Source organism: Aythya marila, assembly GCF_965140915.1.
Source record: "Aythya marila genome assembly, chromosome: 1".
NCBI classification, from domain to species: domain Eukaryota; kingdom Metazoa; phylum Chordata; class Aves; order Anseriformes; family Anatidae; genus Aythya; species Aythya marila.
Genome location: NC_139042.1, coordinates 135573482 through 135717660, shown reverse-complemented (window position 1 = coordinate 135717660; position 144179 = coordinate 135573482). Strand labels below are relative to the sequence as shown.

The window sequence follows — 144179 nt, the reverse complement described above, 5'->3', positions numbered from 1 at the left end:
GATCAAACTAAATGGGTCAGAATTTCAGACAGAGAACTGGGGCTTGTTCCAGCTTCCACTAAAACCAGCTGGAAGGTTTCTATGTACTTTGACTAACACAGGCACTAGCTGCTCCTTCTCTGTTAGAAGCAATGGAAATTTTGCCACTGACTTCAGATACAGGAGAATTAAAGCTGTGTGCCTTGGTATAATTATATAGACAGGCATTTCAAAAGGAAACAAGAATCAGATGCCTATGTGAATTACATCTCTTTTTGAAAGGGAGACACTATGAGTGGAGAAGGATTATGAGTATTTTATTTTTTTTATACAGAAATCCCAAGTTTATCCCAGATTTAGCACTTTAGCATTCCTGTGATAAAGTTAGATTGGTGTCAATGAAGATAAATCTTTTTCTCCTTTAGGTAAACTAATAAATACAAGAAATACGGTATCTAATAGAAACAAGGCCACAAGAGATACATCAAATAATGATACTTTTGTTTTTCCTTTAACTAATGAGATATGACCAGTCAATTATCATATTGGTCAGGTTACCTCTCTCTATTGCATCCTTCCATAGTACGATTTAAGTAAGAAGATTTCAGTTTCCCAGTACCCCTGAAAAGCAGGAAAATCATATGACATATTGGACCCAAGTGGCCTATCAATTTATACCTGAACACATGGCTGCACCAAAACAGAGAAAATCACAGTAGCAACAGTCATCAGCAATCCATCACAGATGAGATTTGTAGGAGAGGAGGTCTGTGATCAAAGGCTGCAGGATTCATCCTTCCCAGCCCCGCCACCTCTGGGGATCTGTCACAAGCCAGGTCAGACTGTGCCCCTCTGGGAAACTGGGGGGCTGGGAAAAGGAGTCAAATTTGTCTGTTTTAATGGGAAAACAAAACAAACAAACAAACAAACAAAAAGTCTGTGCAAAACCACATTTAGATCAGTAGGAAAGAAAAGACAGCCAGACAGCTTTTGAGATGGATGGTATTTTAACTTCAGGCTTATCTTTCAAAATCAGCCTGTGTTGTCAGTGGTTGAAACTTGCTGCTAGGGTTTATCTTTTACATTTGGGCTACTTCTTAGTAACTAAGTGGCTGCTCCAGGGGGTTGTTGCTGCCTTTCACCACTAGTACAGTCTTAAAATGGCAATAGTGGCAAATATTTTCAGAAGATGCCAGCCTGTATATGATACACTGGTTACACTGAACAGCCAAGAAGTTCCCACTAAGTTTAAAACTAATAGTTCATGCCAGGTAACTGGAAGAATGTGGCCCTAAGAACCTTGCTGTTCTGTATAAACAGGCTGAGTAATTCACAATTTTAGTCTCTCATTCAAAACTACATGTAGTACAGATTTAGCTAGAAGGAAGAATGAAAACTATGTTCCACTGACTGCAGGTAACATAAATGGACACATCTAATTGTCATGCTATTGCTCTACACTGCTTTCTAGGTCTGTCATAAGCTTTCTCATGTCTTATGACAGTTTGGGGCTGATGCTTCTTGGTCTTGTAAGATGTCAAGTTATACTAGATCAGTAATCCCTTGTTAGGTAATATGGTACAAGACACTGCCACTGAATGAATATGGTGCAGAAATATTTTCAGTTTTCGTTTCCCTGGAAATACCCATCGTTCTTAGCTTTCTAAAAAATAATGTTGAGATACTGTATGGTGGAAAGGAGGGTAAAAGCAACGATTATACAAAAAGGTTGAGAAACTTTAATGACTTGTGAAAACATGTAATTAGGGATTAGCAGCCCACCCAGGAATTTTTTCATGTTGAATTACCACACCACTCAAAGTATATATTTTAATTGCTGGGTGTAGTGAATACATGTAATCCAAACTGTTGAAAGAGCATCTGCAGTAGTTACCACACTGATATGCAAGCCACAAATCCTGTTGTTGAAATAGGTTATTCATGACATGCTCTGTCTGTGAAGGTGGGTTTGGGGGAAAAATTAACATCTGATGTTCTGCTTTTTCTTCTCAGCATTAACCCACTGACATTAAACTCAGATATTCATTAAATTTGTGTTTAACATTTTATATCTGCACGTTTCCTATCCATTTATAGCTATCATGTAGGGATGATGCTGTAAAAAAAAGCCATCACCTCACTGATACTGTCATGAGCTGAGCATGCCATCAATTTTCAGGGGGAGCTTCTGTGGATGATGGAGGACCTGACCCTGCTTCACAGAACCAGAGAATAATTCAGATTGGAAGGAAACTCAGCCCAACCTCCTGCTCAAAGCAGGGACAACTATGAAGTCAGATCAGGCTGATTAGGCTTTCATCCCACAAGGTCTTGAAAGCCTCTGAGCAAGGAGACTATACAACTGCTTGGAGAAACCTGTTCCCTTGCCTGACTGACTTCATGGTGAAACAGTTTTTCTTTATATCTAGCATTAAATTCTCTTGTTTCAAATGTTGTCCTTTGTCTCTTGTCCTCCTACCACTCACCACTATGAACAGACTGGCTCCATCTTGACAACCTCCTTGTGGGCACTGGAAGGCCCGTAGCTCCTCCTGAAACCACCTCTTCTCCAGGCTGAACAAGTCCAGTTCCATCAGCCTCTCCTCACAGGACGAATGCTCTAGCCCCAGGCCATCCTGGTGGTCTTCCACAGAACACTCTCCATATTATTGACACCTCTCCATATTATTGACACCTTTCTTGTAGAGGGGTGGGTAGAAGTGGACACAGTATTCTAAATGCAGTCTAACAAATTGTGGGTAGAAGAGGATAACTCCCCTCAAGCTACTGATTATCTTCTGTTAACAGCCAAGTTGGGTCATGCTCAGCATGCTGTCTGCTGTGACCCCCAGGGCCAGTTCTGCAGAGCTGATCCCCCAGCTTGTGTCATTGCCATGTCATTCTCTTCTCCCAGATGCAGGCCTTTGCATTTGTCCTTGGTGAATTCCTGTTGCCCTCAGGCTTGTCTAGATCCCTCTGAATGGCTGCCCTGCCCTCTGGTTTATCTGTTGCTCTCTCCAATGCAGTGTCATCTGCAAAATTCATAAGCATGCACTCCATCACCTCCTCCAAGTGACTGCTGGAGGTGTGAAACAGGACAGGTTGCAGGAGAGACCCCTGTGGTGCTTCCCTTGTCACTGACCTCTTGCTAGAGCACAACCTGTTAACTTCTGCCTCTGAGGCTCACTATCCAACCAATTTTTTATGCATCTGTTCTTCTACCTATAATGTCCTAACTTGGATACTACACTGTTGTGGGAGACAGTGTAAACGTGACATCCACTGCTCTCTCCTCCTTCACAATTCTTGTGATTTTATCACAGAAGTTAAGGAGATCAGTCAGATATGATTTATTTGTTTGGTACTGTGTCTTATCAGCTCTTGGGAAAGAAAAAAAAAAAAAAAAAAAAAAAGCATGCAAGAGAATTAAGCAAGCTTAGCATCAAGAAGAAATTCATACATTCTCTCAAAGCTGTACTTCTACCATCAAAGAATTTAAAATATTCTATGATTTATGAGTAAAATACAACTCAGATCTTTAGAGAAGGCCACAAGCAGCAAAGCAATGACTAAAGCCTATAAGTAAGACCATGGTCTTGTCTTGCTTAAGAACCAAGGAACCATGGAAATCAACAGCTATATGCAGACTAATAATTCACTGCCCGAGCTGTTCGTGGGTCCTGGAACAGGAACGACTACACCGTTAGCATGTTCACTGGCACTAGCTGGCCTGTGCCAATAAAAACTCTTTGAAAGAATTTCTGGCCATAATTTGGCATCTGAAACATCCCAGGGGCTGTTCCCAATAGGCTATTTGTATGCAAACACACTGTTTTAGGGACCAGGAACACCCTGTTTTAGGGACCATGGAACAGACCACAGTAAATGTGGTCTGTTCCATGCCAACTGGCCCCAGAACCCAGAATGTTCCCAGGTGCACTTTGTCAGCTGTTACATATTGAGCCACTGCAAGCCTTTCCTCTAGTTCAACTCATTCAGATGTGACTGTCCTCATTAACGCGTGACTCTTTCACTTATGAAGATTTCATAACTGAGAATCACTTGCATAATATGCAACTTTTCTGGGGGAAGACTCATGCTAACCCAACCAAACCACATCAGCAAATACCTGTGTGTATTTATGAATGTGAACACTATTCCACATTAATTTTCAAAGCAAGCATGTACAGAAGCTGGCTTGAATCTATTTTATCTCAAGCATGAGTAAGCACCATCTCATAGCATTTCTTCCCTTATCTGAACAGTATCACTAAACTTATGATACCCAAGTCCATACAGAAAGTTAAATTCATCCCTCATCCATGAACATGCTGCCCTCATTGATGTTCCCACAGTGCTGAAAAGCATGAAATAACATGATGAAAGAACTGCTACTCTCTAATACAGAGAGAACAGGGACTTTCTCCAGTCAGGTCAGGGTGATATTTCAGAGTCACAAGAAACACCCAGGCCCCATTAAAGATCAATGAGATCCACCTGACCCAATGTGGTGTCTTGCAGGCTTTAGAAAGCGGGATAGTGAGTCCATGCTAGTATGAAACATGGAGTGCAACACAGGGCTTAGAAGGTTGCCCATCCATTTGCCTATTCACTAATTCCTGCAGGAACTAGTTCCTCCAGGACATGATCATACACAGACACCCCAGGTATCTTCAGCAGACCAGTGCTCCTTCGCAGAAGATACACGAACAGGGAACAGCTTGGACCTGGATCCTGCCTTAAGGAATAATTGAAGCATACTAACCAAGATGGTGAAAGAAATCCCTAATAAGATCAGACTTTTTGTATTGCATTAGATTTTTCAATAGCTAAACAGTCCCACAGATGTGCTGAACTATGAAACACAAGAGGAAAGACATATTTTGTCAGTAATCTTTATATAAATGTAGCACTAATACGAAAACATCAGTAATGGGATATGGCTTAAGTGAAAACACGGTCAGTTTTCTGTGAACAAAACAGCTTGTTTGCTGAAATACTAGACTTTTTATTGAATGAGTAGTTCTATTTATAACAATGAAACTTCTCTTTTGACAAACCTGGTGAAATATTTTCTTTATCAAGAAAAGAGGAAGAGGAAAAAATTACCAGCTTTCAGTCATAATCTGGTGTGCCACCAGGAGATGTGCAGTGAAATCATGCAGAGATCCTCCAGCTACCCCTGTCCAAGCGAGGAGCAGCATGGGATGCAGCCGAACCCAGCTGTGCCCACTGAATCACTGCGTCTGTTCTTGCTCCACATAAATGTGCCAGTTGGTCGTGCTTGATTTGCTTTTCATATATGCTCATATATATGAGCATATATATGCTGGTTTACCCTACAAAAACAATCAGGATCACAATAAAAAAAAAAAAAAGTGACAGCACTTTAGTGTAGATATGCCTTAAGCCTATGAATTGGACGAGGCTGTTATCAATCAAACACAGATCTCTTATGTACACAACCCATACTTCTTCCTGTATTCAAGAACTCCTCCAAATCTATCCGCCTGTCTCTTCAGCTTACAGTGATGACTCACTGATTACATTAATGAAAAATGAGAGGGCTCCATCCATTTGTGAACAACTAAGAAACAACAGCTGACTACATTTTCCACACCCCCACCCCCACCCTTTTTTTTTTTTCAACAGAGCAGTTAGGTTTGCATTATAGTACCTGTTTCCACAACAGAAAGCTCAGACTGGAAAGTGTCTGTCTTCCAGGTTTTCAATCAGTCTCCTTGTGATTCCATATCTACTAGGACAGCTGTTTTTATAGCCTTCAGGATGGACAAAATCACTTGTGTTGGAGTACTGAGGCTTCCCTCGGTTTTGGCCTTGTCAGAGGAAGCCTTTAGGGTTGGACAAGATGCTGATTGTATATTACATGTAAGATAAGTGGTTTTGTACAAAGATAGAAACAGTTGCGTTTTTTCTCAGAAAACTAGCACGCTCTGGCATCTGAGACTCCTTCAGAAGGAAATTGCAGTGCGAAGCGCAAAGAGAAAGTTGATCCACTGGACACGGGACAAAAAAGAGTCACTCTCTGCATTAATGATAGTACTGCTTTCAGTCATATAATGCAGAAGTCCAGAACAGAATCAGAATGATGAACACCTTATTAATGTGGCCACAACAAAGCTTAAATTCAGGTCCCTGTGGATGTTTCCACACCTTTAACATAACAGATACTTGTAAAGAGAGTATTGGTCATATATACCAGGAAAGATGTCACCTACCCTGAATTTTACTTGTATTCATATCAGATATATTTACTTTTGCTGGAGTTTCAATAGATGTGTATTTCTGGCTGTTCAAAGCAAACAAAACACACTTTGCATCAGCAAAGTCTAGGCAAATATATATATATACACACATATGCTTATTTGCAAATGTGTATAGAAAAATATGAGACATAAGTGCCTTTGTCCTTCCATCAGCTACAAAGGGAGATTAGATAGTGAGATCATCTGTCAACATCTATCCCATAAATGTTTAAATATGGACAGATGAGAGTGTCATTGATTTTCTGGTTCCTTTTTTCTGTAGATTCAAGACTAGATGAATAACGGTTTACCAGGAGGAGCATGAACCCAGCCACTGGAGAGACAGAAAACTGTCTTCATGCTTAGTCAGCAAGTAGCAGGGAAATTAGGGGTTGGTTTTCTTGGATTCAGCATCCTTCACATTTTATCCTGAGCTATTGTATTGCACTGTCATCCTTGTATAGGCTTCCTAAATTCTTTGTGTGCTTTGAGTTCTCTGAACTTTTAAAACTATTGTATAAATAACAACTAAAATAATAAGTTTAAAAAAAAGTGCTCTGAAGCTCATAGAAGTCAATGTACAGATACCAGTGGCTGCAGAGGGCTTTACACCATGCCTCTTTACACAATTTCCTCTTCCCTTAATTCTGTTTGAAGAGAGAACAAAACTGAAATGTCTTACAAAAGAAATAACTTCTTATGCCAATGTAAGAAAACTCTTAACATGTGCCTCTTCAGGAAATTCAGCTCTTTGTGGAATCAAATTAAGAACTTTTATGACTGAAAGATAAAACTGAACAGAAGCTCTTTGTGGAAGGCTTTCCAACTATTTATTAAAAGAATGCAGGGCTGATATAATATTATCCTTCCTCAATTCTTTGTTTTCCAGACTACTGTGCTGTTTTATTGTGCCAATACATTTTCCAGGACTGGTCTTTCCACTGCGCTTTTCTCATGATAGCATCACCTGGAGGTCTGTTTCCTTCATGCTAAGCACTACACAGCTGCCCTCAGGAACATCAGATCTTGCAAATGTTACTAAACTCCATAGTAAGTGACACCTTCATGGACGTTAAGTTATCTGAAGACAACATGAGCAAAGTGCTGGGCAATTCTGTGAAGGAAAATGAGGCTAGATGTCAGACTCATACCATGTTAATATAAAGTCAGTGATTGCTGGCTTTAGGTGATTTCTAAGTAACAGGACTACAAATGAATTGGCAGTATAACTGTGATCTCTCAGAGTTCTACGGTGGCATCATCCATGCATAAACCTACAGACTCAGGTGTACAAGTAAAAGTATTCAGGCTGCATCTGTGAAGGAAACAAGACTTTTCAAGTACAGAACTCCTAACCATAAAATAAGTTTTCCCTTTGTAAAAATATTTTTTCATATGTCCTCTGCCTTCTTGAACTCCCTCTATATAATAGTTTTTACCACATCAGAAAATATTTTTTTAAGGTTGACTTAAAAAAAAAAAAAAGTGGTTTCAACTAATACAGTTCTTTTGGCCATCACAGAAAGAGCTATTTTTCTGTTAGTACTTCCCCTGCAACCCCCCTCCACCTCCAAAACCCACAGTGGGTTTAAATGTGGTCTAGCCTATAAAGCACAGACACAGAACAAGCAAGGACAAAGGAAAAGAGGGAGCAAGGACCTGTCTGAAGAAAGGGAGATCATAAAATCACTGGCACTGTAGCTTAAAAATGTAGCAAGAGAGCATCCCAAAACTCCAAGGAACATGGAGTACCTGAAGATATGTGGGGACTGATGATAGCACAGTTTACCAGCAATTTTCTTGTTCCTGAAATGGATACAGCACAGGAGTTACGTGCAACTACAAAGCTGAAGTTGTTGAAGAAGGTATCATGATGTGGTATAAATGTGTTGAATAAGCTTCTGTTTTAAACACTTAAAAAGTCACAGGTTTTTCTAGAATGGAAAAATTATAAAAGAAGTGTTGAGGTTATTAAAAAATAAAAATTAATAATAATAATAAAAAAAAAAAACACAATAGAGAGAGCTGTAGTGTCTTCTTTGCTGTCTTTTTACAGGTGTTAGATTGCACATACCCAACTTTCCTCAATTTGATTACAGAGGAATAATAATCAAAATATAAAAATATCATATAATAGTAAATATATAATATAATAAAATATAATCAAGAAGGTTAGAATGGTTAAGTGATGAAAGCTGTGATTCTGCTTTCAGAACAGGGTTTCATAGGAGAAATGTGCAAATAAACCATGGAAGACCATCAAGGTGAGCAACACTGTGAGTGTTTTTGATTGCGTTTGTGTTGATTGTAGAGTTTTAATACTTTTTGTACTAGGTAACCTTGAAATGCAGGGGATAGTTGACCTGTACAGGGAAGTATGCAAGAATTACATAATTATGTACAGGGACCATGAGGGGGGAAAAGCAAACAAATCTTCTCTGCAGTCATAATTTTGTTGAAAGTCAACCAAAGGAAAAATTCCAAATTACCATCTAATTTTGTCACTGCCTCTGAATTAGAATTAGATCAAGTACGTCTTGATGGGGAGAATATGAGGGAACAACTGTTCCCACATGATATCCTAGTCTTTAAATTGGAAAGATGTACTGGATGGATGGACTACTCAGTGGGTAAAAAATTGGCTGGATAGCTGCACCCAAAGAGATATGGTCAACAGCTCAATGTCCAGGTGGAGATCAGTGACAAGTGGTGTTACTCAGTGGTCAGTATTGGTACCAACACTGTTTTACATCTTTGTCAGTGACATGGACATTGGAATTGAGTGCACGCTGAGCAAGTTTGATGATGACACCAAGCTGTGACATGCAGTCAACATGCTGGATGGAAGGGAACACCATCCAGAGAGACCTGGACAGGCTTCAGAGTTGGCCCTGTGTGATCCTCATGAAGTTCAACAAGACTAAGAGCAAGATCCTACACATGGGTTGGGGCAATCCCAAGTACAAATACTGTCTGGGTGGAGAATGGATTGAGGAGGACTTGGGGGTGTTGGTTGATGAGAAGCTCAACATGAGCCAGCAATGTGCGCTTGCAGCCCAGATAGCCAACCATATCCTGGGCTGCATCTAAATAAGGGTGGCCAGCAGGTCAAGGGAGGTGATTCTTCCCCTCTGCTCTGCACTCATGAGACCCCACCTGGAACACTGTGTTCAACTCTGGGGCTCCCAGCACAAGAAGGACATGGACCTGTTAGAATGAGTCCAGAGGAGGGCCACAAGGATGATCAGAGGGCTGGAGCACCTCTCCTATGAAGACAAGCTGAGGGAGTTGGGGTTTTTCAGCCTGGAGAAGAGAAGGCTTCGGGGAGACTTTATATCAACCTTCCATTACCTAAAGGAGGCCTACGAGAAAGCATGAGAGGGATTCTTTGTCAGAGAGTGTAGTGATAGGACAAAGGAGAATGGCTTTAAACCAAGAAAGGGTAAATTTAGATTAGATATGAGGAAGAAATTATTTATTATGAGGGTGGTGAAGCACCAGAACAGGTTGCCTGGAGAAGCTGCAGATGCCCCATCCCTGGAAGTGTTCAAGGCCAAGTTGGATGGGGCTTTGAGCAACCTGGAGGTATCCCTGCCCATGGCAGGGAGGTTGGAACTAGGTGGTCTTTAAGCACCCTTCCAACCTAAACCATTCTATGGTAGTAATAAATAATTTATGCTACTATAATACAAACCAAAAGAGGCTAAAACCAGAGCAGCATGTGGCAATTGTGCTACTTGAAGTTTGTCTTGTTCATGCAGTCATGAGGTCTAAAAATGCTAATAGACCAGCTCAGGCAACTAAATCTAGTGCAAAGCATCCTTATCTATTGCTGCTTTTAGCCATTAACACTTTCCCAGCAGGGTGTGAAAGGTGGGATAATTTTACCTGCTCAGAATAAACAATCTTTCAATGTGCATGAGATTACACACTCATTGGCAGAATCTTGCAGTAAATCTTGGGTAATGAACTAAATGCTAATTGCCATGTATAAAGCATTAAAAAAATAAGATCCACATTTAGAAAAGCAAATATAATACTATGTGCTTAAAGTTAAGCATCGTCTAAGAAGAAAATAATCATGGCTTCAATTTTCCTGCCCATAAAATGGGGGTAATGTTACATAGCCATTTTCTGAATTACTAAAGGATGTTTAGACGGGAGTCTCTACATTATGGCACGATAGTGTTATTTTCAATCTCTCTGCACACAATATTAAGTGCAATCCTTCCAAGAACATAACCTGTCTACTATACCACAGAGTCAAGTCTGATTTAAAAAAATAAAGGATAGTGAGTGATCAAGCACACATTACAGCTGTACCACTGGGTCAGTAAGTGAGAAGTTAAAATAAGAAGTTCATTCAATAAAATATTGATTCTGGAAACAGATTACAGGAAATCATACTGTACCACTAACTTAATTTATGAGTATTTATATTACAGGAATTATACCAATATATCAAACACAATGCCTTCAACCTTAGTTCAAAAGAGAATTTTATCTCTAAACTTTAACAACTGGGCTGCAAATAATTCAGATTATATGGGCAGCATTTTAGCAGCCCATTTTCATCTTCTTTAAAAGCAACACTCTAATGTATGATGGTTAAGGATCAAGTTGGGATTATGTGAAGAATGTTAAACATATACCAAATAGTACATCTGTTTTGAATAAAAGATGTTACATAGAGTTCCAGTTCATTTTTGTTCAATTCTGCTGTACGTGTTGTAGCTGCTAAATGAAACCACGCATAAGATAAATACATCACTTAAGCAACAGATTGCTCATCAATTGTCTGACATTTTCTGAAGTATGTGAGTTAAAAATACTTGGGGGCAAAGGCTTTTCTAGTCAGAAAAAACTGTTCCATGTTCTCTTGTGGCTCATTCTTCCACTTCTGGGCTGCTACCATTGTCTCTAGGCTGGTGCTAGATCATTTCCTCCATGGTGGGAAAGCAACAGAACTTACTGCAAATGCTCTGCTCATTTACAAAAAGCTAGTCTGACTCAGGACATGTTTGCTGACCTGTCTGTCAATCTCCAGTCAACAAACAGGTTGTTCCCTGTAAGACAACCACCAATACATTCTATTTGGTTACTGTGTCTTACAACGTTAACATTGTTTTGAAGCAAACAGTTTTTCAGAAAATAGAATTTCTGTTCAGTTAGAAATTCTGATACTTACATATACATATTTTTAAAAATCTTCAGTTGGAATAGGAAACTGAAAATTTTCTGTAGCATACAGATTGTCAAAGTCACTAAGCTTGATTCACTAATAAATTGATTTCAACAATGTCAAAACATTACACTATAACATAGTGATGTTAAGCATATAATTATAAAAACTGGGCAATAACGATATCAATACCAATATTCAAACAAAAATACTTTTAAACTTACTTACTGAAACAACTGTTCAACACTTCTAGCCCTTGTGGGGCACAAACAAAGAAGACCCCACTAAGCATCAGTGAGGGTGACTCACAGTGGGAGACCTCTTCCTCTTCTGCTCCCTTCCCTGAGTTGGTTGATCTTTGTGTCCAGACCTGCTACCCAGCTCCCTGGGCACATCCACGAGGAAGTGCAGACCTTTAAGTCCCTCATCTCAGGTGTAAATGAGATAGGTACAAATAACAGCCCCATGCTTGCTTCTCTTGCAGGAAGAGAGGCCCTCTACAGCTTCTGAGAAGGTCCCCAGCAGGCCTGTGGTCAATACTTTTCTGAGGACAGGCCAAAGGCCACAGGCAGCCCCAGTAGTGCAGACTTCTGAGAGAGTTCTGCCACCACTTTCATTCCCCTCAGTGAGCCCCTAACAGAGATAGTCTGTGGTCTGGTGGGACTGAATGGATCCCACACTGCTCACCCAGTACACTACATGAGCAACAACTTTACCCCCCACAGCTTATTCCAGAGAATGAGGGCTGCCTTGAATCCCAGAGTCTTATGCAATGGGTGACTCCTGTGAAAGGGTAGCCCATGGCAGACCCTGCAGAGCTCCTCTACCTCCTGGGCCTCCCTGGCCACTTCCCACGGACCATTGTTGCAGGCCCCAGCAATACCTGGACAGTGTGTCTCCAGGCTGTGCCCAAAAGAATAATTATACAAGCTCTCACTCCCTTTCCCAGCAACTAGACCACAAAGTGGCTGCCTCTCTTACCATCGTCATCACTAGAGGCTGTACCTCTTATCATCACACAGTGGGTGAGAAGCCCCAGCTGGCCAACTTGTACTCCAAGCTAATTCCTTGGTTCATCTGGAGCATTAAGTCTGAAAATTCTTTGTGGAGCAGGAGACATGGGCATACTCACAGGATTCCCTGACCCACAACACTTCCCAATATAACAGAAACTGGGTACACGTGAAAGCTGTCTGCTCAGCTGCAGCCACTCTTCTGGCTCCTCCAGAACTTCTTGTTGAATTTCTGGCATCATTCCTCCCCTTTTCTCATTACTGATACCCTCCCCAGCTGCAGGCTCACCACCTTACACTGGAGCTCTCTGTTGGCTTCTTCTGGGGACAGAAGAAGGTATTTAATTTTTTGAGGAAACAACTATAGAAATGGCTGCTGTACAGAGGCCTAGAGAAGAGTCTAAGACCAGTGCATTATACAGATGTTTGCTTCAAGCTGGCTCCACTTAGGAAACAGAGAAATTTTCTACACTTTGAGTATTTTAAACTCTATTTGATGTCCTCTACTTCTCATGGTGGGAAAAAAAAAAAAAAAAAAAAAAAAAAAAAAAAAAAAAAAAAATTGAATGATCAATCCCTCTTCAGCTTCTTCACCTTTTTTTTTTTTTTTTTTTTTTTTTTTTTTTTTGCATGCCAAAGTGCTTAGGAAAATTGAGCGTGGTCAAAGAAAATCAAGCCATTTTTCTGTGTCTGCCAGCACTGCAACCAGTCAAGACTTTTCATGTTTATGTCAGAAAGAAAGAGTAACCGAATGAGTCCACATATACCAAAGGGTTCCATTCCTACATTAACAGGTATCAGAGACAGAAAGCTTAGTAAAAACATGGCCATCACCTGTCATCCAGACCGATCCTGGGCTGACCTTCAAATTTTTCCTCACTGGTGTAATTCTCTGTGGCTTTCTGGTAACCTAAGACAGATGCATGTGATGACAGGACAAGCACTTTGAACCTGATATACTGCTGTATTATTTTTGGGGCAGACTTTTATTGTGATTGTGAAGTAGGCAGAGAGAATTAATACTCACTGTAGTATCCACTAAACATCATTTACAGCCCCAGTGTGATATGGCTGCAGACACAGCTCGTTTCTACTACAGGGAACAATCCTCCTAGGGTAGACTTTTTAGTATAAGAAAGCTACCAATGCAGGGCATAAATACTCAGTGTTTCTGAGGCAAAGAAAACCTCATCACAGCAGATGTTCCTGCAGCCAGTGGAAACTGGCACACGCAATAATGTAATTTCCAGAAGAAGAAGAAGAAAAAAAAAAAGAGAGAGAGAGAGAGAGAAAGAGAGGGAAATTTATGGAGTGGGAAGTTTTCAAACGGGCTCTTCCAGTCCAAAGGGACACATACCATCAGCCCTGCCAACAACTCTTAATGTGTTCTCAGCGTCCTGTTCTCAGCATCTTTATCTCCTCACTGTCCTAACACAAGGTACATCTAAACTACTGGCCTAAGTAAGCTTCAGATACAGGATTTGTCTACAGTTACAGTTACTATGACGGTTACACCAGCACAGGACTGACAGCAGATCTCCACAGCATAGGTGCCAACCAAAGGAGATTTTGTGCTGTTGTAGTCACACCAGGTTCTGAACATAACAGGTTAATCTGACAGCAGCTTTCTCCTGGCAGCACAGCTGTGTCCACACCAGGAGCTTGCTGGCTAAACTCCACTGGGCAGGTTTATTTATTTTTTTATTATTATTATTTATTTTTTATTTTTTTCTGGAACCAGTCTAACATGTGAGCAAAACTTTCTACTGTAGTCCCTAAAAGGAACATCTCCAACACTGATCTAAAAGGCTCAGATACTTCCTCAAGTATAAATGAGCTCACTTGCACTTCAACTCCAACTATAATAAAATTAATGTATGTCCTCCAAAAAAGGAGGTGGAAAGACTGGTGACTGATGGATCACAGGAACGTCAAAACTGCTTCAGTAGTTTTCCTTCAAGCAGCATTTGATAGCTGCACTAACAAGGCAATCAATGAAACTTCTTATTAATGCTGCCACATGAGAAACACAGGATCATGATCATCATCAGAGCAGAATCACCTTCAGCTTTGAAAAGCAGACTAAAATCTCCCACTTTTTTCGAACTTGTAGGACTACTTCCATGCAGTCTTTTTTTTTTTTAAAAAAAAGGGGTTTAGTTAATTTGTTTAGTTGGTGGGCTTACAAATAACCTGCTTTCATTTCTAGTACAGGGCTGGGAAAGTAACGCAAAATTTACATACGTTTAGAAATTAATCAACACATTGAATATTTGTGCCAGATTAACTGTTCACTTGTTCACGTCTAAGTATCTTTTTGCTATAGGATCTCATTCACTTTGCCAGAAAAAAAAAATCTCTCTGCATGGAGTCCCAGGGAAACAATGTAAACTGGAGATCTTTCACTGCTTGATAAATAGCTTTGAGTAGGAAATAAAGAGATGTGAGAGGGCTTTTTCATGTACCTCCTGCAAGAAGTGACAATTTTTTTCGTCCTTATTGTACGTGCAGGTTAATGCAGTATTTTATTTTGAAAAGACATACTATATCCAGCATACCACACACAAGTCAGATGAAAGATTAGTCAACAAGAAGAGAAGAAAAGAATAAGCAAGGAATGTGTCATCCCTACATACATGTCGGGCTCATACGACTTCACCCATCTCTGTTTTGAAGTGCTGTCACCAAGTGCATCCTCCACTACTGTTAAGTGTATTGTAGCCTTTTACAGACTGTTTTTTTTTTCTTCTGATTCACTTTATTTAAAAACACAACAATTTTCACTGAAAGAAGTTCTGTAACTTGTATGACAGTTCCCTTGAACCAGGACCAGTCTGAGATCTTAAATCATGCCAAATAAAAAACAAAAATTGTGCCAATTAACACTTACTATTTTACATTTTATAAAATAAGAAAATGAACAAAATCTTGCAACATAAAATGAGACTGTTTGTATTCAGATAGTATATTACATGTCTTTGATTACTAAATGTATGCTATTTTAACCAAAAAAAATGTTAAGTGTACAGGATATATATAGCATATGTAGCCACAAGCCTGCAAAAAAAGTATCTTTTGCATTTCCTGACTTTCAAAAAAATATATATTTTTTTGAAACCTTTATAAAGTTTGCAATATCATGCATTAATAATAATAAGTGTCATGTAAAGTTAAATTCTGCTGTCAAACACTAAGGTTGTCAAGTCAGCATTGACTATCATTGTGGAGACTTTTTCTTGAATAATAATTTATTCACTGAAAGTGCAGTTTTCATAAATCAAAGCAATCCTTAACTCATGTCAAATCTGGCAAACAAATCTGAACATCTTGCTCTGTGATGAAAATCCTTTGGCTCTATTACTTCAGTAGATGAACAAGAGCATGACCTCACAGGGCAAAGGTTACGGCATTTGCCTTTGAGCTGGGATATCTATTTTGCACTTTCTGTTCAAAGTTCACTGAAGAGGAGAATTGAGCATTTTGTCCTTTAATTCTCCAAGTAACTACCCACTCAGCTACTAGTAGAAGGACAGAGGATAACAGGAAAAATGAGAAATACCATCTACTACTGCTCATCTGGATATATCATTCTGTCTCTTCATTTTCATTAAAAGTGGCCAGAAACATTTTGTATAGTATGCTACATATTAATGAAATGTTTGGTTTTAGTTCTATGAGAAACAGAATCTAGAAATTCAGGATGTTTGATGAAACCAAAATATAATCTATTTACCTTCTTTAAATCAATACTGCATTTTCCACATCTCTGTTCCTTTACAAAAATAAGTCCCACAGAATCCTGCCACATCCAGAGAAACAAAAAGTGATCAAATGCAGCCAGGATGGGAAAAAAAAAAAAAAAAAAAAAAAAAAGGCAACAAAGGCAACAACAACAAAAAAAAATCAAAAGGCATATGTGGGATCAGGAAGCAAAAACAATACTAACAATCAAAATGAAGAGAATAAATACTAACAGCACCTACATTTTTCCAAAAAGCATGGGTTACAGGTGTTGTAGGTAACATATTCAGCACCTAAAAGAGCAGATTTTTATCAGTCGGAATGCTTCATTTAATATATAATGCAAAAAAATATGGTCAGCAGACGAACTACATGGACCAGGTACATGGTGATCTGTCGGACCATGGTCACCCATCTCTGCTGAAGTCAGCCTCTCAGGTACTCCTTTTTTGGCTGTGTTTAGAACTAATCCTGGATGATCCATACTGGGGGGAGCTGAAACCCAGGTTAGGTGGCACTCCCATTTAAAATATACAAACTAGAAAATTCAGTTAGTGTATTTTACTGGTTTTCAAAATAGACAAATCCATTTAACTGATGAAATAAGAGTAAAGGAATCACAACAAGCAACAAAGAAGGGACCTTGCTGGGAAGCTCTTTTTCCAGGGTTTGTGGATGTCTTACTCATTTCAGTATTCTCTTTTATTTTACAAGTTTCCCATTTTAGACCTCTTATGAAAAAGCCGTCTTTAAGATGCAAAGAAAAAGCCTTCTCAAGAATCAGCAATACTCTCTAGGGGTTGTTTTAGGCAATTCTAATTTTATAGTTTCATCTTCATATTGGATAAGGATCTTGGATAGTGTCAGAGATTTGGTATGTGCACAAGATCTTTGCCCTGGAACATTAAGTTGTCATAGCTACATAGCTTTGGATGGTTTCTAAACATGACCAAATCCATAGCAGTATCCCTCCCAGCTTTAACAGGCTCTTTTGTGAAATCTGGTTCTGAGTGTTTCAAAACGAGTCTTGTTTTGCCTACATGTATATGTATCTTCATAGCTGATATAAAGAAAAATAGTCACTGAATCAATGATGAGGTGAGTTAATAGATAGGTAGATAGATAGATAGGTAGATGGATAGACAGACAGACAGTCAGATAAGCAAAAGGAGTCCATGACTGCTTAACAGCAGTTTTCCTGATATTTAAACTGTATTTTCATGCTCTTCAAAACCCAAGAGTCTGCAAAAGTCTGTGTATAACACTGTTTTTCAGGTAGAGAGTTAATCATCATTCTTTTAAAAGTAAAAGTATCAGTGTTTTAAAATTATAAAATAGGAAGAGAGGGGAAAAAAAAAGGGGGGGGGAGAGGGGGCGAAATCTTGTCTTCTGAAAACAGAAGGAGATGCCCCAGTTCTTTGATCCAGAGTATAAAATAACTTCTAGTTTGGTCATAGCAGGGCAAAACTGGAATAAACTCATCAACACCAGAGGAGCTAAACTGGAACTATACCAGAACAGCTGAGACCAAAGCTGGGCCTTTGATTTTATATTTTGTTCAGCTCTCCTGTCACTTGAGCAGAATCATAGATCAGCAGCTCACTGCTTCTGGAAGTTGGTGGAAAGCTAGGATATTTTCATCTGGTGTAAAGATGGAAAAATGATTAAATTACTTTGAGCTTTGAAGCATTAATATTGATTTGAAGGTACTGCTATATGTGAGAATGTGGTGTTCGAGATCCTCTGCTGCAGGGGAAAGAAATATTTTCCAAATAGTATTTTACTTGAACTGTTAAAAGAAGAGCAGAGATTGTTGATTCCAAAGGTAACTACGGAGCAGATTAATTACAGAGAAGATAGAAAGGGAAATCTAGTAAGTGGAAATTGTTTTTTAACAAGCTCTTTAGCAAGAAATATTATTATAAAATGTTATTGAAATTATATATATATATATATATATATATATATAAAACCCAGATTAGGTCTTCTTTGAGCAGGAGGTCAGATCAGATCACTTTCAAAGCTCCCTAACAACCTACCTCATTCCACAATTCTAAACAAACTGGAATTCTTTGTAATATACTTGCTCAAGAGATTAAAAGAGATTTAAAAATATATATTAATTGAATAGATAATTACTACTATGGCAAAATAACTTACAAGTAGTTGCAAATACTGAAAGTAATACTTCCTCAGCAACGCAAAAAATAGTAATGTTATGGTATGATCATTCAAGTAAAGCCTGGTCAGAGAAAAATATAATGGATGAGTCCTTTAAAACATTTTCCCTAAGCTTTCCCACTGAAAAAATAACTTTTTGGTCATGTCTGTCACTGCTTCCCTCACAGTTACAGTCCTCTCTTTGCATTCCAAAAGACCCAAGGAAACAATGTTGTTAAATACACAATTTTATAAATGTTATACAGTAAAGGCCCATTGAAAAATGTTTCAGTATATAACTTCTAGGAAATTTAGACTTAATGTAGAATATGCATCACTCATGAACAGAGCAATTAATTTTTACTGCCTTATTGGTTAAGTTAATCACATTATAACTGCTAGCAATTTTTCATCAAAACAGGAGACTATCTTACCATATTTTTTCCTCTTGCTCTACTGGAGTGCACTGGAAAGTATCACAAATGCAGACAAAGGAACATTGTTAATAGGTGGTATTGGTTCTCATAAATTCACTCTAAAGTTGATGTAAACCAACAGTAAACTGGAATACCAAGCTGATATCAAGGTGAATGTGTGGAGTTTGCTACAGTGAAATAACAAAAGGAAGAATACTTTGGCAACTTTCAGATGTATATTAGGTGGTAGAAGTAATATGTAAAATTTTTTGCGCTAATTCTCCTATTGTGCTTGTGTTTCATGATGGTTCTTAGGGTTTCCAGTGGCAGATATGAACACAGTTAGGTGCAGTACTAAACAAATGCAACATTGAAAAAGTCATGAAGACTATTCTGATGCCACTGCATGTGCACAGGCCCAGCCTTGCATTGCCTACCCACCTGAAAATACCACTGAGGATACTATACTCACTCCCATCCTGCTCAATCTAATACCCACAGAGAGAATCCCTTTTTTTCTTTCAGGGAAAAAGGTTTGAGTCAAAATAGACTAGGTTGCACTAATTTGAACAATATTTCTTCCTAATGCAGTTAGAAAATGTCCATATAGCTTGGTTAGGAAAAATCTGGTTATTTTTACACTTTTGTTTATGTGCGGATACATAATCTTGGCCTTGGATTTGATGGGTTATTTTGGCATTCATCACACCCATCTTTGTGTTTTTCCAGTGTTGTGTGTGAAACTTGGTTTCATATCGTCATGCAAGTCTCTGAATCAGCAGCAGCTCAAGATACGGAAGGCACAACTGGCTGCAATCACTAGCTGTAAATATTTATGCCCACTCCTCTCCCAAAGAGGGACTGAATGGCTTTCAGTGATTAAAGGTGGGTATCAGTAAAGACATTCAGGAAGCAATTACGGACCATTTACACTCTTCTTACTGGAGGAAGTATGCTGCTATTGACTTAGAGAGTTTTGAGCTTCTGCAGATAGCAATCCGCCAATAGTTGGGATGGTTTTTGACCCACAATACATGAAATGATAATCTGTATGGTACCACCATGATCTGAAGAGATATCTGCTTAAAATATTCTTAAACATCAGGCCCAAAGTACAAGGAAATGTTACTCAAATATTTTAAAACATACAAGTACCACTGTGTACTTATTTTCTGTTTCCCTATGCTTTTATCAAGACTTTCTTAGTATTTTTTCTTTGGAAATGCCAGTTTAACCCTTCTCACAGAAAGATATCTTCCCTTCATGTGGCCTTGTGAATTGAATTGTTGGCTTTGATTTTCCTTATAGCATATCTTTAACCATTTTTAGGACATGCATTTATTTAAAAAGGAGCAGCAGATATATTTCTTGAGACAACAAAAGGGTGGAGACAATGAAAGTCTCTTTTTTCACCAAGAGTATACTCACTCTCTTGGTTTTAATTGGTGTTTGTATTTTTTATTTGTTTGTTTTGGGACAAACAACAGATAACAATTGTTGTTCTGTAATCATCATCTACTTGGAAATATGGTTTAGAGGGGTTGGTCTGTCTTTCTTCAAATGATGGCAGTTTATCACCAATACTTGTAATTATGGACCACTACAGAAGAAGCTGTGAAGACACCAGCCAGAAGTGTCAAGTGACATTGGTCATGCCAGCCAGCCAGCCAAACACACACACACACACACAAAGAGAGAGACCTACAATAGTATTTGGCAAGACATATGTAAATTGTCACTTGGACAATACTCCCCCATTAACGATGAGGCCTAAATGAGCACTCATGATGCCTAAATGCCTATATGAATGTTGTGCTTTCCCAGTTGTGCTTTGCAAGCCAAGCTAACTCCAGGAAAACAGCAACCTTTTCTACAGAAATGGTGTTTCCTGTGGCCAATAAGGTAGGGTGCTGGCAGGATGTCATAGCAGCTCTGGAGCATAGAGGTTTTGAAGCCTGACATCCTAGAGTACCTGGATATGGAAACTCCCCTCACCTTCCAAGAGCACCATAATTTGAGTGCTTTTTCTGCTACCCTTCTCTTACATAAAACTCTTTAAAGCCCCTGTTAAAGAGGGAAGATCTATATATGAGAAGTTCCAGTTCTAAGATCCCACAGGTGGAAGTCTTTGCACAGCCAGAGAAGGAGATTGTTACTTCCTGCCATCTCCCTCTTTCTACCCTGCCTTTCCATGTAGTGCCCTGCTACTCTAAGAGTATTCTCATTTTAGCTTAACTGTAACCAAACTCTGTGCTACACTCCAGCAATGTCAAGCTAAAATGCTTGATGAGGAAACACTGGTGGAAAACATCTGTACTTTGTTTTATGCAACAGAAGAGTTAAAATTATTTTCATAAATACCATAATGTATAAAAGCTGTGAACACCCAACTGTAGTGTTAGACGTCTAAATTGTATAAATATATTTGTCTCATATTAGTAAATGCTATTTGAACAGAAATAGCACATTGTAACAGCCTAACAAGAAGCAGTCTTTCTGGTGACGTTTGAGACTTCTTTGCTCCACTGTATGGAAATATTTAAGTCTTAAAAGATTTACATTACAACACAGAATTTAAAATGGTCCAGCCCTGTTCCCAGTGAAGTCAAAAAGACTTTTGACTTTCCATCAACTTCAATGGAAATGGTATAAGAGCCAAGATGCATTTTAATGTCTTTTTTTTCTCCAATGCTCCTCCCCCAACCAAAAAAAAAAAAAAAAAAAAAAAAAGGAAAAAGAAAAGGGAAAATGAAAGGGAAAGGGAAAGGGAAAGGGAAAGGGAAAGGGAAAGGGAAAGGGAAAGGGAAAGGGAAAGGGAAAGGGAAAGGAAAAAGGAAAGGGAAAAGGAAAGGGAAAAGGAAAAAAAGGGAAAGGGAAAAGGAAAGGAAAAGGAAAAGGAAAAGGAAAAGGAAAAGGAAAAGGAAAAGGAAAAGGAAAAGGAAAAGGAAAAGGAAAAGGAAAAAAGTTTTCAAGCATCAGTCTCTGTCATGGCCAGACACTGACATCAATTGAGACTTCTGTGCAGATAACAGTAAGTGGTCTCTGAGTATCAGATTTCTATGCACAGCCTACTAGGCACTGAGAAACACTGTGTATTTCTACATTTATTACTGGAAAGCTTCGATTACATTTTAGCAGCCTTTTCTACAAAATGCAACATACTGTCTTTTTGTTCTGAAACAAAAATTCTTACCTTAAGCACTGCACTCACTTTGAAGATAAAATTCAACATTAACTAGAAAGTAATAAAAGCTGATCCTCTGAAGGTGTATGAGTATGACTTAACAGTCCTTGATCCCTTTTCTTTTTTATGATTGATAGATGCCAAATGAAATGAGATAAACTATGACTATAAATTTCTAAAATCCATTTTTAAATTTAAATAATGTAAAGAAAAATGCCATTTCTCTTCAACTTTTTCCATGAACCACCAGTGTTTAAATTGTTTTGTTTGATAGCTTTTATGTTTTCTAATTTTTAATAAAGTTTTATATTGTACATTTTGCATTTCTATTGAGCCTATATGTGAATTTTAAAAGCATATTTAGCTCCTCACAAAAGGTTTCAGGCAACATGGAAAAGACATGTCCTAATATTTAGTTCCTTCTTCCTTCTGTTTTTTTCCTTTTTTTTTTTTTTTTTTTTTTTTCTTTCCCTCTACTGTGTCTTAGCTATTCCTTCTACTATAGTGCCCTAAGAATTAATGTAATAGCAGAAGGTTTTTCCTGAAGTATTCTCCACTGCATTTTAGTGTATTTTCCAATAAGCTTGTCTGACATCCCTTGAAATATCAGGTATATCAGGACACCAACCTCCATGAAGCAAACGACTATCACCCACATAGACCGCTCAGTTGTCCATCTTCCTATCCGCATCTGCTGGATGTATCTGAGCACAGACATTTATCTCAAACTTCTGCTTTTCTGTTATTTATATTGGCACCTCTAAAAGATGAAGGAAAAAAAAAAAAAAAAAAAAAAGGACAAAAAATGATGGCATTTCTCAGTTTGCTGTATAGTTTCATGTATTTAAAGAGAACTAAAGGAAAACTAAACTTGTAATGAAGTCACTGAGCTGGGAGAAAGGTGATTTTTTTTCAGTTGCTGGCTATTATGATTTTCATTTTCCTCCAATTTCCAAGTAGGAATATTAATACCTTATTTCTCTTCCTTTTTCTTCTGACTATTTAGAATTGCAAGCTCAGTTGGAAACTACCTACAGTGCATATGTATGGTGCCTATGTTGATGGGTTCTTGATCTAGTTCAGTGCTGCTAAATGAAGCACATATATATTGGTCATGAATGAAGAAACGACATTTATGTGCTTCCTAAAGTTTGTACTTAAAAAAAAAAAAAAAAAAAAGGCTTAACATTTTTTAAAGTAGTAGTATACATTTTATTGAAACACTAGTCACCTGATACTGACCTTCAGGCCTGCATGTTCTTTTATCTTTAACATATAAGCAGTGAGTAGTTTCTGAAATGCTTCCATTGTAGTTTTCAGCTAAGCATATTTCAGAGAGTAGGGGAAAGGCTTACAGGATAACCAGCTAAATCACTTCCTAAATATTTCAAGCAGGACTGAGTATTCTAGGAATCAACAGCTCATCTGAATCTGGATTATGTTGTTTGGAAATGAACCGCTAAAACAAATAAATAAGGTATTGATAAAGATTTTCCCACCTGCTCTTTCTTGTCATTTCTGTCCTGTTCTTATGTATATACCATGTATGCAAAGAACAAGTTACACTAAAGGAAAAAAAATCCAGATTGCTTTCCTGATTTTTTTTTCAGTGAATAATCAACCTAAATTGCCATTAAAACTGTCTCTCAGTGGGTGAGCAGCAATATTTACATATGCAGATAAACACAAGAAATGCTCTTGCTGTAGCTTTGGGTTTATAAACCCCTGTTAAACTCTCCCATGATCTCTTGAAGTATTCACTGGTCGGTCTGAAGTCACTCATTCTCACCCTACTGCTCGAACTCAGGCGAATTCCCTTGACATGGTGCTGCCCTTTGCTCCCAAAGGTGTAAGGCAGGCAAAAGGCACAAAATACAAGGCACCAGGCAGTGCTACCGGCATGCAGCTGCACGCACACCAGCCGATGGGGTTGACGATGAAGGAGCTAACACCAGCATCAGAGCCAGTACTTAAGGCATGGAAACAACATCAGGCACAAATATGATGTGCTTGCCCCTGTTACAGTTACCATGGCAAACCTAACTGAATTTCTTTGTGTCTCAGGGTAGAAAAAGCTTGGAGCATGCAGCCTTAATAGAGAGGGGCTGGCTTTCCACTCTTTGGGTGAAAACATAAACATTACAGGTGTTCAAGTGAAATGGTTTTCAACGTTTTGCTTGCTTATTCCTTCGGTGTTGTGCTTCAGTGTTGCTCTGTTTGAAGAGCCCTATGTGACCCTTTAAGCTTAAACACAGACAAACTTTTATCCCAGACAATTACAAGGGAAAACATGGTATTGTCACGCAAACGTGATCCAGTGACTTAATTAGAACCAAGTTCAGAGAGACAGAGAGGAGCTGTAAATCTCCTGAGAGTCTTTGGGGGGCTGTTGCAGGAGGGTGAAGCCTTTGCAACACTGTGAAAGCCTGCAATAGGAGAAGAAAAAAAAATAGGAGAGAGAAGGGAAAAAAAAATGTATTTCAGATAGAAAAACAAATGTTAGAATATGGCAGTATTTTTTAAAGGAGAAGGTGAAAGCCGGCTCGGTGAAAAAGCCGGCAGGGCGGGAGTTAATTTGCAGCAACACTGGAAAGGAAGACCAAGCCGGGTCAGGAGCCCGGCGCCCTCTGGTGCGGGAGAGCAGCAGCAGTGGAAATTTCCTTTGGAAAGCAGCTTTGTTTCAAAGTTCAGACAGATTAAAATGACTCTAAAACATGCCAGCAGGACGGGTGCAGACTTGGCCGAGCCCCCGGCAGCACCCGGACGAGGAGCCCTGCTGGGGGGAAGCTCAGTTTGGGGGTGATGTTGGGGTGGGGTGGGAGTTGGGGGGATGATTTCTTTTCTATTTTTTATTAGTATTTTGCCTTAGTTTCTGCTCCGGTGCAGAGTGTGACGCAGAGCCATGAGACGAGGGAAAGAGGCTTGAGGAACCGGGTGGGGATGCCAAGGCTCGCAGCCGCCTGCCGCGACATGGTGGCGGCGCGAGAAGCGCAGGGGCTGCCGAGGGAGGAGAGAGGGCGAGACGAAAGGAGCTCCCAATAGAGATGCCGCCTTCATGCATGACCCTAATCCCAAACGGGATGGTCCGCAGCCAGGCGTCCGTGCTCTCCAGTGGCTCCCCGTTCCGTTGGGGGCGATGTGCCGGAACCCAACACCCTTGTTGGAAACGCCAGGACAGCGAGGAGAGCTCTGCGCTGCCAGGCTGAGAATTCCCATTTTTCACATTTGCAATGAAAGCTGGAGCAAATAAAAGCAAGCCAGTTGCGCCTCATATTGAGAAACAGCACACACACAAAAGCCCACCTACGAAGGACCAAAACGGGAAAGCGAGCCGGGCTATGCCTTTAGGTACCAACTCGGAAAATGCACTCCGTTTTTTAACTTCCCCCCACCCAAAAGAGGGGGGTGGCAGCGTGGAGGCAGCTTCCCAGCTCATCTCCCCCAGCTGCCTCTCGCTCCTTCCTATCGCGTCCCGCAGTGGCCCATCCTCCAGCAAAGCAAAATCTCCGAGAGAGCCGACGGGGCGCGAGGGTCGCTCCTCGTCGGCACCTGGCTGCCGGGATTCCCCCTCGGCTAACGACAAATTTGCCCTTAAAAATAATAATAAAAATAAAAAATAAAGAGTAAATATATATATAACAACAACAACAACAACAAAAAGAGTATATATATATAACCAAAAAAAAAAAAAAAAAAAGCGAGTGGGTTTTGAAACGGGCGTTTTCACCTCTCCCCTGATTGCGCTTGAGAAAGTCTGGGAAAATAAGCGGCAAAGTCCCCGACGTCCGCTTTGCTTTTGCGTATCAACCTAAGCGCTGAGACTTCTTCCAGAGACACATTTTTCAGGGAGAAAAAAAAAAAAAAAAAAAAGGAAAAAAAGGAAAAAAAGGAAAAAAAGAAACCACAGTCCCCCACGATTTCTCCAAAAAGATCCAGCAGATTTCTGCTGTCACCATGCGGGGGGCTCCACACCTTGCCCGCGTTGTAGACAGCCACATGCGACTCTTCCACCCCATCGAGCTGCCTTAAACGGGAAAAGTTTTTTGTTAGAAAAAAACTACAAAATAAAATCAAGAACCCATTTTGCAGCCAGTCAAAGAAAACTGTCGCCGAATATATGTGGGAAGGGTCATGTGCAGGCGGATTTGTCCTATTAATAAGGCACGAGAAGAGACAGAGGAGCGAACGCGTGCCGTGAAGCCGACGTGGGATGTTATTTGGGGTAATAGATTAAGGACAGACATCGGAAATCAGCACCTGGGGTTTGCGCAAACGTGTCGCTATTTCGCGTTAAATCTCATTTCCGAAGAGAGCTTCCCCGGCTCCGCTGCACGTCTTTTCTCGCTGGAGGGAAGCGGGATTATTTGGAAGCAGCAGTAGGACGGGGGGGAAATGAAGAGACGACAGCTCCCTGTCGGGAAGCTAATCAACATTATAGATTGGAAACCTTCAGCTACCAAGGGCTGCTTTTCCGCTAATGGTTTTAAATCATACACGTAGAAATACGGAGACTAATTACGAGACTGCATCAGAGCTTATCTGAAAACGGCTGGGAAGTTGCAGACCGTGCTCGGAAACCGCTCGCACCTTGCAGGGAAGCCTGTTGATGCCGAGGAACTGACAGCCGGCTGCCAAAACAGGGCGGGAGGGGAGACCAACCGAACCCTGCAACGCAAAGCAACCTTGTAAACGCAATTTTGTAAAAATCCCCATCTTTTTTTTTTTTTTTTTTTTAATTATTCTTATTTTTGTAGTTAAATAATGCAAAATTTTGTTTGCAGCCGGAGATGTTAAAGATCCGCTAGTAACACGCTGTTCTAGATGTAGGGAATATTTAAAATTTGACCGTAACAATTCAAGAAGTAAGTGTTTTAGGTAACAAGTCTACGATAGTTATTCATTTTTCTTAACTAGAAATAATTGATTTTAATGAACTCTTAATAACAAAGATTTCACAAAATAAGGTTTCGGTATTTTTGCTTACAAGTTTTTATTTTATTTTATTTTATTTTATTTTATTTTATTTTATTTTATTTTATTTTATTTTATTTTATTTTATTTTATTTTATTTTATTTTTATTCGGGCTTTTACTTTTTTATCCCTTTATTGCCCACTTTGTAGCTACGTTTATTACTGTCAATAAGGGTTTCCAGAAGGGAAAAAAAATGCCCAAGGTGAGGAGGGCCCGTTTTCTTGGCTGAAGCGAAAGACAAACCTGTTGGCTTACAGGAGAACAAGATGAGGCCCCAGCTCTCGCTGAGTGTCCCCCATAAAGGATCCCCGTTTATTTCCCTTATGTCCCGCTTCATCCCCTGGAGGACAGGTTGCCGCCGGGGCGAGGCAGGCAACCTGTTCCTCCCGTGCAGTGATTTCTGCTCGGAGGCTTCCCCGGGAACGGGTCGCCTCAGCGGGCCACCTGCGGGCTCGGCTACGAAGGCTGCCCCTCCTCTTCCTCGGCCTTCCCCCGACACGCGTGGAGTGTGCGAGCGGGGAGCGGCGGCAGAAGGGCGAGGAAAGGAAGGAGGCTGTTGGGCACCCCGAAATACTCCGCTGTCACTGGTGGCTCGGAGAAATTCTATTAACGAGCCATTAACTGCGGTAATGACCCGTGTTATTTAATCACCAGCGCGCTATGAAAATTATTATTTATTTGAGACTTCATTGCAATTGCCAGTCGGCCGCCACTTACTGAGGATATAATATGTGCTATTATAGGGTGAGCGAGGGGGCTCTCAGATAGGAAAACACGGAGCTAGGCAAACGTACTGACAGCCGACCTCTATGCTTAGGGTGCTAGCTCTCTTCTCAGCACAAATAGAAGCAATTTCCCCCTTGCTCAGCACTCACTCTTCCTGCAGATCTCCCTGCAAGGAGCTCATCACAAGAGCCTCAGGGTCAAGCAGGCCACCTCCCCATAAAGGCCTACCACTGGATTTCAGCATGGATTTCAGCCCAGTCCGAAGCACCTACGCTAACCAACAAGGAGCCCACGGCTCTGCTCCCGACCCCGATCCCTGCGCCGCGCCCCGAAGCTGACTGAACCAGATGTCAGCAGCGGAGAAACCGCGCAAAGGTCGAGGCACGCCAACCAAATCCTAAACGAAAACCGATTTCAAGGGATTTCAGCGCAAAGCCCCCGATCCTGGGACCGTAGGATCGGGTCCACGCCCCTTGCCCCCTGCTCGCCTGGCAGCCGGGAGAGTGAGTGACCAGGACCGCCGCCGGCCCCAAAAGCTGTGAGATCGCAGCAAGGTGACGTCAAAATAAATAAATAAATACATGAAGGGGAAGGAAAAAAAAAAAAAAAAGGAAAAAAAAAAAAAAAAAGCAAAATAAAAGCCAAGGAGGGAAGTGCAGCCTCCCAGCGCTGCAGGCTGCCAGTTGCTGCACCGAACTGTTGCTCAGGTCTTCCTCCATGACGCCCGCACCACGGAGGGGACAAAGGTTTTGAAGGTTTTGTTTTACTTTCCTGCAATGCCTGTTGTCTTTTCCGCACAAGGCAGCGATCACATCCCTCCATACTAGGCCTTGTAAAACATTTCAGTGTTAAATACGGGGTGTGCCAAAGGCTGAGATGTTCTGACTGACGTTTATTTTATACAAAAATGCATCCAAAAATGCATATACAAAAATACATCGGGGACAAATTAGACCCGAGCTAATGCAAAGTCGGTAGAAGCAGCAGTTTTTCTAGTCAGGCATTGGCTTTATGCCTGGTTTATACAGTGCTTAGCAAAATGGATTAAGTGCGATGATCCCTCGGTGAATCTAAGCAGTATGATAAACTGCAGTGATAAAATATGACTGTACCATTCTTCTCATGATACCTCCAGATTATTTTCTAATGGTACATTCCCCAGTTATTACTTCTGCTCATGACTAACTACGGCAGGGCTGCCAGAATCAAAACACGTGGTCGAACCCAGGCAAAAAAAAAAAAGTTTCTTATCCCACTACTGTCCTACCTCTTCAGATAAAAAATGTAGCATTCAGGAGTCTGAACACGCAGCTCCTCTACCACTAAGCTCATTGCAAATTGTGACATGCAAGCAATGCCCTTATTTTTAAGTAATTGGTCTGATTTCAGCTACCTTGCCTTTAAAATAGCCTATTGTGTATTAGGCCGCTGAATAGGACTTTTTTTTTTTTTTTTTTTTTTTTTAATTTAGGAGGCAAAGAGCAGGCAGCAGTCTCCCGACTTTATAGTTTTATAATTTCTTAGAATTAACAAAGCACGAAACGGTAAAAGAAACAGGAAAAGCCGTTTGCTCCATGGAAGCCTGCCTCACAAGCAGTTGCCGCGTAGGCCCCGCTTCTCGCGCAGTACAGAAATGAGTAAATGAACAAACTAAGGGGCAAAGCAGGAGGGTACGGTGACAACGAGCATCTCTCGGGGACCTCGACGGGGCCACGCGGGTGCCGTGAGGGCAGGCGGCTGTTGACACGGGCAGCACGCCGGGACCAGCCCTCAGGAGGGCCGCACACGCACCCAGGGGCTCCCGCTGCCCTCCGCGTCCGCAGCACCGGGCTGGGCGCGGCTGCCTCCCGTCAGGCCGGCGGCCATCTGCCGGCAGGCTGCTGCGCGCAGCGAGCGGGAGGGGCGCGGTGGGAAGCTCGGAGCGGCGAAGGGGGGAGGAAGGAAATGGAGGAAGACGAGGGGAAGGCGGGCTCGGAGCGGCCGCTGGGCAGAGCTGAGGCTGCGCCAGCGCTCTGCGTGGCGGCAGCCTCGGAGCACGGCAGAGCGCCGGCAGCGCCCAGTGGTGGTTTTGGCGGTAGGGGGTGGGCACCCCTGGGTGCCCTCCGGCTTGCTCACTGTGCAGAGCCCCCTGGGGCCGGTGCGGTCCCCGCGGGGCCCCAAGGGAGGGCAGCGCAAGCAGGGGCGGGAAGCGCCAGCAGCGCCTTCCAGAAGGTTCCCCGCTCCCTGACTGACTGACAGGGCGGCGCAGGGCGCCCTCTGCCGCCGCCCCGTGCCTTTGGGGCCGGGGAGCCGCGCACGGAATTTCACTGCTTTCTCTGTGGGGGAAAAAGTCTTTTAAAGCCGAGTCCTCATCCCGCAGCATATCCCCTCCCCAGCCCCACACCTGCTGTCTGTGCAGTTTTTGTCGAGATGAAAGCAGGCTATGTCCCTTCTGTGTATAGCTTTAGCACTTCACGATGAAAGTGCTGAGTAGAACTAAAAGTCGACTTAAAAGATGAGCACGGCCTGCATAGCATTTTTTGCTCTTTTTAAAAGTGCATGCTCATTTAATAAAAGCTTTATGCTGGTTTCCAGTTCCATTAAAATGGCTCTGGTTATCAGATCACAAATACCGAAAATGTAAATTCAGCTTGTCTAATCCGTAGTTTAAAATATTCTTGTGATGTCATGAAATGTCAGCTTATAAAATATTTTCATTTAATTAGGAAGCACTAAGAGGATTTCTAGAGAAAAAAAAAAAAAGAGGAAGCTCACTCTGAATTATTTATGTGCTGTGAACTACCATTGTTGCTTCTGAAGCTTTTTAAGTACAAAAATGCAGGCTTTATTTGCTTTTCATTTTTAGGCCTTAATTCTTTAATTATTCAGGCATGCAAAGGCTTGTGAACAGGGATTAATTATGCAGGTAACCAAGGTTTTATTCCAAGTTTACTCTTCAAAAGCAAAGATTATTTGTTATTACATATACTCTACCTGACACCATTCATATTCATGCACCAAAGTAAGGTTTTAAGGGTATATTAATGTTTTGGAATTTCATAAATGGAGAAAAGTGCACAGATGAATTTGTGCCATGCATAAACTGAAGAACACGTTTTGTTGCAGCATCACTATGGTCAGTTAGCAAGACTCACTCATCTACAGGAGATGAGAGCATCCTCTGTCAAGATCTTTGTTCACTATCCTCTTCCTTTTGCAATAAAGATGAACCACATTATATACAGCAAAGAATTTGGGAGCTCAGAGACTGTTTTAGGCTGGGAAGATTTAGTTCAGAGCGAGAGTTAAAAGGAAGACCCTTATGTCCAGTAAGGTTGAGCAGACCTCTGCCAACGAAGCCATCCAGAGCTTTCAGAACTCTGCCTCCCCCAGAAAAGTATTGTGTTTATTACACAGCATTCTGACACTTTATTTAGCTGCCCTGTTCCCACCTACTTTTCCAGCACTCAGACACTGATATGACATTAAGAATCTCAGTTTAGGTGCCGAAGCACACAAGTTTGGTGGCGGGAGACCCTATCATGGAGAAACTTAGGTACATGAGTGCAGCAATGTATAATTTAATAAACTATGCTGTCAGAAGTACCACAGAATACCAACACTGAGAGCCATTTACATCTCAAAAAATTTTGCAGTTGTAATCCTACTTACTTCAGTTAGTAAGTCCCTTACTTAAAGCTGACAGTTATACTAGTATAGTTTCAATTTACAGAAGTGTCATAGTGTATGTAGTATGTCTTGTTCCATAAAACAATAATTCCTTAAAAAAGACCTTCTCCTGATCATCAGACTAAGATATTTTAATTGAGACCTGAGCTTAAGACCATGAAAATAGTGAGAATTAAAACAGTAAGCGTTGGAAAACTGACAGCTTCTAGTGTGAGCTGCACAGCTGTCCCAAATCCTCCCTGCGAGTAATCTGCAGCGCCATCTTGTGTGAAGCGATGGGAATGTTGTTACGGCATGTGATGCTGGTTGTCTGGTGTACTTGCAAACTGCCCATCACCCGAGTGCTTCTGGCTTTAAGATACGGTACGTTGTAAAATGAGAATGTATTTTGAATGCGGTTTAATCACGAGTCCCTTCAATAAGTTAAAGAAGTAAAAGAATACTCGAAAAAATGCCTTTTTGTAGTAGGAGAGATGTGTATGCCTTTATCAAAAGAACCAAAGAGTAAGGAGTAGTGTTCCTTTATGCATAGCCCAAAGAGAAGAAAAACAATTTTTTTTTAATACCAGAGGATTATTTTAAAATGTTAAGACAAGAGCTAGAGGTCTGTGTAATGGTTAGTCCGAGACCTTTGGAGGCTTAGTGAATTTTTTGTTTTCTTCCCCCCACTGAACTCTAGTTCCACTCCAATTGTTAAAAGACACCCTCTAGGCAATAGGGAGTGATCCTCGGCATTAAAAAGCTATTTTATTTCAGACGATCACAAATGTATTACATCTTGTGTCTCATGCATGTACAAAAACTAAAAAACTAAAAAAAAAAAAAAAAAAAAGAAAAGTCTTTTAGCTTCTTCATACCAAAGCAGCTTCCTCAAGCTCTCCACAATATCCACATACGCACTCCTTAGTGCAGGAAAAACAAAACAAAACAAAAAACCACTAAACTCAAAACACCCTTACAACACCAACTAATGCTGGCAGATATCCAGGAGAAATGGACCTTCTACTTTAATTGAACTCTTGTTTTCTTAACTCACTGATGAGACTGGTGATTAGGCAGCATTTACAGTGTGTCAGTTCTGACAAGGTTAGAAGGAAAAGACAGCTTGGGGGATACTGGTACAGCAGGGAAAAAGTCTATACTTTTTATAGCCAACCAAATACAGTAAGGAAAAAGTCTATACTTTTTATAACCAGCCAAATACTGTTAGATGAACACCATAATGCAAATAATCATATAGAAAATATATATTCAACATATTTACAGTAAAGATTTTTAGGGGGCTTTTAAAAGAATAGAAATAGTAGTGAACTAATCATTAGCATTAGTATTAGCATAGTATTTTTCATCCAGCTTGAAGGAAGACATCCTGTTACGATCAGAACATCCAAGTCCAACCTCATTCTTTGTTCTGAAGATAACTTCTTCAATCTGAGAAAAACTACTTAGAAAAGGAACATGATTAAAAGAAATCACATGTAGAGTACCTGCATGCTTTCATCTTCTGGTGGCATTTACTTCAGATAGCAAAGGACTAGAGAAAGAGAGAAATTAAGGTCTCACTCAACCTCTTATTTTGTTGAAACATGATGAAATAAAAATAAATAAATAAATAAAAGACCATCACAAAAATGCACAAAAAGGAGAAAAACAACAGCACTTAGTAACAAAATTATGACATTCTGTTTACTTCACTAGTAGGGTGTCATATATTGGCCTGCTTCTGCGACAGCTTACAGACAGTTTACAGAATGTCTACAGTCTGGACTTGCAAGCCACAGGGTTGCATGCTGCACTGTAGCTGCATCAACACTGCCATTGTGGTGCAAGTTCCCAGTGTAGATACTGGAGTATTGGTGTGACTTCCAAAGAAATGTTCTGTCTTGGGAGAAAAAGGGAGGGGGATCAGACATTTCCCCTTTTCCCTTCTGTTGCATTCAGTTTGTCAAAGCATTGTTTCTCTTGCCAAAGGCGTGGAAGCCACTTCCAGTTTTGGGTGGCTGGAAGAAGAAAGGACAAGGAGCTGAGCTTCATTTATATGGAGTGAACAGCAACAGATGGAGAAGCAAGAGACAAATGCATTGTTCCTTCCCTTCCCTTCCCTTCCCTTCCCTTCCCTTCCCTTCCCTTCCCTTCCCTTCCCTTCCCTTCCCTTCCCTTCCCTTCCCTTCCCTTCCCTTCCCTTCCCTTCCCTTCCCTTCCCTTCCCTTCCCTTCCCTTCCCTTCCCTTCCCTTCCCTTCCCTTCCCTTCCCTTCCCTTCCCTTCCCTTCCCTTCCCTTCCCTTCCCTTCCCTTCCCTTCCCTTCCCTTCCCTTCCCAGATCTTTCTCTGGATTTAACTATCCAGTGATTTTGTAGCTGTCAACTGATAGATGTGCACTCTACCAGTGCCTGCTGGCTAATCCACTTTTGGGCTGTATTAGATTAGTTGAAGAATGATTGAATTAGAATAGTATTCTCAGAATCACAGAATTTCTAGGTTGGAAGAGACCTCAAGATCATTGAGTCCAACCTCTGACCTAACACTAACAGTCCTCCACGAAACCATATCCCTAAGCTCTACATCTAAATGTCTTTTAAAGACCTCCAGGGATGGTGACTCCACCATTTCCCTGGGCAGCCTGTTCCAATGTCTAACAACCCTTTCAGTAAAGAAGTTCTTCCTAACATCCGACCTAAAACTCCCCTGGTGCAACTTTAGCCCATTCCCCCTCGTCCTGTCACCAGGCACATGGGAGAACAGACCAACCCCCAACTCGCTACAGCCTCATTTAAGGTACCTGTAGAGAGCTATAAGGTCACCCCTGAGCCTCCTCTTCTCCAGGCTGAACAAGCCCAGCTCCCTCAGCCGCTCCTTGTAGGACTTGTTCTCCAGACCCCTCACCAGCTTCGTCGCCCTTCTTGGACTCATTCAAGCACCTCAATGTCCTTCTTGTAGCGAGGGGCCCAAAACTGAACACAGTACTCGAGGTGCGGCCTCACCAGAGCTGAGTACAGGGGGACGATCACCTCCCTAGCCCTGCTGGCCACACTGCTTCTTATACAAGCCAGGATGATGTTGGCCTTCTTGGCCACCTGGGCACACTGCTGGATCATATTCAGCCGACTATCAACCAATACTCCCAGGTCCTTCTCCACTAGGCAGCTTTCCAACCATTCCTCTCCCAGCCTGTAGCTCTGCTTGGGGTTATTGCGCCCCAGGTGCAGGACCCGGCACTTGGCCTTGTTGAACTTCATACAGTTGGCCTCAGCCCATCGGTGCAGCCTATCCAGATCCTCCTGCAGAGCCTTCCTACCCTCGAGCAGATTGACACACGCACCTAACTTGGTGTCATCTGCAAACTTACTGAGGGTGCACTCAATGCCCTCATTCAGATCATTGATGAAGATATTAAAGAGGACCGGCCCCAGTACTGAGCCCTGGGGAATGTCACTAGTAACCGGCCTCCAACTGGATTTGACTCCATTTACCACAACTCTTTGGGCCCGGCTATCCAGCCAGTTTCTAACCCAACGAAGCGTGCGCCAGTCCAAGCCATGAGCAGCCAGTTTCTTGAGGAGAATGCTGTGGGAGACGGTGTCAAAAGCCTTGCTGAAGTCAAGGTAGACCACATCCACAGCCTTTCCCTCATCCACCAAGCGCGTCACTTTGTCACAGAAGGAGATCAGGTTCATCAAGCAGGACTTGCCTTTCATAAACCCATGCTGACTGGGCCTGATCGCCTGCTTGCCCTGCAAGTGTTGCGTGATAACTCTCAAGATAATCTGCTCCATGAGCTTCCCTGGCACTGAGGTCAAACTGACAGGCCTGTAGTTCCCCTGGTCTGCCCTCCGGCCCTTCTTGTAGATGGGCGTCATGTTTGCTAGCCGCCCGTTGACTGGGACCTCCCCCGATAGCCAGGACTGTTGATAAATGAAGGTAAGTGACTGGCCAGCTCCTCTGCCAGTTCTCTCAGTACCCTCGGGTGGATCCCATCCGGCCCCATTGACTTGCGTACATCCAAGTGCTGTAGCAGGTTGCCAACCATTTCTTCATGGATAGTGAGGGCCACATTCTGCTCCCCATCCCCTTCTGCCAGCTCAGGGTACTGGGTATCCAGAGAACAACTGGTATTGCCACTAAAGACTGAGGCAAAGAAGGCATTAAGCACCTCTGCCTTTTCCTCATCTTTTGTAACAAGGTTTCCCCCCGCATCCAGTAAAGGATGGCGATTCTCCTTAGTCCTCCGTTTTGTGTTGATGTATTTGTAAAAAGATTTTTTGTTGTCTTTAACGGCAGTAGCCAGATTGAGCTCCAGATGAGCTTTGACCTTTCTAATTTTGTCCCTGCACAGCCTCGTAACATCCTTATAGTCCTCCTCAGTGGCCCGCCTTTTTTTCCAAAGATTATAAACCCTCTTTTTTCTCCTAAGCTCAAGCTGCAACTCTCTGTTGAGCCAGGCTGGTCAACTTCCACACCGCAACATAGAAAATAAATTCTGCTGCAACATAGAACAATAGGGGGAGAATGAGGAAGTCTATGGAAAAGAATGAGTATTGGTATCAACAGAAGAAACTGTGTTTCAATTTCTAAGGGGAAAATCTGAGTTTCAGTTATATTAGTGCAGCATCACAGTTTTAAGAGATACATAAAGAGTTGGACTTGTTCTCAAAAGACTCAAAATTACATAAAATAAAAGAGGAGAGACAGAAAAAAAAATAGCAAAACAAATAATAGGATATGTGGTCTTGTGGTTTGGTAGGATTCCAAATAAAGTATATTAAATTTGTTTTGTGCGGTCAGTAGCGTATTGTAAACCCAGATGCAGAACATGCAGAATGGTAAAACAATAACAATTGAAGAAAAATAAATGGAAAGTGGTAGACCTATCAACAGAAATACAAGAAGGCTCCTTTAAATGAGTGCTTGAGGTTTTACATATCTGTTTTATATAGCTGGAGATTTGTCTTATGTATACCATGAGAATTGCATTTGTATGTGTTATTTTTCAATGAATCATGCTCAAATAAAAATAGAATGCTGCATAGACCAGAGTGTTTTTGGTACTGTGTATCCATGCTCTTACCTCTTACCACTGAGTAATGGTTTACTAATAATGCAATGATTTGTAGTTGGGTAAAATGAAGGACTCTCTGTGTATCTTAAAGTTCAAGGAAACTTGTTTAGTGTATAGGGGGTTTGTTTGTTTGTTTTTAATATTTTGTGCTCAGTGCAACAAATACTTTGTCATTTGGCAGAAGTGTGAAAATTATTACTGTATCAACAGTAAGCCTTTATCATCCTAAATTTTTGTTCTTAGATCTATCTACATACTGGTATTGCTGTTATCTTGGTTGAATTGATTCTGACCCATTCTACTCTTCCCTTTTCTCTGAGTAAACGGAAAAGGAAAGTATTTTTTTCATACATAATTTTTGCATATTGAGAAGTAATAGTATAGTGTATTTGGAAAACTCAGTGCTTTTAGGAAAGACAGGTAAATCGTTATTTTAGTATGCAATGTTTACAAAGGGAGCAGAAATGGCCACTGAAAGCAGAGGCCACAAAATGCCCCCAAAAAGGCAATAGTGTTTCAGGAGATACCAGTATATCTCACAAAATTCACATGGCATCTTCAACTGAATAAGCCTGACCTCTTTACTAGTTTCTGTCTCTAGGAAGAAATGGTATTTTTTCCCCATTTCACCCATACCAGTAATCAAACAGGTAAATAAAGAAGGTCAGTATGTGAGAATACTATGAGCAGTATTCCCTATAAAGAGCAACAACTGCTGCAGTCACTAGTATGTAGGGATGACTTCATCCTTAGATGAAATGCCTTCATTACAAATTGTCTTAGACTGGACATCTATTCAAGAAAGCATTAGTAATATTGTCAGTAATCACATCAAAACATCCCTGTTGCTCTTTGCAAGCCATAAAGACAAAGGTCTAGCTCACAGTTTTGGAATTTCCTATTCAGCAAAGCTGGTGCAAACATCCAAAGAAGATGGTCTGTTTGTGTCCTTTGGCTTGATTATTGCTTCTTTTGTGTAAACCCAATCTGTGGGGATCCATTTAGATTTTTCATTGCTAATAATATCACCACTGTCTTTCATAGCACTATCTATGAGTAAACAGCAAAGCAAGTAAAGATGGAACTAACATGGATATCCCTATTTCCTAGCTGGGAAAGGAGGCACAGTGATGGAAATGACTCATACAAAGTCATTCGGTAGGCCAGTAATTCAGTGAAGACTAGCACTAGGCATGTCAAATTCAGTATAGTCAAATTCAATTAGCATCATGAAAAAAGACATAAACAGAGATTAGCTGAGGTGACACGCGACAAAGAATTAAGAGCTAGAAGGTGTCCACTTGCCAGTTGTTTGATTTCAATGGGTAAAGGTTGTATTATTTCAAAACATTATCAGCAGAATGCCTTGATGGACAGTGTTTTGTGCTTAAAACAGCTGGAACTGAGTTGGTCTATCAGCAAAAAAAAAAAAAAAACAAAACGACCAAAAAAAAACAACCTCTCTCCTCTCCTCTCCTCTCCTCTCCTCTCCTCTCCTCTCCTCTCCTCTCCTCTCCTCTCCTCTCCTCTCCTCTCCTCTCCTCTCCTCTCCTCTCCTCTCCTCTCCTCTCCTCTCCTCTCCTCTCCTCTCCTCTCCTCTCCTCTCCTCTCCTCTCCTCTCCTCTCCTCTCCTCTCCTCTCCTCTCCTCTCCTCTCCTCTCCTCTCCTCTCCTCTCTCTTTTTTCTTTTCTTTTAATTTAGCTGTTGAGTTACAAATAGATTCTTAGAACTACCAAAGAAATGCCTTATCTCCTGTACATTTTAACACAGTGTTTCATTTTACCAATGCTCCTCTTTCATTTGGTTCCAAAATCTTTCTTTCCTTCATTCCTATTCACAACTAACACTCTTTTCATTGTTGGATCACTCTTTTCTGCATATCCGTTTTTCTCCTCTTCACTGTTCTTTTCCCATTTTTTTCTGAAAATTAGCTTACTTTTTCTGTTCTTAGGGTTTTTTGTTTTGTTTTGTTTCATTATCATTTTTAAATATGTAAGTAGCTATATCAGCCACCCTTAAAGTCCTTTGAATACTTATTGTCCTGCATCAAATTCTTCCAAAGGATATATTTATGCTGCATATAGAAAACAGATTGCTGTGCATTATGATACCAAAAAGTAAGACTTACTAACAATGCAGTCTTTGCAAGAGCTGACACAATGTAGATCTAAGGAATAACAATTAAGATTTGGCTTCCATGTTACAAAGGAAAAGTACCCATACAAGCATAGAGAAATTTAAAAGAAACTTACAGAAAATTGCACTTTTTTTTTTTTTTTTTTAAATTGCTAGAAGTAAATGGACACATGGACACCTGCAGCTACCAGCCAAATGAGGATTCCTCCTGCCTACCCCCTCCCTACCCCTGTTCCCTTACCTCTATGCCTCATTGAATGTAAGAGGCATTGTCCGTACACAGTGGAACATTACCTTTAGAATCGAACCAATTTATGACTTTCTAAAAGAAGAAAAAAAGAGTGAAGAAAAAAAAAATAATGAAAGATTTAGCAAATAGATTGTATTTGGTAAAAGAAATAAGTTCTCAGTTTATGGTTCATAGCAAGTCAGTAGACAATAGCATAACAATAAATTGTAGTACGAACTATCCGTATTACACCAATTAAAGAGCAGAAGACAAAACACTGTATTAGTTCTGCCATGCATACAGACAAAAAAGACTGCAATGATCTTGTGAATAAAGCTTTACATTACTTTAGAGGGACTAATTTACTGAGCCTAAAACTCCCCTTCATCTGAAGGCCTGTGGTGGTTTTACTCAGGTGGGCAGCCGAGCTCCACCACAACCGCTCTCTCACTCCCCCGCTCCTCAAAGAGGAAGGGGGAGAAAATACAACACAGAGAACTCGAGGTTTGAGATGAGAAAGGTTTAATTAAAGTGAAAGGGAATGGGGAGGAAAAACAGAAACAAAAGAAACAATCAGTCCGCGCGGAAGCACAGAGAGAGAAAAAATTATTCTCTACTTCCCATCAGCGAGCGGTGTTCGGCCACGTCCTGGGAAGCAGGGCCTCAAACGTGTAGTGGTTGTTCAGGAGGAACAGCCCCCTCCCCCACGAGAGCCCCCCCTTTTATTGCTGAGTGTGACATCAGGTGTTATGGAATATCCCTTTGGTTGGTTTAGGTCAGCTGCCCCGGCAATGTCCCCTCCCCATCACTTGCCCACCCCCAGCCTGCTGGCTCTTGGGGGCTTGGAAGGAGTCCTGATGCTGTGCCAGCACTACACAGCTATAGACACAACACTGGAGTGATATCAGTGCTGTTCCAGCTATGAGTGCAGAGCACAGCACTGTGCGGGCTGCTGCAGGGAAAAGGTGACTCCAGCTCAGACGGACCCAACACAAGGCCCAGCAGAAAAAAATGCAAAGGGGTGAGGAGTGTCCTACAGGGTGGTACTAGACTTCAGGGCTCTACTCTGGATCTGGAATTATGGTGGGGACTAATCATTTCAGCTTGGGAATCAGCAGCTCTGTGTTTTGATGCCAACACGATGATTCTGTGTTGGGGAGGAGGAGGATGTCTAATCCAGAGGATAATGTCCCACCATTTTCTGCTAGCACAGGCAGCATTCTTAATATGTACGTAATGATGTTGCATTAAGGTCACAAAGCTAGTTTCCAATTGCTAACCCTTGTTGGAACATACAGAAAAAAAAAGCTGTGTGCAACCAAAAAGGAGTGAAAGAATTTCATTTACGCTATGGTGTGAAACCAATCCATCCTACAGAAACAGTTTATGCTTTCTCCAAAGATCCCACAATTTCTCACTCTTTTGGAGGCATGGGTACAGATGCACATTACAAACACAGTGGCACCCATACTGCCCATCTTCTGTTGGAAAATCAGAAAGATGCATTGTTTCTAGAAGCTGAAGAGAATCGAAGAGTGTACTAAGGCAGAGTCACGTAGAGAGGTGTCTGCTAGAGTTACTAAATTAGTGGTTTCTGCTCAGTGCTTTAAAGGTTTTGCTGCCGTGGGTGGAATCATAGGACCCCATTCTGAGGGCAAGTCTCCACAACAAATATATGTTTCCCTGAGTACTGGCAGCTCACTGTATTACAGGATTTATTTTGTGTGCCTCCCTAGGTAATCTGTCCTCATGCTTTGCAGCTTTCAGGGCATACTCTGTTTGAGGGGGAGAGGCAGGGGCTATGGCGGCTACACCATGAATTTGAATAATGCAGAAGTTCAGATGTCATGCCAGGAGGGTGTAATGGATGAGTTATTGCCCTTTAGGGCCTTGCCCAGTAAGACCGTGCTTGATTTGAAAGTAAGATTAACACACACACAGATACATAAACACACACACACAGGTATGTTAGGGCTGCATCAGATAAATAAATAAATAAAAGTGCTGAGACCCTTCAGCTTCAATGAAAGTGATGACAGAGCAGAAGCAGTCAACACTTAGGTGTAGACCCTGGTTTCTACAGAGATCTTGTGTTGAGATTACCAGACACTGGATTTAAGCAAAAAGTCTGAAAACAAAAGCATACACTTCTAAGCATCTCATAAATTGCTTTTAACTGCACAAAGTACTGCAGGGTGCATATGAGCACCCCCACATTAAGTTGAATAGCAGCCAGATAAAATATCCTGCATCTTTTGCTGATAATCCTGATGAAAGGAGGCTTATTGTAATAGAGGGAAAATGTAGGAAAGATTTGTAGATCATTATAATTCAGTGACCTGGGTGGGGACATGACACAAACAACATTATTTGATGAATCATAGAAAACTGTAACAGGAAGAGTGGCAATCCTTTCTAGCTTGTTTCCAAACTGGTCATTTCTGTAAGCTAATACAGGCAGCAAAATTTACTATAGAACTGCAGTGTGACAATATAGCTAGGTTAGTCAAAACCTGCTACAGAGGCAAAGATGAAAATATCAGTGTAAAAGCAACAACTGTTTTGGAAAACAGTTCTTTTATTTTCTTGACATAGTTCCTGAGAAGAGGGGGGAAATCCCATTTAGGAGTTTTTCTCAGTATCTCACATATATGGAAAAAAAAATCCACAGGTTCGCAGCTCATCTGTTATTTAAAAACATCAATCATTAGAAGGCATGCAATTAACTTTTGAAATCTGGCAACTATGTACTGTCAAGTGTGTATAAATACAGAGTTATTTTTGAAAATAGCCCACACAAAATTGAGATATGATACTTCTATGCCTGACAGGAGGGCACACATTCATACAGATTTACATCAAGATTGTAAGCCATATACAATAAAGCAAATTAATAAATTCAACATGAATAAAGCTGATAAAGTCCTGGTTTTTAAAGCAGATATGGTTATCAAGTCCTTTAATGAGTTACTCTGGGAGAAAAAAAAAATACGTTTAAAAGTTCAGTTACAAGATAGATGCCCAAACATATGGCTGATGTTACAAAGTTTCCTACTGGTTGTTGAAATCTGTTGAATATTTTCTTGATATGAGGGAGAAAAAAAAAAGCCATTGAATTCCCATGCTCACTGTTCTCCTTTCAGGATGTTTTCCTAATATGAGACTGCATCAGGTAGCTACAGCTGTGCACTCCAGGTAGGAATGTGCACTTTGACCCTAAATCTGAGTTTTCTGGGAAATGTAGTTTAGAAATCAGAAAGAGAAAAGGATGGTTTTTGATAGGCTTATTTGCAATTGATGAAATTAATGGTTTATCTGAGATATTATGAATAATACCTCTGAAACCAATAAGATGAAGGGCTAAAGAGGATTCACTTGATTAAGTTGTAGCACCAGTGATACACTGATAAATAAAATAAGAGTTGTGTACCATTTTATCTATCATTATTGCTTTCTTTCACCCGCTATATTTCTCCCACTTCATATTTAATGAGTATACCTACTATATAACTTTGATGAGTCTCAGCACAATGCCTCATCTTCTTACAATGAAAAGTACCTTTGCAGAGGGTTATCCAAAGAAGGGATCAAAAAGATCTACAATTTTACATGCACAACTTAGCTGCATCACTAGTATGGATGAAGCTAACACTGAGCAAAGGGACAGATGCAGTGGCAGAAAGAACATAATAAAGTCTGCCAGAATTTCCTACTTGGTAACTTGAGGGTAGGAGTATCTCTCATATTTTTCTAAGAAAGTAATCACTCCCTAGCATTGGTAGAAAAAAGCCATGCTCTACAATCTCCTCCCATGATTTGGCACTCAGGCCTCACTGGCCTTACTTACACTGGGATGCTGCCCCAGCGACAGACACTGTGTCTGTTTCACTGTATCTGCACAACAGCAAAGATTTGCCTTAGTGATATTTCAAGTGTTGTACCTGTGATGCAAACAGTAATTTCCACGACATATTTGGAATCTACAGATATGCCATTTCATTTGGATTTTTGTCAGGCTGAACGCAAAGTGTAGGTATGGCTTTAGTCTTCACAGGATGATCATCAAGACATATTTGTATGTTACTCATAGAAGCCAAAAAGAATTCTGCATCAGATGGAGTAACATTACAACAGTAGAGCAGTTAAGAAAAATGACTCCCTCCTGTGGTGGGACAGAACAGGCATGAACCTGTGGATAACATAAATCACAAAAGAGAAAATTACTCCTCAGCCCTGACTTTCGTTTGTTGTATCGTAGGTAGTTGTTGACAAAGACACCTGCAGTGGATCCTAGAAAAATAAAAGAGAAAGGGATTCTCTTTAAATAACAAACAAACAAAAAAAAAAAAAACAACAGTAGAAGTTTGTACCAATTACAGATTAAATTACTGGACTATAAATATATTTCTTTTTGATTCCAGTATAAGCCTTGCTGAACTCAATACTTGGTTTGCATTCATTTGGGCTACCCCAGTGTGGCTACCTTAGACAGACAGCAGACTTTGATTCAGTTAGGTGCTCTTACTCTTTATATTACCTGAAGCAAGGAATGAAAACTATGTACATAGCTTCAAACCCTATGCCTCTGAATTGCTGACCTAAGTAGAAACGTGCAGACTCCTTTTATTAGATGTAAGCATTATGCCTAAAAGGGACCTTGATGCGTGAAGCCTGAGGCAGAATCCTGTACTAGTAAAGAATTTCTTGTAGTTTTTTACCTAACCTGATCTTAAATCTTGTGAAGATTTTTCCTGATTTTTAAACTAATTGTATTTAAATTCTGCTCAGATCCATTTATCCCGTGTGTGTGTACAACAATTTACTACCTTGCTGTATTTTCAATGTGCTTTTGCACCTTTGATGATTACTATCCTCTCTCTTTTCAGTCCATGTTTCTGTAAAATAAACAAGCACAGATGGTTTAACTTTTCTTCATGAATCATATCTTCTACACATCTTCCTGTTGCTCACCTGTAGGTTACCTCCAATTGATCTACATCCTTCTTGAAGTGTGCTGCGCAGGAGACACAGTTCATCCATCACTCTAGCCTTGATGCTGCTTCAGAGAATGACAGGATTGGTTCACATATAACATGTACATCTAAAAAGTCAGTTTATTCAGAGAAGTTCTATTTAACATTTTTGCAGTTATATTACATTGCTGGCTTATGTTCTTATGTTCTTAGCTGCTGAATCTTCTTCTGCAGACAGTGTTTTAAGCTAATATAATTGATGCAGATAAGAAGCCAGTTCATGAAATACAGACGAAAGGATCTAGAATTATGACCAGTGCAACAAAGCCAGTAAATACCCACTCAGCGGGGGAGGAGTTAATGAGAGGGTCTGTTAAATCCGTTTTGTGCTGGCATCTCATACACATAATGCATTCCAATCAGACATTTCTGTGGTTTGAACAATTCCTGCCTCTGAAATGTTGGCAGGCTTGGGAATTACAGGAAGACAGACACCTTGAGAGGCAGAACATATTCCAGGCAAGAAGACGTAAAAGAGAAAACAGGAAAAAAAAGGGAGAGAAACAGGGAATAAAAAATGGGGAAGGAAAATAAACAAAAAACAGTGGTAACTAAAGGTATGGAAAAAACTGTTAAGTGTAGTACCAAGTGAGAGAACAACTTATGGTACAATGGGAAGTTTAGTCACTGCATAAGATCAGACTCAACCTTTGACCTTGGTGCAAACTTTCTATCACCAGTAATGAGTATTATGCCAGACACTGTGCCAAATGTGTGCCCCAAGAGCATAAACAGGTTGTAATTTGCATGCCTCTGTCAGATGAGTATCATACCCTCATGCTGAACTGAAGCTCAAAGTCCAGATGATTGGAACAAGCTTGGCATCAGAACCTCACTGAAGGACATACTGAATCTTAAAACCAGCTCTAGAGGTAGATAGTGGGTTCAGTAGTCTCTCAGAAAGGGAGGCCACCTTACACCTAAGAAGCAGTTAAGTAAATGAGGGAAGGAGCCAAGAAAAGACTTAATGAGCAAAATATTAAGGACTGTTAGTAAATGTGTATAGTTAACGCATACTTGTTAAGAATACTTGCCAATTTTATGGCATAAGATCCGTGTCAGAAATGATAACTCTCTCCTTGTCTGTTTCTTATGCTCATTTTTATTCTTTTAGTTCCTTTGCTCTCTTTCAGCCACGTCCTCTTCGTGTTTTCCCTGAGGAAGACTTTCATATGTCTGTGTATCTTAGGTGGGCCTTCATCTCCAACTGTGTGGAGCAACACTGCCAGCCAGTGGCTGCCTGGGATAAACGCGGGCAGATTTCCCTGTGGTTAGCCTTTGGGACCTGGGACAAGCACTCCAGTTACCTGTGATTGATCTGAGCAGTAAGGAAGAGAAAGGTGTGTAAAGAAACCTGTCGCAGAGGCATTATGCCTGCTGCCTGCATTCCCGAGAAATTTCACAAGATTTATTCTGATTTTGAACACCGTGCTTGGAAATGAGCTCCAGGGAAAACGATGTGAAGTTTGACAGACAGTTCAAAATTCCTTTCTCTGGCCACACTGCTCCATTTATAAAGCTTTATATGTGAGCTGGTGTGCAGGTTTTTGCCCCTTAATCCCCTGAGGATTGCTCCCTCATCCTGGGACAGTCTGTTCTCTGTCTGTAAGGCCCTACAGTCACAGTGGTCCAAGTCAGACTAACAGCGCCATGTCCCTTCTGGCACAGATTGGGCAGATTGGGCAATGGAAAATAATGAGATGTATGCCCTGGCAAGTGAATCTTGTTCCTGTTGCCTCCTCTTCTTTTTTTTTTTTTTTTTCCCGATACTTGCCCTTGGGTAACAGCACGCCTGTTAGTTACTGCTGATTGATTAAGCTCTGGGACAAATCCACTGCTGACCACGGAAGGTTGCCCAGGTTCTCCTCCTTACATGCAGGAAAAGCCTTTCCTGTCGAAGGAGTGCGGGTAAACGTGTCTGTGATGGATTGTGAAAACTGATATCCAATAGACCTTTGAAACATTTTACCACGAGCCATTTCATTAAAAGGCTCTGGGGAGGGCTGGCGTCAGGCAGCAGTGTGTTACAGGTGACCTTTCCTTCTGCAGGTTTGTAAGAGTGAATGTTACACTTTATCAGCATGTGGCAAACGAGCAGAAAAAATGAATTACTGAATTTTTCAATCGCCTGTAGGAAGCAACCTGCCACACCAATTATTTTGGATGAGTGATAATGATAACGATAATCATTTGCTAATGCCTGTGCACTAAAAGAGCGTTCAGCAAATGGTTTCAATCCACACCTACCAATGCTTCTGTATTTGTGAATATTACCTTACTTTCAATAAATATTTATCATTACTAAGTTGATATTTGTTTAATATAGTTCAACAAGCTTCACATATTTTTGCCTATAAAATATTTGAATTTCTGAATACTGTGAGAACTACCTGCTTTAATATTCTACAGTGCCGTTGTTCTTCCTTTTTTTTTTTTTTTTTTTTTTTTTTTTAAATCTCAGAATTATTAATCTCCATGAATTCTTATTGTTAGCCTAAGATTTCAGCAATAGTTAAACTGATATTTGGAGGAAAGAAAACCTACCATTTATCCCCAGTCCAATTAGCTGATAATAACAGTGAAGTAAGTGTCAAAAATATAAAAACATTTTGTTCTGAAATTGTAACTATATCCAAGGTCGTTTAGACAAAATCTAGCTTGTTTGCTTCTATTGAAACTTCACGGAAACATGACAAAGACTCACCAGTTCAAAGAAGCAGGTGGGATAGGTGACAGGGGAAGGGAAGGGAAGGGAAGGGAAGGGAAGGGAAGGGAAGGGAAGGGAAGGGAAGGGAAGGGAAGGGAAGGGAAGGGAAGGGAAGGGAAGGGAAGGGAAGGGAAGGGAAGGGAAGGGAAGGGAAGGGAAGGGAAGGGAAGGGAAGGGAAGGGAAGGGAAGGGAAGGGAAGGGAAGGGAAGGGAAGGGAAGGGAAGGGAAGGGAAGGGAAGGGAAGGGAAGGGAAGGGAAGGGAAGGGAAGGGACCACCAGATGGAATGTATAAGTAATCTTTAGAGAAGAAAGGAAACAATTAATCGTTCTGCCCCTGAGACCCTCACTCTTCCTGATCTCCCTGGCGCCGTGATCGTCCAGCTCCGACGTCAAAGGGGAGCGGGGAGCAGCCGTTTGGGGAGACTGAGGAGCAAAGCAGCTTCTACCGTGCAAAACCCGGCATTTAGGCAGAGGTTTGGGAAGGCAGACGGCGACCTGCAGGGGGGCGGGGGCTCGGGGGCGGTGGCTTCTCCCCGCTGCACCGCCGCCTCCTCCGGATCCCCCGGGTCCCCCAGGCGGCCTGTGCTGTGCTGACAGCGGCCCTGGCTGCCCGGGAACCCAGCGGAGCCCCCCGCAGTCTCTTCGGCCCGGCCCGGCCCTGGCATCGGCAGGGCCTCCCGCCGCCCCTGGGTGGCGGTGTTACCCCGTGGGACGCGGTCCCGCACCCGTCCTGCTCCGCGCCCCCAGGGGGCTCGTCCCTTCCTGGCGGGGTGTCGGGGGGGTGGGGGCACGTCGTCTAACACCGGGAAAAAAAGGGGGGAGAGGTACTGGGGAGGCAAGAAGAGGGTGAGCATAGTCAGTGCCCCCGGGGGGATGTCTGGATTAAGTTACGGGGCTGGAGAAATAGTTTTGCAAGGGGAAAATATGGCTTCATCATCTTACTTAAAAAAAAAAAAAAAAAAAAAAAGTCTGGGAGGAAAAAAAAGGATATTTAAACAGAAAGAACGGGGAGGAATAACTCAGAGTTTTAAAAAGACGAATTATAAACAGCTAAGAGTTAGGAATAAGGGAGCAGAGGTGGTGGGGAGGATGGCTGGGGATGGGGGGGTGCAAAAAGAAGTCGAGGTGCAGCGAGAGGCAGCGGCGGAGTAGGACGGGATCGACCGCCTCTGTGTCACCCCGGGGTGGCACCAGGGGCCCCAGATGAGGCCGCTCTCTCTTCCCCTCAGCTTCTGCTTCCCTCGCCCGGAGACCCGCTGGACATCCTTGAGTGCTGCCCCAAGCAGAGCCAGTTTGGGGGAGCAGGGTGGCTATGGGAGGCATCCGAGGATGACCTCCAGTTTCACACTGTGTCACTTCAACCACGACAGCCTGTCTGGGCTTTAAAAAATCCTTTGTTCTCTCCATCAGGACAGATGAAGTTCTGTGTTCAGTCTCTTTTGCTTGCTTGTCACTGCCTGCTTGCCTTTCAGCCCTCACTGATGTGCGTTTAGCTGTTTCTCTTGAAGAGATGCCTAGAGCTATTGGTGTTTACTGTTACTACATGTATATGTACGCTTGTGTGCAAGTGGGCATAGGTGCACAGGTTTATCCATATCTCTATAATTTACCGCAGCCCACAAGCGTGTATTGAGTGCTATTTAGACATGCGTATGCATGCAGATATATGCCTCCGGACAGACACACTTTGTGTAGTAGACTGGAATAGGTAATTCCACAGAATGCAGGAATAAACTGAACAGCTCTGAAATGAGTGAGAAAAAAAAGGAAGGGAAGGGAAGGGAAGGGAAGGGAAGGGAAGGGAAGGGAAGGGAAGGGAAGGGAAGGGAAGGGAAGGGAAGGGAAGGGAAGGGAAGGAAGGAAGGAAGGAAGGAAGGAAGGAAGGAAGGAAGGAAGGAAGGAAGGAAGGAAGGAAGGAAGGAAGGAAGGAAGGAAGGAAGGAAGGAAGGAAGGAAGGAAGGAGAAAGAAAGAAAGAAAGAGAGAGAGAAAGAAAGAAAAAGAAAGAAAGAAAGAAAGAAAGAAAGAAAGAAAGAAAGAAAGAAAGAAAGAAAGAAAGAAAGAAAGAAAGAAAGAAAGAAAGAAAGAGAAAAGCCTTGCTTGACTGTGTCTGAACACAGTAATTTCACGAAGAGCAGTAAACTTAATATCCCAAACTTATGCTAAAATCCAACCATATCCGTTTTTTAAAGGACGGGGAATGTTTACTTGCTTCGGAAAATGAAATCAAATTTAGTGACAGGCGTTTTTAAGTGCACAGCAGGGTTGAACGGCCAAAGAGAAATGGCCTGGACACACACACACTACGTTTTAGGATACAGAGCTATAAGCAACCTGGGATTAACGCCTGCCTCTTTATAATTAAAAAGGAAAATAATAATAATAAATTAACAATGTATTTCGGGAAGCCAATATATTACAAATGCAGCCTCATTACCATACTAGAGGAAATGAAAAAAAATGCTGCAGCTTGAGACGACGAGTATTTTAGTTCCCTTTTTGGATACATTTCATGTGTTTTCCCAAACACTCAGGCTGAGGGACATGCCTACTGAAACATAAATACGCACAGAACTTGCACACGCACATACGCACGGACAGATAAGACATGTATTAGATTCTGACACATACAGGGTGGGGGGAAGAGCAGGAGAGAGAGAGAGAGGGAGAGAGAGAGAGAGAGAGATCCTCCTACCTGGAGCCATAGATTGCAAGATACGTAGTGTTACCTGGGGAAGTCAGAACAAGTAAAAACACATTGAACTTAAGGGCTCTATGAGGCAGTTGATCAAGATCAGTGCTGGCTCATTTTCTTCCTCAGACTGTCTGTCTTGGGTTTTTGTTTTACCGTTTTGAACAGCTCTTTCTATTTTCCTCCCTCTTTAGCTTTACTATCGGAGCCGGCTTTGGTCACCATGGCTCTGGGAAGAGCTGCTTATCTGCACTTTGTTGATTTTTTACAGTTTGGCCGGCTTTGCTTCGGGGCAGCTTCAGAAATGCTCTTGACTGGGATTTAATCGACAAGATCAGTTCCACTTTTTGTGCAGTTTTTATGGCTCAGTCCATTCCCTAGATCATGCACAGAAACTTTCGCAAGTGGATTTTCTACGTGTTTCTATGCTTTGGAGTCATCTATGTCAAACTAGGGTAAGTCCTTTTGCACCACAAACCTTGTCTTTTGGGTCACGTTAGCGCGGAGCAAGCGCAGCCGAAAGAAGAGAAGCGACCGAGCGACAAAAGGACGGGAAGCGATCGTGTCTCGCCGCCGGGACCCCGGGGCAGGGTCGCGGTGCGGGGCCCGGTGGCGGCGGGGTCGCTCCGGTGTCGCGGAGCCTGGAGGGAGCCGCTCACCGGGGAACGCCGGATCCTCGTGTTTTGCACCGCTCAGCCGGGCTTCTGTATTAGCTCTGGCTCACGGTAGCCTCGGAGCCAAAAAAAAAAAAAAAAAAAAAAAGCCTGACAGAGTTAACTCAGCCGCTGCTGATGAGACAATAGAGCGGAGCTTAAGTATTAAAAAGGAGAAAGGGGCGGGAGGAGGGGATTTGTTTTATGCAGGCCTAGACACAATTTGCGCTCCTAACCATCACGCCAACGTTGTGAAATTAACTTGACAACTGCTCCGGCTGCCTCCGCATCCCGGCGGTCGGCCGGACTGGGATGGGGGGGGGGGGGGGGGGAAGGGAGGGGGGCGCCGGCAGGGGCGTCTCGGGGGAACCGGGGGGGACCGGAGGACCGGGGGGGCCCGGCCAGCGCTGCCGGGGATCTCGGCGGTGTCTCCGCGTTGCTGGATGGCAGCTGCCGATTCGGCTCTGTGATTTCAGTCGCTAAGTTTCTCCCTCTGCCTCTCCCCCTTTACCTGGGTGCCCTTATTAATATTGTTCGTCGCAGTAGGCTGACTTGAGTTGAATTTCCACATTCCTGAGCCCCAGCCGAGTCCTTACCTGTCGAGCTACAACCTCTTTAAAGATCCTGTCTTTGCATAGCTGTGGGATTTTTTTTTTTTTTTTTTTTAATGATCAAGAATGCATAAGGTGAGTTGCAATCCGAAAACGCTTGCTTCCCGCCTTGAAACCAACACGGGAAAGAAGGGGCAGCTCGCGTGTGTGTGTGTGTGTGAAGGGGGAGCACGTCCCCGGGGAGTCAGGCCAGAAGCACGGAAAGGGCCGGCAGGGACAAGCACGGAGCCGGCCGCCAGGACCCTCCGGGGTCGCGCAAAGCTGTCGCCCGCTGCCACCCCCCGTCCCCTCCTCGGCCACCCCCCCCCCGAGCAAAACGGGCGGCGGCGGGGAGGAGGGTGCCGGCGAGGCAAAAGAGAGGCGGTCTGCAGCGGGGGGAGCGCGGGAGCCGGTTGCACGATTTGGGGTGGGGGTGGGGGGCCGCTGAACCAGGCTGCAAACGGGATCAGAAGGAAAGCGGTGCCCCCGCCGCCCGCTGCTCCTGCCCGGTCCCTCCCGGCCCGGCCCTGCCCGGAGGGTCCCCAGCAGGTTGCATTCACCTTCGCTCGCCCATCTGGCTAGCCACCTAATTCGTGGCCCGGGCAGTGCCGCAGGGCTCCCAGCCAGCCCTCACGGCTGCAGGTGCCCCGGAGGGGCTCCCCGCGGAGCCTCAGGGTGCGGGCCGGGCCGGGTACCTGCACCGCCGTCCTCCTGATCCTTCTGAATCCACCCAGACGGGGCGCCCCGTCTGCCCCGGTAGCTGACCGGTAGATTCGGTGCAAAGGCGTCCCTCGCGGAGGAGCAGACGAGCTGAAAGAAAAGGGTTTGCAGAAGGAGGGGTAGTGCTAGCGCTGTTCGCTTTCACTGCGGTTTTAGTCGTAAAGGAAACAGAAGATTGGGCACGTGTTACAGTCTGGAAGGCAGATTTCTTTTCGAAATTGATTGTGGCTGTTTTAGAAGGGGATTCGTGAGGGAAAAAAATCGCAAGAATGCTGTCGAACAGAGCCTGGAAATAAAATTGAGTGGAGGGCAGGAACAGTAAAAGCCCTTACAGAAACCCCATCAGATCCATCACCGTGCCTGTAAGGCGATGAGAATACTTCATTTTCCCTGAACAATGGGAGAGAAATTTGCTCTGAGATCCAGGGCTACTTCTAGGCTAGGCATGTGGGATGCAATTATTTCCTCTTTCATCAGCCACTGGAACTACCATTTTGTTGAAACCATATCCTCTAAGCGTAATGATACCTTTCCTAGTGAGCTCTGTGCGTAGCAAAGGCGGGGGGGTGGGGGGGCGATGAAGTGAGATAAAACACGGTTTGCCTCCCCGTGCCTTAGGTTTAGTTTGCAGGGTGAAGGAGAGATGGAGGTAGCAAAGAGCTTGGCTCATGCAGTTACGTTATTTGCCACCGAGCACGTGTTCTTGTCTTAATAAAACGTGATCAGAGCTGGGCTTTCTGGCTGGACAGGGGCGAAGGGGAGCACGAGGGGAGGGAAAACAAGACAATGCCTAGCTGCTGAGCTGCGGGGCTGCTGCTGCGGCACGGCAGGGTCCCAGCGGCGGCTTGGAGTGGAGAAGCCGCTGTCTGCAGTATGGAGGAAGGAGCGAGACCCCACTCAGGTGGTCCTCCCTTCTGCCATTCCTCCCTCCATCCCTCCTCCATCACTCCCTCACACGGAATTCCCGTTCTTCCCACTTCCATTTTGCATTCCCCAGTATGCTTCTGGCCGTGTCGAGCCTTGCTCCCGCACCGGCCGGCACAGGTGAGGGGAGTGAAGCCGCGGTGACCAGCAGCCCCCCTGCCCCCCGGCACGGCGGGGGTCGCTTCTCGCCGTTGCGCCGTGCAGCCCCCCTGGCTTCCAGCATCTAGCGGCGAAAACAGAGGCAATCAAACGGCGACCTCGGCTGGCAACTGGATTGAAACAGACATGTTTCCTGCGAAGATCGCAGAGCAGCCAGCTCCAGTTTAATTAATAAATGCGTCGGAAGTTCAAAATCGCAGCTGTGCCACAGATGCAAGTCGCAGCGGATGCTCTGGGGATGAGTGCTGGGACCTTCTGGAAAGACGGAGCCGCTGGCAGTGCCCAGATCGGGGCTCGGGGGGCAAGCCCCCCGTGTTCCCCGTCGTCTTTCCTGGACGGATAGAAGGCGGGCAGCCAGTGGGAGCGGAGAGGATGCCCGCGGGGAGGAGGCCGAGGTGCGGCTCAGGGTGTGCAGCAGGAGGGAGGCAGGAGCTGGCCCTGCCCGGGGAGCAACGGAAAGCTTGACCCGGCGGCTCCTGCCCCAAACGCCAACGAAATCCCGCTCCCCTCTGAGCCTCCCCGCCCCTGGGCGCAGCCTCGACGGCAGCCACCATGAGGGAGGCAGCGCCGGAAGTCCCGGAGAGGTCTCGGGAGGAGACGAGAGGGCTTCAACCGTGGCCCCCCGGCCCTTCGCCACGATGCCTTTGGCTATGCTGCCACAGCCAGCCCGTCGTCGGGTCGCGTCAAGGGACTCATCTTTGACCCCCTTCTTTTCCCCTGCAATAGACTTGCAGCTCTGTGAGGTACAAGAAATACCTGGTTAGGACCTGAAAGAAGTCCAGTGCGTTGCCTGCTGGACGTGCGGTCAAAGCTCTTTCCGTCTTCTGACGTGCTCTTCTGCCGGACACTGCAGGTTTTGGTGTAAGATAGAAACAGCAGCTGGGAATACATAAAAGAAAGAAAAGGGAAATACTTTATTCATGCCTGCTCTGCTTCATCTGCCTTCCATCGCACCGTGCCGGCAACCATTTCGGTGCCGTCCTGCCCTTATTTTGTCAAAAAAAAACATGTTTGAGGGAGAAGAAATGACAGATGCTGAAATGCCCGTATTAGGGGCTACCACCAGTACCAGCTCCTAGAGTGCCACACCATTTTATGTGGGTTGTATTCGGCTTAACAAGTCGGTTTATTCGACAAAACAAGTGCACTTCTCGCTATTCCAGACTGCCATATATATAGATACAATTTGCAGAGAATTTAACGCGTTATTGTTATCACCGGCATCATTGCTATTAATTTTCCGACGTAATAATCGGCCCGCGTTTTTAGCGAAAAGAATTATCTTCCCAAAATGAATCGGCACGATTTGGTTGATTTTATAAGACTTTCCTCCCTCTACACGACAAAGCTATCTTCCTCCCAAAGCTGTGCAGAAGGGCAAAGCGTCTTCGTTTCATCCGGGCTGGCTTTCATCCCTGCCAGCCTCACTTCGAAATTTTCCAGCGTTTACTTTTCATTTTTAGAATTCACTTTCTTCCCTTCCTTCCCCCGCCAGGCACATATTTAAAAGCACATTTTAAAATATATCTGAAGCCGAGAAAATGCTAGAAATAACCCATCAAAAATCTCTCCCCGTTCTCCCAGCTCGCGCTCGGCTCTGCTGCCCCAGCCACTTCTTACGTCTGAGAGGGGCAACGGGCATCACGAGAGATACACAGCTATATGTTTCTCTCTCTATATATGTGTAGACAGATGCACACACACACTTAAAGAAATAAATACGACAATTTCAGAATCTTAAAGAATTACAAATAAATAAGAGGATTCTCGGATGTAAGTAATTGAGAGGCTTAAACTTATGTCCCTCATTAATCGAGAGTAGCGTCCTCCAAATGACGCTCACTGTACCAGCGCATGCATTATTCAACTTGTAGATGAAAGTCGTTAAATGAAACAAACCCCCGAGGAGACTCTTATCGGATATTCGGCGGGAAACACCGTTTTTACACCAATTCTACACTCGCGATTCCATCTGAAGGCTTATTTCGTTGTGCCGCAGGGACAGCTGCACCCATGTGCCAGGACTGGTTAACTCGAGGAGGTGTATCCGGGGTGTCTGGGGTAGCTCTCGGCCAAGAAAGCTCCTTCGGTCGTTACGCAATTAACCCGAGACGAACATTACAAACGCTACAGACCAAGAAGACTTAGGAGCCCAGTTCTTTTTCGCTCCGGCTGCACTTCAGCTAAACTCGCCGCGGCGCACAATTCTCTTCGGGGCTTCGTTTGGAGACCCGAAGCCCACGTCCCTCCAGCAGGCTCCCATCAGCGGGACTTTGTTTCCTTACCCGAAAACCAGATGAATCCAGGGCTTCGTGGGGCGAGGGGCTCCCGCTGGTGGCAGCAGGGTCGGGGCGAGCTGCCCCGGCCCGGGGCCCGAGGGGCACGCAGGGGAGAGGGGGCTGATTCGCCGGCAAAGCGCCTAGCCCGCCCTGCATCCTCTGGGAAAGAAGGAGGGAAGGGGAGAGGCGGCAGCTCTGGCCCCGGGGGCTGCGGAAGAGGTTCCCGGCCGTCCGGGCGCTGCGGCCCCCGCTCGCCCCCGTCCCCCGGCTGCTGCCCACCCGTCCTTTTCCCCCTTCTCTCACGCCAAAGCCAGCCCCGCCAGGAAGCTACGAGTGTGCATGTCTTTATTTCTCAGGCGGGCTACGACAAAGTGGTTTTTTTTTTTTTTTTTTTTTTTTTTTTTTTTTTTTTACAGAGGTCCTCCCAAAATCGGAGCTTGATTTGCAACAGCAGGGGCAACAAGAGCCAAGAGCGCTCCGGGACTGGAGGGGACGGCGGAGCCCTTCGGGGGAGCTGGGGCAGCCACCCATCATAAAGCAATTAACCGGGAGCTGCCGGCTCCTCCAGGACGTCTCCAAGCCAGAGCCCAAGAGCTGCCTTCCCCGAGGCACGAAGCGAGCCGCCCCAAAATGCAGCGCTTAGCGGGTGGGGACCGCTCCGAGAGTTGGGCGTACGGACACGGCTGGCCCGGGGAGAGAGGGTGCATTGCAGTCCGGGCGACATCCGTGTCTCTCTATTGTCATCCTCTCCTTTAAAAAAAAAAAAAAAAAAAAGAGGGAGAGAGAGAGGGAGAGAAAAAAAGTAGGCGGATTGCAGTGACTGACTGCCCAATGGCAGCCCCGAGTCTCAGGAGAGTTGCAGAGAGAGAGAGAGAGAGAGAGAGAGAGGCACTTTCTGCCATCCAAATCCCTTAAACCATCCTCATTCCAACACGAGAACCCACTGTAACAACTTCCAACCACTGAGACATGACAGGCAGGAGCCCAGAGGCAGCAGCAGCAGCGAGAGCAGCAGCAGCAGCACGTACTCTGCACAGAGAGCAGCATTAGCACCAGGGGAATACTAGACACAACAATACAAACAAACAAACAAACAAACAGACAAAGCCCCCCCAAGCCCAAGGGACTGGATTCCAACTCAGATTCAAGCCACAGCTGACACCAAAAAGGGTGGGGAGTTACGACCAGGGGGGGCCAGAAAGGAATAACCAAGGAAGCGAACTCCAAGAGTGTAAACGGGATTCAGCCATGATCCTTTTTTCATCTCGCAGTGTGTTACTCTCAGTGTATTACCCTCAGATTTTCCTCATCCTTACCAGTGGGAGTTACCTGTAAGTGATCCAGATTTTTTTTTTTAATTGTTATTTTTTCCAAATACCGTTTGAAATGCCCCCGCTAGCTACCTAGGGGCAATGCAAGCAGAGGGAGCCGGGACAAGCCAGCCAGCCCGGGCGGCGGCAGCTCCGCGCAGAGCGTGGTGGTGAGGATGATGATGATGATTGATGATGATGTTGGTGGTGGTGGTGATGGCGGCGGAGCTGCTGGCGGTCGGGCTCCGGCAGGGGAAGGTGCACCGCCAGGTAACTCCCGGGGCTGCCCCGGCGGGGCCGGGACCCTGCGCGCCCCTCCGCAGGGCAGTGGCACCGGGAGGGCGGCGGGCACGGGGCGCGGAGCGGAGCGGAGCCGAGCGGCGTCTCCCCGGGGCCTTCGAGCCCGACTCCTCCTCCTCCTGCCGTAGAGGAGACGGCCACGGCTCCGTGCTCGCCAGGGGAGACCCAGCCCGCAGCCCGAGGGGAGCTGCGGCCGCGCTGCGCGGAGGCGCAGGCTGGCCGGGTGCTTTTGCTCAGGAGGGATCTGCAGTCCCGCAGATAGAGCTGGCTCCAGGACCTTTTCCTTGTGAGGAAGGGGGTGGAGGTAGGGGTGGGGGAAATGAGAGTCGGTGGGTGGGACTGCAAGGAGTTTCGGGCTCGGTTTTTTAATATCTATATCTGTATCTAACTTTGCGGGGGAGAAGTAGCGTACAGGCAGCTACGTGCGGGCTGCGGGGAGCGGCGGCCGCCGCGCTGCTGCGGGTCCCGGGCAGGTCCGGGACGCCGGCCGGGGGGGCCGGGGCTGCGGGCCAGGGGTCCCCGCACCGACCCGCCGCCGTGCCCGGGAGCCCGGCCGGGGCTGCGCTCCAGAGCCCCGAGGGGCTGCTGGAGGGGCTGCCGAGAGCCCTCAGGCGAGGCGCGCCCACGTTTTGGGGCAGCAGCGGGGACAGGAGGGCGCCGGGGGCTGGAGTAGCTGGTGTAGCGCCCGGACCCGCTCCCTCCCTTGAGCATCCCTCCGGGACCCGGCGCGCCCCTCCGTGCGGGGCGCCGGGCTCGGGGGGGGCCCAGGGCTAGCTCTGAGGCGGGCAGGTCGCCGGCTGTGCCCGGGGAGTCGCCTCGGCTCCCGCCTGCGCTCGGAAGAGGCTGCTTCGGTGTCACCTCCTCAAATCCCCCCGGCTGCAGGGGCCGGGAGGATTTCTCTTCTATCCCACCCCCGCGGCGAGCACAGATCTCTGTTCCACGGCGGGTGCAAAATTGGAGCTCCTACCCCTGAGTTGCATGTGGCTTTTCTTTCTTTCTTTCTTTCTTTCTTTCTTTCTTTCTTTCTTTCTTTCTTTCTTTCTTTCTTTCTTTCTTTCTTTCTTTCTTTCTTTCTTTCTTTCTACCTATCCATCCATCCTATCCATCCTATCCATCCATCCCTCTGACTATTTTTCTTTCTGTACATGCAGGCAAGCAACACACATGCACATAAACCAGCACGTGTGCGTGTGTTCTTCCGTGTGCATATTTTTTTTTTTTTTGGGGGGCTATAGAAAAATATAGCCCACCGCTAGGCAAAAAAAAAGTAGGAATAAACACAGACATAAAAAGAAACTAAACGCCTATTTCTGTATTCTTAATTCTTAATGAAATGCACATGCCTTGGCTACCGATTTTTAAAGGCGCTTGATTTATGGAGCCACGTTAGGTTTAATTCGGTGGGATGCTACTGATTAGACCAAACAGCCTGCTTCTCTTTCCAGGCGGGATGAGTCTGCTGGTAGGTGACCCAACAGCCCGTGAAAAAATTGCAATGCCATCTTCTTTTTTCAAACAGGAGGAAGGAGTCGTGATAAATAAATAAATATACCCATTTAATATAAACGTAGCCATATTTTTCTCAAAACCGTAGGAAATTACTATCCTACAAAGTTTGCCTTCTATAAATAATTCAAATCTTGAAACAAAAGTTTTAAACCGCACACCAGATGCTGGCATGCTAGTGGTTTCCCTTGCTGTGTGACATAATTATAAGGTCCGAAAGCAAAAGCTATAGAAGTATAATAATAATACTAAGGCGACTGCTGAGGGGAAATACAAGGGGAGCAATGCCTGCTTTATTTAGAGCGAACCGCTCGGGGATCTTTTGAGCGCTGCCCTGCGACAAAGCGAACTTGTTGCGGGGAAATAATGCTGCCTCGGTTCATCCCGCCGGCGGCAGGTCACTGGGAGCTGGACCCACGGAGCCGGAGCCGCAGGGACTATTGCAGTCCAGCAGAGCAGAAGGGAAAGGGATCAGGAGGTGAAAGCCAACAAAGCGCAGCCCCAAACCAGCGCGGACGTCCCTCCGGCCATCCATCACCCCGCGGGGACGCAGCCGCCGCCTCCCACGGGCCCCGCTCCCCCCGGCCCCGCTTTCCCCGGGTCGCCTCATCCCCAGCCTCTCTCCCTCCATACCTTCTCCCCTCGGCCCCCCTCCCCTAGACCCCTCTCTCCCCGGCCCCGCTGCTAACCCCCAGCAGCCCGGAGCGAGCTGGGCACGCTGCGAAGCTTCGCCTCGCTCCCGCTTGGAAGTGAAAAGAAAGAGGAGTTATTTCAGTGCTTAATGGATAGTAGCCTAGAGAACTTGCGGTGTTTATTTTGTGGGTAAATATACTCCTCAGGCTTACTAATGGTAGCTTTTGAAGATTAAAGCATAGTAGAGCCTGTTCAAGCATTATCTTCTGGTGTCTGGTTCTGCTACCCTCGCTCTCTGGAGGGGAGGATGCTTCCCAGGCTGCTATTTACTAAACTCCCATGGACTGTCAATGATTATGTTAATTGTGCCCGAGATCTCTATCATCTCTTGGTCGTGCGAGCAACAATTCGTCTTCCGAGCTGCTGGTACTCAGGGGATAAAGGCAAAATTCACGAGGGCAATTTGCAGCGGACGAGCAGAGGGAGAGCAGCGCGTCTGTGCCGCGTCTGTCCCGCTGCCTGCGAGCCGGGCACAGCACGGGTCGGCACGGCTCGCGTGTTTTGCCAGCACGGCTGTAACACACAGCCCGTCCTGGTCAAATGCAATTTTGAAAAGCGTGCAAGCAGAAAGGCACACAAGGCCTCGGTGCTAAGCGTGCAATGTCCGGGAGAAGACACGCAGATTTAAAGAACAAACTTCTTTATAAAGTCGATTTCTGTACTGTGAACATGCTATCTGCTAAAGCAATCTTTTCCGGCGCGCTCACCTACTAACCTCTGGCCCTCTGAGACACTGTAAACATTTTTACAACCAGAAGCAATTAGTGTCTGACTTTTCGGAAAAGAAAACCGACTTCAGGTAGAACGGCTGGTAGTAGGGTGACTGATACATGTTAATGCACTGGACATACGTTGGTAATCCAATTACATATTTAAAGTATACAACTGACATTTAATAATACCGATGTAATTAGTATAAATGTCTTAAAACAGGATTAGATATAACACGGTTTGGCACCATTTCTCACAGTGCGTGTTTAAGTGCACGTGTCTGTATGCATACATGTAATTAGCTTTTGAAAAAGATGGGGCTGTTCTGGCTTTCCATTTGTGTATCGCCTTCACTGTTCATCTTCTTCAGGGTTGGGTGCATTCACTAGCAACATGAGAGTGTTTTTAATAAGCTTATTTTGGGGATTATCTGCTGGTACATAGAGTTAATTCAGTTATTTGCTAAAAAGTGATTGGGAATAACTTGTAAGAGAGTGTGTATGTACAAGGTAATAGCAGCATAAACCTTCAGAGCAGCTAAGCATTCTGACACCACAGTATAGCAAATAATTTTTATTAGCCAGTAGGTATTACTGGCAGATTATGAAATATAGGAGAAAAATGCCTTTGTATGTTTTGCGTCTGTTCTGCTGATGCTGTCACGTCCTTATAATTCCACTTCCTTTACAACAGGGCTTCTCCATGCTTGTGGGAAGTGGGTTAGAAGGAGCATGTATTTTTCACATGCTTACAGGAAAGTACTCATGCCTAATCCCTAAAGATTAGGATTGCTAGAGATGGTCCCTGAAATTTTTCTCTTAATCTGGGCAGTGTAGGAGGGAGCTACACAAACACAGAAGAGCAAGCCCGCTCTGTGTTGCAGCTTCTTCAAGAGGAGCCCACTCTTCCCATCCCAGTGAGATCAGAGCTATGTTGACCTCTGTGATAAAACTTGTTATTGGAATGGGATTGTCTCTGGCCCAGTCACTGGACTGTGGTGTTAATCTGTTGTTTCACTGCTCTCGTGCCTTGTTCATCTTTTTGCTGAGGCTGTGTATACTTTGGGGCAAGCTCGCTCTCTCAGCCTCTATTTGTGCAGCATCCAGTGTGCAAAGAGAGTTCTGGTGGGATCTTTAGATTCTCCTGTTCCATAGAACTTCATAATACTCATTTATAAGAGGATTTGGAATAGGACTACAACTTTATTTTGCCTCCACAGATGTATTGGCTTAGATACAGAAGAGGTGAACTCCCAAATTATATTGACTATTTTTTAGGATCACCTAAACCACCTTTTCTTTTGCTTAGGAGAAACAAGAAAAATAAAGAAGATTTGCATGCTGTGCTGCCATAATCACTGTAAGATTGGTTTACCTGTCTGATAGAGGCTATTTCCATCTGTTGAAGCTGCCACACAAAGACAGAAAAGTGACTGTGATATAACTTCCTAGTAGCTTTAGAAGATCAAGTCTACCATTTCTCCAAGACACCCAAACCAAAATTCCCTGTCTAAAACTATAGGACTCTGGTAAACATGCCACCCTTCTTCCTGTTTTGTCTAGGCCAAACACTGGATATCCCTGAATTTAAATGCAGATGGATGTAGCCCCCATTCTCAATAGTTTGTGGCAAGCAGGTTCTGGGGATTAGATTTCTAGCACCCTTTAAATTTTAAAAACTCATGACAAATAATTATAAGGAAAGGTGGTAGCATCTAGAATTTGTAGAATGACAGCCTGCAATTATTACATGTGTTGCATTACTAACACAATATTACCATTGGATATAAAGCATCATTAAATATGCAGATGAGCAGGTCAGGTTTAAAGAAGATATGCTAGCGTATTAAAGAACAAGGCTAATCCCTCAGAAAACAATCTTTCAAAGGAGGTGTTAAAAAGCCAGAGAAAGAAAGCTGCAATTATACTGCTAGACTGACAAACACATTTTATGCAATGGAAAAAATACACCATGTGGACCTGGCAATATGGCACGGTAAAGGTAGAGTGGTGCCAAGTGTTTTCTTGGTGCATGCAGCTGTATAATTTGGGCTGAAATACTGTCAAAGGGATTCCCCAAAACACACCTTAATGCTGTTGTGCTCCCAGGTTGCTACAAACAGCAGGAAGCTGGGACCAGCTCTAGATCAAAGGTGTTCTGCAGGCATGCTGACACCAAGCATTACAGAACTGTTGCAAGGGTGATTTCTTCAGCCCATAACCTTTGCACATCATTTAACCCACAGTGGATTCTCACCAGTGTTTTTCACATATGTTGGCAAAACACATCTACCTGCTTGCTACCTGACAGCTGGCTTTTTGCAGCTCTAGGTCATATGCTTGACTCTTCTCATTATTTTTGTTCCTCCCTCCTTAATGCTTCATTGCCCTCCTGTACAGCATTGCCCCAACCTGTCCCAGTTCAGGCACACAACTTTTATAGTATGGCAGTAGTACCTACACGGAAGAGTTGTGTGGGAACCAGCCAGGCCTCTGGCCATGAGAACCATGACCAAAATATCAGTGCATGAAAGCAAAATATCCTTGACTTCTGGAATTTTTCTGTGTATGCAGGCAAAGAGCTGAATGAGCTTGTCACTGAAAGATGTGGATTTACAAGCCCAGAATTACTTGGGAAGCTAAGAAAGATCAGGAACTCAGGCATGCTCTGGAAGAAAAGTCAGGGAAAGAAGGTTCTTCAAGAATATCCGTCAGTCCTTTAAGGATTATTAGCACCTTCTCCATCTCTTTTACTTTCCCTTCTGTCTTGCCCCAAATGTAACATTTTCCTGACATGACACATTTTCCCTCCTTTGTGGAAAAAAATGCATAGGACTTGGTAGCTGCTTCAAGATAGCTCCTATATATTAGTTCTTGCTAAAATACATGCATAAGAAGCTCTGCAAATACTTCAGCTGGTGCAAATGTGACAAAATTTTAGCTACAGAGACACAAAGGATTTTCTTAGTAGAGTTCTCTATCTACATGCGATGTATTTCTGTGACTTCTCTCTTCTGTTACTGCCTGAATGCTCTTAGGACAAACCTTTATCCAAAGCACGGAATTGCTTTTTTCCACATTTCTCTTAGGCTTTGTTTCCCCTTTAAAGACAGTTTTCTCAACAGTCTGAGGAAGCTGCAAGTTAGCTATCTTCTTCAGTACTAGCAGAGTATAGACAGTTTCTGCAAAGTTAAGATAGCTATGGCCAATGTCATCGCTTTCATAAAATAAATAAATATTAGTAATAATAATAAAAAATCTTTCTTCCACTAGGATTCGACAGCAACATAATTATCACCTGTTAAATATTTTATGGCCAATCACACCTTCTTTAGAAAGTCTGATGGCAGGCTAGATTAGAGAGCTATTGCATCTTTTTCTGGAAATAACTTTAAAAGTGGATACAATTTGTACCCACGTTGTAGCTACAGTTTTGTACATCTATTTTCTTCTCATCCTATGCCTGTGTATCAGATCTCCCTCATGGCAAAAACCCACAAAGGACAAAATTCACATTTATGCAAAAATCCCACTTAATCATCATGGTGACATAGTCTTTGTTCCAGCTCTTTGTCCAAAGTCAGATTTCATCCTGAGTTCCTAACTAATTAGGAAAAAGGACATCCAGTGGTATAGCAAGTGTGCAACTGTGGGCAAAATTAACATGTGGCAGAATAATTTTCCCCAGTGAAGTGGCAGCAAGTCCACTGGTACTGTGTCCCAGATTGCTTGCCTGAGGTAGAGCCACTCCGCTGCTAGGTGGACTTTACTGGCAGATTTGTGGTTTCGGTACAAAGCATAAAGATAACACTGATGATTTGCCTCTTCCTCCAGAACATACCTAGAACACAAAACAAAAGTGTTTTCTTCTGGATGGCCACCACCAGAGGTTTGTGTAGCATTTTCGAAAGCTCCTATATCTTGTCTTTTCAGCATGAAGGCCTACGGCTTCTCTCCCCTGGGGTTGCATCCAGTAGTTTAACAAAGCAGAAGCAGCTGTGATGAAGCTGTGGTGCAAGTGAGAGGAGAACCAAGCCCAAAGTCAGCACGAGGCTTGTTCTCCCAGCATCCCTTCTTCTGCAGCCTTGACACAGGCATGCAGTATTTCACAATTTGAAGGGAATGCGGCCATACTTCCCAAGAACATACAGCAAAAGCAATATTAACAGGAGGCTATTCCTCTATATCAGACAAAACCCAAAATCAGTTCTATGGACTATTGAAGGAATCATTACGGCCTCTGGTGCCAGTAAGAGCTGACATAAAAACATTATTTATTTATTTTTTTTAGGGGAGAAGCACTTCAGAAATACTGCAGCATTTGCTTGTTGTGCGCAAGGCACTGTGGGGCAGCCCAGCTTTCAAACCTGGAAGTAAGAATAACTCATAAAGATATAAACCACTGTCTGCCTGCAAGTAGGACCTGGAAAACAATTTGAGGTGTATTTAATTTAAAACTATTTAAGTGTGGCTGTTCTGGGCCTGGATATCATAACCACCCTCCTAATCTGGCTGAAGTGAGACATAATTATAAAATGTGACTAATATTTAGTAATAGTTGCTTTCATACAAGGGTTGTAAGTGAATTAATTCTCCCAGTACTCAAGTGAACTGGGCAAGGATCATTTCACTCACAGCTGGGGCAGAACGTGGCAGCTGCCAGGCAGCACATGTCAGAACTGTGAGCACATGGGGGCCAGCACTGGCCCTAACATCCCCCACAGCAATGCAGGAAAGCATCTGCAAAAGCCCAAGTGCATCTCTAACTGACCTAGACCCTGGCCAGAGCAGTGGGGTAGCCCCGCTAAAGATGAGGCTTTTCTGTGGTGGGGTTTGCTCTGTGGTGATGACAGAGGAGGTCTGAGACTGGAGGAAAACCTCAGATGCTGAATGGCCTGACTTCTGTCAGTTTCTGCCTCATTTTCTCATAGCTTTAACAGGGCAATGACAGTGCTGGCATGGCACGGAGGGAGGGGAGGAAAGCAAAAGCTGCCACAGCACTTTGGAAATGGAAAATGCAGTGTAAGTGCCATGTCATTACTTTCAGTGACTCTTCTCTGACTGCAAAGAGGAGAGTCAGCGTGACTGTGTCTCCTCAGAAAGATGGCATTGTGCTCACCTGCTTCGCCACCATGTCCAGTGTGGCCACTTCCCAGGGTCAAGAGCATCACTTCTGAATGTTTTTCCCCATCCTGGGAGGCTGGCCAGACACCCATGGGCACAGCCAAGCAAGGCCTGGCCAGGGAGAGCTGCTGGGCACGAGGCGGTGGCTGGTGGCAGCCTGGGCAGCAGGCAGGACATGGTTAAGGGAGCTCTAGGGGGAATGGCAGCATCTCTCATGACTCCTTTGGCTGCTGGCCAGGAAGCCATGTGACTCGTTGGTTAAAAGAGTCCTCTCAACCATGAGACACTTTTTTTCCCCCCTCTGGTTGTACCTTTTCTTTTCTGAAGTTAAAACAAAACGTACCCACAAAACTTTCCACATTAAAGTTGTACTGTAGTCTGATGACTCAGGGTGAGAAATTCAAGGGGAATGAAGAGCAAGTAACATTTCTGAATCAGATCTGTTGTGCTGAGCCTTAAAGGAAAGGAGGATTTTGCTGGATGGAGAAGAGCACTTCTGTAAAGCACAGTGAGCAAGGAGAAGAAAATAGGACTTACATCGATTCGCTACTGCTGTGGGCTACAGCTAAATCAGTTGGAGTAGCTTCATATACAGTGGACTTTGATGCTATCAAAAGGGCCAAGGGTGAGGGTGAAAATACATATGGCTTCATCTGACTCACAGTAAATTCCTTTTTCTCCGCTCCCACGGCTTTAAGGGGTACAGAATTTAGCTTTACAGTTTTTGGTTGTTTTTCTTTATTGGCAACTCTCCTCACAGTATCTGAGCACCGCCCACAACTATTAGATTGGCACATCCCTCGTAGACTTCCTGGAGTCTTTTGTTCTTCTCCTTTCTATGTCCCTAGGGAGGTCTGCCCAGGGTAGGTGCTTCTGAGGGCTGGGATGGGGTCAGGTTATTGTTGTCAATGTCACTCTGGTTATGTTGTAAAAGATATATCAAAGAGGAAGCTCTTGCACTGTGACCCAAAGGTCATCACACTCTGGATTAGTCTAATCTCTGAAGGTTTGTTCCCCAGACAGATCCTTTCGACCGAGAGTAACTTACCTCTGGGCTCAGAGATTTGTCTTGAATTTTATGATCTTTGTTGTTTCACAGGAGCTCAATAGGCCTGGCAGAGCCAGAAGTTTGGTCCGTCTTCTGTTGCTGAGCCATAAGCCACTAATTGCTGTAGGGGTTAGGCTTTACACCTTGAACTGGGGATGAAAGAGAACAGGAGGGACGAGAAAGACATGCATGCAAAGACAATATGCAGAGCACAACCTCACCTGGTCATACTTTAAAGTCGATATGCTGTTTTCATGGTCAGAACATGTTGGAAGTCATAAAGCCTGTGTCTCTCTTCGGCTTTGTCCTCTTCTAGGAGAAAAGGGCAAAACGTTTTGAAACCCCCTAGCAGGGAGCTTACCCATCTCTTTTGGTCTCATGTAGGCCACACTGTGTGGCTGGAAAACAGCAAGTTCAGGGCTGTCCATTAACCAGTAACACAATACAACCTATGCTAAGGATGTGAGGGGGTGCAGAGCAGACTTTAGAAACAACACCTTACTCCTTTGTAGACACAAAACACAGAAGTACTTCTGAGCAGAACCAATGCATCATCTCAGTGTAAATACTCAATTTATGAGAATGGACTGGGACGAGCACTTGTGCCTGCTGCCCCTGTCTGCTCTTTTTTTCTCCTCTCCCTAGCCCGGTGTGCTAATGCCTGCTCCTCAGCAACAAGACTTGGCAGGTGGTACCTGATGAGATAATCGTGCCCCAGGGGCAGAAGGAGGCATAAGGTGCAGCCAGGTGCTCCTAATCTGTCCATGAGTGTGATTTTCTGTGGTAACCACACCCTCAAGTGTTGTCTTACTGCAATTAGGAAATTTGTTCAGTTTAGGTCAAGTACTTTTATGAAGGTGCTCTTCACATCTAGTATGTGTTGGCATGGCAGGAGTGTGTAGATGTCCAGGGTCAGGTGCTGTTCTGAGTGGTATCCCTGCCACTATGAGCTCATACTTCTCGTCACTTTGTGCTTATTTCCAATCCTCAACCTTCCCTTTCTGCTTCAGGTGCAAATAAAAACAAATGGAAATGCTTCCCCTGGACTAGGCACAAGTTATATCACAGGCGAGGACCCTTTTAAGAATTCACCACTTTTCCTTTCTGGAGTTTCCATTTTACAGAAAGGGCGTTGAAAGCCAAAATATACGAGGGCTGTACTGCAACAAAGATCAAATGGCAGCTCCTTCCAGAAGGTAGCAAATGCTTTGCTTTTGCAGGCTGACTTGCATTTCAGTCATGCTGCAGGCAGGTATGGCAGCTAGGTATTAAATCAGTCAGGTTATGAAGAATACCTGACAGGTACACATCTTTCTACTGTTTTATTAAAGACTTGGTGTAATAACATCTGACAGGCAATAAGGTTCTCTGGCTGCCACCGAGGTGAACAGGAAAGGGGGGCCTCATGCTGCTCGCAGCATTTGTTCCCTATGTCTTTACTTGGGCAGAACTGCCGTTGCTTGCCACAAACTACACTGTGGTTCCTGTTCCAGCCTTGCCTGCTTAGGCTGCAGGAAGGGAAGAAGTCTCCATGCCTTCACACAGGGAAGCGCATGCAAAATTTTTCCTGTTTGCCCTTCATGTAAGCTTAAATTTTGGTTCCATCTAAACTTTGCCTGAGTTACTACAGGATTTATCTCGCAGTATTTTGTTAGGGCAATGCTGTTTGTTGTAAAGACTTGGCAGAATACATCAACTCAGAAGAAGATCTCATATGCTGGGTAAGGGTAAATCAGGGGCCTGGTATATTTTACCTCTCTGAAAGTGGAAAACACTTTCAGTGCTAACAAAAGTCTCGTTTGCTTTTCTTCATATTGCACAGATTATTTTTTTTTAATTTTTTTTTTGAGGTTTATCAGATCTTTGCTTACACGATAGTTGCTATTGTATACCCAATTAGAAATCAGTGTTAGCTTGCTGACAGTAGCTGGCATGGTTTGAGTTCCCCCTAAGACATCTTGTGAGATAATTAAAGCGATGACTGACAACATAGCATAGCGAAAGTAATGTTTCTCAAAATGACGCCACTTCTACAGGTTGCTTGTACACATTCTGTTAAATGCAACCCCATTATATCTACCCTTGTTAATGAATTCCCTGAAAATTAGACTGCCCTCCCCCCCCCCCTTTTTTTTTTTTGAGAGCTAATCCTGTAAGTCTCTCAATTTCTGACTCCTTTCATGTTTAAATGTATGCCCAAGAATAGTGTTTACAAAGGGTGCCTGAATCAGAGCCCTGGAAAATGAATTCCTCTCCTTACCCACAAAACCAGTACAGCACAAGCAGAGGGTGTGTGAGCTTCCCCACTCCACCCCATCCTTGTGTCTCATCCATGACCTAGAGGGGCAACCTCTAGCTAGGCATAAGCGGGTGGCTCAGTCTCTGTACTTATTTAATCCTTGGCCAGCGTGCTAAGGCTGCCAATAAGGGTGCCAATTGTGGTGGTGGTTTCTGTGATGTGGATAGTTGTCCACTGAGAACTGGATTAAGACCATCAACTCATTTCAAATACTCTAGGCCACAAAGCATCTGCCAAACAGTAACCATTTTTTTTGGTCACTACTGACTTGGGTCATGTTTGGATCAGTGATGAAAGGCTCCATATCCCAGTACCAATCCTCTGAGCAATACAGTTTCCCGGAATATTTTTTTTAAAGAAGGAAAACCTTATTTATTGTCCTAAATTCTCCTTTGATCTGCTGTTTTTAGTGTGCATAATGGCTCTTTAAGGTGCCTAATTTTAATTGCCTCACTGTAGAGGATTCAGAGACTGGGAGAGGTTTTGGAAGATGGCAGGTGGCAGATCATGGGGTGTGATCCAGTGAGCTCTCAGGAAGAATGGATACACACCCCAGCACCTCAGCTGGCATTGCATTTGGACCTAAAACTTATACCTTCTTAAAACTTATCTTATACATACTTCTTACAGTCTCTCAGTAGGGAAACTACCATTAAATTGAAGATCACATTGCTTTTGTGTTTGCTCTTGTTCTTTCTAATATATCTAGATATCTATATCAGATAAATGCAGCCAACCAGCTTTTCTGGTAGCTCTTCCAGAAGCTGATTATATTGTCAGATATCTTTGTTACCACAGTCTCTGAACCCTCGACAACCTTTTGTATATGCCCGTTAACATGTCATTTTTTTGGGAAATGCCCTATTTCACATGTATTGAACTGAAGGATGCAGGGACTAAATACTTTCACTCAAACCACACAGTCCAGCAGGGTGAGAAAATGAAAGGGAACTTTCCTGATCTCAGTGTAGACCCCAAACCATTAACAGTTATTCTCTTCAGCATACCTGAAAGTGGAGCTAGGGTCAGCTGAAATTCATAGTGTAGTTAGCAATTAATAATATTGCCTTCAGTAGCTGTGTGTGTTGTGCAGAAAGGACCCCATCTCAGAAAATGCCTGGGTAGGAAGCAGGTTGTCAGTATGCTGAAGGAATGTCATTGTGGCTTTTCTTGGATAGTACAAAGCTGTGCAATATTCCCTATTCCCACCAGTTCTCCCTTGAACTGAGCAAAATACTAAGAGGTTACTTTTATCCTTCCTTCCTTCCTCCCTCCCTCCCTACCTCCCTTGTAAATTCCTTGGGGTAATTTACATTTGTGCTACTATGAAGACACCTTGCTTGCATTAGTTCCTTAGAACAATGACAAATCTACTTTCTTATTCTCTGTTACACCTGGAAATGACGCATGTTATGATATCAAGAAAGTGGCTGTTAAGACAGAAAATTCTCGGCAGATCTATTACAGAAATCGATGGTCAGATGCAACAGATATGGGTAAACAACAATAATATTGAATTAATTGTGAGGCTGTGATAGTATTTGCTTTCTATCACACAAGCAAAGTGTCAGGATGATCATATCAGTAGATATCTCATGGAGGTTTATTGATATTAGACTGCAAAACAGATATACTGGATTTCCTTATATTTTGTTTAAAATAATAAACAAAAATTATGTTATCCCATGTATCCTCTCAGTGTGAAAAGTTGTTTCTATTAAGAGAAATAGAAGAAAATGGAAAAAGTAGGGAAATGATTGTGTTTGTAAGACTATATGCAGAGATATAGATATATATAGAATTCATAATTCTTTAGTTCTTAAAAAATAAATGTATCACTATAAAGCTTTCTTTTTTCTCTCTTTCTCTCTCTCTCTTTTTTTTTTTTTTTAATTTAAAGTTTCTTGGCTTATTTGAAGTCCTTTTATCTTGAGTTTCTATTTCCAGAGTAGAAGTTTCCCTTTTAATAGCAGCTGAGGCTTAAATCAAGAAAACATGGAAAAATGTAAGTATACTGGCTTAAGAGAACTTGTAGTTACATGCATATGTTTAAGTAGACCATGGCCTAAACCTAGAAAACATGGGACATACACAGGGCCTACCACCCTCCTATGTTCCCAGAATACAAAGGGATTTCAACACAATTAACTCTTTCCTAAATCAGGTTATTAAGTTGGGGGATAGCTCTCAATTTTACTTTCTTATTAGTATCTAACACACAAAAAGTGAGCTGAAAACATAAAGTGCCAGTGAAATCTCAGCTTGGAGCATGACTCAGGTTTTTCCTTTCAGCCTGATGGCTGTGTACAAGGGCTAGACTTGCTGCCTCAGGAGCTTCAGGGCATAAGGTGGGGGAGAGGGAGGGGTAGCAAGGGAGGGACAGCAAGGACAGGGGCTGCATATACCCCATGGAAGAGAGAACGGAGAGATGTAGGGGGTGGAAAACCCAACAGGAGGGAGAATGAGTGAACTGGGAAGAGAAAAGGGGAAGGAAGCAGCAGAAAGGAAGAAAATCAGAGGTCAAGAAAGCATGAAAAACAGAAGAGATGGAGCTGGAGGGTGAAGCAGACTTTAGGATCATTGCCAGAGGAAGAGTTCTTGGGAGGTTCAGCGCTTAGCTGAATCATGGTTTAACCTTTCTTGTTGATCAAATCTCCATCAGCTGATAATAAATGTAACCACCTGAGAGCACATTTTTTGCAACTCAACATGAGGACCAGAGCTGGGAGAGGAGCATAGTCTGGAACCGGGAGGTAAGTGTGGAGTTAGGAGAGGTGATCAGAAAGCAGGAGCAAAGCAGCACAGGAAACCACTCTCAGGCAAGTGACACTCTACTGTGCCTCTGAGGCTTAGTTTTCCCCCATAGAGGATGTGACTCAACATCACTGGTCAGGAAGAGACAACAAAGAATAGAGCAGGAGATGTTGATGGCTAATTTCAGCAGGCAAAGGATGATCCCCCTTTTGAGGAGAGGGCAGGGGGAGAGATGCAGGAGAGGGCATGTAAAAGGAGTAAGAAACAAAGCAGAGTTTACATCAATAAGAGAATTTGGCTTTGGAAGAAAATTTTCTGCATGGCTGCTCCACATAAATTGTGTTTAGCTCTACAGATTTTGGGATTTCTGACAAGGCTCTTGAATGTAAACTCCTAAGGACAATTTTACCATTTAGTATCCAAATATGCTGTCATCCACTGAACCTAAAGCCTTGTGAGGGTGCACTTTTAAGTTTAGAAATTTGGTGATATTCTAATAATAATGGTTAATAAGCACATAGATTAAAGGTTGTCTTTATGGGATTTCATTTGTGAGTATTGGGGTACTAGGGAGAAAAGGCCTGTCTGGCCTGTGATTCCATAACTGTAGTGTATAATATATATATTAGTAACATAATATCATATTTCTTCAATGATAGCAAATGCTGTGTAATACCAGCATGCAGGAGTGAATTGGGACAGTCACTTGGAGGGGACGCTCAGCTTTTCCTTCCTATAGAGCATGAGTTCATTTCAAAAAACAGGCTTTCAGAGAGTGTAACATTATATGTAGCCAAACCATGAAGGATTTTCTTCTCAAAATATATTCAGCTTCTTTCTTCCCATCTCAATAACTAACTCTCTTCAATCTTTCAGCAGACTAGAATGTTGTTTTTGAATATATATAGGAGCTATTGCTTGGCACAGAATAGAGATTGTGGCTTCCATACACTACCAGGGTCCAGTGTATTACACTGTATTTTGGAATATTTCTTTATATATATATATTTATATATAAAGCTACCAGACATAATTCACATCTCTTCTGTTGTCTTCTTCATGAACGCAGATATATAAAGGGTTGAGAAACTATAGAGAGACTCGAAGACTTCAAGTGATTTTTGGATCTTACTTTTAGCCCTGTTTAGAGTTCTCTTTCTAAAGTTTCCCCCAATTTTAATTGAAATTATTGCCTCATACACACATACATGATTTCAGTGTAAGTCACACAAAGTGGTCCCTAAAGTTTCACTCAACAGTTCTTACTGAACTCATGTATAAGTAGATCTAAGACAAGGCAAATGTTAATGTGCACTGGCTATTTTATCTCATCCTTCTAAGGAATTTAAACTCATGGAGAGGAACAGAGTGAGATTGTCATCTGAAGTAAACTATTTTATCAAACCTTAATCTCAGTGCAGCTATGCTGGTTTGAATCTTGTCTCTAGTCTCACAGTCACAGACCTGCATTTTTCTTTTTCTGACTCTCTTCTATTCCCTTCATTATTGTTTTTCCTAAAATATTTTATTTTAGGATTAAGGAAGGAGATAACTGATAGAGAAACACAGCACTGAAACAAGGCTCTGAAGCCATTGATGGTCCTCTTGGTGCATTCTGCTCCTTGGAACAAACCTGGCATCACCTGCTTTCCATGAGATGTGAAGGTAGAGAGATGCTACCCAGGGAGTAGGAAGCACAGTGTAAATACCTGGAGGAAGGTTCACTCACAGGCTTAGAGACACATGCTCACACACGTAACCCAGGCAGAACAGTAAATGCTAGCTACAGTGCTTCTAAGCTGAGAACACATATCTGGGCAAACATAGGTTATTATAACTCTGTACAGCAAACCACAAAGGCATTCAAAGAATCACCACCACAACATTTTACAGAATATTATTACAACTGTCACCAGCAGTTCTGTCAGAAATCTGAAAATTGCAAAGGACAAAATTTAGCTACTGAGGAGCAGAGAATTCTCAAAAATTCTCTGGCAGTATGCTGGCACAGTTTGGACCAGAGAGAAAAATGCTGGGCTTTGCTGCTAAGCATCCTGCAGAGAACAGGGAGGAAAATAATATCAGAATGATATTACATTATCATCTACACCTCTTCCTTTACAATCCTCCATGCATTCTTGTGAGCATCTTTATGCGTGTTCTCTCTCTCCTGAACTGCAACACCACTGGAGCTGCACTAGCTCCATGACCAACTGGAAGGCAGTTCTTCATCAAAACCTCTGACCTCACCATAGTTGTCAATTTGGAAATGGGTTTGAATTTTATGAGAGATAAAGTAAAATGGAATTCTGCTCATCTGTTCTATACCTGTAGCAGGAGAATGTGTCACAGTATTAGTGGCACACTAGTTAAATCATACCTTTGATGTCACATAAAGCACCCAGTTGGGCATGGTCTCTCTTGTTGTTAAAAGACTTATTTTGTGCATTTATATATTCTGATATAAAATACCTGATATTGTGTGTTGCTCAAGAACTTCATTATACATTATTGATTGTCAGAGGAGAAGTAGAGATTCGAACACAAGGATCTGGGAGCTGGAGCTTCTGGAACTTGGGAAGCTTCCACAGGGGGGAATTTTGGAGGGTTGGAGCTTTTAGAGTATCTTGATAGGAGGTGGAGCAGGGCTGCTGTTGAAGAAGTGGAGAACTTGAATTCCTGCTTTCAGTCCCATGACTGACAATGGCTCTAAAGAACCCTCTCCACTCTGTGTCCTTTTCAGCTGCTCCTTCAACCAGAAGTGACCCACCAGTGCATTTCCTAAAGGCTTCAGTTAAATTATTAGAAGTGAAATGGTTAAGCACACTGATTGCCATTTTCACCAGATTTCAGTAAAAGCAGATTTGTAACATAAACCATGCAGCTTGAATTTCTCCCAGAGCTATAGTTTCAGACTCCTTGCAGACTGAAGGGAATGGCAGAGTTACAGTAGTTTGTATGTTGAAGGGCTAAGGGAATTTTTAATATATTCATTTTTTAATATATTCAGTGTCCTGGTAATGGGAGGCACCGAGAAGGTAGAGATACTGAATGCTTTCTTTGCTTCAAGGACTCCCCCCCAGGACTCCTTGACCCTGGAGGGAGGAGAAAGAGTTTGGGAAGTGGAGATCTCCCCCCTGGTTGACAAGAGAGTGGTTCGGGAGCGTCTGAGTAGGCTCAACGCACACAAATCCATGGGTCCCTATGGGATGCATCCACGTGTGCTAAGGGAGTTGGCAGAGTTGATTGCTGAACTGCTCTCTACCATCTTTGAAAGGTCCTGGAGAACAGGAGAGGTGCCTCAAGACTGGAGCCAATGTCACTCTGGTCCTCAAGAAGGGCAAGAAGGAGGATCCGGGAAACTACAGGCCAGTCAGTCTCACCTCTGTCCCTGGAAAGGTGTTGGAACAGTTTGTTCTGGATGCCATCTCCAAGCAACTGGAAGAGAAGAATGTTATGAGGAGTAGTCAGCATGGATTCACCAAGGGGAAGTCGTGCTCAACCAACCTTGTTACCTTCTATGATGTCATCACCAGCTGGGTAGACTAGGGGAGAGAGCAGTGGATGTCACCTACCTTGACTTTAGCAAGGCTTTTGATACTGTCTCCCATGACATCCTACTAGCAAAGCTGAGAAAGTGTGGGATAGAGGAGTAGACAGTCAGGTGGGTTGAGAACTGGCTGACTGGCTGAGCTCAGAGGGTGGTGATGGGCGGCACAGAGTCTGGCTGGAGACCTGTGACTAGCGGTGTTCCCCAGGGGTCTGTGCTGGGTCCAGTCTTGTTCAACATCTTCATCGCCGACCTTGATGAGGGAATAGTGTCTGCCCTCAGCAAGTACGCCGATGACACAAAGCTGGGAGGAGTGGCTGACATGCCAGAAGGCTGTGCTGCCATTCAGCAAGACCTGGACAGGCTGGAGAGATGGGCAGGAAGAAACCAAATGAGGTTTAGTAAGAGCAAGAGTAGAGTCCTGCACCTAGGAAGGAACAACCAGACGTATCACTACTGGCTGGGGGATGACCTGCTGAAGAGGAGCTCTGAGGAGAAGGACCTGGGGGTCCTGGTGGACAACAGGTTGACCATGAGCCAGCAGTGTGCCCTGGTGGCCAAGAGGGCCAATGGGATCCTGGCATGCATTAAAAGGAGCGTGGCCAGCAGGTCGAGGGAGGTGATCCTCCCCCTCTACTCTGCCGTGGTCAGGTCTCACCTGGAGTACTGTGTCCAGTTCTGGTCTCCCCACGATAAAAAAGACAGGGATCTCCTGGAAAGAGTCCAGCGGAGGGCCACAAAGATGATACGGGGCCTGGAGCATCTTCCCTATGAGGAAAGGCTGAGAGACCTGGGTCTGTTCAGCCTGGAGAAAAGAGGACTGAGAGGGGATCTCATCAATGTGTATAAATACCCAAGGTGTGGGAGACTGAGGGATTTGGTCAACCTCTTTTCAGTGGTTTGTGGGGATAGGACAAGGGGCAATGGCCACGAGATGGGGCACAGGAAGTTCTGCACCAACATGCAAAAGAACTTCTTCACAATGAGGGTGAAGGAGCACTGGAACAGGCTGTCCTGGGAGGTTGTGGAGTCTCCTTCTCTGGAGATATTCAAGGCCTGTCTGGACGCCTACCTGGGCAGCCTGCTCTGGGAACCTGCTTTGGCGGGGGGTTGGATCCGATGATCTTTCAAGGTCACTTCCAACCTCTACAGTTCTGTAATTCTGTGATTCTGTGATCAAGATGTTGCTGTAGTTTCCAAATCATAAACAAGGACATGTCAATGCAGTTGGCCCCAACTAGTATCTGTGTGAAAGCCTGCCAATATATGTGCGAAGTGTTGCTGAGCATGTGCAAACCTGTGCCAGCCAAGCCTTGTTGCCTCTGTCATCATGTATTCCAGCAATGGCTCTTCTGGAGCTCCACACACATGAGCACATCCTGTGTGCTCCTCTATGCTGGGGTGTGAGCACTGCCATGGTGGTGTTCAGTAGTGCGTATTTTCTGTGCTCCTGTGTGATGTCCTGTACAGGAGAGGATATAAACAGTTCAGAGAGGTATAAAACATATCATTTTTGCTACATGCCATGTCTGTCTCTCTCTAAAGCCATTTGTTTTATCACTGAGAATTGGATGACTTGTCTGTAATACAGCACTGACATGGTGGAGTTGTCACAATGTCCAGTTGTGAAATCATCCCACTGTGGAAAAATCCCTTCAAATGTCACTTCCCTAATGATGTGGTAATTGGTGTCGATCTGGAAAGTGAATTTCAGCATCATGTCATCTCACTTGGGCCCCAGCCATGCAATGCTGGATGGGATATTTTGTTACTTGGTGTGGTTGTTTGCTACCATGATAAAATACAATTGTATTGTAAAGGTAAAAAGACTTCTACTTCACAGGCCAGAGGGAAAATGACAACATATCAGAACAGGAGTACTTTTGAAGCAACCTGAGGCTGCTATCCTTATAAAAATGCAGATTGCCTCAGGGTCAATGAGTATAGTTGTATAAAGTCTACAAATGGTCAGAAAGTCCTAGCTTCTCTGTTGTACAGCACACTCATTGCCGGTGGCAATGACTTATAAGATATTTCACATTAAGCCTGTCAATCTACCGAGACTAACTGTTGCATCTCTGATATGAGAAATACTGTTTGTGGGGGAAATATGTTTATTTATGTGCTACTGTTTCTATAAGTGCTCCTTAGGTTTGGAGCTTCAGAAGTGGCTCTGGCATGCCCAGGTTAAGGTGCTGGATAAATTATTAGGCATTTCTGCAGCTTACCAGCTGATATCACCACAATGTAATAGATATCAATGTACGTGCTGAACAAAGCAATCTGTTGTATCAGGTTCCCACCTACCTCAGTTCAGCGAGAGGTTGATGTTTTGTGGCCTAATTTCACTAAAGTGCGTAATCCTGGGAGTATCCCATTGGCTCTGATTTGAACTCAGTGGGAACATATACAGGCTTAGAATTTTCCACACGCTCTTAGGAACATGCCTAAAGCCCACGCCTGGTGTACTCCATGGAGCAAACACCGGAAGGTTGAGTGTCTTCTGCAGCCACTGGTGACGAGTGTGCTTCGGTCACAGCATACTCCCTAGGGTGGGTGATTGCTTCACCAGGCTGTTTACAGTTACATTTTTTTCTGACCAGGGTTGTTTAGTTTGCCCCTTTGCTCTCAGACCTTTGCTTGGACAGTCTGGGTCACTTTTTAAGAGCTGCATTTAAAACACAAGTTCAGATCTCTTTGGGAAATCTGCCTGCAATCATCAAAATTGAATGGGACAAATCTATATATGTAACATTCTGAATATACATTGTCACTCAGTTGCCTAAAGGAGATACGAGATCTTGAGGAAATTGGGCTGCTTCTGTGCTGGAAATCCGTCTTTCAACTCCTTGGAAATCCAAGTGATGGACAAATGTCCTTTCAATAATCTGGCTTCCCAGCACTGTTACAATCTGTACTGAAAGCCTGGAGAATATGGTATGTACTGACTCACACACGTGTGCCACTGACCATGCATCCAGCTGAAGATGTGTGCCTTGCCCAGCGACCTGTATAGTGCTGCCTTTCTTCTCACAGAGCTGCATCCCTGGCTGCATCACCACCCCATCTGCTGATCTAGAAGGGAAGGAGAGGGAAAAATATGGACACAGGCAAGGTCCTGAGCAGAATGGAAATACTAAGATAGCAATAATGAGAACTGATACTGCTCCTGCCTTCCTATGTACATATTGCCAGGCAACTTCTACAGTGAGGACAGACATTTCTCTGGAGTCCTCAGAGACTCCTGTGGACTTAAGCAGTCTTTAGCACAGGTCACATTTGTTTGCTCCAATCATTTGCTTTAACAGGGTGAGTCAAACAGCTCCAGTTCCCTTCCAGTTTGAGACATGGTTGATTGAAGGGGAGGGTGTGGAGGTTGCAGCAGGAGGGAGAAAGAGGGAATAGTCTCCTTTGAAAGTGAATAAATGCTACCATTTCTGCTAATTGCATAAAAGTCAAAAGCTAAGCCATAACTGGTAGTGCAAGTCTGAGATTACTCGACAGCCCTGTTATTCAAATGCAGAATGCTGTATGAGGCAGATACAGAAGAGCTTAGTGTTAGAAAAGGCTCTTATCTTCACTTCTTAAACCACTCGTGTGTTATGACAAGTCATCCCCAGCCTAACAAATGAAGCTTAGAGCATCCACCAGCAGCATTAAAAAGTACAGATGCTGAGAACGCTAACAGTGGACCCAAATGGCCCCCAATATTTGAAGAACTGACACCTCAGTTCAGCCTTCACTCATACCCCTTTCTCATGAAAGGTCTGAAACTCACCTGTCTGACACCTGCAGATGAACATGCAAAATACTCTTTTTGATAGGAGAATTGACTTCCCTGTCACATTAATCTAGTAATAGACTCTTATGGATTTCAATAGGCTTTGGATCAAGCTCAGGAGTGACCGATAATGCACACAGAGCATTAACATGTGGCCCTGAAGGATGGCAGACATCACAGCTTCTGCTTGTATTTGGCAGCTCCTGTTAAAGCCAGGGCATACCAGAATGGCTCCCTGAGATGGCTTGCTGTGGAGTGGCAGAAAACTGGCCTCGGTGTTAATATCTAGAATTGTTTTCAAAGTGAACTGGATTACATATTTGTGCATAGGATCTTTCCTTTGAAAATTTCAATATATGGAAACCACAATTGCTCCATGATAAGAGGTAAACAAAGAAGAACAAAAGGAACTATCGTGTTGCAATCCATTTGGATGTTTATCTGTAGCAACACATAGAGGTGTATTCACACGACCAAATTTAGGCAACTAAGAGAGTCAAGTTAGGCATCTAGTCTCCCTGCATGCTTTGTATAGTTATTGGAGAAACAGGCAGGTCCATGGCGTTGTTCAATCCACCTCCATTGTGAATCATCCTGGGACTCAGCTAGCTCTTTCCTTGATGGTAGAAGGAATTTAGGGTGCCCTGTTGCCTAACTCAGGCACCTTTGGCAACATTATGAATGGTATAGAAAATGGGCCCAATGAAGAACACTACCAAATATCACCATTGAATTCCTATTAAAATGAATCAGACCTAACTTTGAGTAAGAATGCTGAGATTCAGGAGAGTTTGAAGGGAGCAAATGTTATTCTAAATAGGCAGGGGACCAAAAACTCTGTGCCTATATCACACCTTGGATCCCAAGTAACATAGGGAAAATGCAGTCCTGGCAGTCTTTCTGCTGCATGAATTTTCAGATTGATGAATGGGAGCTGTAATAGTCCCACATAAATTAAAATAGTCTTGCTACATTGCAGCAGCAGCATCCTTCTTTATGCTGGTGGACTGAATGACAGCACTGTTACATGACAGCATCTCTATGGAGGTGGGATAGTGAGGACTCACTTACAGGGGTCCACTTACCCACTGAAACAAAACAATTCTACAGCGTTTTGTATAAGTTATTGGCACCATGCTCAATATACAGCTGAGGAGGAAGGAGAACAAACCTCTTTCTAATTCAGGTAATGAGTTCAGCAGCAGTACAAGCAGAGGTAACACAATCCCTATTGCTGCTGAAACGTGTTTGGGACTTCCAAGCAGTGTGAATGAGTCACAGGGAGGGACAGAGAGAGAGAGAAAGAAAAGCAAGCTCAAATCTGGGAAGGTAGGAAGTGTGGGTGGAAGGCAAATACCATAGAAGAGCAGAGGGCTGCTGTGTGAGTTAATTGAATCCTATAGATACTAATACTTATCATAAATACCAAAGAGATTTTAGCAACCGCAAGCTTTCAGAAAACAGTAAATGAAAACTGTTTCCTGTGACCAGAAGTACCAGAGAGGAAGATGTGAGTGGAGGAAAAAGAGATAGCAGGACTGTGAACACAAGGGAAAGAGTACTGCGGAATATGACATAATGGAACATGGATTAGCAGTGATTATGTGGCATGGATAACAAGATCAGATGATTAGCTTTTCCAGAAAGATGCTGTTTTTTTTGTTTGTTTGTTTGTTTGTTTGTTTTGTTTTTTCTCCCAGTAATCTCTTCTTAAAAGGCTGCTAGAATGCATGAACAATACAAGAAAAACTCTTCTTATTCTAGTGGCTTTTCTTCTCATAACTCTGTACATTTTGCACATAAAGCATTGCAGGATACTTTTTTTTTTTTTTTTTTTTTTTTTTTTGAGATACTTAATTTTAGTATTATGTTGCTTGCTTGCTTTGGTTTTCAGACAGCAATGAAAGCAAGTCTTATTTTTAACTATCAACGTTGCTTTTTGGGAGCTATGTCAATGTGGACATCACCATTTATTACTTTATACTCTACAACATTATCTTCAACAAGGGCCTGCCCCACAGGGTGCAAAATGCATCTTAGAAAGTAAGGAAGAAATGCAATGCAGAGGAGAGTACAAAGAGATTTCTTTGACCCTTTCATGAGAATGTTATAAAATAAACCCTAAACTTTAGGCTTTGCCAACATGCGGAAGTGATATAGATATATATATATAAAAATTTCCAGGAGGACAGAATGCAGTGAGTTTCAAATATAATTGCCAATGTTGGTCTGTTGGTCTCCAAACCTTCCCAGGTAACTCCATCCACATGTTAAGTAGAACAGTATTCAGAATGGATATAATGGTGAGACTCTGGGCCACAGCTGTTATAAGTTAGCATTATACATACAAGCCAAAACAGAGAGGGAGGTTTTTTCTTGAAATTATAGGAATGATTGCTGTGCATTTAGTTTGGTGTTGAAACTTTTCCTGTTCTGTTACTGCCGCAGTAATTTCAGATGAGGCAGTTCTAAAGGCTCTCAGGAAGAGGCTACAGAAAGGATACTGCCCTGACCTTCGTGACTGTTTTTCTCATAATCTCTAGAGTGCTCTTGAGCAGGAATTTGCAATTGACATCAGAGTTGCTGCTCAAAGTTGGCATTTAAAATCTCCAGGTTTGTGTTGAAATTTCAGTTTAGATATTTATCTATCTATCTATCTATCTATCTATCTATTTATTTATTTATTTATTCTGGAGAACTGCCAATGAATCATGTGTGTGGCTTATGTGCCTAAGTGTGCATGGTGTCTTTAACTTCATGGTCACATTTTCCTATGGGATGCCCACATCAGGAGTGCATACCCTAGTATATTTGCTGAAATTGACTGAGGGTCTGCAGGCTTGCTACTTGTGGCTGTGAATGAACACAGGCTGTCTGGACAAGAGAAGGAAGGTCCTGTGGATCAGATGTTTGCGTGTTGCTATCAGGAGCTACATTCTCTTTCCTGTCCTATCCTGGCAGGGGAGGCACCATGATCAGGTAGGTGGTTTTCCCTTACACTCCGGGTATGCTGATCCCTGCGATTTCCCCAAATGTGGGAAACTTGAATGTATAATTTGTGGTAGTGGGGGACTGCATTTGTGCTCTCCCCTGGTAAAGGAATCGGAACTAGATGATATTTAATGTCCCTTCCAACCTGAACCATTTTATGATTCTATACCATTTACCTGTATATTGCTAGCAGTCATTCAAACTTCTTTTTTTTTTTTTTTTTCTTTTTAATTTAGTAGTATTTGTTCCCCATGTTTGATTGCTTACTTTGGGTTCCCAGCATATGGTTTTCTGAAGTGGTGAACAACCACAGTTGCAGAAAAGCACCAGAAGTCAGAGGGATCAGTGTTTAAAACCAAAAAGTACTCTGAAGGCTGATGTCTTAAGACCCATCAAACTGAATTGCTCATACCAGCAAATACTTCATAGTTACATCTTACTAAAATATTAATGTGGGAGGAATCATATCTCTTTACCTCAAGTGGATAAATTGTTAAATTATTTTTTTCCGTGATTCTCTCGCGCTTCACATTGGTTGGTACTATACAAAAGCTAAGGTGAAGCTCAGAGTTAACCTATAAAATGAAATGAAATAAAATAAATAAAAAAATAAAATAAATAAAGAATAAAGTCTGGGATGCGCATTGAGCAAGAAGAAAGCAAAACAGAGCAATTGTTCATCAAGAGAGTGCATCCATCCTGCACACTAAGTGGAGGAGAGGGTCCTGTGGAATAAAAGGTTATGTTACCATAAGCATGGAAGATAGCTGAATTAAAGTTTCACTGTCAGTCCTCACTCTGTCACTTCCTAAATTTTAAGTACTTGAACTTATGACCTTGAAATGTTAGTTTAGAAATGCTTTCTCTCCATTAATGTTATGCATGCTTACAGTGGTTAATATGGAAAGATTGATGGAATGACCCTTGACATGAAAGCCTGATGTAGATTTTTAGCCCCTCCATTTTATGGCAAGAGCACTTTCCATACTTGATTTTCTGAGGCTTCTTCTATGACTTAATATATTGGCTCACTCACTTTTAAATTAACAAGTTACTTGAAACCTGTTAAATCCTAGAATTTAACAGTTTGGAATTCTAGAGGCATTTACCAAATTCATCCCTCATACTACTTTAATGACTTTGGTATTTGGCTTATTGCACCCATTTTCTTTTGGAAGATTAATCCTGCTAGCCTTACTCACAATGAAGAGATGCATAGACTTGGCCTATTACACTGGACTTCTGTGTATCAACAACTCAGTAAACGAAAAGACATATTTGGATACCTTTGCAGGGCAAAAAAGGACTACTTTGTGTTTTGCAGAAGAAACAGAAGCATTCACAGGGCAAATTACAACTTTGCCACATAGTTGATAGGAAACTGCTAAGTGATGATTTCTTGCAGCAGTTTGCTGAAGATCTCAGTTTGCTTATAAGCTCTTTGTTAAATACATTCTAATTCTTGAACTCTAGCTCCTATTAAAAGAAGGTGCATTTATAGATAAAGGTGTTAGAACACGCTGTATTTTCTACAGCTGATTACACTGCTGAGAAAGTATAATCCAAACCCTGCCCTTTGCAGGAGAAGGAAAGCAAAGTGCTTGGCTGTCTGTGTTAGCACATAGGTGCATGTGCACATGTGCATGGGTGTGCAGGTGCCTGTAACAAAGGAGGAGTTAACTACTCTTTGAAAAAAAAAATCAACCCTGGCAATTTCTGGTTTTGCTTCATTTCTTTTGAAGAAAAAATGTGTGAAAGGTGAAGCCTGCAAAACAACTTGGCTACATTAGGCTAGAGAGCATGAAGAAGGCCGACAGCAGAAGAAAGGTATCATGGAATACATCTGGACATAAGCATCATTAGTTGGAAGACATCATCATGCCATGGCTGTTTGGTGGCTAAGGATAAGATGGATGTTGTAGGCTCCCCAGGGGCCTCACCAAGCCCCTTCTGTAACAGGAAGATTTACTGTCCCTGTTGCCAGTGTTGGCTCCAAGTCCAAGAGGTAGGTCTGAGAATGTGACTTTTTCCTCTTTGAGTCCCCAAGGTTATGGATAAACTTGCAGTGAGTATGGCAGTACCCTCCAGCCTTTCAAAACCCAAAGACAACGGACAGCTGGGAAGAGCCTAAGCCATGGGAAGCAATGGGTTAAATTTACTATCTCACCATTCAGCTACCCAGAGAAAAAATTAGAGAGATTGAGTTGATTTCTCTTTCTTCACAAGCCAATCTTCAGTTGCTACTGTCAGTGTCATAGAGCAGAATTAAATTTCATACTGCAGAAGTTTCAGTTTTCTCTTTGACTGTCAGTGGCATACATAATTGCCTGAATCAGTGATGGGAAGCTGAAAACAGAATCATTCAGATATTTATAACAGCAAACGTTATAGCAGGAGTCATAAGAGCAAACCACTAAGGGGAGGAATGGACCATTCACCTTTGAAAGTGCTCATAGAAAGTCTGGATCCTTTCTGGCATGTATAGTCTTCGGTCTCTCAAATTAGTAGTTCATGGCCTCTTTAGAGGTCCAGTAAGGGTTCAGATGCTATTACAAAGTTTTAGGTAGCAGCATGCAGCCACTTGGTTCCTCCAAGGTGGAGGAGTGAGGGGCAGCTGTGGTTACTGACTGACTGTGGTTGCACCAGCCAAAGCACTGTGCAGCAGCTTCAATTTGCTGACAGGAGATTGACTCCTATGAACTGAGGTGTCTTGCAGCCAGCTATGAGAGTAAAGATGGTGGAGCAGAGAAGAGGTATGTTACTTCCAGGTGAGGAATCAACATAGTTGACATTAACAAATCCACAAAATTTGTGTTGTAGTTATACACAGGCTGCATCTATGATAAGAATTTGAGATATAATTTATCTAGTATGCCCTCCTTGTCTTTAGAAGGAGATAATCAATGAATGTGATAATACTTATTTTAATGTTAATGTTAGTCTGTTTAAGATAGTTGAATTTAAAAATGGTCCTTAAGATGGTACTGCTGAGCAACATGAAATGACACATTTAAGATTTGCTATACCTACAGTCATATGCCTTCTTTGGGACTGGGAAACATTGACATATCTTTGGAAAAAGTGAAGAGGATGGTTTGTTTTGTAATTACTAAGTGCTGGATTCAGCACCTGGGATGGGGCATCCCTGGCTGTATATGTACAGACTGAGGGACAAGAGGCTGGATGGCTGCCCTGCAGAAAGGGATCTGGGGATTTTGGTTGACGTCAAATTGAACATGAGCCAGCAGTGTATTCTGGATGCCAAACAGGCCAACTATACCCTGGGGTGCATCAAGCATGATATTGGTAGCCAAGGTCAAGGGAAGTGATTGTCCTGCTCTGCTCTGGTACAGCCTCACTGCAAGTACTGTGTGCAGTTTTGGGCGCCAAAGTATAAGGAGGACATAAAACTCTTAGACAGTGTCCAAAGGAGGCATACAAAGATTGTGAAGGGTCTAGAGGGAAAGATGTATGGGGAGTGGCTGAAAGCACTTTGTTTGTTCAGCCCAGAGACTGAGGGGAGGCTTCATGGTGGCCTGCAGCTCCCTCAGGAGGGGAGCAGAAGGGCAGGCACTGAGCTCTGTTCTCTGGGGACAGCGACAGGACCTGAGGGAATGGCATGGAGCTGGGACAGGGGAGGGTCAGGCTGGGGGTTAGGGAAAGGCTCTTCACTGAGGGGTGTTTGGGCACTGGAACAGGCTCCCCAAGGAAGTGGTCATGTCACCAAGCTGCCAGAGTTTAAGAAGCATTTGAACAATGCTCTCAGACACACAGTCTGATTTTTTGGTTGTCATGTACGGAATGAGGGGTTGGACGCAATGATCCTTGTGGGTCCCTTCCACCTCAGGATATTCTGCAATTCTATAATTCTGCAATACAACTTCAATAAAAACTTCAACTAATCTAGGAAAAAGCTATGGATAGCTAGAAAGACAAAACAAACCCCCAATGCAACATCTTTCTCTTGAACAAGTGAATAACAGCAACTACAAAGACAAAGATCAGGATTATTACGAAGTGTGAAAAGGATCATCTGGATGGCAGAGGAAAGCACTAAGCATGATGCTATTGTCAAATTTTTTAGTGCCTCTCTTCTTTGCTGTCAGCTTGTTCATTACTGGTGGTACATATGTAGTCATTGGTATGTGCCTTCTAATTAATTTTTCACGTAAATTAACACCTAGCACTGAGTCCTTATCATGAGAGAGATCACAGTAATGGGCAAGTTACTGTCCTGACCCACATACCCTCTGTGAAGGTAAAACGAATGCAAGGAAGCAGGAAGGAAGCACAAGACAATGAAGTGGCTTGTCCAAAAATACACAGGGACCAGAATAGGACCAGATCTTGTTATTTTGAACTGGTATCCAAGCCACTAGAGAAGTGACTCTCCAGTCTTGCCTGTAGGCTTTCTGGGAGGGTAGGTTAGCAAGGAAAGCATGCCCAGGATGCTCTTCAGGACCAGGAGACTTGCAATATCCTGCCTCTCTCTGATGCCGCCCTCACATAGTTGGACTCAGAGCTCAGGCTGCTCTGTTCACACCTAGGTATCAGTTCATTTCCCATGTTCACTTGCTTTAAGGAAGTCTCCTGTTATGACCCATCCTGTTTAAAGTGCATTTCATAGTAGGGCAAATAGCCAAATATTTTATGAATCTATGACTCCAGAGGAGAATCTCCCAGATTTGCATTTCAAATGGGATACTTGGCCTATCCTCTTCCTGATTTGACTTTATAATGGTAAGGTCTCTCATTCAGAAAGACAATAGGAAGGTAAATGTGGTAAAACAGTGCATTAAGTATACACCAGGGAGGATTTCCTTGCCATTTAGCGTCTGAAATACAGCCAGACAACCAAAACCCGCAAAACTTAAATGAGTATCCAGCAGCTGCTTGGTTTTGGTCTTATATAAAGGAGTACTTCTGTTCAAAAATTTATCTCACAGTTTTCTTCAAACTCATGTGTGGAGTTTTGATCCCTTCTTTTACCTTGTACTATAATAGTTGGACTCAATCACTCCAAAAAGGGAAAGAGTATTTCTGTAAATCTCAATAAGCACTGAGAAGCTGTATAAGAGTTTGCTTGGCAAAGATGCCACATGTGAAAAATTTCACTGTGCTAAGATGGTAGGGAGCCGTGTAAAATATTCTTCTCCAGTGACAGAAGAAAAGCTTTTCCACTAAGGTTCATTACAAGCTTTGTGAAGTAAAAGATGTTTTGGATTAATTGTCACATTCAAATTCAAAACATATATATGTATATATATATTATTATTTTTGCATAATTCTGTGCCTCAGTATTCACATTTCTAACAGTACCACTTCTCATTTCTTGTTATTGCTAGGAATTTCCAATCCCTGATTTTTAAGACCTTAGGCTTTTCTCTGCTTCACATAAGAGATGTTTGGAAATTATTTGGTTTGCTTGTACAGTGTCTCACTGCTAGATCATACTGACAGCCCATGTCAATCATGAAAGAAGTTGTGGACGTTAGTGGGCTGCAATATTTTACGATCTTACATTACAGACTATCTTATTTCTCTTTTCTGTTCTGAATGACTGATTTTCCGTGTCACAGGAAACATATTCTTGATGGATTTTTCTTTGTTTTCATTTTATGTAGTGACATTTTGTGGAGATAGAGGATACACTGCTGAACATAGGGCAGAACTGAGAATAACGCCTTCACCAAGAAACTTACTGTCTATGTTTATGTCTTCCACTGAAATAATGCAGGTGTGTTTTTGAGCTACATAACCAAACTGGCTAGAGAACTCATCATGACATTTATGGTGCAGAGCAGATCTATGGTATACAAATGATTATAATGTCAAGCTTTCTGCTTGAGGTCTCCAAGTCTGTTAATCACATTTTTTTCCCCTCTATTAGCAACACAAGAAGGGTCATAATCCTCTTCTATGCAGTGTGGATTTCTTCATGTCCTTTTCTAGAAAGCCCTGAGATCTTTAGAGTACACAATGTAAGTGCAAAAGCAGTAAGCCTATTTCACAAATCTGGCCATGCAAAAGCAGTAAGCCTATTTCACAAATCTGGCCATACTTACTGTAAGCCAGCTGTTTTGCTGTCCACAATTCCTCTGTGGTAGGTTATGTCCAAAATCCATCCTGGCATGACTTCACTTCTCCAGTCAGAGGGCATCCTAAAAAATGCACAAAATCATACACCCTTTAATTCTGAGTAAGAGATGCATCCATATACCTTGTATATGTGCCTGTATATAAGGAAGTAATGAATGAACAATATTTTGTTCCATCCTGAAGGAGTCCCAAAACAGTTGCAGGCCTCTGACATGCGTACTCAATTTCACCTTCACAGGGCTGTCCCACTGGGCCATGGATTTAAATGCCAAATTATGTCTAAATCTCTAAGTAGAATCATTCAATTCTGAACTAGAAAATGGCCATTTATCAGCAAGCTCTATTCAATTTACTCAAGTAATCATCTGGTTTCTTGCCCCAGTTTTGCCAGAAACAAACAAACAAACAAACAAACCTATGTTTTTCATTATTCAAGTCAAATGCAGAAAGTGTTAAGGCAAAACCAGAATGCAATATATGTTAATGCTTGCAAGAATTTTACCCAGACAATTATAATTAACTTATTTTTCATCAGTTCTCTGATTCCAAAAAACACCAGAGAATTTTTAACACAACAAGAGATCAGGCCCTCTGTTTTATCTCTGGGAGGCAACATCAAAATGTAGTACATGCATCATCATCTATTACCATCTATTTTCACTGTGAATTAGACATTTAGTATCTCCAGAGGAACTGTCTTTTGGGTTAGTATGAGATTACATTGTTTTGTTCTACAGCAAAGATGCTGATTCTTGTTAGCATTTGGGAGTTGGTTTGTGATGCTTGGATTGTATTATCAGATACTGCGCTGTATGTGCTAGTTATCAAATCCGTCATGAAGTTATAGTTTTCCCTACACAAAACAAAACAAAACAGAAAAAATGGGGTGAGGGTGGTGATTTTCTTATTCTTGTGCTTATGTAAGGCAGAAAGAATGTTGTTGATCTTTCTTTTTTTTTTTTTCTTCTTGTTTTTTTTTTTTTTTTTCCCCCTTGGGTGACAGGAAGTTTTCAAGCATAACAAGCAAGAGAGGTCTAAAGTATACTTTAAGACATGGCATTAAGGTATTATTTTACAATATCTTTTGTTGTTGTGAAAATATTCACAACATTCCCTTTGGTTTGTTGAAGTTAACTTGCTGAACAAACATATGACGTTCACCTGTTGCAACTGTTTTTTCCTTTAAAATTAAGACTAAAACATCATTCTGTAAGTACTTTTTTAGAACACACGAGAAGTCAGAACAAAAGCAACCAGCTTGGAAAACACTAGCCACTCTAGGAAGAGCCTTGGGAGGATGGATTTTGAATAGCATGAACTGTGATTTTTTTCTGGGCACCTGTGGGGTGGGCTTCCCCACACAGAAGGGCAGTTTGTGTCTCATGGTCAAATTTTCAAAATAAGTAAGATTTCTGTTGACCCTCCAAATGGGTGGCCAACTCATCAGAAAGAATTGTCTGTCAACTGAGTAGATTTGTGACAGGGGTGAGTGGTCCTACTTATGGACTGAACCCATGACCTCCTAATCCTATCTTATGTATAGTGCCTGCTAGACTGTTCAACGGTCATTAGACCTGGGTGAACTATTTGGACAAAAATTGAGCCATTCTGGGATTAAGGAGCCACAGAAACCAAAACCAGCTCTTAAAGTTTTGGCTTTCAGTTTCCACATAATTATGTATTTCATTGATGTCTTGCCTGTGCTATGTGTTTGTTTTGCCATGACAGTAAACTTTCATGCTGGATCCTATAGGCTAAGCTTGGAAAGATCAAGCATATGGAACGAGTCCTTTGTGTGTGAGCCAGAGAAACTAGAGTTTAAGGATTCACTTTGATGGAATAACGTGATGGTAATCCAATAAAATCAGGCAGTTTGAATTTTACTCGGGATGAAATGCTCAGAAGTTCAATTAAGAAATGTAAACACTGGTTTAAACCTAGAGTTGTTTATTTTAAGTGGTATTGGATAGAAAGTTTTGTACCACATTCTATAAAAATCCATGAATTATAGCAAATTCAGAAGCATCTAATGATTTGGACTCTTAACTCCTAGGCCCCCTTGAGCATACAGACTGACCTAGAAATTAAACAGAGAGAGACTGCTTTTCTGTCCGGAATTGAAAGACACTTTTTCACCAGCATGTGTCCTTCCTTACTAAAACAAAACAAAACAAACTGAAACAAAAACAGACTTTTCTTTCACTCTGTTTTGAGATAGAAGAGAATAACCCAGTAAGGCTGGAAGTGATGCTACCTCTTTTACCTTAACCAGTTCACAAATCTCTGATTACAGCAATTCACGTGCACAGTTGTTCTAAATCTCTAAAGTGCAATGAAACCAAAACAAGTCAAGTCTACTTCAGCTATGACTTACTGTGAGCTCTTTTTGTCTGCTGTAATTTATGCACCAAAACATTCTTTAGATTTATCTGGAAGCCAGTATATGCACTATTTCTAAGACTCTTAAAATTGGTGTTTTAAAGCATGACTTTTTTGTATATTAAGTATTTAGTAAGGATATTTTTAAATGTCAGAGTTTTTTTCTGTCTCAAACACTAGAAGTTTTATTGCAAATTTCAAGACTAATCTATTAAAATTGTTTCTGCACCTTTTACTACAATTCTTCTCCATCTGCCCCAAATTTTCAGTCAGAGGCTGCAACTCCTTTTAGACACAAATGAAAAAGGTGCTGATACTGACAATATTGTACAATGCTACTGTTCCATTGGTGGGGGCTGAGACACAAGTTCAAAGACTCAAAATATTTTTGCAGGGCTGATTTTACACAGTGCAAGATAGCTTTAACAGTGGGTCCATGCAAGAACTGAAGAAGTCAGAAGAAAAGAAAGATCATTTTAAGATGTGTATATAAGTGTAAATAGTCACTTTACTTCAGATCTCCACTCTCTCTGCCTTGCCTGTGTACCTATTTTCAGATTTGGCGGTGTTTTGTTTTTACATGGCTATGAAGGATATAAGTGAAGACCTCAGTGCTGAGTCGATGTTGGTTTTGATACGCTTCATATATAAATTTTCACTCTCAATATACCAGTACCAATGATTCCTCAGATGAGCTTATTCCCTGTCACCTACAGCTTTCTCAGAAACTGACAGTTAATCTAACATGGGCAGGCAGGGTTGCTCAGTATGGCAAATGGCTTGAGGTCTCTGGTCCTTAAAGTCAGTTGAGTTGGTTGTTTGCCTCCTACAGGGCAGCACTACACTGGATAAAACCTGAAAAGAGCAGTGTTTCTTTTTTTCAGGCTGTGATATGAAGAAAGGAGGAACACCTTGGCATTTGGCTTGGGGGAAAACATAGGCAAACAGAGGAAGTTAAGAGTGCTATCTGTAAGAAACCCACTGATTGCAACTGTATTGGGGTATAGGGTATAAAGTCACTGCCCAAATCAAAGCTGAGGGCAGCCCAGGATCACTGGGAGCAGGATGCATCCAGAATGGCACTACATGTATGCTTTATGTAAAGCCTTATTCTTTCATCCTTGAGAGGAGGAGAGGGGAGAGTTTATTTCCTTCAGTGCCCGTCATGATACTCAGTTTAACTTTTTGTGCAAAAAAAACATTGACCAATGTGGGGAGGTCTAAAATAGGTCTAGGAAATACGCCTAGGAGGAAAAGTTGGTTTGGAGGGCTGGTTTGCTCTAGAGAAAACTTATCAACAACGTAAAAGATGGTGCAATACTCCCGGGGACAAAATATTCTGTTTCCATGCATCAGAGAAGAAGTGCTGAGCTTTAGTTATATAAATTAGGTTAGAGCATAAGGGAAAATAGGTTTTTTAACGGACAATAAAGTCCTGGAACAGATTGTTTTGGGACATTTAGCATCCCCATTACTGGTGCTTCTTATACATAAAGAACTAAGTGCATTAGGAATGAAAAAGATGTAGCTGATCTTGACTCAGGGTAGGTGGATGGACTACTGCCTCCTTATGGTCACTTTCTGTCCTGTTTACTTGTTTCCATTCTTAATACTGTGCTGCCCTACCACCATTCAGACAGAAGTGATTACCACATCGCTTTCTTAAAAAACTTTCTATAGGGAATGCAGCTCCTTTAGTCTCCAGCATCTGTGGTCCTGTAGTATCCTAATGGGAGCCTTTTAATGTGCACATACAGTGGCCAGCTCTGCACACTGCTGTGCATAAATATCTCAGTCCAACAGAATGTTCTGGCACTTACAGATGCTTTGATGCATGGGTTCTTCTGATATGCCTAAAGACAAGCATACCCTTTTTTTTTGGCAAGGCATGTCACATCAACTTAATGCCTACTGTAAGAAACTATGAATGTAGGTTGCAGATTTCACATCTTAGAGCACATCCTGACTTCTCCTGGCTGTAATCACAACACTGTTAAACTGACCTCCCCTTTGACTAGTGGGTAAGTTTCATAGGGCTTAATGATATTTAACTTGTGAGATTTTAGAAAAATGTTTCACAAACTTTAATATAGCCTATGGTATTATTGCTAGTTGAAGTATTTCTGTTCTAGAATGGTTAAATGTAATGTAGAAAGAAAGGTTATATTACTCTATCAATTTCCATTGCACTTAAGGGTAAAATGTTTTTTTGAAAATCAGTAGCAAAAGAATGCCAGCACTGGGGAAAAAAAAAAAAAAAAAAAAAAAAAAAAAAAAAGCAGAGTAAATATTTGTTAGCAGAGAAGACTCTTCCAAGAACACAAGGTTGGCTGAAGACAAAGACTGGAGTGCAGCGTGCAGGTAGCTGTTACACCACGCCCAGTCCTCCCAGGGAATTTTCAGCTTTGCTGAGCCTGCCCTAGGCTCTTGCTGACCAATGCTGCATGTGCTGTGCTCTCTGCCTGTACACTCTGCAGACTGCATACACTGCATTTTTATGTAGCTGTTGTAGTACAGCCTCTGCTGGCTCAGCTGTGAATCCCAAATTATTATTTTCACTCACCTCCTTAAATAGGTTCACTTGGGAATGCATGGTAATAAAAGGACTCAAATAATTAGATTTAGAAAGAAAACTGGAGGAAAAGTAGCATGCAAAATACAGTGGAAAAAGGCAGACCCAAAGAGCATCTGCATTTTGAAGGCAGGAAAGAGCTGAAATGGAGTCAATAAACACAGCAAAAATAAATAAATTAAAAAAAATCACACATATTCCAGGTGTGAGTGCTGGAATATGTCTGATTTTTTGAGAGATCTTAGAAGGAGAAGTATTTCATCTGGTTGCTTTCACAAGCTTATAGTGATTTGCACAAAGCCAGTCCCTAGGGACACACCCAACACAGGCCACTGGGATAATAACACAGATGCACAATGTTTACAGCTGTATACCAAATTTAGAAGCTAACCCTGGAAAAACATCTCAAAATGTCTTTTACTAATCCTTCTGAACACCTGGAATAAGTGCAACAAGCCAGGGACCTAGAAAAGATACCATGTGCTTTCCTAATGCTCTTACATCAGTCAAACTTAAAATTTTGAAATAAGCAGCTGAAAGGAATCTTAGAAATTCATGGGCAGCCTGTTGGGTGTTAACATTGTTCTGTGCAGTGTTGATAGTTTGGATTATACATGTAAAGTACTGTATTTCTGGTCACAGAAAGTCCTGAATATAATATTTTGAATGCTACAAAATATGTATAGGATCTCTCTCTATATTTTATATTCTACAGTTTTTAAGGGGTTATCCACATTTTTACCCTCACTTTCTCAGGCTGCAGCCATTTTATAGTAATGGCTAACTTCTGGGAATAGATCTAAACGTTCGATGAGTCTCACAGTGTGCTAGCAACTAAGCCCTGCTTACAAAGGCTTACAAGGGCCCTGCTTAACCCTGTTGTACACAAACTGCCTCACAACCTCATGCCAGTACTTTAAGGATAAACGATCCGGTGGATCAGAATTTCTTTTTATGTGATTATCAGTGAGAGCTCAATGTAGAAGGCACAGGCCTGCTCCGTAAAAGTGGTTTTGCATGCAGTTAGTTATGATAATGCAGAAGGCTGCAAATCATTTTGTCACTGGAAAATAAAGGTCAACAAACAGACTTTGAAGAGAAAAAGCAAGATTAATTAATGCATTCATAGGCTATTTTTTTAGAAGAGCAATTCAGTTTGATATTTCCTCAAAAATATGTTATAATCCTTTTTTGTTTGTTTGTTTCTTTCTTTTTAGACAGGTATTTATTAGAAACTTACAAAACCTACCTAATGCAGTGTTTCCGTACCATTTTACTTAGGCATCTGCCTTAATGCAAAACTTCTACTTCTTAGATTCATTTTGTGATTTGGTGTTTCCTCTGAAGTCTACATGCAGGGATATATTCTGGTACTTCAGCTGACTTGCAGTTTAATAGCAAATTTCCCAGTGCAATAAATGCAACAAAATGACAAGCATGAAGTGTGGCAAATATTGAAATCAGTGGTAGATTTCTTGCATTTAAAGGGCTGGTCCTAACAGCACTCTCCTTCTTTAACTCAAAGCTCTGCAAGATCTTATCTGAGCTGTGCAGGCTAAAAGGGACTTCTATGGCACTTCTGTTTTGGAAGCATGCTTACGTTGCAGCCAGCCAAGTGAAGTCATTTAAAGCTACCTGTCTGGCCACAGCAAAATCTCCTGGTTGCCAAACCTGTCCAGGGAGCAAGACAAGTACCCGGGCAATCAACTCATGCTGGCCTCTGTGTCTCTTTGTATGCTGCAACTTCTGCCAGGTCATCTAAAGCCAGTCTGGATATGTCTGCATGGGGCTGAGCTCACAGCCAGGTGATGGTGCAGGGCTAGCCTGGTCTGGGAGGAGGGTTAGCTGTGTAACCCTGCATCTCCAGCAGCAGGAACAGGAGGCAGGCTGTATCTAAATTCTCATCCATAAATGAACAGATGTCACTCTGCTGTTTCCATTAGTTTGTGCCTCTGTAATTTTCTGTGTTCTCTTTTCTGGTTGTGCTGACCTGCCATTAAAATACCAAGGTATTTTGGTTACTGGTAGCAACATGACAGTACCAACCACAGAATATACGTTGGGGCTCTTAATCAATAGAAAAATACCCAAAGGGGGCAAAATATCTTGATTCTAAAAGGAGACTTCCAAGTAGGAGCTGTGATGTAATTTGTTGCTCTGAAAAAGGGCAAAGCATGCCTTCATGCCAGACCTGGTGAGATCAATGATTTCTGTTTCTGGGATGTCATGTTTCTTTCCTATTTTTTTCTACATCCTGGAAACAACATAAGTGCATTCACAGTAAGAGAGAGTACACCAACTAAAGTAATCTGAGGGAAAGAGAACTGTTGAAAGTGGGTCTAGGGATGAAGGCTTTGTGATCAGAAAAACTGAGAGACCTTATGATCTTCAACCCCTCCATTGGCAGACAACTGTCTTGCTTTAAGTAAGATGCAGCAAGCATATGAGATTTTGGTTTTAATTTTGTATGTAGATGTTTTTCAATTTGATATTCTGATATCTCATGGCTGTAGCAAAGATTTACCACCATGATTTACCAGCACTTCAGTGATGAGGAAAGGAAACAAGAGAAATCTTGAATCAAATTATGTTGGTGTATTCAGTGTATAAAAATTTAATGTCAATGACAAAGTGAATTTAATTTTTTCTGTTCTGCTGTTAATTCAAGACCAGTTAGACAGCTAGATTTGTGGTCATATATCAGTGCAGAAATAGCAACCTCCAGTGGTCATTTAGTCCAAGTTACACATTTTGCATGGGGTCAGTATGGCCTCTTTACTTTCATTACTTGAAAAGACCTCCAAGACTACGTTGTATGGCTTTTCGGTTATAGCTAAAAGCCACATACATGCTTTCACTTTCATGCTTAACAACCAGTTTTAAAATTAACATAAAAGACTAAATATTCTGATAGAATGATGTATTAGTAAATTCTCAGAGTTTATTCTCATTGGCTAGCAGAAATGAGTTCCTACCTGCACTACTGTCGTGGTTCCGCTCGAGTGGGCAGCCGAGCTCCACCACAGCCGCTCTCTCACTCCCCCTCCTCAAAGAGGAATGGGGAGAAAATATGTGAAAAGGGGCTCAAAGGTTGAGATAAGGATGAGAAAATCACACAATAATTATTGTAACGGGCAAAACAGACTCGGCATAAGGAGATAGTAAGATTTATTGCCTATTACTAACAAGCGAGAGAAGTGGGAAAACAAAGGAAAAAGCAAACCAAAAGCACCTTCCCCCCCATCCACCCTCTTCCACCTCCTCCCCCCGAGCGGCGCAGGGGAACAGGGGAATGGGGGTTATGGTCAGTCTACAGCACTTCTTCTCTGCCGCTCCTTCTCGGTCACTCTCATCCCCTGTGCTGTGGGGTCCCACCCACGGGATGCAGTCCTTGATGAACTGATCCGGCGTGGGCTTCCCACAGGCAGCAGCTCTTCCAGAGCTGCTCCAGATATGGGTCCGTACCACGGGGTCCATCCCTCAGGAGAAAACTGCTCCAACCTGGCTCCCCTACGGGCAGCAGCTCCTGCCAGGTCACCTGCTCCTGCATGGGCTCCTCTCCATGGGCTACAGGTCCGGCCTGGAATCTGCTCCGGCAGGGGTCTTCCACAGGCGGCTGCCTCCGTCGGTGCAGGGCCACCTGCTCCACCGTGGTCTCCTCCACGGGCTGCAGCATGGAACCCTGCTCCACCGTGGTACTCCATGGGCTGCAGGGGGACATCCTGCTTCACCATGGTCCTCACCACAGGCCACAGGGGACTTCTGCTCCGGCGCCTGGAGCGCCTCTCCCCCTCCCTCTACACTGACCTTGGCACCTGCAAGGCTGTTCTCTCACTCCTGGCTGCTGTCTGGCGCAGCGTTTTTTCCCTGTCTTAAATATGCTCTCACAGAGGCGCAAAACAACATCGCTTATTGGCTCAGATCTGGAAAACAATGGGGCCCTTCCCAAACATGGGGCAGCTTCTAGATCTTTCTCACAGAAACCACCCCTATGGCTCCCTGCTACCAAAACCTTGCCACGTAAACCCACTACAACTACCTGCACTAAAGCTTATTTCTTTCTGGGAAGCAGATATTTTCCTTTCTTGTAGATCCATTATTACATGCTTTCATCTTTCAATTTCCTCTTTCAATTTGTGTATCATGTTCATGGAAGTCCTGTGCATGAGAAGCCAAAAAAAATAATAAAAAAAAATGATGATATATCATATACTTAAATGCTAAATGTAAATATGAGAGAGCCTATATTTTAAAATAGATTTCACCAACAGTCCATCTTCAACATTTAAAAAACACAACCGCATATCTGCTATTAACTAAATGACAATTTAGAGTGAGCTAGCAAAGTGGAATATATGTTTGTATGCATCAGAGCCATTCTACCAGGATTTCAGAGCCACACCATATCTGACACACATCATCAGATTTCACAAATTAAACAGGATATGGTCTTGCCAAATTTTGGACTTTACCTGAATGACTTCATTTTTCTCCTACTCTTATAACTTTTTCACAGGGGAGAGCAGTCTGCTGAACTTTGGACAAAACCAAAACATACACTTCAGTTAGACTTATTTAAGGCTCAGAGTTGATAAAGTTTGGAAAATTTCAATAGCTATGTGTCATCTGTGATGGAGACAATTTATTCATTCTTATTTGCTATATGAACAAAAATCATATAATGAAAACTTGGGATTTTGCATCTTGAAGTGTGACATTTTTATTTGTCTATAACACTGAAACATTTTAGTGTAGACACATAAATTGTGTGGCTTATCTCTTCCAGCCATTTTGGTATTTCAGAGTTCTATTCCCCCACAGAGAAACTGCAATATCCCATCACAGTTATGGTGCAAGGTAATTTTTTTCCTCTGTAGTGAATCACTATTCAGCAAAAAACTGTAACTTTGTTAGGTATCAGCATGATTCTTTCTTGTGCTAAAGGAAAACAGAAATAGGGTGGAAGGCAAATAATAGCATTTGACATCCATACTAACTGGAAATGCTCAGTAGGCATTCAGGACTGGACATTTTGTTATTGATAGCAGATGTTGCCTGGTTCTTTGCTGGGCATAATACAGGTGTGTGGATGCTTGCAGGACTGAAATGGTAGGTTCTGTTAACAATGTGCTTATATAGCCATAAGACAAAAAAAAATAAGTATTTCAGTGTGATTTCTACATCTGGCATGAAATCAAATCACTTTATATCAACACTATTTTTTATTAAACTTACTCAGATAGTTACATCTTGGGTACCACCACCATCATCACTGGGAAGACCAAAGCAGGCATATTGTAGTCTCTCACAAATGACCCCTCACATGCCAGGAGAACCATGGCCTGCCTGCAACTTGCTCAGGCCTATCAGCTTACTCTGTTTTAGCAAATAAAATGCTTTTTGAAACCCAAATTGTTTTGGAATCAATGTTTCCCACACTTTAGGTATTTTGACATCCTATTTTAATTTCATTGTTTATAGGTATGCAAAAATGTTTTTCTCCATCTGACAAGATGCCTCTAGAAAAAAAAACTAGTGTAGACCAAAAATGAAAATGCTTGTTGCACAGTCGTTTACCTTTCAAATATGGTATGCCTACTTTAAGAGATTAAGCAAATGTCCAGTTTGGCAGTGTGATTTATCTGATAGGAGCTATATTTACAGAATCACAGAATCACAGAATTTCTAGGTTGGAAGAGACCTCAAGATCATCGAGTCCAACCTCTGACCTAACTCTAACAGTCCCCACTAAACCATACCCCTAAGCTCTACATGTGAGGCATTTCTGTTTTTCATGAGCCTTCTCTTGGTGTGAACATTTTCCCACAAAGATCAATGTGGAGAAATGGCTCCTAGATTAGTACATGGTCACTAAAGATTGTCACATCCTAGACATCATCAGGACTTCATATCAGAAAGGCCTGATTGTGATCAAATATTTATGTTGTTCTGTTTTAAACATAACATAATGGGAAATAAACTCATTACTTTTTTAGAATTCTAAGTTCTTTTGGAAAAGATATTTGCTCTTAGATAAGGCCTCCTGGCTCTTGAAAATGAAATCTGTGGGTAATGCACAGATTTCAGAAAAAAAAAAAAAAAAAAAAAAACACCATAAAGTAGCCTCATATATAGTGGAGTAATAGTCTTGAATAAATTGAATACAAGTAAACTAGAGGTGTAACATGTCTTCAGGATATCCTGTTATATATCAAGAGTTGCCTCACTAACTGATGAGTAAGTGATGATTACAGTGGACCATACATGCACCAATCAGATTGGAATGTCATTGTGGGTATAAATCTCAAGAGATATCAGACCAGAAATACTTGTCGGTCATAGTTGCTTATGCTTTCTCTTGCTCTTGAGTGACCAGAAATAACTAATAAATGGCTTGTACCAAGCACTAGTGGAATCTGTGAAAGCAAGTGAGTAGTGGGTGAGTCATTTTTTTTTTTCTTTAATCACTCCCAACCCTCCTACCCTGACATAACACTATTTAGATGAGGGGTAGCTCCTGGGCCTTCAAATTGAGCTTCAGCTATATTGCATTAGAAAGCAAAGTGAGCACCACGGCCCAGCTATCCTCCATTTAGGCTCAGGACCACTCGTATTTGTATGATTCTGTACAGCAAGCTGGGGACACCATGAACCCAAAGCTTTGCGTAAGCTTTCCCCCATCACTCTTGTGTACAAGGATCTAATGTGGATCCTCATTTCCACTCCTCTCTAAAGCAAGCATTTTGTCTAAGGCACACCCTGCCCTTGTGAGAGCTGTGCCCTCAGGTTTATCTATCTTACCACATTCATTCTGGACCATGCCACCAATCACACTGTATGATCCAGAAGGCTCTTTTTTGGGTGATCTCAGAGAAGTCACTGCCTTTCATTTAACATGAATGACCATCTTGCCACCAATGGCCCACAAGTCCAAAAACTTGGCTTGGAGCTCCAGTGGAGATGAACGCACCATGGGACAGTATCAAACAGTCCTGTTTGATTTCCATTTCAATAACAGATACACTGAGCAATGATTTCTTAAGGCCTGCTGTGGAAAACAAAATTGAAAGCATAAACATATGCAGATGGAATTCAGAGCCCATGATGCTTCCGCCAATTCGTGCAACTTATGCATGCTCAAAATATTTACGTAGGAATTCCTAATTAAGTAAACTATTCAGTAGTGGTGTACTATTTCAGATATGTTACAGTGTCACCGCAAAATATGCCAGTGCCTCCTTCCAACAAAGATCCCATTATGGAGCTTTTTATCAGGCACAGTGGGGTAGGTTTTCAGTACAGTGCACCCAGATTTAAGCTGTGCAGCTCCTCTTCTGTTAATGGGATTCGTGTGGCTAAATCCCTTCATTCCTTGCTGAAAGGGATCTCCGACAGCAAGCAAAGGTGAATATCGAGTAGCGCAGTCAGGGCTGACATCAGGGTAACCTTAAGCACGCCTGTTCAAAGGACTTGCAGCAAGGCTGTCTTGGTGGCTTGTGGGGAAATGTGTACTGCACCACTGTGCAGCCAGGAATACAAATGAGCAAGGGTGTTAGAGGAGATGGTACAGCTTCTGAAGCCACTCCTGGCCTATAATAAAGTGTTATTTGCACAGGGAGCAAGGACTGATGGAAGAGAGTTTTGAGTGCAGACTCAAATTTCAAACCAAAAGGTTAAAATCAGCTTGGTTAAGTGCTTTGTTTGTATGAAATGTGTTGGTAGTTTTATATTTCTTTTTCTATTTTGCCTTTCATTTGTTGGAACAAAATTCTAAGCTCTTTGGAGAAATCTCAGTGCATGTTTGTGCCTGTACTGGAACTTGGTGAGAACTCTGGTTACTGACTCCTATTTATCTATAAACAGCTAGCTCTATTTATCACTTTGCTAAAAAGCAGATTCTTCTAACAACAGTAAAAACTAGATTTTTTTTTTCTCATGTGGTTGTACAACTGCCCATTATAAGGATTTATTTTATATTTGTGTATTTGCCACTTGTGCAAATAAAAAAAGCCCCTCTATAAAATAGAACTCAGGTGATGACGTTCTTATGCAGGACATTCATCAAGTTGCAAGAACATAATGACATTTGATATCAATGAAATGACTAATGTGCTAAAGTTAAGCAAATGCCTGCATTTGCAAATATAAAATAGAGACTCTAGAAAAATTTTTAATGAAAAGTGCATTTTTATTCTGACAAGCAATATGGCATTCAATATGTGCTTGTTAATTGCTCACATGATTTTAGGGATTAATATTTAATTTCTGAAGTATTTTCAAAGACCTATCATTTTAATGAACTGCTGAATTGCTTGCAATATACAATAATTTTCATGGTTCTGATCCTTACATTTTTCCCTATAATGCTGTGAAAAGGAAGGTTCTGAGACACCACTCCTCAGGTTTAGCTTGTTAACTTTGAACTGCAAGGTCCTATCCAAGCCCAGATTTTTTTTTTTTTTTTTTTTTAATATATATATTTTTAAATTTATTTGAAAATTACTCTGTTTAGAGCTCAATTTCAGTTCTGGTGTTTCCCTTGCATTAATGACTAGTGATGGAGAACAGTGATGACTATTCATATGCCAGCCACTACCATTAATTGCTTTGATGTGCAATGTTTTCCCACTAACACGGTTCAATTGGATAACCCATGTGGATGGCCCAACATCACACTTTGAATTGTGCATAGGCTATTGCACTGTGGTATGGTTACAATTATAGCAAACTGCACCAAAAATCTTATCAAAACACTTTATTCAGGATTTCCTTGTGATAAGAATCATGAGAGTTTGCACCACAGAGAAAGATTAGATGGGAAAAGATGCCAAAATGTGGTGTGTGAATCTGTCTTTTGACAGTTATAAAGCAAAACATTCTCCATCAAGTAAAAAAAGTGTAGTCTTCAACCTGCCAAAGGACAGGAGTAAAGCACAGTCCTCCTCAATGTGTGACAGACGCACAAACTGAGGGACACCACAAGAAATAGTGGAGAGGAAGCTTGAAATGCTGCTGGATGCATTTCTTTATTATAAATAAAGTTTTCCAAAACCTCAGATTCATGATTCAGCATTTCTTTTGGCACTAAAATTGTAGTAACAATTTAAAGTAGGCTAAACAAGTCTGAGGGAATATGCTGGTAAATTCAGGCCAAAGAGGGGGAAGTCCCTGGAAGTAGTAATTAAAAAACGAAGGGTCTCCTCCCCCTCTTCCTCCTTCCACAGTAACTGAAGTTTGATCCTTTTAATAAGGAAGGTCTTAAATCTCTCTTCAAGCACACAGTAATTATCAATATCCTCACAATACTTCCTGAGGAAGATACGATGGTACTTATTTTCTGGATGAATAAGCTGTCCCACTTTGACCAAGGACTGCTCCAAAAACAATGGGAGACCATAGAATACTCTCTTAAACCTAATTATGAGACAGTAGCAATGTGTATGAAGGAAGCAACTAAACTGTAAATTATACATGGGGTAGATACTGTAGCCAAACCTTTCTTACATTTCTTTGTTTTGAAAGTCATAAGTTTTTGCTGCTCAAGTTGAGATAATTGTTAGTGGAAGCTGTGGGGGAAACTTTCTTTTCCAAAAAAGATGCCAGAAAGTTATCTCATAACTTTTATCAGTATTTTAATGTAAAAATATATTTATATTATACGTTATATATATATATATGTTATTTACCAGTTAACTGGTCATGTAGCCTCAGATAGTCAATGACCACTGGGTACCCAGTGGACCAGAACAGTGTGTCTTGTGTACATATGTTGAACGTCATCTTAAATTTTGAAGTCTTGTGTGTGTCCACATCTATGACTCAACCCCGCATTCCTTCAGGATTAGGAATTTTCCTCAGCTGGCCCGTTACCTGTGCTTCCTGACAGCATGGCTGACCTGTGTGCCTTTCAGCCTCCCTTACGCAGAAGAACCATTGACCAAGCTGCAATTTCAGGTCCCCTGTTGGGCATATTCATGTTACGCCTAGATTTATAAGAACACTGTCAAGTAAACATGGTGAGACTGCTCCTGAATCGTTTGAGACCCATGTAGCTCCAGGGGTGAAACCATCCTTGGGATGAAGGGGACAGTACCAGTTATTTCTGGTGTTGGTGGTATGCAAGCCCAGAGAACACAGCTTGACATCAGAGCCCAACAATGAAATTGCAGAGCAAATGTTCAAAAACCTACTAATTTTTGTAAACTCCGTGCACCTGTCTTTGCAATTTGCTCTCTCCTCTGCCTCAATGTACAGCGAAGCTTCTCTGCAAGCTCTTCTGCAGTTTGCCTGTCATCCATCACTTATCAATTTAGTTTGCTTAGAATTGGAACTACAATGTTTTCTTTGTCGCTTGGAGAGGCACCCAACTACTATCCTTTATACAATATAAACAGTGTAATGCTATATGATATCATGTGGCTGGATATATACATACTCTGAACAAGATACAGTTCTCTTCCTGTAACTTTGAAAATAGACTAGATACTAAGATGGTTTGGGAAAAGATTCTGGTATTTTTAAGTGATGAAAGTGATACTTTTCCTTAAAATTTTAAATGACTCCTTCACATGTTACTATCTAAGTACTATGTTAGTTACTGTCTAAAACCATCGTGGAAGTCAGAGAATCGTATTATCTCTACACGACATTCTTATTTTTTTTTTTAAAACATTATTGTATCTCTTAGAAAGTTTTGGTTTTAAGGCATGGTCATTTAAATATTTTATTGATTTTTTTTTTAAGTAGAGAGGGCAGAAACAAAATCTTAGCTCAAAACCTGCCTGAATCTTGGGGAGTTGTGGATTCCAGATGCTCCAGCTTTGTTGCTTAGTACTCAGAGAAACAAGAATGAAAGCAACAGGTCTGAGCACTCATGCCCCAAACGCTGTGAGTGGTCAGAGCTGCAACTACATTTTCTTCTTATTTTCATTTAGTAGGTAGTACCACATGGCATGCATGTTCTGTATTTGCAATACCTTTTTTCCATATCTATAAAGCCCCAAGCCATAAATAAAAATACAATGGAGAAATTTCTCAGGGATTGTTAACTTTGGAAAAGATGCACAATTACCTATTAAAGGCAGAGTGAATCATCATGGAATTTCCATCCCACAGTAAAACTTGTATTTTATTTTGACCAGCGAAGAGTTCTGCATTTCACCCTTTTTGCTCTGGCTTTTACTGTAGTTTATTGAAATGGCAAAATGAAACACTCTGATTTTGTTTAAATGCAACATTTATGTAATTTTTTGGTTACCTTTGAGGTGAAGTTGATAAGTTCCTACAAAATGCTTCAATTTTGTTTAGTCAGCATTTTCCAAAAAGAGCACTTCCAATGGGAATTTTTTAACACTAAGAAGAGAGGCATAAGTGAGTGTTCAAGATGGAGAGAAAAGGAATGGGGAACTTATTCTGTATCCTGTAACTAACAGGATGGGAAAACAAAACTATCTGTATGATCCAATACTGGGCTGGGAAAAGCTAAAGAGGGGAAAAAGTTTGCAGAGGTACTTCCTTGGAGCTGCCAAGAAGCAGGATGCTGTCTGCCGAGCACAAAAGCCAGCTAGTCCATGCAGCAGGGGCTTTTGCAGGCTTCAGAAGGTCTATATAACTAGTCAGGGATGTGGATCAGAAATAATGACCACATACATCGTTATGGGGTAGTATGCCTCAAGCTCTTCCCTTTTGGTGGTGTATGTTTTTTTTGAAGACATTTTCCAAAGTGTTTCATTGACTTGGGTGCTGAAGAGTGTTTTCTGAAAATGGACTGAAGGCTCCTAAGTTGTGTAGCTGTCTCAGGGTCCAACACATTGGGATGAGAAAGGACTGTTTTGCTAACAAAACTATACTGATTTCCTTGCTCTTTCTGGCTTACCCAGAGTCAGTTGAAGTGTCCCTGCTGGTACTTGATAGATGTGACCTGAGGCATACCTGAATGTGTACCCACGTTGTCTTATTTTTTCAAAATATGACTGCTTAAAATGTAGCTTGTACTGATGTTGAAAAATGAGCCTGTAATGATGCTGAAAAATAAAAAATAAATGCACTAAAGTGAAAACACATGGCAGGTGCAAGTTATATGTAAGCTTTATAAATAATGCTGAAAATATACTTGAAGAATGAGAAATACAAATGTTTCTGGTCTGGATATCCCATATGAAGGATCACTCATATGTGCTCCATGATATTTGCCAGGTCTCGAAGTGCAGTTATGCTGGTGAACTTTCATTAATCACTCAGTACAAGAGTGTAATAACGGGCAAGAAAGTTGGTACTGTCAAGTCATCCTCTAAATTGTGTTCAATGGTTTCAAATGAGTAATGGATGGATGGGCTGCAGTAATTAAAACACTGAGCCTGAATCTGTGTATGCCATTCAAAGCAGACATTAACTTCAGAGATTCACATACAATCATTTATCACTATTTCCTTTTTTTTTTTTTTTTTTTTAATATGACTTACTTTCCACATCTAAACATCTGATGGCAGTGTGTAGGACTGGAAGCAGAAGTCACAAAATTCCACTTTCGTGGTGTTTCTGGCACAAATCAGACCAAGAATTACTGCAAAATTTCCAAATCCACGTACCAGATCAGAAAAGTTGGGATAAATCTGCAGAATTATAGGAACTAAACTTCCAATCTTTCCTCATTTACTTAGCGCCTTGCCTGCCACATGGCAACATACAGCAAAAGCAATTAATAGCCTCATCCTGGTTCTAATGTGTCTTTCTGCTTTTCTTCAGAGCTTTGTCATCTGTGGTGGCTTTAGGAGCTAATATCATCTGCAACAAAATCCCAGGCTTGGCCCCTCGGCAGCGAGCGATCTGTCAGAGCCGCCCTGATGCCATCATTGTGATCGGAGAAGGGGCACAAATGGGAATCAATGAGTGCCAGTATCAGTTTCGGTATGGGAGGTGGAACTGCTCTGCGCTGGGAGAGAAAACAGTCTTTGGACAAGAGCTTCGAGTAGGTAAGGGAGTCTCTAATACAGTGCTAAAGTGGTATGTTGGGGCTATATGTCTTTTAGCTTTCTCACTATGGTTCTGCAATGTTTTAGCTCCCTCTAAGGTATTTGCTTCCTGCAGTTGAACAGTGATGCTCCCAGAGCAACTGTGGTCTGTATTTTTCAATCATCAAATAGTAATTGGCAAGAGACAAGAAATCTCTAATGAACTCTAGACGAAGTCACTCATATCTGTGCAACTTCATACCTAGCAATGACCCAGATCCCTGCACAGGCATCCCAGGGCACAGTCATCACAGCCCGTGAAAAACTATTTCCAATTGTTATCCTGTTAGAGGCTGCCATGATAACTGTGGTGCCTGTTAAGGCCAATCAAAAGGGAACTACAACGAAATCCAAAGAACACCTCCGCAGATTTCCCAAGAGCTTAAGTAAAAGGAGACTCCCTACTAACTGATGGAAGTGTAGCACATATGACACTGGCCTTCCAATAAAAAATAGCAATACATATCCATTTTAATGTTGCTATCATATTTTTAAGAAAATACTGCAACTGATTTGAGGCAGGAAACCTATTTGAAGAAAATAATACTGGATCTTGGCCAGACAAAGCATTAGCTGGCAGAAGTTAAGTGATCACTTTCCATTTACTGTATGTATGCTATTATTTCATAGGGAGGATTATGCAAATTTATTTTCCAGCACTGAGATCATTATTTTCCTTATCAACTAGCTCAGTATCCTAATCCTTTTCTTGTCCTTTCCTCTCTCCCCCAGGGGCTGTCCACTTACCATATCTCACACTTACAGTGCTCAGTGTTGGGATAACATTTTGTGGTGTGTGGCTCTCACAAGAGTGCTCAGAATGAAATCATCCAGCTTCTCTGTGTGGTTGTAGCACATTCTTGTTGTGTCACATTCTTCTCTAGGTGACACCTCTTTCTTGAATTCAGTAGTTCAAGTGAGTTTTGTAACACAATTGAATGTAGCCAGACACAAGATATCTTTAAAACTGTGTGAAAAAATAGCGTAACAATTATTGCCATCTGTGCAAAGAAGAGGAAACTTACATGGTGCTTTGGTTGTTAATAGAGATCAAGGCCCCCCCTTTTTTTTTTTTTTTTTTTTTTTCCCCAACATACTTGTGCAATAAATGCCAAAAGCTGAGGTGCACTTAAGTCAATGACAAAACTGAATACTTTTTTCAAAGCACATGCAAGACTTAGAGTCTGATTGAGGTCTGGGCTTTTTAAGAGCACAGTGGACTAGTTATAACGCCTTGTAACTGAGTAAGTACATTGATGTCAGGAGAACTGACTTATACTAGCAGAGAATTCATCATACTCTGGCATTACTCCACACAAAATCACAGAAGTGAAAAGACCTAGAAAGCCAAAGTAATGGCTAAAGAAAAGTCTGAATTTTTTGAACTTTAGAAAAATTTTTGGTAGAATTGATGCTGAAAAGATGTTAGTGAGAAATTTGATTTTCAGTGTCTCTTCCCACATTTGACTGAGGAAATTTCTAATTCCTCTTAGAAAATACATCACACCTAACTTTTGTTTATTAAAAGGAAGTGGAAGGCATTAAACATCCTCGAGACACCATACACAGGAAATAAACTAACACTTGACATTTGCCTTCACCTTAAAATGAATCAGAAAACCATCTAGTCACCTGTATTGACTATTAGAAGCACAGGTCTAGTCTTCCTTGGTTGGTCTTAAACTTGTTTGTCATAAGATGATATCCAAAATGATATTGCTACTAGAAAATATATAGATGCTAAGCATACTACTGTTGTACTTCTTTATGCTCCTTGTCTTGACCTTGTAAAGCCTGCAGGCATGCTCTGAACCTTAGACAAGTAAGTCCTCTTAACATCTGTGAGATCATCTATATCCTTGGAAAGAGACACTTGGTAGTATTGTACCCAAGTCAGTGTCACTGCTAAACTTTCAGTTGAAAATGTTTTCATGACCTCTGCTTTCCTCTTCAAGCTCAGAATCTTGTGACACCTCATCAGCTTAGGTAGGATTGTATTAATACCTAACAATCTATACCACTGACAGAAATTGTGCAAGTGAGCACAGTGAAAACACTTAAAGAGAATAACAAGTCATGGTTGTGCTTTCTTTCTGAAATAAGAGGTATAGAGAACAGAAATTGTTTGGCATCAGGATGGACCAGCTATCAGGATGGTCAGACTATACAAGTTCTGAAAAAACAAGGTTTTCTTGAGCCACTGTTCAGGTCATATTTGCCAAAATGTTCACCAAATTCTTGACCTCTTCACCAAACCTGGGTGGTTTCTTTCAGCTCTGAAATGACTGATGTGGAATTCGGTGGGTTCTTTTATGGCTTAACCCAAACACAGACAAAACTTGGCAGTTGCAGCTGAGTTCTGCTTTGACATTTGTTGGGTGTGAAACCACACAAACTGTAACGGATGGAGAAGGTTTACACGACCTCTGCCAGCTGAGCCAGATGAGTTCCGTGCAGGTCTATAAAGAATCCCATAATCCACATCTTTATTTGTTTTATTAGTGGAGTAGCACCCAGAGATGATGTGATCAGTATCTAGGGAAAGGACAAGGTTTAGGAACTGGTGTTATTACCCTAGTGAGGGGAAAACAAGTGAAAAAAAAGGACAAAGTTAAAAAAATAAAATAAAATAAAATACTTGAAAGGTACAAAAGACTTGTGAACATAAATATTCACATGTGTAACAAAACATCTGTATCTGACACACACAGAAACACTAAACCAGACATTTGGTTCCGTCTTAAACAGACTGAAGGAAGAATTAAGACAAAAAAAGACAGATGTTATTCATTTCATCCTCAATAAGCTATGTTGGACTGATGCTGAGCTATCTTTTCAAAGACTTACTTCAGTGAATTGGTCCTCTATCACCACCTATGTAATACACAGGGGTCACCTGTGTATTAAAAACAATGCAAATAATTTGTTCAGAGGTCAGAATAACAACTGTAGCAACCTTGTTATATGTAGGGCATTCATATTTGTGTGAAAGATTTATAGCAACCATTGATAAAAAGTGATAAGGAGATCCAAATTAGTAGCATGAACAAAGGATGTGGCATGGAAAGAATTAGGCAAGCCTTGTGTATAGCTCCTTTTTTTTTTTTTTTTTTTTTTAATTGTCTTTATATATATATATTTATAGCTGAGAACTTTTCCAGTCATGCTAACCCCATAGAAAAATATCACTACTACACTTACTTTACTCATCCTGTCCCTGCACATACTCATAATTGTCACCTTCCTGCACTCATCCTTAGTTTTCACACCAGCTTCTCACATAATGTCATCTTTTGCACTCTACTCATTCCTCTTGTTAGAAGCCATAAGTTTACCTCTTTAACAAATGGATTCACAAATTAATTGGTTAATGATAGATAAATTGGTATTATACATCCGATAATCATTGTTGAAAATCCATTGTCCTTCTAACTTTTTGAAGGCAAGGGCCCTGATTTGGAAATGTATAGCCTCTGGTCCTACCAAGCTACTGATGCAAAAGAGTGGATTGGTGTTAATTGCCCCAAATGATGGTTTAAACAATCTGTCATGAAGGTACCTCTAAAAGTTATAGATTATTAATAGCAATTGGAAGCAAATAACTCTAAGCAAATAAGTAGCCAGTGCAGCCTCTAAAGTAGGGAGTTAGAATCAATATCAGAATTGAAACCTACCATGGTTCTTTGAAAATAGATTGTTCTGGCTAATTATTTGAGCGTTAACCATTTCCACTGAAATTCTCCCTACTGAAGTGCTTATAAACAGACTGCTCTTATAGTGTTAAATCCAGGGCAAAAATGAGGTACAGCAGACAAAAGTCTTAGAAATGTAGAGCTGTAAATATATAAAGATATCAAAATAATCTGTAGAAGATTCCTTTGTCAGACTCATTATATAGAAAAATGTTGTGAATTAGTAGTATTCATCTGGCTGTCTCTCTACTCATCAGAATGTCTCAAAGATAACTTTAGATATGGGTTATATGGAAAAACTTAATTGAACTGAACACTTCACAGGGAAGAAGCAACAAATTGGCAAAAAACAAGGGAGTTCTGAAGATTTTTTTTTATTACTTTTTTTTTTTTTTTTTTAAATTTCTGACCTTTTTTTCAGATTTGTAGATTTCTGGTATGTTGAAAAGATGCTTCTGAAGTGAGGTTAAGCTTTGATTGCTGTGAGAGATTTAGGAAAAGACCAATATCTTAAGAAGTTTCCAGTCACCATGCATTTACCCAAATTTTATTCCACTCTCCAGGCTGAAAGGGAGAGGGATGGAAGAGAAAACTGCATTTTTAAAGACTACTGAAATATGTGCATGGATTTTATTAACTCACAGGTGAAGAAGACCTTACAGGTTATTTTGAGAAACAGTCAGAAAATAAAGTTGATTGTCAAGGTTATATACAAGCTTTCACTTGTATATATGCACACATAAAATGCTAGGAAGACAGCATAATTTCAAACAGAAAGTGAAGAAATGAAGGGAAATACCTTCCAGAAGAAAGACACTCATAAAAATGTGATTCTTTATATATTTGCACTGGAAATAGGTAGCTAAATCCATGTTGAATCCCGCTATTTTAGCTGCAGGCCTAAAAGAACATGGGAATCGGGCATGAAAGATTTGTAAGTGATGGCATTGTGGAGAAATGGTTGGCATTTTATCATGCATAATTAAGTATGTCAGTAAATTATTCTTGGTTCAGGCCATATATAGGCTTAATTAAATTTGGATTCACATATGAATCCAGTCATTTTTATTCTGGGCTACAATGGTGGATTGACTGAGATGCCAAATGTTCATAAAAACTTCCTACCAAAAATGGGAGGAGTAGAGAGGTTCATTATTCTCCAAAAATGGAAAATCACATCCAGGGTGATATATTAATCTAGTACAGTAGTGTCTAGTATGGTATGAGTTGGCCAACTTGGAAAGCTTGACTTGCAGTATGAGCAGAAAATTTCCAATACATGAAGACAGGCAGCATTCTTAGGCATGCTTTACAACCATACATGTGTTTTAATGCTATCAGCAAATCAATAAAGGGAACCATAAATGAATCCAGATAGTTTGCCTAAAGTAAGTACACTTTTATCTCTATTTCCCTTTCTTTCCTCTTGTCATTTTTTTTCTTTCAGTTTCTTTATGTTCTCATTTTCCAATTTTTAATCAATATATGTTGTTAGTTAATGCTTACTAATATTCATGTATCAGGTTGACTGTATGTTTATTATTCAAATATCTGTGTATTTATTATGGGAAAATCTATATTTATGGAATTGTGTTATATCCAATAAAAACAATATGGGGAAAAGAAAGGAATCGTGCAGCTGGAAACAATTTAGAGGGGGAAAATGAGTTGGAATTAGATTATTTTAAATGTGATACAGAGAACAGTATACACTTCACCAACGGAAAGGCAGTAATTATCTTTGTCATAGCAGTAGGTGCTATGATTGGTTTAGGCATTTGCCAGTTGCTGTCAACCACAATTGCACAGTGGCCTTTGGATATAATTTGGATTTTTTTTTTCTGTTGTTGTCATATAGCATGGTTCCAGATAACAAAGTCTTTTTAGCATTCAAGCAACTGATCAGAAAGGAACTTGTTTGTAATTTGAGCTGGATGTCTGCATTGGTGCTAGGATATGGCAAAAGACATTCCAATGTAGAAGTGGCATCTTGGGGGATGGCAGCAGCTTCCAACTCATAGTGCAGCAGGTTATCTGGGGTTTCAGGACATAGGTACACACAATATGTTCAATCAGCCAAGACTGTGTGTGAAACTTAAAGAAGCCTGCCTAATACCAATACAAATTGGGTCCTTGCTACTCACATGGCTAACATGGATTGACTGCTGATGTCCATTTCACAAAATGTCATGTGGAGGCATTGCATTTGCTTGTGTGATTTAGTTAAATGAGTATATGCTATAAATGCCATGGCAAATTTAATGAACCATGGTTTATGCAAGAATAGTTTTTAATAGAAACACGGCGTGTATTACAAGATGCGCAATCCTTAGTTATTTAAAGAAAGAGATTTCCAATTATTAGGCTGAATTAAAAAATAAAAATAAAAAATAAAACAATGCACAGTGAACTGCCACCCGTACTGTTTGAGTAACTGTCTGGGAGACAGGCAGAGGCAGCAGTAAAGAGAAGAAAATACAAGCTCTGAGGACCTCCTCAGAATGTTCATTTTGCTGGAAAGATTTATCTTAGTGCAAATACCCATTGAAAGCCTTATATTAAATAGCTCAAACAAACTGTGTATTTCCTTTCACAACTGACAAGTTGTTGTTGGAAGGAGAAATAAAAATATTCTTAACTTGAAGAATATCCAGTATATTTGTACTATCTTATTAGATATATATTGCGGAAAGATTTCAGTTATACCAGAGATAGAACAAAGATAGAAAGTCCATGTTAGAACAAATTTGGGTGAATCTACCTAATGTCCCTCATACCTATATTAGTTATCCTGTAGGCAATAAGGTAACTAAAAAAAAGGCATGCAAGCTGCCTTATGAGGACAGTTTTTACAAGGCAATTCATTTTGATGGTGACCTAAAGAGTAGAAAAAAAGCTGTGAAAACCTAGTGGCTACAAGGCAAAGTGAGAGGGCTATTTTAGTTTGCATCACTGACTTTGAAGGAAATTGAAGAAAAGATTTGAACAGTTCATACTTTGTGACTGTAGAAGGGTGGATAAGCTTTTGCTATCACAAGAAACAAAGCAAGACAGTAACCCAAACCAGAATAAGAAAATAAACCTCCCAGCTGGCAGCAGCTGATGTTGGGAAGGGTTAGTAAAAAACTTATGAAATAACTTCCATGCTAAGAATTGATATTATTCTAGCTTAGGAGACCTTTTGTGAGAGTGATAGGTTGAGATTTTTCCTAATTTTAGTAGGATTCTGTCATCTGGAGGATTTTAGAAAAATAAAAATTTATTTCTGTTCTAAGGAATTACTTTTGTATTAAATAAACATCCTATTTTGAGAGGGTGGAGGATTCCAATCTTAGTGAATCTACTCAAAAATATGTGGACAATAATTTGTCTCCCTATAAAAGAAACTTGTCTAGCATATGTAATTTGTGATATAGATAATCACCTTTTTGTAAAGTATGACTGTCTAGTGCAGTGTAGCTCGATTATGGTTTTTTTTTTGTTTGTTTGTTTCTTTTTTTCTCAAGGATCATATGCTTGAAGAAAAGTACAAGTTCTCTTAGATTAAAATATTATCACTGCCATTTAAATATTTACCTCTTTGGCAGAACGGTTGCTTTTAAAAGGCAGACATCCTCATTCTAAACGCAGCACTAATATGTTACTACAATTACTTCATGAACTCTGTGTGGCTTGCAGCTGGATGCTGAATGGTAGATGCTGAACTGAATGAAATCTGGAATTCCCATTCTGAGAGGAGTGCTAACTCCTTAAACTTTTATTTCATTTGTCATATAAAGATTAAGTTTTCCTTGGAATACATTTTTTTCTTCAGACATCTTCAAACTAAAATACCTGACTCTGAACAACTTCATTTTGGTTTACTGCCTTTCAAACTAATTAAGGATTAATGCGCATTGATGTAAATCGATGCAGGGATCTGTAACTGGGGAGGCTCCAGTCTCTGCATCTCACGAGCTTTGTTCTCACCTGCTTCCATATGCATCTAAAGTTATATGTCTCTGTGACACATCTTGCAGCTTGGTAAGAGAAATCGCAGAGCAATACACACTGCCTTCCTGTGACATTAAACCTCAGGTTACAAAAGGGCCATTGTGTTCTCAGAAAACAACAGGTTGATGTGGGGAAGCAGTTTAATACTTTGTTTTAATGGTCCAAAACTAAATGGACCACTTTTTTCTTAAATGGAATAGCTCCTTTTAAGTGTTGATATGGAAAATAATTTTTTTTTTTTTTTTTTTTTTGGTGGATAGGTACTCATGGTTTTTGGTATTCTGTGATTGTCCTAATAAATCTATAGCTGTAGTGGCAAAGGATGCTGTTATGTGCAATGTGACCTTATAGGCAGAGTCTGTAACAACCCATATCATGCTCAGCACTGACCAGAACAAAATCCTCATTTTGTGTTGCTTTTAACTTTGATTTTAGCTGCTCAGGATAAAATTTTCTGTGTTACTGGTCTGCCTTGGGATGAGTGAGTCAGAGGTCCTATGGAAAAGATAGTATGCAAATTCTAGTCTATTATTTAATTAAATGTAGGACAACAATTTGGACACAACAGGGCTAAATTTGCACAGCAACATTAAGTATGGCATTTCTTTACATCTAAGTGCCTCGCTTGAAACATTAACGTTCCTTTATTGTCATTTTATTAATGTCATTTTGTAATAAAATTGCTGGCTACAAATGATCCTTAGTATGTTGACTAAATTAGTTCTAGCCTCCCAGTCCTATTGGCTAGTGACTTTCAACATTATGCACACTCAAAAAGGAAGGCAACTAATATTTAAAATTAAATGAAGTCTGGTTCTGGACCTAGCCCAAAATCACAGATGCCAAATTCTAGTCCTTTTACAGTCAGTAAAATTTTAGCTTTTGCTTTTGCCGAAGCCAGGATTTTACAGCCACTAAAAAGGCACTTGCCTTTTGGGTATGAACAGAAGTTCAAATGGGAGCTGACTTTCATAGCAGGTACTCTGCTAATGCCTAAATATGTAAATGGAGATAACTGTGCAACATTTGATTTTTAAGGTACAGAATGACTTTGGAAACTGACAGGTGCTGCTAAATCTTCCCACTGAAAGAAAAGTTCTTTATGTAAAACAAAAGGCAGTGCAGGACAGCAGCTAACCTGAACCTGCTGGTATCTGATCCTGTAATAACTTAGGCTTCTAGTGACTTTGAAGATTCCCTGAGCTTTACTAGTGTGGTTAACTATGTTGTCAAAATCTCTTCCCAAGAATTACAGATGATAGGTTTGGTCATCGAGCTCAACCTCTACATCAGGCAGGACAGACTAAACATAACATTAGACTTTGGAGTTGCATGTGTAGCAGCATCCCTCCCTTTTCTGCCCTGTTCCTTGGGATGCATTCTGTTTGGTAAACCATCTGTTTCTAAATTGAAGAGCTTGAAATGCACAGAGAGGCATGTACAAACATTACAAAAAACACAGCATTTGTTGATCTGTACATTTTGGTTTGCAAGTGAATGTTACTGCATTCATGCTCAGATCGCTGATCCATGCAGTTTGCTATCCTGCCTCTAGTCATGAGCAATTTCTTTTTCTAATGAAGTGGCTGGCATAGTCCAAAATATTATGACTGACAAATATCTTATTTTCTAATTGACAAAACTTCCTTCCTTAGTATTATGCATGACATTTTAGCATTGGATTAAAATACCAATGACTGTAGTTTTTTTCTTACCGACTGTGGAGTGCAATATTACTGTTAATGGTATGAGTTGAATTAAAATGAAAGTATTATCTATTGTTTAAAGGTTTTTAAAAATGAATCTAACACAGTAGTACTAAGGTAGCTCTTCTCTCAGTCTTCAAATTGGCCAAGAACTTTAGTTTTGCACTGTTTACCCGATATGTGCTTAACTTTAAGCACTATGTTTTAAGTCCTATTAAAGCAAAAAAGGGTTTGAAAGTGCTTCACTTTAAATGCATGCCCAAATGGTATGCAGAGTACAAAAGTCATAGTGAAAGCCAGCATGCAAATCAAGCTGGGGATGGGTCTTTCAGATAGTTAAAAGTGTAGCAATTTTTCAATTTTGATCTAATTTGGTTTTAGAATTTAGGTAATCCTAGGTGAAAACTTGCAGTCACAATTTTAATTTGTTACTCTGTCCACTACAGAGGCTCAACCTCAGATTTCTGGGACTGATAAAGAAAGATGATTCATAAGACTTAACCAATGTTGGTGTAAGTGGGCTTGGATAGCCAAGGCATATTTAAGAAAACTGCTCTAACCCCAGAAAGCCAAATTGTGTGCTGGGAGAAGACACCTGTATCTCTAGATGTAAGCTCAACAGATGTGGATTGGCTTTGAAGAAAATAGTTAAAGACAAATTGCTGTAGACCAGAAAGCTCTGTTCAAGTTGCTAAAAAGAATGAAGCTTACTCATGGATCATTATTTACTTTTACTTGTTTACTGATTTCTTCGTGACAACATGGAACCTGGTTTTCTGTCTGACTCAGCATCCACGCATCCTGTTCAGAAAAGATGTCCACACAGTGTCCCATTGACAGGGTTAATTCAACCTTGCAGTTTCTGAGGGAAAAAACATGAGAAGTAGTGGTGGTTTCTGTCTCTGTTGCTGAACTTAAGGGCTTCACACAACAGAGGCAGAAAAATTGGGAGTCCCTTCCTCACTTCTTTCTTTTGGCCCAGTTTCATACCACATAGCTCCAGGCATTTGGTTGAGATGTCTAAGATACGAACCTAGCCAGCCTGTATTCCTTGTATGGAAAGGAATACAGAGAGAAGCACTTTCAGAGGGTGATTTGGATCTTAATTTGACTGCATGACTGTGTGGAGGTCTCTTGACTATCCTGGGAGTTTAGACTCCTTAATTAGGTATCAAGCCCCTTAATGTCCCATTTTGGTCTGTCTGTGAAATTTTTCCTCCTCTCTACATATGTTTCTCAGGAGAAAATGTGGTCTATAAAGTCATACCTGCTTGCCTGACATAGCAGAAATGAAAACATGACCTTCCTTTAAACTCTTGGCTATTCTTGGTACTCATTTACTCATTCACCATTAGTACCTGCAAAAGTCATCTTAGCTGATGGCTTTCAGTCAGATACTGGCAAAGAAAAAAAAAAAAAAGCTGTAACCACAGGCATACACTCCACCACTGCTATTTGGAAATTTAAGAACAAGTGGGAGTCCAAAATTACCACCAGATGGTGCACCTATTTAGCAAGTGACAGAGACATGTTCCACAAGAAAGGGTAGCCACAGCCTCCAGCAACCCATCAAGTTGCTTCCCCTGCTGTTTATTCTCAGCTGTGATATGAACTGAATGTGTTTGAAACATGGACCTGCTGGTCATACTATTCTGTTACATTTAATATGGAGTATGTTTTCAATCTCTGCAGTGAAAGCCTTTCAACTGCCTGGATAGGGGAATGAGGAAGGGAGAAAGTGTGTAGCAGATCTATGAGTGTGTGTAAAGGGAGGAGAAAAGAAAAAGAGATGGGCTGGGAACAGGAAAAATTGGTGAATCCAATCCCAGGTGAAAACATGTGGGATAGTTTATTAACTGCATAGCAAAGGTGGTGAACTTTCCTAGACAGTAAAGTGTTCTTTGACTACTGCTCATTCTTAAGCATTTGTGGTACTCCATACTCAAATATTAGCACCAGTTAATATACATATATTTTCTGCCATAATTTTGACAACACAAGGCCATGCAAGCCTTCAACTTGATTTGCTCTAAATCAATACACTATAAATGTGTAGGACATAAGTAGGTCTTTTTTCTCCTCATACTTTTCCTTCTTGCTTTCCTTCTTGCATGAAGTAGTATGTAGGTTACTGGCAATCCTCTTTCAAGAACATTAGAAAATTAATCTAGAAGAAAACATTGTGAGTCTTGTTTTGGTGTGCTTTAAAAGATGCTATAAATAGAATTTACTATATTGCTAGAGAATGACTAATTAGAAAAGTTTTTTTTTTTTTTGATTACAATTTGACCAGTACAGAAATGTCTGACCTGAAAATTTCCTCTGAGCAAAGTATGAAAACATTTGAGTATTCTTCTACCTGAGCAGAACTCATTCTGAACAGATAAAATATTTCTTCACTCTCTTTGTCCAAGCTGAGTGGAAGGCATCTTCTAAAGAAGCTCAATAAAATTTCCTTTCTATCATTTTTCACATATCCTGTGGCTCCTAGTCTAACGTGAGAATTATCATTATATGGTTAGAGCATGGACCAGGAGATAATGGACTTGGACAGTTCCCAGCTGTGCCATATACTTTTCTTGTGACCTAGGGCAAGTCACTTCATACCTCTCTCTCTGAAGACTAAAGATGACTAATTTCAGTGGGGAATTGAAAGGCTTAATTAATGTGGACTAACCTCACTGGGACTTAAACCTTTGTGAAGTACCCTGCGATCCTCAACCAGAAATGGTCACTCTTAAAGACTTCTTATCCAAACAGGAAGCAAAGCACAGATGTGTCATGAAGGGATTTGTTCTTACAGAACATGGGTCCAGGCCTGAAACAAAGGCCATGTTGAAAAATCTTGACAGGCCTGGTAAGATTATTTAGTATGCATAAGAAGGAAGTATGGAAGCTTTGGTTAGTTGTCCACAAACAGTCTAAATTCCAATTTCTCAAAGATAAAATATTGTCCAGTACTTATATGTAATATTATAGAGAAAGAAAATAAAGCCCATGTGAACTGCTAGTTACTTACTGTATGCTCACTGTATGTGTGTTGTGATTCTTTGAGTAAATCTTCCTGTCCAAGAGCTTCTTTTTATAGCTATTGGTGCACAGTGACATCCTGACACCAGCAATGGGCTTGAACACATTTTCCCCTCCCTCCCTTTCTTTTTCTTCTCGTTGTTCCCCTTTTTCTTCTTGTTGTCCCCCTTTTTCTTTTACTTCAGCAGTTCGGCAATGCTGAAACTGAGTTCCCTTCTTTTGTTTGCCCATTGATCAACCATGTTGCTTTATTTCAGACACTGTAGTTTTAAGTACAATATAAACAGAAGTTCTTAGCAGGAGGGTTAACTGGGATTTCCCTGCCCTCTTACACAACTAAAGTTTCTGCAGCACTGCTCTCTTGTTTGTTTTCAGGGATTAGTGGCAATATTCCACATACTACTGTCAAAATGAGGCACAAGTTTGTTCAAAGAAGGCAAAACATTGTATTTTAAAGGACCCTAGACTACAGTGCAACTAGGGATGACCATGGAAAGCTTGAAAGGCAGCAGTCTACCCTCCAATGTGAGTGATAGTAAGAGTGATGATGGGTTTTTACACAGCACAAATTATTTCCACGAATACTGTGTCCTAATCAAAGTTAAATTAAGTGTCTGCTCTGAATATCTCATATAGCAGCATGTGTGTGCTGTCATTCTGTGTTAGCCAGGGGAACATTACATCATGTGACAGGCAAAAGCACGACCTGGTACAATACAGACTAATCCAAGACTTTTCACGTGAAACATTTGTTTTGTTTTGGTTTTCAGATATTTGCCTTTCAAACTGGTCTGTTTTAATTACAGCTCAACCTGAACCACAAAAAACATGGATTTGAACTTTCCCAGAATTCAGTGGTGTTTAGATCTGGCTTTTGGTTTGGCCCATCACAGAGATAGGGGTCAGCTTCAAAGTTCAGATCTTCAAAGAAGTTTCTACAAAGCATGGGGCTGTGAAGATTATTTAATGTGACCAGTATCTTGTTTTAATGGTATATTTGCAGTAGAGACACTTGCTAGTGGTTTTTTTTTTTTTTTTTTTTTTTTTAATAATATTTTTATAGTGTCTGGAAGACTGATATTAATACCAATCTATTTAAATACTCTTGTATTCATACTCCTGGAAGGGAGTCATGTCTCCTTTCTAGGTCACAAAGCCTAGATCCTGTACTGAAGCTGGAGTACTTTAAAAACCTACAGATTTTGCTTCTGATCTCTGTTTAAACTCATCCTTCAGTTCTGGGATATCACATCTAAAAACAATCAAAGTTCCTTGTGGGTAAGAAATTTGATCTTTTTATCCTCATAGCATTTCAAATTTTCAGCTAAAAGGGCAGTTGACTCACAAGGCAGGCATCTACCCATTTGCCAAATCCTTCTGTGCAAATTCTTGCAGGTATGGACCAGCGTCTTAAAGTGAACTTGTGCAGTATTTGGCAAAATGCTGACTTATCTCCCTGATTTTAGCACAACACAAATAATAAATAAGTTACTAATCTCATAGATAAGATAGCCTGACTGGTAGCCAGACAGGTTCAGATTAAACAGTAATTCAGTATCTTTCATGAGGTCTAAGAAGATTAGAGTAATTGCTCCTTATTTTTGTGAATCTTGTCACTTCCTAACTCCTGTCAGGACCAGAAACTCCAGAACTGAAAAAAAGACTTTGCTCTTGTGATGTTTCCAGACTCATTTTGCAAACCAGAGAGGTTTGGACAAGCATCTGAACTCTGTGTATTTATCCAAAACCCTCTGAGCTCTTTAGTCTTTTAAATCTCTTTCATATGTGTGATTAGTGCTGCGTCTCATTCACTGATGTTACAAACGAGTAGCAGGCAAAAACTCTAGGAAGGAAGGCAGACATCATCGCTTGAATCTTAGCTCTCCCATCAGAAAGATTGTCAGGCAAGCCAAATCAACTAGAAATGTGAATTCAGCCATACAAGCATTGTAAAAGCATTTGGAAGATCTTTAAGTAAATTTGAAAGCAACTCTCAGTTCATCCCTTTTCATCAGAATTTTCTCATTTGCTTTCCACAAAATCTGAGCTCTGGCAGGGAGCAGCAGTAATTTCTGGGGTTGCTGCCCTACACCTGGAAGATGTGATCTCTACAGCAGAATTAGCAGAGCAGAAGGCAGGCTTATTCTGATGATCTGCAAACCCAGACTCTCCTCTGCTGCCTCCCAGGAAGGGCTAGTTTGGGATGGACTGTAAGCTAAATCCAATGAGGCATGGTTCTTCTGCTACCGTGGGTGATATCAGCACAGTGGTAATATACTAAGCAGTATTACTCACTGCATCTCACTTGTGAAACCTTGCCTTGCCAAGAATGTACCAGAGAAACACTATAAAGACTGCAAGACTAAGATTGTTGAGTCATCAGTGATAGAGCTCATGGTAGAGCTTTGCTTGTGAAATTTAGATATTGAGTTGGTCCTCTAGGTTGTCCTGTCAGGCATCAGAAACTGTGCCAGGAATTTAAGTAAACAACAGAACAATCAACATGCAGAATTACCTTCCAGAAAACTGGCAGAACTTCCCTGCAAACACAAGAGCCTCTCTGTTATGTTTCTGCGGGTGCATTTATATAAAAAAAGCAACATTCCAGTACATTATTTGATATGAATTATTTTTCTTTCTTTATCAAGCATAAGAAATGGTCTTTTGTCTATGTCTACCCAGTTCTTTGAGGAGTATCTTGAAAATACCATTATTTGGAGAATATCTAGAAGACCAGAGTCTATGATGTTTGGACAAGATGACAGCATAACAATTTATCTATCCCAGGCATATAGGAAGAGTTTATCCATGACCAGCAGTCTAAAATGCTTCTTGGAGCCCCAGGAGGGGCTATCACCTTTTTTGAGGATGGGCAGTACTTACTCCACCTTCATTGCTATTACCACAAAAAGTGTGCAGATATCATATACCTATGAGGTATATGACAGTACTCCTACATTGCTAGTGCACTGAAAGCTACAGCATTACAGGTGGCTATGCCATTTTATGATATATCTGTAATTTATACTGGAAATCTGAGAAATACTTTATATAAATACTTACTTATTAGATCCTGGCAAGACAAAGTATATTCCCTGTCTACGCTCTTCAGTTTAATAAAGGATACTGACACTCTTTGTAAACCTTACTTTATAAATGTCATGTCTAGGTAGAATGAATACTTTATTTCGTATAAGAACATTCTAATTCCATACTTGATATAATGAATTTTAATGATACTCCAAAAACTAGAAAAATACATTAGAAGAATTTATATTGTGTTCAGTTTTATTGTTATTTATATATTAGTTTATATATAGAATAGTATATATATACACTATATATGTGGTTTTATTGCTTAATTTATATTGTGTATCCTAATCAGTGATACTAGTAAAGTAATCTTCTAGCTTTTAATCTAATTAAATCTTTCTTTCCCCAGATAGAATACAAAACAAGATAATGGGCTGAAAGTAGGATATTATAAGTATGGGATCCCCTTTACCAAAATCACCATATACCCTCAGAAATTACACTTAGATGCCCACTGCCAGCATAGATTGAAAAACTTTCTGTCCAGGGAAATGTGGCTTACCTCTGACAGGATGAGTTTAGACCTCTGACAGGATGAGTTTAGACTCTTTGAATTTTCTACACACTGTTTTGGGGGTTCCCCACCCAGCTTGATCACTTCTGGAAGTCTGGCTTCGTGGCATCTAACTCTCTCAATACTTGATAAGGCTCAATTCCTATCCTTAACACATGGAAAATACTAGGAGGCAGAACATCTAAGAGACAGGCTTTAGAGCCAACATCCTGTGAGAGATTTATCTTTAGGTGTCTAGCTTTTGTCCTGTAGATGCGATTAATTTTGTATACACTGGCATTAATTTTGTAAACACTGTCATCTAATCTGAAAACAGTATCTCATCTCTGCAAAAATAAAGGTCTATTTTGACACCTATAAAACACCAGCTTAAAGTTGCAGGTATCTCACTTCTTACTGGTAGTGAAGAAATATCATCAACTCCAAATGGAACATAAAAACATTTAGGATCTCTGAAATTCATGGTGGTTTTTGTTTGTTTGTTGGTTTGTTTGTTTGTTTTCCAAGTGAAAATTAAAGGAAAGGTATGTGTCTAACTCTCTGCAGGTATGACGTGAGGAGGTGTGAGTACAGGGTGTTAGGAGCAGGCTTTGCTGTGTACTTCTTCTACATCACAGGTAGGCATGGTGATGCTAAGCATTGCTGTGTCCAAATCCCCTTCGGGTTCTGGCAGGAGATGGACTGGTTCAATACTATGCTGGAACAATATGTAGAGGTGCAGAGCAGAGAAGCCTCAGTCCAAGGGAACACTTCTGCAATCATGTTGTCTCCTGCCACACTATGCATTTGCATGGACATCCTCCCTGCAAATGGTTGAATTTGTGTTGGATGAGAAGTCCACAGCTGCCTTCCTCCATAGACTCCCCACAAAGAGAACTCAACAGGAGGACAGCTCATTTTCTTGCAAGTCCTTCTGCCATGTGGATAAATGCCTGAACATCCTCATGTCCCTGTGAAACAGAGGTATATAGTATCTGTTGTCCTCTCCAGTTGAAAGTCACATTCCATTTTAAGTCACAATCTACCTCTCACATAAACAGATTTTATCTAACATGAATTTCAGCTGGGCATCATATGGTATATCTGTAATTCAATAATTATGGCAAAGTGGTACTTGCCCACTAATAGACTCTGCACAATATATTGAGGTAACATCCATGATTTAAGTAAAACATCTCAAGAAATTCTGAAGTGAGAGATAAAATTTCATCTGTAATGTACACAGATACTCACACCCACAGATACACACCCACAGACACTCTGGCATTCCCAGGTATAGGAGCTTAGTGTTGACTTCTACTTATACTTTAGCGAACCCTTTAAGAGGTATTATTATTTAACATGTTTCTACAGCAAAGCACAGGTGTGCACAGTGATTTACAAGACGATACAGACATGACCACTGCCCTCAGGGATTTGTTATCTATGTTTGAAGTGACAGAATATAATACAGAAAGAGATGACCTCATGCAAAAGATAGTGCAGACTTATTTTTGAAGAAATGTTCTTCAACATTTATAAGTCAGGCCACTGAAGCAATTCAAACAAGTTAATTCAAATACTAACCCAGTACAGAGTCCACTGAGAAGGTCTGATTCTGCAAAGTGATAATTTCTTAATATTTATAGGCATGGCAATGGGGATCACAGAGTATTTGTGAAATTGGGTCCATAGCAAAGTCAAATACAACCACAGAATAATTTAAGTTATAAGGATCCTATATTGGCAGCCATGTAGAACATCCCTTCTAAACTGTTTCATTCACTATGAGCTCAAGTTTATTAAATCCAAACACATGAAAATCTGAGTGGTAGCAACATACTCAGCTGTTGTATACTACTAAATTGGAGCATAGTTAACTTCAAAATAAATCTCCTTTAAAAATGTGGTAGTACTGTCCTCCACTTCTCTGACTGGTTCAGAGTGGATTTTTTTCCTGTTTTTTTTTTTTTTTTTTTTTTTTTTTTAATGTTTTGTTTTGTTTTTAATGTAATTAAATTAAATTAATGATCATTTTTATGACTATTGAAAGCATGTTTTCTATTTCTTAAACTGAAGCAGGCAACATAGCAAAGGTTTCTCTCGGAAACCTTTAACAGGCCATATTGTGGTGCAAGAGCATGATCAAAAGCAAACAAAAAAAAACCAACACAACACATATGTCCACATATAGCTACAGTGTCCCTTCCCTTTTTCTTAATTACCATTTTTATTTCTCCCTGGGAAATGTTCTTCAAAAAAAGGGAGCATAATGGATAGGCAAACCCTATGCATAAGAACTGTTATCATGAATAGACTGACATGATTAAATTTTTATAGCAACGCCTGGTTTCTCACAGTCCCATCTCCTTCAAGGACATTAGCACAGTTTAGGACCCAGTTTCTATGAGCAGTCTTCAGGAGTCCATGCTTTATGACAGTGGGTGCAAACAACTTAAAACCAAAAAACAGTATGCTTCAAGATGCTTCCAGCTGAGCTTTTACATATTATAATATGTTAAACCACTAGTCATCACTGAAAAGCAAAAACACCAAACATTCAGCAGGGAATCATTAAGTCCCAAAATGAAACTTCAGTAGGTCCAGAACAGAACACAGGCAGGAGACAATCCCTCCGCTCCAGCTATTGCTTCCCACATACTACTTTTGCAGTAGTATTGTGAAAACACACACGGCTGTGACACTGCACAGGCTTTTCTCAATGGTACAGTGTATGTGGGAACTACCCCCTCATGCTTTGTACACTATGTATTTTTCAAGCAATGGTCTTGTACATTCTTTAAAGGAGAGCTTAACACCATGTTTTTATTAAAACTTGACAAAAACAAGCAGTAGTGCTTTTGGATCCAAACTTGATTTCCCCATTTTCTCTAAGAACGAGATACAGATTTCTTCTTAGAGCTGAGTTAGTAAGAAATACTTGCTGCAACAAGTATAGCTTTACAAGGGAGAGCTTAAAAAAAATCCTGTTACCCTAGGTACTTTTAAACATCACCAACATGAACATCAGAGCAAACTTACTGAATTCACAGCTGTCCCAGAAAACTCCAAATGATATGCCACCAAAAGACAGTCAAATACAAAACAGAATACAAAACAAAACGCTCAACTTAGAACGGAAATACTGACTATTGTTTATAGTTGCCAGGAGCTAATTGAATATGTTTAGGGGGCAAATTAAGAAAAAAATCTTGTAAAATGTTGGAAGCCTCATTAGAGAGACCACTGTGGAAAATACCACCAAGCCTTTAGAAAATAACTGAAACTGGAGACATGTTTGAAAAAATATGAAAAGCGGAGGCGTGTTAAATATATATATATATCTATTTTAATAGACATGCTTCCAAAACTATATAAATAGTGAGAGCAAGGAGTTACAAAAAGCAAGGGTGAAATAAATCTGGCTCGTGTGCAGCCCATTCTAAAAGAAAATCTGACAAACCCACATGAGCAACAGAAAACAATCCAGTTAACAGAGTGATTTTAGACTGATGGCCAAAATTCTGGCACTTCCACCCATAAAAACTTAGTGGGATTCTAGAGATGAAAATTACTGAATAACAGAAGAATCTGTAAACAAAACATTATGTCACAGCACTGCACAATCTCAGCTTTGAATATGCATCATTCATTCTCTATCCCATCCAAGTGTAATTGAAAATAGACATTATGAGCAGTCTACAAAGAAGCTGCTGAAATAATTTGCAACTCCTGCTTTACTTCTAGTTTAGCTAAACAGGCCTATATGGATGAAATATTATTAAAAAGAAAAAAAAAAAAAAAAGACAATTTTAATTAGATTGTAGTAGAAAATAAAGATTTTAGGCAGGACAAAGAGAACATTATCCAATATGACCATCAAAAGACTCCATCAGATTTGATCAGAAAGCCCTGCCAGAGTAGCAGATATTCAGTCTGCAACAGGTTCCTCTTTCAGGAGGACTTCTGAGTGCAGGTGTTGCAAGATGAACCTCATGAACATGGGTGACTCTTTTTTGTTGTTGGTGGTGGTGGTGGTTTTGTTTGTTTGTTTTGACAATACACTACACAGTAATGATTCAGTCAGTACTTTGTCAGTGAGTGGAAGATGTATAAAAAAGTTGGTCCACTACTACCATAGCGAGTGTAAACCAAGGATAATGTCAAGAAGGTCAAGAACTTACTGCATCAGCCTTCACTAAGAGAGTGAGTGGTGAGCAGATGGTTATAGAACTCACATAATCTACAGAGGAACATCATCTCAGTGTTAGCTTGGGGGAAGTATCTCTCCAGGTTGTGTGCATTCTAATTAGCTGTCCCTCATATCAGAACATTTAATGAAGCTGCTTTAGAGCCATTAGTCCTGGCAGCCATTAGAGCTGAAAACTTGTGGAGAACTCTCATTAAGAAAAATTGAAAAGACAAATGTACATGTATTGCCTTTGTCTAAATGAAACAGCAGAATTATAGGACCAATCATCCTAAATTCAGTAAATTAAAATAATAATGGGAACAAACACCCATTTGAGCTCATAACTGAAAACAAGGAGATGAGTAACAGTAACAGTCAACAAAGGTCCGTCAAGAACAAATCATGTTAAATCAATCTGATTTCCTTATTTTGCCACCAAAGGCCTCAGAGGCAGGGAAGAACGATTTCATACCATATATTTAGGATTTAAATTAACCTTTTGGCATTGCTTTATATGACATTCTTGTATAGTTTTTTTCACGAGAAAACTAAGGAAACTCTAACCAAATGGGTATATACTTTCAATAAATTTATTTGGAGGATAGTTATCAAAACGGAGGGAGGTAATAACTAACTTGACTTTGTGATCTGTGCTGGTTCTGGTACTGGTTAATCTTACAGTCTTGATTTGACTGAAGGCATAAACTGAGCTCATTGAATTTACAAATGAAGTCAGGCTGGGGAGGACTGCAATGAAATTGGAGGAAGTTTCAGTCAAAATTGAAAATGATCATGGAAAAACTGACTGAAAAGGAAGAAAAAGGAACAAAAAAAAAAAAAAGAGAAAGAAAAAGGAGGTAAATCAGAAAGACAAAGATCTGTATGTGGTAATAATCAGCCTCACAAATGCAAGATGGGAAACATCTGTTGTGATAGCAGCAAAATAGAAGACCACAAACTGATTAAGAGTCAAAAATGTCTTGCTAAAACACCATACTGGCATGAGTAAACAGGAGTGTAGCAAGCAAGATGTGTGAAGTGCTACCTCTGCTCTAACCCCAAATGAGCAAGGCCTTAGCTGGAGCAGCCTGTTCCATCTCTGGCATGGATCTGCAAGGCACAGGACAGCTAGCTGAGAGAGCCCAGGGAGAACAGGAATGGTCAGAGCCAATGAAACTGCTCTAGAAGGACTGACAGACCACATCTAGAAAGGGGGTGGAAGCCTTTAAATGTTTAAAGGCTACTGCTACAAGAAGGGAACAATCAGGTTCTTAATATCTGTACAGTAAGAATTAGTAGGCTTATATTCAAAAAGGCAGTTTCAGGTTAATACTAGTAAAACATATATAACAACATGGATCCTGAAGCAATGGAATAGACTGTGGGATCTCCACCATGAAGAACTTTAAGAAAAGATATATAAAAAACTATTTTGCAGGACACCTGCATTATTGGCCAGATTAAGGTCAAGAGACGGACTAGAATCCCCCCTGAGGATCCTGCCAGCCCTACTTTCTTATAGCTTTTCTTCTACTTGTACAATCTGATTTCAGTGTTCTCTCACATGCCTCACTGTAAATTGGTAGTAAATTATAGTAAATTAGAAGGCTAGAGAAATTATTCCAACCCCTGCTTTTAGATTATAAACCAAGAAGTACAAAATTAGTTAACTGAAAATGCAAATAGAGAAAGGATCTGCTCCAGACAGTGAGAAAACTCTCACTGACTTGTATTACCCTTGGATTGAACCCAAGGAGAAGAGCCTGTACTGTTTTCTTTGAGAACTGCTAATGAGTGTGTTGAATAAAATACAAAATTACAAAGGAACTAAACTTTTCTGCAAAAGACTTCAGCCAGCCCTACTTGGGGGGCTATTGTCTAAGTTTCAGTTTACTCATCTAGATGTATCTCTTTTGTCCATAAAAAATGACTTAATGTGTCCTCAGCTTTCATTTGCAAAAGACTTGTCAAAAATAACAAGTTTGGCAAAAATAATCTAACTTCTGCTATAGTTCATTTTTCTTACCACCAACCTTTATTGAATTGTGTCATATAATTCAAGATCCACTGTCTACAGATTGTAAGCATATAAGGAATTTGTTTTGTTTAATAGCAGTGTGTACATTTTTTCTATCATTGTTAATCCAAGATTTAGCAAAATACTGGCTAAACAGTGTATATTCCATAGTCTACTCTTTCAAGTTAAATTAGAGTTCTACTAGCTGACATTTGATGATGCTCTTATTCATTTAACTGCTGAGAAAATACATTTCTGAATGACGTGCGGAATAGTAATATTCTCATCTAGTTACTCTGAAAAATAGATGCCTTACTACTAACTATGAAAAAGTTAAATCTGTAGCCCTGCACTCACAGAAAAATGATCAAAATATATATTTAGCATGCATGATTCTCAGCTGATTGTGGTTACATGCTGAAAATATGCCGCTGAATATATGCATATTAGAATGCAGTAAACTACAGCAATTATGGAACTTGTAATAATTTCCACATCAGCATGCTAAGTTTAGTGCAGTTAGCAGTCTAAAAGTTAGTCAGAGATGACATCTAAATTAGGGCTAAAGTATAGGCTGTTCCAATATTCCAACAACAGATAGACTCCTCTCACCCTTTCTGCCAAATTGTTCATTGCAATGATCCAATATCTGACTGTCTGAGCAGAAAATATCTACATTACTGGGTAGTAGGCCACTTTTAAAATACAACCCACCGTGAGAACACAAGTGAACTCAAGCAAATGGCAGCAACTCAGACTGGCAGACCACAGGCAAGACTTCTCGCATGGCCTAGCAGATTGCAAGAAGTGACTCTCAGCACCTTTACCAAAAAAAAAAAAAAAAAAATAGGCTACATTTCAGTCAGTACTGACTGCCATCTTCTATTGAGTTACTAGATCAGACAATTTCTGTGTACCATTCTATGTTTGGGGAATTAAATCAGAACTGTCTTCTTTGACATGAAAGTAGGCATTTCTAATGTAGGAAATGTAGGGATCCAAGGTCTGCAATAAAAGCTAAAATAGTGTCTTTTCCACTAAATTCAAATCTTGACAGAATTATTCTTGTCTACATAAAAGAAAACTTTGAAAAGTCAAACAAAAAATTTTTGTTCTGAGACACGGGTAGTGTGCACTTATACTGCCAAATAACTAGGTGACCAAGATATTCACAGAAAAACAAAACAAAACAAACAAAAAATTCTAGCTTCCAGGTTGAGTCATATCCCAAATGTTCTGATATTTGTTTTTCCTTTTAATGACAATTTTTGGAAAGATCTGTCTCTTTCTTTCATTGAAGAATAAGAATACTTTTGAAATCTCAAAAAAAATGCATAAAATGAGATTATTGTTCTTCATGCGGTTATCACAGCAGTCATTGCTTAAATTGTTTTAGCTGCCTGACAAGGACTTGCTTAGGACTGACTCCAAACGATGACATGCTAACGGAAAGCTTTGTGTACAGCAGACTTATTATTCAAGCACAGAGGGTCCTATCCCTCCTCCATCAGCATTTTTTGATAGACTCTCTTTATCCTAGGACTTTAGAGAACTGTTGAGGTAATGCTTGCCCTGAAGGTCAAAGAAAGCTTCAGTACATTCTTTAGATAAAAACAAAACTAAACTAACTAACTAACTAAATAAAATTAAAAGAAAAAAAAATTATTGGCAGGACATCTTAACTTGCAAAAGCAATTTGATTTTCAAGCCATTTATTATTTTTGATCCTTTCTTATTTTAGAGTTGCATTGAAACAGAAGAATAATATCTTCAGAGAGTCAATGTGATTTCCATTAAGAATTACTCCATGACTTGAGATAATTCCTTTACTGGTATAACTGTCAAGTGGGTGAGAGAATGATATTTTCCTCTATTCCCAAATGTAACCAGGGGTATAATGGGAACAAAGAGGAGAAAAAGGAATACAAAGCCAGAATATTCTTTGGTTTTACAAAACTGATTAAGGGAAGTGATGTGTGAAAACTCATGAGCAAGACATAGACAGTGCCATTACAAAGTGTCACTTTCTACTCTGGATACATGTGGAATACATTGAATTGAAAAAATAAAACATCAGCAACCTCTCTCTAGCTAATCTCCTGATAAATCTACTGAACTGTAGCTCACAGCTGTGGTATTCCCTGACAGGAATATCTTTCTGCTTGGTTACAAGTTTTTCTACATGTGTTTACTCTACTTCCTGTCATCCTGGAGAGGAAGCAAAACTTATCTCTATATGTCATTTCTGTTGTATCTCATATTTCTAGTCTTTCAATTTAAGAATAAAGAATCCAAATTAAGAATAGATTTATTTTTTTTTTTTGAAAGGAGATGAAGAAGGAAATCCTGCAAGTCAACAGGTTATGTTTTAAAGGACGTCTCAGTTTTGACTTCAGTTGGGGACTGAAAGAGAGAGGAGTGAATATTGATATGCATTTTAGAGAACATACTAGGAATAGAAGTTCCAAAACTTTTTTTGGATTGTTATAAACCCTCAGAATTTCTTGTGGACCACCAGGCATCATTATCATCAAACTTTTAATTGAAAACACTATTAAAAACAGTGTTTAATATGGCTCTGCAGATTAGCTGCAAACCCTTTACTGTGGCCTCATGGACCACCAATGTTCTGTGGACCATGGTTTGGGAAACACTGAACCAGACTACACACATCGTACACCTCAGCAAAACACTTGTGTGTCTGAAAGCAGAGTCGAGCCTTCTGGTGGGTGATATACTCAAATACTCTAGAAGTCAGTTTAACCTTCCTGGTACCTGAATAAAAACAGACCCTTTTATTTTTCTCTTACCTGAAGTTACTTTTTTTATTGCTTTGGAGAAAAATGAAATGGTGCCAAAAAAGAGTTTATGATTGCTTCTTGTAGGATCTCTCTTGTATCCTGCAGAGGTGTAACTTTTCAGGAAGCTATATATGCAAATAAGACACATAAAATATAAAAAAACCCACACTGTACACAGGTCATTCCAGAATAGTTATGATATCTGTGAATACTAAAATAAAGATTTAAAAATAGATTCTAAGGTTTTTTGTTTGTTTGTTTGTTTTTCTCCTCTGGAAGATCTGTTCTTTTTATTTTTTTTTTCTTCCTAAATCCATTAACCAAGTTAAAGCTTTGTGTGTGGTCATTAAAGCATTTCAGCAACTTTTTGCAAAACTTTCAGCAAAATTCTTTGCAATTGTTCTTTGGCAGTAGTATTACAAGATTGTCTGTTTATCACCAAATAAGCACACAGAGGAAAATAATGATAGCACTGAGAGGGGAATTTGTAAGGAAATGTTGTAAATAAGAACAGCAAAATGAAAAGGGCCATACTCTACCCCTACATTAAGTCAGTAACAGAGTGTAGACTCACATGAGAGCAGGCAGAGGTTGTAACATCCTTTTAAATTGCTCAGCCTCTGTATCTCCTTGCTTATGTGCATCCCAAAAGCAACCCATCCTATCAATGTCTAGTGAAGAAACGGCATTTATTTGTCCCTTACATACTCAATATCAATACCTATAACAAGGAGTGGGGAATGAGTAGTGGCATAAATAACAATAACAACAACAGTAATAACAGTAATAATAATAATAATAATAATAAAAAAACCAACAAGGCTTTGCCTTCACAGCAGCATCTCATTTGTTCCAGAGAGGAAACAATGCTTCCCTAGGACTTCCACCACTCTGTAGACCCACTAGACAAGATACAGCAGAAATCAGAGTCAGTGTGGGAGTGGAAAAGTTCACAGCAAAACACACACATGAGAAAAGTCAGCGAAAGAGGTCATCTCTACTTCACCTTGAAAGAAAAAAAAACTACCTAGTTCTTGTCCCTGTGGGCAACTCTTGCCATAGCTGACCATCAGCATCACTAATAGGCCCTACTGGTCCATAAAGGTGCAATAATAACCTCCCCCATTTGTGCCCAACCCTCTTGTGAACCCAAAAGGATCTGGTATTTCTTAAGCTGTCTGTACACTTTTTCCAGGCAGTTCCAACTGTTAGAGCAAACAACTGTTTTCCAGTGAGCATTGCCATTGGTGACTCACCTATTATTCATCCGAAATACATACCGTTCAGCTTGGAAACCTGACGAGGCAATATAAAAACAAATCATATTGCCTCACCTCACCACTGCCCAGACTCATTGGTGAATTCCCTTCTGGTTAAGAGAGTTAGACAGGACTGTCATGTAGCTGGTGCTATGAGACCCTGGGGCAATGAGACCCAGACGAACCAAACATTTAAAATACATGTGTAATTCCGCCAGAATGCAAAGCACATGCTAGAAGTAATGCCTGCCTCACATTCCTACCTCACACCATTGCTGTACATAATGTGTGTACTTTAGCAAGCGCTACCTTTCTGCAAACCCATCAGCTTTTGGCTTCTCTCCACAGGAAGCAGGGAAGCTGCGTTCACCTATGCCATTACTGCTGCCGGGGTTGCACACGCTGTCACAGCTGCCTGCAGCCAGGGCAACCTCAGCAATTGTGGCTGTGACCGAGAGAAACAGGGCTACTACAACCAGGAGGAGGGCTGGAAGTGGGGAGGCTGCTCTGCGGATATCAGATACGGCATTGAGTTCTCCCGGAGGTTTGTTGATGCCCGAGAAATCAAAAAGAATGCACGGAGGCTGATGAACTTGCACAACAATGAGGCTGGAAGAAAGGTATTTGAGCAAGCAAGAGGGATGGATGGGGAAGTGTATGCGCTGGAGGAAGGGGGGAGGCTGGCTTGGTCACAGGAGGCATTCCCCAAGAAAGTACCTCTCTCTGTACTGTTATCTCGCACCTACACCATTACCTGATGGCGTTTAATATTTATGGTTTGTTGCTGTTTCTTTTTATTCATAGTTGACTGTTTATTACAGCCCCCATTGCTGTTCTTCACAATGTTTCTGCTCCCTAAGCCACCTTTTGAATTCCCCCAGTAACAGAGAGGACTTTGCTAGAGCTGTTTGGAATAAAGCTAAATCTTTGCCTTTCATCTCCTTTGCAAAAGTCTAGCAAGAGATGACAGGGCTTGCGATGGCACAGGACTGAGTTTCTGCATTTCTGAACTCCCACAGCACTTGCAGCTATTTATTCCATCCAAAACCAAAACACTTCTTAGACCGCAGTTCTAATGAAATACATACTTCATAGCAAATGCACAATTGTCTGTTCCTCACTAGCAGGCTACAGGCAGCTGCATGATAAGTGCCACTTTGGAAGAAGAAACAGCTTCTTGTCTACAACCACGATTGAGTTGCTTGCAATCAAAACAATAAACATCATGGAGTTACACTGATTTATGTCTGTTGAATAAGAATCCTCACAGATCTCAAAGATTGCCCTGCAAAAAGTTAAATAAATTTTTGTACATAACACATACCAACCTCAAGAGAGATTTTACTGTATCTTTCAAGGTGTTTTCATCCAGGTTAAAAAATGCTGTTTTTACCCTCCAGTGTGAATATATTTCATTGCAGGTGACACCAATATTCTGCTCCTCCCACCTAGCCCCCAAAGTTGGACTCAAATTTTCTTCTCCAAACCAACATAAGCTGTTATTCTACACCAAGTACTAGCAATCCATCTGTCTGGATTGGTGGTGGCAGAAGCAATGCACTTTTCTTTCTGCCTGTATTCTGGAGAATTCTTCTTAATGCTCAGAGCATGCAACAAAATCTCCAGGGAAGAGCAGTCAGTTGTTCACTGAAATGGAAGGTGTCATGTAGGCAATTGTTCACTGAGATGAAAGTGTTGCATAAATTCCAAGTGATGACAGAGATGAGTCTTGGGGCATAATTGTAAGCGTAGAGACAGAGTTGATACTCAATTGATGCTTGATGCAGAGGTCTCCAGAGTCTGACAGAAAGCATCCTTAACAGTAGCACTATCTTTTCCCAAAAACTTGTTCTGCCAAGGTGGGTAGGAGCACCCCATACTGCTATACAGTGTCATGGAGGACTGGCTCCAGGCTTGACTGTTTCTCTTAGCCAAGGTGTTTCACTTTGGTGTCATGCATTGCATTTAGATGCAAAAGAAGCTGAAAGCCACACGTTAAACATGTAACAGAGCATTTGTTACTATTATCTGCACTATGGTCCCTGCTTAAACTGTCAACCCTCCGTGGTGGGCACTGTGCCACCCCAAAAAAGATGCAGATGTATGTCCTGTTTTGGACATGTTACAGCCTACATGTGAAAATGTGACAAAAGAGCAAAAGTGGATGCATAGATTGAGAACAGTGATGTCCCTTGCACAGGCGCAGAAGGCAGCTCAGCATCTGAGCTAGGCACTGATTCCAGGTCCCCCAGTTCTAAATATAGTCCAGTAACCCCTAGACCACATTGCTGATTCTTATTAAGCAAATTGCATTTTTACTGTTCATCAGAATTTCATAAGCAGGAGGACATTAGCAAATCAAAGAAGTGTGTGCTTTTACAAATATTACTGGTAGCAGCATTCATGCAATTGCATTTCTTTCAGCTTCTCTAAAAACTTTGTCTTCTGCAAATGTTCTTGCAAAAACAAATGATAAGGCTCACTTTTTGTGTTTTTTGAGATAGGAATAAAAAGGCTTGCAAATAATGACCACATTCTTCCCTTCCCTCTCCCCCCCCCCCTCCCCCCAAAATACACTTTCTTCGTAAATGGTGTTTTGGAATTAACCCATTTTGTTGTTGGTGATATTTTTCAGTAGTCATTTATAGCTATATATTTTCATTGTAATCTTTAATGCATCATATAGTTTTGAACAGCTAAGGCTGCCTGAAAGAATTTGATGCAGCTTTTTGCTTTTGTTTTAAAGTACAATCTATAAAATCCTGAGGAATGTGCTCATATAAAAGATGGTTTGGGGTCCATGCTTAGAAATAATGTTGGTGTTATGACATACATTCCCATGAAATGAATATGCAAAGTTTTACAGTATATAATACTTAGTGATTTTGGTACATCTGAGATCATCTGCTATTTGTACAAATTAGACATTCTGAACTTGAGGACTGACTGAAATTCAGGGCTAGAACAAAACTCTGGAAACCAGGATAGGTTTTCTTTGTTTTCTGAGCTGGACCTTTAAGAAAGCAGCCACAGAGTTTTGTGCAATTTCAGCCTGAAATCAGAAGTCCCTTCTGAGAATCCAGACAAGCTTGAAATTGTTGCTACATTTCCTAGCAATGTGGCAGTTTTGGATATTCTGGGTAACCTTAGATTGGATTGTGAGCCAGAAACAAAATCCCAAAACAGGAAATTTTGTTTACATGTGGATGTTATTCTGACATGCTCCATGTGTTCCTTATTCAAAGTCAAGTCAGAAATATTGCATTTATGGCTGGACACTTGCTGAAGTACCATACTGGATCTCCATCTTTCTTCTTTCCCCTTCCAAAATCTCCTCCAAAGACTGGGAAAAGTTCATACCTCTTTGCTTGTTCTGTCAGTACCATTCTGCTGATCTGAATGCAGCTTGTCTTAAAATTTGTAAACATTCTGGAATCAAGCTTTGTATTCCTGTCCAAGATTACTAAAGGATCAAAGTAAGGATATTTTCCTTTGTTCTGAATACGAATAAAAGGTAAGAAGGAGACCAAAGTAAACTCAGATTTTGTTACTCCTTTGTTGCTTCAGACATTGTCAAATAATCTTTTCAAGTTCAGGGTGGGAATGCTGAGAAAGTAGAGGAAATGTATGCTTTTGTATTTTCCTACAGAGATTCCATCAGCCATGGAAATATTTCTTAGTTACAATTCAATCTTATCAAAACTGGTAGAAGAAAAAACAAACAAACAAACAACATATTGTATATATGAACATCAGTCCATTTGCCAAAGTTTTATATTTCGTGGAACTTTCATTATTTTAAAAAACATGTTTACATCTTTAACATTAAGGCTCTTAAGTCTCACAGTTCTTAGTCAGTTCATATTGTATTGGCTTTTTGAGTTGCATAAGACTAACAATATTTAGGCAATAAATTTGCTATCTTCATTTTAGTATTGTTTTTAAATTCCAGAGCCTCCCAGTACAGAAAAGTCAGCAAAAAAATGTTGCAGAGATCCCAACCTCACATACAGTTATTCCCAGGTTGCTCAAAAATCAGTGGAAGGCCCTTGACCTCAGTAGACCTCTACTAAGTGCCCAGAAAATCATTTCTAGAAGCATTATTCATGAGGCTAATCAGCAGTTTTGCCCACAGAGCAATTATTTGAATGCCCCTTATATGCCTGCATGGGATTTTTCATGCACTGAGGCAGGATTTTTGCCTATTTCCAGTCTTTCCCAGCACTTGTCCCAGAGTTGTCATATCTTCCCTCAGACATGCCTGGTGGTCAGAGACATTTGTAGCTATAGCAGTGACAGTAATGTTTTGCTCTCATAGGGATGTTCGCTAAAGCTGGCCTGCTGGCATTTTGCTTTTGTTAAAAATAGAGTACCGAGGAATTTTTCTTTGAGGAAAAGATAGCATGCTGCATAAATAACTGCATGAACTTTGCAAGAAGATGAGGGGGGAAAATAGTTCTGGGGGACTCGTTAATGTGACTTTGCAGCTGAGATGCTCAGCACAACACTCAGAAACAGTACTGCCTTGAAAATGCAGATATTTAGGCTTTTCAGGGAATTTTTGATAACTGTGGAAAGAATGAATCTCCTAATTGCTCCACTAATTGCATCTCCTGATTTCTCTGCATTGCATTTCTGAAAATTGTTTCATCTAATGGCAAGCTTGTGAAGTTTCTAATACGTTTGCAATAAATAGCACCAGTGACAAAATCATAAACTTGCCATTGGCATCATTTGGAAGAAATAAATGCTTAGAGATTCCTGATGACATGAGATGCTACTGATGGAAGATTTTTGCTTTGCAGAAAAATAGTGCCACACAGTGTAAAAGAACAAAGCAGCTAACTTCACCATCATTATTTAAAGGTCTGCTGTGATTCAGAATGGAAAGTACAAGTGTGGTAAATGAAAACAACCCCCCAAAGGAAGCCTAGCATAAGCCTAATGCAAACATTACTGTGAAAAGGGAAAAGAATGGTTTGTTGTAAATCTGAATGATTACAGAGAGATCTGTGGGCAAAACTTTGATAGAGTAATGAAAAATTAAATAGCAACAAACCAAGTAAGCTTTGATGCTGTTTTATTAGACAGCTTTCTACCATGTATTTTTAGAAACAAGTGTCTTTACTCTGAGATAAATGAACTTAGAAAGAGTAACATCTGGGAACGCATGCCATTAATCTTAACTTTTTGTTGAAAGGTTCAAAACAATGACTAGCACTCATGGTGAATATCAATGATAAAAATGTGTTTATTTGTTTGTTTTTAAGGGAGGGGTGGGGGAGGAGAGAGCTAAAAGAACAAGCTGACAAATTGGTAGCAGATCACAGTTTTTACCAAATAGAAGACAAGAAATATTTCTAACAGTTTATGAATCAATTAAGCTCTTATAACAGACAATGTCTGTGGTTACATGGAGAAAAATCTGGCCTATTTCTTTCCCTTCCATGGACACACCCATAATACTGACTGCCAGAAACTCAGCCTGGTACCATCCCAATATGTATTCCTTTGCAATGTCAATGGGTTTTGCCTGTTGTTTTTCTGGAATGCCTGGAAGATGACGTCTTATTTTACATTTGAAACAAGAAGAGAGTGGGGACAAAAAAAAATAATAATCAGACCCTCTTTAAAAGAGATTATTCATTTACATGCGACAATATTTCCATCTAAGCCATGACTAGTTCTCACAGTTCCTGGTGCCACAGAACTGTGGTACTGGGACAGATTTTCTGCTGACATGCTTTGGCAGTAGAACAGCAAATGAGGTGATTTGTTGGTCACCATTATGTATATACATATATATATATACACATATATAAATATGTAGAGAGTGTGTGTGGGCACATCATTGTATATATTTATATTTAAATCTATATGTGTTGTTTGTGCATAAAATATGTAAGAAAGTGTTAGCTCAGTTCACCCCACCTGAAATATTTAAATTAATAAGCTCATTTTTGCAAGATGCTCCATATGCCTTAATATATTGCAAACTGCCTTCACAGTTACCTAGCAGGACATAAAGTTTAGAAATAATCCTCAAACTCTGGATGACATGCTCTGAAGTTGCAACGGAGCCTGAATCCCAGTTTCAAATTTGAAAGCCAACGAATTTTCTTCTTCTATAAGCCTAAAATACTCTTCAAAATGTGACTCTGTTTCCTAAGTCATTTCAGTGATTTAAAGAACGTGACTTTCCAGGTTTTACAGCCCTGAGCCCATTATTTGCTGAATATTTTTTTTCTCTAAAAGAGACACACTATTTCACTGCAATTCCATTGTAAGAATATTCATGAAATAAAAGCTTTTGATATTTGTGCTTGATGGCATACTTTCCACTTTCCCACTTAAATTGATTTGCAGACAGTTATAAATCCAACTTCAAAAAGTTTGGTGTTACAGCTTGGGTGGGTTATATGGATAACTAATGCTTATCCATATGTCCTGAGTATGCAAGCTTTGGCTCAAAATCTCATGAGGATAGTTCTCCCGCTTCCAGTTGGGCTGGATTTACTAGCCTATTTTTTTCTTCCAGAAACACACCCTTAACATTGACTGCCAGAAGCTACATCTGGTACTATCCTATATTTTGAACATTTTGCTTTAAAATTAGAGGGGGGAAATAGCCAAATATTTTAGAACTTGTTAAACAGTTTTATTTTAGAAATGGACATTTATTTTAGAAATGGACTTGCCAATGCAACCTGTGTGTATACAAGATGTACATATCATTCATCTAGTAAAATATTACTTCACACCCCCTAAACCTGACATCTCTATTGTCTGACATGGTAAAAATGACAATGAAGCATTTTCATCTATTTACGATGATATTTAAAAAATTATCTGCAAGCTTCACATCAATTAGAAAAAAATAGTGAAATAACATATTTGCACTTGTTTTGGGGATGTTTTAAGGCGTGCATCTGGAGATTTTTGCTTTTTTCAACATTTCACTGTGATAATACATTTCAGAAATTTTAACTGGTTGCAGCAGTTTGCTGCCCAGACTTAGAAGCTATTTTCTATTCTTCTAGAAGGGCAGGAAGAGGCCCAGATGTGTCTATAACACATCCTCATAATAGTCTCTATAGAAGTCTCTATAGCCCATCCTTATAACAGTAGGGACTTTCATCTGATGGGCAGGAGGTCTCAAATTCCCAGGCTTGTATTCCTGCTAGCCAGGAGGAGAACATGGGTAAAGAAAGCAACAACCTTCTTCCATTCTTTAATTCATTCAGTGGGATTGGAGACAGGTGAAGGACAGACGGAGGTCCTGCTGAGCTGTGGCCAGTGCCAGGGAAAAGCCATCTTGTGTTGCAGCTGGACACTGATCCACTGCCAAACAGAGGGTCCCTACTCCCATCAAACTAAACAATAAAAAAAAAAAGGGATGCAATAAAAGAGGGAGTAAACACAGTTAAGTCAATTCCTCACCTTCCCTCCTAGAGTAGAAATACTGGTTTGATGCTTGATAGAGTAACCTTAAGCAGGAGCACAAAGTAAAATACGCAACTGAATCACCAGTATTGCTCTCTTGCTGGCTCCAGTACACCTTCTCTTCACAGAGCTGGACACAATCTGATGAAATATGACATAAACTGCTCTATTTTTAGCTCTCTGAATTGCTGTTAATGAAGAATATTTTGAGGATATTTTTATTAGAGGAGTAGTATTACATTCTAGTAATATTAGAGCCCCTGTCTGTCAGAGTTTTTTTTTCTTTTTTTTTTTTTTTTTAAAAAGGGGGGGGAAGGGAAAGGGAAAGGGAAAGGGAAAGGGAAAGGGAAAGGGAAAGGGAAAGGGAAAGGGAAAGGGAAAGGGAAAGGGAAAGGGAAAGGGAAAGGGAAAGGGAAAGGGAAAGGAAACAACCCCAAACCCAACTTTGTTTCCCAGATGGGTCTATGAGGTCGCATTTTGCCATCAGTGCTGGACACCAGACTGCACTGGGACTAAGATTTGCTGGTACCCAGACATAACTTCTCATGGCTGCAGCCGCTCAAGTATACAAGGGGATGGTGACATCTCATGACCACAGTATGTCTCTTTGGGTACTGGTATTACCCAAGGCAAAAGCTGATCACTTGCATATTTGATGGGGGAAAACTTTTAAAGTCTTCAATTTCTTTTTGATACTGCAGTCAAAAACTAATATGGATTTTGTTCCATTCAACATCTGGTCCAAAAATGTGCATTTCCACTAAGGAAAACACAAACCAGAAAAGGCAAGCCAAAACAAACACACACAAAATGTTACTATTGTTTTTACATATTTTATCCAGATAGGATTTTTAATATGTACAGAAACTGTATCTGATATTATGCAGTTGGGTCTAGATATGGAACTTGAAAAAATGAGTTTCTTTTCATGCATATCATTTTGTTTTGTTTCAGTCTTTGCTAGGTTTTTCTACTTTACTGGCAGCACAAAACCCTCAAATTGTATTTTCAGTATATGATTTATATAGGTATAAAAATATGTGGAATAAGAAAGCTCTAATGTTATATTTCACAATTCATTTAACAAAGTAGCAGCAGTTAAAAAATTTTACTTGGCAAGATCCTACTGGGGTGGGAGTGGGCCTGTATGTGGAAAATGGACCTAAAGAATGTTCCTACTATTAGTCTGAGGCAGCACGGTCCAGCGATGGGAATTTGCTTTGGGAAGTAGATCTTGCTGTAAACTATTTGAGATTAGATATGAGGTGCTGACATATGACAAATGAAACTGCTGAATGACTGGGTCATACAAGCTAATGATTTTCAGTCTTTAATCAGGCACCTACCTTGGCATAATGTATCAGATTTGAGTAAATAAGTACCTTTAAGGCTCAGGGTCGAAGCTCTGATGGGAATTTTGCTGAGGAAAAATAAGTTGGAGGGACATTTGGGAAGAAAATGCTAGTCATTCTTTGTTCACAGTACTGCATGGAGAGGGCCAAATACTACCACTTTTGCCAGGCCCAGTAGCACCTTGCAAGTGGGAAGCTCCTTGAGATACCAAGTGAAAAGGTGCAGCTGTCCATGTAAATGGCAAGCTGCAAAGCAGCAGGGCCTGCTCCGGGATCTCCACACTGCGCCTTGTGGGGCTTCACAACCACACCTCTGGAAAAGCCTGACTGTGCTGGCTTGCTAACAAAGAGGAATGCTCAGCAGCATCTGTGTAGAAAAGGGAAAAAATATAAAAAAATCTTACTTTGAATCTGCTTAGTTTGGGCCTTGTATTCCCTGACCTCCAAGTTTTTGGGCACAATTTTATACCCACAGCTGACTGTGGGCACACAAATTATAGCATTCAGGAATTTAACTACCTGATGATTGGGCCTGTGCTCAGTGTTGTAACCCCAAGCATTCCACATTCATGAGAGAAGTCTCAAAAAAACAAAACAAAACAAAACAAAACAAAAATGCAAGATTGGCTTCAGGATCATGAATTAATACATTTTGAAACTTTTTTTTTTCTTCTTGTGGCTTGCATATTCAAGTTCTTTCACAATTGTAGATGTCAGGAATATCTGAAAAAATACAATGATGGAATCTGATTCCTGTACACCAAAATGACTCATGGAACTGCACCTTCAGAAAGACAAAAAAGAAAAAAACAAAGCAAAACTTAGGATAAAGTTGCTGCAGATGGTACTACAAAGTGCGTCGGGCAGTGCTGTATATAAAAAACAGTGTCTCAACCAAATACACACAGATAAAGATATATACACATGCACATATAAATATAAATATACATATACGAAGATATCACCAATGATACCTGAGTGGGTAATATCTTGTTTTGCAAGAACAACAACACTCTCTGTTGTAGGAGGTAAGCATGTCAACAAGAGAGAGCAAGGCTCCTCAAAGCAGTGTCCCAAGTGTTAAGTCCACAGATAACCAGGAGCCTCACAAGCTTCACCTCCTCCCACTCTCTGGGCCAGTTACTGATTTGGCCTTTCCAAACTAAAAATCAGACATCACATGCTCACAGAACCTGGTAAAACGTATGCTAAACCACAAACCTCTGCCCTTCACCAAGAACTGTTACTTAGGGAGAAGAGGAACACAAATCAGGCATGGTGGATCAGTCCCATTGCTAATGCTTTCCTTACATCTTGAAGTCCTTACATCCTGTAGTGCTTGGTGAAGTTGCTGTATAGAAAGGTACCTCCATTCAGCTTCTGTTATGAATTTTGCTGCATTGCTTGTGTCTGCAACTGTATGGTGACCACCAGTCAAAAGAGAGAGCTGTAGAAACAGCTTGGTTTAAAATAATGTATTTCAGCAATGTCAGTGAAACAAGCAATTAAAGAAAAAAGAAGTATATATATACATAATGCACATCTAAATACCAATAGATTATTTCAACAGAAATTTGTGGAACAGGATTGTTTCTTTTATTTTTTTTTAGGGGAGTGAGGAAGGAAGGTCTTTGAAAAAAAAATCACATTCTTCTACAGATGAGTAGAAGAGTACTCTACTCACAAAGTAGAGTCAGAGGAATCCTGACAGACTCTAGAGTATTTCATAAGGCATGCCTCTACTTGCAGCTACTGAGCTACTGTAACGTTGCTGCCATTGCAGAAGGTGGCACTCTTTTTTTTTTTTTTTTTTTTTTTTTACTATGGAGAAGACAGGTGGGTGATACAGTTCATTATAGAAGTGGCTGTTCCAGTGTCCATAGAAAGCAGCTCATCCTAGCCTTGCTGGTTTTACTTTTAGAGTATTGCAACTGCAGGAGCTTCTTCCTTAACCCAGTAACCCTTGCTGCAAGCCACCTTTTCTTCCTCTGAGCACTGAAAGGCAAACTGGACACTGACATGGGAAAAGCCTGTGGTTCCAGAAAGTCTAAGGTATTTTTGACTTGGATGCTCAGCTGTCTTGTACTTGCTACTGTATGTTGGCAAGTCCGAATAAAAACCAAATATTCTCTTTAATACTGAAACCCCAGAAATTTGGGAAAAAACAAACAAACAAACAAACAAAAAAAAAAACGTACAATTTAACTGAAACTTGAACAACTCAGGAGCGTGCCCTCTATTTGCAGGGACAACCAGATCTGTACAGCTTTTATTTTAAGGCCAGTTTCTTAAGCAGTAAGCATTTTTTACTTCCCTTCTGCTTCATTATGCCATTGTACTCAGATTTCGTCCCTTTTATCCTTTGCCCACTTCAGTCATGTTCTGGGATATGCAATGAAACCACTATTGGAGATGGTCCGCAGCATCAGTAATGCTTCAAGACAAGCCTGGTAGCTCATATTTCTTTGTTAGCATCCCATCGTGAAAGAGAAAGATCAGTTTGCTTTGTTCTTAGGCCTTGATTTTCATAAGCTAAAGATGACTGTGGGTGCAGTTGTGGCCAGGCTTAAGTGGCAGCCCAAGGGCAGAAAAACAGAGAGGCACTTCCCTGAGGCCAGTCTCCCCTCCCCACATATACAAGAGGCAGGAGGGCATCTCCCTGCCTTGCCCAGGGCTGTGTCAGTGCCCAGGGAAAGAGGGATGAGCCAGCTGTGGTGCGGCTGAACCACAGATGAGGCTAAAGATGAGGAGTGGAGCATGAGCATGAATGTCCTCTAGCGTTGGAATTCGTCTTAGGGACCACCTGATTCTGGGTTAGCCTCTTCCAGAGGCTGGTGGCAAGACCATCACTGATCCCTGAATGCACATCCATGATGGGAGGGAGGCATACTTAGGTATTACACAGCCATAGCAATAATAAATAAACCCATTTCTCTTTAGCTCACAGCTCAGCGGAGCCCTTTGTTGGTTTTTATTTTCTCTAATATTGCACAACAATTGCCCCAGGGTGAAAAATATACTTATGTATGAACATTTGCATGATATGGGGCTAGGTGCAAGAAGTGCTGCTTTTAAGGGTGATGATGTGCTCTGTGGGTTAAATAGTTAATAGGAATGCTGCTATTACCACTGCCAGTGTAGGCAAAATTTTGATTATGCAGTGAACATGCACCCAAAAAGTATAGTTCTGTGAATTTTAAAGCTGTTCAAAATTTTAAAATATTTTTTAAATATTACTTAAAGCAATTAAGATTAAATACTCTGAATCTTAAAACACTGTTTGAAAACTTTTCTATTTTCTTCTGCTTTCAAAATGAAGATGATATGATTTTATTTTTTTTAAGTCATTGTAGTCTTGTTTTGTCTCTAAAGACATCTTCTGAAATTTCATTAAATATTTTCCAATATTTGGAAATAGAATGAAAATATTTTGTAATGAAATGACAAACCACTGTGTTTCTCATCATGTAAAACAAAGTGTGTTACAAGCATTCTGCTGGGAGGCAAGAAGATTCATAGGCATGCATCTAAAAAACTTTCAGCCAGCATTAATGAATATTAATATAAACTAGACAGACAGTTTTAGGTAAGCTTGCAATGTCATTTTCCTCAGTAACAATATGTAAATGTCTATACACATAGGTGCTTGAAGAGAGAATGAAATTGGAGTGCAAGTGTCATGGAGTTTCAGGTTCCTGCACAACCAAGACCTGCTGGACCACACTTCCTAAATTCAGAGAGATAGGATATATTTTGAAAGAGAAATACAATGCTGCAGTGCAAGTGGAGGTGGTACGAGCCAGTAGACTAAGACAGCCAACTTTCCTGAAGATTAAGCAGATCAAGAGTTACCAGAAACCAATGGAAACAGATTTAGTGTATATCGAAAAGTCACCCAACTACTGTGAGGAAGATGCTTCCACGGGGAGCGTTGGTACCCAGGGACGACTCTGTAACCGAACCTCTCCCAATGCAGATGGGTGTGACATGATGTGCTGTGGAAGAGGTTACAACACACACCAGTACACCAAGGTGTGGCAGTGTAATTGCAAATTCCACTGGTGCTGCTTTGTGAAGTGCAACACATGTAGCGAGCGGACAGAGGTGTTCACCTGCAAATAATGGCATAATGCGCAAATGAACAGAGCAAATCACCACAAGTGAAGATAGTGGAGTACAACGAATGATGACAGCATCATTTTGCACATCTAATATTCTTTGGGAAAAAAATAAACCAACACAACGACCAATCTCTCCCCACTACTTACACCTCACAGATGGTGCATTTTGGCTGGCAGGCTGTTGTGACTGCTTTGGAAACAAGGGCAACAGGATTAAGGTGATGTTGACAACTACATGACAACCTTTTCTCTCTCTCTTTTAAAAAAACAAAAAACAAAAAACAAACAACCTACAATCTGGGTGTTGTAGAGTTCTCCTAGTAAGTGTTTTAAGTTATACATATCAGAGAAGCTGATTGCATTACAGCTCCCATG

At 41.2% G+C, this 144179-nt stretch overlaps 1 protein-coding gene across 2 annotated transcripts; it reads left to right on the top strand.

The window, feature by feature from the left end:
- Positions 1–49545: 49545 nt before the first annotated feature.
- On the top strand, positions 49546–143805 carry WNT7B (Wnt family member 7B; the record flags this gene model as incomplete). Of its 2 annotated transcripts, none has more annotated exons than XM_082776356.1 (4): positions 49546–49616; positions 104347–104573; positions 131237–131508; positions 143326–143805. In XM_082776356.1, the coding sequence occupies 4 exons, from the start codon at positions 49546–49548 to the stop codon at positions 143803–143805; spliced, it is 1050 nt and encodes a 349-aa protein (XP_082632482.1). The 2 variants fall into 2 exon arrangements, with proteins under 2 accessions (XP_082632482.1, XP_082632481.1); XM_082776355.1 differs by lacking the exon at positions 49546–49616 and adding an exon at positions 55735–55817.
- Positions 143806–144179: the final 374 nt, after the last annotated feature.